Source organism: Prunus avium, chromosome 1 (genome assembly GCF_965620075.1).
Source record: "Prunus avium chromosome 1, drPruAviu1.hap1.1, whole genome shotgun sequence".
Taxonomy (NCBI): Eukaryota; Viridiplantae; Streptophyta; class Magnoliopsida; order Rosales; family Rosaceae; genus Prunus; species Prunus avium.
Window position 1 is genome coordinate 37,119,959 of NC_142284.1, and position 142,065 is coordinate 37,262,023.

The 142,065-nt window shown below is 38.3% G+C and overlaps 12 protein-coding genes, 3 non-coding genes and 1 pseudogene across 19 annotated transcripts in view; 8 read left to right on the plus strand and 8 right to left on the minus strand.

Moving 5' to 3' along the window:
• LOC148297758 (uncharacterized) overlaps window positions 1-8,712 on the plus strand; it is a 12,954-nt gene extending 4,242 nt beyond the window's left edge. The window contains exons 5-7 of the mRNA XM_088247164.1: window positions 7,952-8,040; window positions 8,113-8,304; window positions 8,338-8,712. Of these exons, the coding sequence (XP_088103290.1) occupies window positions 7,952-8,040; window positions 8,113-8,304; window positions 8,338-8,580 (524 nt within the window). The 3' untranslated portion in view covers window positions 8,581-8,712. The remainder of the gene's footprint in view (window positions 1-7,951; window positions 8,041-8,112; window positions 8,305-8,337) is intronic.
• Window positions 8,713-33,529: 24,817 nt separating this feature from the next.
• Window positions 33,530-34,744, minus strand: LOC110769639 (F-box protein At2g26160-like; annotated as a pseudogene).
• A 4,880-nt stretch (window positions 34,745-39,624) lies between these two features.
• LOC110769649 (F-box protein At2g05970-like) lies at window positions 39,625-40,812 on the minus strand. The gene has a single exon (XM_021973676.2). It carries the CDS (start codon window positions 40,810-40,812, stop codon window positions 39,625-39,627), a length of 1,188 nt encoding a protein of 395 aa, XP_021829368.2.
• Window positions 40,813-45,480: 4,668 nt separating this feature from the next.
• Window positions 45,481-46,767, minus strand: LOC110769656 (putative F-box protein At5g55150). The gene has a single exon (XM_021973680.2). The coding sequence runs from the start codon at window positions 46,765-46,767 to the stop codon at window positions 45,481-45,483; it is 1,287 nt and encodes a 428-aa protein (XP_021829372.2).
• Window positions 46,768-52,358: 5,591 nt separating this feature from the next.
• LOC110769308 (Ribosomal protein L22p/L17e family protein) lies at window positions 52,359-55,121 on the plus strand. Its single transcript, XM_021973266.2, has 7 exons — window positions 52,359-52,491; window positions 52,611-52,647; window positions 52,804-52,844; window positions 54,171-54,401; window positions 54,484-54,586; window positions 54,669-54,736; window positions 54,846-55,121. The coding sequence occupies exons 1-7, from the start codon at window positions 52,489-52,491 to the stop codon at window positions 54,912-54,914; spliced, it is 552 nt and encodes a 183-aa protein (XP_021828958.1). The 5' UTR covers window positions 52,359-52,488; the 3' UTR covers window positions 54,915-55,121.
• Window positions 53,440-53,577, plus strand: LOC148297759 (small nucleolar RNA snoR74). The gene has a single exon (XR_015833194.1). It is a non-coding gene; the product is annotated as a small nucleolar RNA snoR74 (small nucleolar RNA).
• LOC148297760 (small nucleolar RNA snoR74) lies at window positions 53,616-53,753 on the plus strand. Its single transcript, XR_015833175.1, has one exon. It is a non-coding gene; the product is annotated as a small nucleolar RNA snoR74 (small nucleolar RNA).
• LOC148297761 (small nucleolar RNA snoR74) lies at window positions 53,795-53,932 on the plus strand. The gene has a single exon (XR_015833183.1). It is a non-coding gene; the product is annotated as a small nucleolar RNA snoR74 (small nucleolar RNA).
• Window positions 55,122-55,975: 854 nt separating the features above from the next.
• On the plus strand, window positions 55,976-57,173 carry LOC110769329 (Microsomal signal peptidase 12 kDa subunit (SPC12)). Its single transcript, XM_021973282.2, has 3 exons — window positions 55,976-56,091; window positions 56,446-56,484; window positions 56,714-57,173. The coding sequence occupies exon 3, from the start codon at window positions 56,714-56,716 to the stop codon at window positions 56,993-56,995; it is 282 nt and encodes a 93-aa protein (XP_021828974.1). The 5' UTR covers window positions 55,976-56,091; window positions 56,446-56,484; the 3' UTR covers window positions 56,996-57,173.
• Window positions 57,174-57,344: 171 nt separating this feature from the next.
• Window positions 57,345-60,680, minus strand: EMB1688 (Minichromosome maintenance (MCM2/3/5) family protein). The gene is made up of 5 exons (XM_021973274.2): window positions 59,783-60,680; window positions 59,134-59,355; window positions 58,828-59,022; window positions 58,510-58,703; window positions 57,345-57,780 (listed from the first exon to the last, which is right to left on the minus strand). Exons 1-5 carry the CDS (start codon window positions 60,443-60,445, stop codon window positions 57,591-57,593), a joined length of 1,464 nt encoding a protein of 487 aa, XP_021828966.1. The 5' UTR covers window positions 60,446-60,680; the 3' UTR covers window positions 57,345-57,590.
• A 12,372-nt stretch (window positions 60,681-73,052) lies between these two features.
• On the plus strand, window positions 73,053-74,701 carry LOC110769587 (Galactose oxidase/kelch repeat superfamily protein). The gene is made up of 2 exons (XM_021973599.2): window positions 73,053-73,729; window positions 73,841-74,701. The coding sequence occupies exons 1-2, from the start codon at window positions 73,200-73,202 to the stop codon at window positions 74,466-74,468; spliced, it is 1,158 nt and encodes a 385-aa protein (XP_021829291.2). The 5' UTR covers window positions 73,053-73,199; the 3' UTR covers window positions 74,469-74,701.
• A 2,460-nt stretch (window positions 74,702-77,161) lies between these two features.
• On the plus strand, window positions 77,162-80,505 carry LOC110769525 (nuclear pore complex protein). Its single transcript, XM_021973527.2, has 9 exons — window positions 77,162-77,806; window positions 77,905-77,958; window positions 78,230-78,289; window positions 78,396-78,506; window positions 79,184-79,249; window positions 79,329-79,415; window positions 79,714-79,815; window positions 79,906-80,055; window positions 80,238-80,505. The coding sequence occupies exons 1-9, from the start codon at window positions 77,351-77,353 to the stop codon at window positions 80,358-80,360; spliced, it is 1,209 nt and encodes a 402-aa protein (XP_021829219.1). The 5' UTR covers window positions 77,162-77,350; the 3' UTR covers window positions 80,361-80,505.
• Window positions 80,506-80,889: 384 nt separating this feature from the next.
• LOC110769517 (mannosyl-oligosaccharide glucosidase GCS1-like) lies at window positions 80,890-88,859 on the minus strand. Its single transcript, XM_021973516.2, has 22 exons — window positions 88,456-88,859; window positions 88,301-88,374; window positions 87,720-87,971; window positions 87,189-87,363; window positions 86,719-86,805; window positions 86,536-86,604; window positions 86,296-86,392; window positions 85,869-85,951; window positions 85,156-85,263; window positions 84,343-84,464; window positions 84,044-84,151; window positions 83,880-83,953; window positions 83,489-83,614; window positions 83,197-83,264; window positions 82,844-82,993; window positions 82,717-82,767; window positions 82,434-82,490; window positions 81,914-82,063; window positions 81,736-81,827; window positions 81,507-81,616; window positions 81,325-81,388; window positions 80,890-81,220 (listed from the first exon to the last, which is right to left on the minus strand). The coding sequence occupies exons 1-22, from the start codon at window positions 88,732-88,734 to the stop codon at window positions 81,079-81,081; spliced, it is 2,538 nt and encodes an 845-aa protein (XP_021829208.2). The 5' UTR covers window positions 88,735-88,859; the 3' UTR covers window positions 80,890-81,078.
• A 26,148-nt stretch (window positions 88,860-115,007) lies between these two features.
• On the minus strand, window positions 115,008-119,470 carry LOC110769798 (mannosyl-oligosaccharide glucosidase GCS1-like). 4 transcript variants are annotated; one of them, XM_021973841.2, is made up of 9 exons: window positions 119,080-119,470; window positions 118,919-118,992; window positions 118,315-118,578; window positions 117,985-118,159; window positions 117,737-117,823; window positions 117,552-117,620; window positions 117,321-117,417; window positions 116,814-116,896; window positions 115,011-116,241 (listed from the first exon to the last, which is right to left on the minus strand). In XM_021973841.2, the coding sequence occupies exons 1-9, from the start codon at window positions 119,389-119,391 to the stop codon at window positions 115,870-115,872; spliced, it is 1,533 nt and encodes a 510-aa protein (XP_021829533.1). In that variant the 5' UTR covers window positions 119,392-119,470; the 3' UTR covers window positions 115,011-115,869. The 4 variants fall into 4 exon arrangements, with proteins under 4 accessions (XP_088109703.1, XP_021829533.1, XP_021829539.1 ...); XM_021973847.2 differs by having other exon boundaries at window positions 115,012-116,241; window positions 118,327-118,578; window positions 119,080-119,468; XM_088253575.1 differs by having other exon boundaries at window positions 116,032-116,237.
• A 4,091-nt stretch (window positions 119,471-123,561) lies between these two features.
• LOC110769493 (uncharacterized) lies at window positions 123,562-124,888 on the minus strand. Its single transcript, XM_021973481.2, has 3 exons — window positions 124,442-124,888; window positions 124,161-124,238; window positions 123,562-124,065 (listed from the first exon to the last, which is right to left on the minus strand). The coding sequence occupies exons 1-3, from the start codon at window positions 124,605-124,607 to the stop codon at window positions 123,716-123,718; spliced, it is 594 nt and encodes a 197-aa protein (XP_021829173.1). The 5' UTR covers window positions 124,608-124,888; the 3' UTR covers window positions 123,562-123,715.
• A 31-nt stretch (window positions 124,889-124,919) lies between these two features.
• Window positions 124,920-135,269, minus strand: LOC110769480 (pre-mRNA-splicing factor ATP-dependent RNA helicase DEAH7). Of its 2 annotated transcripts, XM_021973470.2 has the most exons (19): window positions 135,054-135,269; window positions 134,766-134,914; window positions 134,564-134,603; window positions 134,317-134,455; window positions 133,525-133,746; window positions 132,920-132,996; window positions 131,948-132,233; window positions 131,464-131,637; window positions 131,189-131,334; window positions 130,988-131,085; window positions 130,481-130,592; window positions 128,688-128,865; window positions 128,343-128,572; window positions 128,089-128,265; window positions 127,602-127,673; window positions 127,303-127,479; window positions 127,008-127,069; window positions 126,750-126,902; window positions 124,920-126,666 (listed from the first exon to the last, which is right to left on the minus strand). In XM_021973470.2, the coding sequence occupies exons 3-19, from the start codon at window positions 134,567-134,569 to the stop codon at window positions 125,067-125,069; spliced, it is 3,909 nt and encodes a 1,302-aa protein (XP_021829162.2). In that variant the 5' UTR covers window positions 134,570-134,603; window positions 134,766-134,914; window positions 135,054-135,269; the 3' UTR covers window positions 124,920-125,066. The 2 variants fall into 2 exon arrangements, with proteins under 2 accessions (XP_021829162.2, XP_021829153.2); XM_021973461.2 differs by lacking the exon at window positions 135,054-135,269 and having other exon boundaries at window positions 134,766-135,047.
• Between the last annotated feature and the right edge of the window lie 6,796 nt (window positions 135,270-142,065).

Sequence of the window (142,065 nt, forward strand, 5' to 3'; positions counted from 1 at the left end):
TAAGTTAATATGCTAGTTTGAATGATTGATCACCATTTAGGCTTGCATGTTAGCTATCTTGGTTTGAATTAAGAGTAGACACCATGCTTTAATTCGAATTGAACTATGAATAGGAAGAGTATGTATGGACATTCGACAACAGGGATTAGATACATACTTGGTTGTTTAAAATGTTCTTCTATGCTTAATGGGTTCCTAATGCTTAATTTTAGGTTAGACAACAAATGATCAAATTAGGGAATTAGGAACACAAGGTTATGACCACACACCATGGCTTAATCATACTTTAGCTAGAATCAATCCATTAATCTAATTGAACTTGGGAACTTATCTACTTGAGTTAGTTATTTTCTTTCTTTCTTGTTTTATTTATTTCCCTTCTTTTTCATTTCTGTTTTGTGTAGGGAAAATGAATTGAATCATTCAATCACCAATCCTCGTGGGATCGACCTCGCACTTACATACGCTATACTACCGAACGGCTCGTGCACTTGCGAGTATCACAAGTTGAGGATGCAGCTGAATCCATTTTGGTGCAGCTATATCTACACAACAAGTTTTTGGCGCCGTTGCCGGGGATTGGCAACATAGTTTGGTTCTATTTCTTTTCCCTACTTGTTTTATTTTTATTTTTCATTTTCATGTTTTTCTAGACAATTTCAAGTTTTAAAGTTAATGACGTTAATGGACAAGTTGTGTTTGTAGTCCAACAGAAAAGGACAATTGCCCAACAAGCAAGAGAACTGGGTTTAAGTCCCAGCTTACACAACCCATTGGTGCTTGTTGCTTTGAAGCATGGAATTGGATGTGTGTTGATTTTCCTTTTCATTTTAGTTTTTATTTCCTAAATCCTTTTAATTCCATTTCAAGTTTGTGTGTTTGTTTTAGCAATTTATGATAGCTTAATAAAAATGGAGAGAGATGACAACCTCAATCATAAGAATGGGAAGTGTGGAGCAATGGGAGAAGTCGCGACCTCCAAGTGCATCACATTCGACCTAATCGCTTCAAGGGGGAGCATTTCAATCCTTTCTCTTCTTTGAATTCTGTTTATTTTCGTAGTTGTTTTTGCCTTTTGGTCTGCGATGAGTTCTTTGTTTTTCTATGCTGAATCCAACCATATAAAGAACGTAAAATTTGGACTTACGGTTGGAAAGTTATAGCCTAAAAACTGAACACAGGTCGAAGCTGAAAAACAGAGAAACGAATCTGTCCAAATGGTGATAAACGGGTGATAGAAAGTGCTGTTTGTGTTTTTCTTTGGTTTATTGGTTTGTTTCTTTTAGTACAACAATTTATGTTGTTTGTTTGAATTTGTTTAGAGTACTTAGTTCATTTTCGTTTATGGTTTGTTGTTCCATTTTATCTTAATTTGTTTTTGTTTCTTATCTTAAAAATTTTAAAAAGATTTTTCATATGAGCTGACTTATGGTAACTCCAGTGAGCACTTCCGTCAATACAGTGTCTAGGAGTTCTATAGGCGACACCTTCGGTGTCTAAGAAGTTTGGGTTTTAAGCGGGACCATTGTGACCCCTCCAACCTTCCCGGATCCCCTGGCTGTGTTTTCTAAGGCCCTTAACTGGTCATCCGTGAGTTGCTTGTATATTCGTGTGTTTTTAAATTAAGTTTATTTTTATTTTCTTTGTTTTCTTTTCTGTTGAGTCTTTGTTTTTGATTTGTTTTTGTTTTTGTTTCGTTAAGTTAGTTTATGTTTTTATTTACGTGGTTTGGTTGGTTAGTTTATTTCTGAGTGTTAAAACACATTTTTATTTCAAACATTGCATAAAAAAAAAAAAAAAATAAATAAAAACAACAAAACAACAAAAACAAAATAAAAACAAAAACAATAAAAAAAAAAAAAAACAAAAAAAAAACAAAAAAAAGAAATATTCTTCATCTTCTTCATCATCATGGCTTGCCTCTATTTTCTCTTACTTGCAGAATCTGCAGCAGCTCCACATGGTCCTCATTTTTTCTCTGCAGTGCTTCCACGTGCTGATTGGCACAGTAGAGCCGCTTCTGCAAGTCCGCCACCATAGCCTTCAAGGAAGCTATTTCCTCGCTCATCGCGGCACACTCCCGTGTTCTCGCCAGCAATCGCATGCCCAAATTGGTAGCCGAGACCGCGTGGAGCACAGTTAAATTGTGGGACTCCTCTACCGCTGCCTTATCAGACCTCTGTGCCACATGCAGATGATCTGTCGGTGTGAGCTTGCTGCCAATCATGCCTCCCAGCAGCACTGCTCTGTTCGGCACTGCCTCATAAAAGTTCGGTATTGCCTCAGCAAAGTTTGAGGCCGTACCATGATGATATGTGGAGTTTGGGAAGACTGGGTTTGGAGGAGCCCTTATCTGGGCATTCGGTGGTGCAAGTGAGAGCTCAAGGTTGAGATCATCAAGGTGAGTGCATGAGGATGCCATTTGTTTTGTTTCTGGATTTTTTGATGTTTTTCCTTGAGTTTGCAGGAAGAAATGCTGGGTATCATCCGCTTGCAGAGGTGTGGTTTAAATAGACATATGCTGATGAGAGAGAGCCAACACCATTTCGGATTTCCCGGGCATGCTCGACCTAATCGCTTCAAGGGGGAGCACATTAACTTTCACTTTACTTTTCTTTTTTCCGTGTTTTCTGGTGTTTTATTGTTTTGCCCGTTACTTTCATTTTCTAGAGCTTTGTGTTTTTGCCTTTCCCTTTCGGCTATCATCTTTATTTTATTTTAGTTAGGGAACTGTGCTTCCATTTCCGTTTGTCGTCTTCGTTTGATTTAAGTTTGGAAAGTGTGCTTTCTTTTCCGTTTTCTTTTTCCTTCTGCAAATTTACTCTTTTATTTCCAAAACAAAATAAAGACAAAAACAACCAAAAAAATAAAATAAATTAAAATAAAAACATTAATAATGCAGTAGAAGTCATTTCTTCACAGTGCTCGGTGTCTCGACCATTGGAGCTTTGAGTTTGGCCCTCTGGCTGTCCTCTTCCTGGGCTTCATGCACAGCCTCTTGGGGCTCACCACTTGAGCTCCCAAAGATCGCAATCTTAGCTTGAGCGTAACTACTCTCACGATCTGCTTGCTTGCGTTTACCCGGTCGGTCTAGGTCTTCCAGCTGTTTTCGCATGTCGCGAGAGTACAACTCTACCATCTTTGATAGGTTTCTATTCTCGTCCCGCAATACTTCTAGTTGGTGTCGATTCACCTCCACTATCCTTGACCTTTCCCTTTTCAAGCTTTTTATAGCAGTCTGACACTCCTCAACCATACTTCGCTCCGCCGTCAACTGACCTTTCAGCACCTCTACCTCATGGGACTTCGCAAGTAGGCGATGACCCAAACTTGCGACTGTTGCCGTACTCTGCACGCTCAGTGCCAGGGCATCGCTCACGACCCGGTTGTCATCCCTTGTCCCCAGAACACGTATATCTTTAGGAGTCACTAAATTTCTAGCCACTCCAATGGCAACATCGTTGTCCAGGAGTATTGAGTCAGTTACTGTCACAGGCCCCCGTGCGGAAGCAAAGTAGGGCATCCATACTGGTGCCGCTGCTTGGCCTCGTGTCTGAGTCGGTGGAGCTAGGTTGAGATCCAACGAAAATGGGTAGGATGAGGCCATTTGATTTCTGATTTTTTTTCTTCTTTTCTCTTTTGTGTTTCTGAGTTTGTGGTTTTGTTTTTATCCCCATCTTTTTCCTTCTTATATACATAGTCTTTGACAAACCCTAGCCATTGCAGCGTCTAAGCATTTCTGAATCTCCAGCATTCCTCGAGTCCCACAACCTTCTCGCTTTCCAACCATACCCAACTCATTTATCACGACATGTCTTTTCTGAACGGACGCGTTCAGTAAAGCCTTCGCGCCTTTCCATGAGCCCGTAATTTCTGCTTGTGAAATCTGCGGCGCTTCTATCTGTCAACACGTGTCTCGCTCAGTCTGCCCATGACTATCCATGAGACGACATCAGGGACCACATTCCCTCTTTTTAGAAATCCCGCTTTGCGCTCATAATTCACGTTTTATCTTTTTAAGAAAAAATTAAAATTAAAACGTGTGGCCTTTGGATTTCATTGTGGGTCGGGTTTCACCATTGTTTTGGTTTCAAAGTGAGTTAACTTTCTTTGGGGTTGGGCTTTCAAACGTTTGGGTTTTAGTTTGTGTAAGACTGTCTGTTTAGGGCTTACTGTTTTGTCTGTTTAGGGCTTTCTGTTTCGAGTGTTTTACTTTTGTTTTTTTTTTTTCTTTCTTGTTTATTTGTTTGTTTGTTTTGTAATTTTTTTTTTTGTTTTTTTTTTTTTTTGTGGTTTATATTTACTTTAGTACCTTTCATTTCTTGTTATGACATTGCTTGTTCCTAATTTTTAAACATTGAGGACAATGTTCATTTCTAGGTTTGGGGGTATTGGAGTTTAGCATGTAAAATTGGTTTTTCCTTAATTTAATTTAATTTTTTTTTTATTTGCTTGTTTTTATTTTTATTTTATTTTGTTAAGTCTTGCTTTAATTTTGATTTTGATTTTGATTTTGATTTTATTCACTTTCCGAACACATTTGATGAGATTGTGATAAATGTTTGCATGACTTAAATGAAAATTGAATTTTATTTATTATTTATTTTTTTTTCCTTGTAAATTTTTATTGTAAAAAAAAAAATTAATTAATTAATTGATTAATTTGGCATCGTTCTAGCATGATATGTTCGAAACCTTCTTTGCACTTGCCATTTGTTTCATAATTCTCCAATTAAAGGATTTGCATGACCCAAAGAATTGTATCAAGCATAAATTAGACTTATATAACCATAAATGTGAGCTTTTGAGCCTTGTGCTTCATTTCATGAGTGTTATACACATACTCTTATTTTCTTGTCATCAAAGTTGTTGTTTGATCTCATTATTCATTGATTTGGTTGAATACTTAAAAGTCATCCATTCTTTTGCAATTCGATTTCATGACATTTAAGAAATGATATTAAGGCCCTCTTTGGATCGTTTGTACCTTTCAAGCTAACCTTATGCATGCTTAAGCATGATTTTCCATTGTTAACCATTTTGAGCCTACATGTAAACCTTTTTCTTTCATTTACCAATTATATTTCCTCGCCTTAGCTTGAAAAACAAATATTTACCTTTCTAAGGAACTCATGAGCTTTAATTGGGATGTGTTTTTCATACTAAGTTTGGGAATTTCGAAGAAAAAAAAATCACACAATTGGTGAAAGAAAAGAGAAAAGTTGTGATTAAGTGGTGGTTGAATGAAATTTCATTTTTGGGTTTCATTTTTGGGCCTTCAAAATAAATTGGTGTTTAAGGAAAGGAGTTTAAATCATTGTAAATGAAGGTATAAGGAGTTTTGATCGTGTAAAAGAAAAAATCTAATCGTGATGATTCGAAGTCTTGTAAACAATTGTTTTATGCTCTTACATTTTGAGTTCCTTGGACTTTGTATTATCCATACCTTTCATTTCTCACTCACCTTACACCCTTGGCCCCATTACAACCTATAATAAAGACCTAAATTGATCTTAAATGTCATATGGTTGAATTGCCTGCATTTTATTACTTTTAAGTGTTTGGCATCCTTCTTGAGATCATATTAATGCAAGTTCTTCATCTTCCTATTTTGAGTTAACTCCTTTATGGTTTAACTCTAATCCCATGTCTATAACTGAGTGTTGCATTGTAGCCCTCTTCTGAGTGATTCATTTGTGAGAGGACAACTTTGGTGAGATTTGAAGTTGCATTTGTGCTTGGTATGATTTTTGAAATTGTGTGGAAACTAAGATTGGGGAATTTGTTGCATTTGGCTATCACACTACTACACTTTGAGCATATTATGTTTTGAACTTTGCCGCTTTGTGAATAATGTCTAAAATTGAACTTTTATTGTCAAAACGTTTAAGTCATGTGCATGAGTCATTTCTCTTCACAAAATGTTCGGAAAGATTGTTTTGAGTTTTTATTTTGATTTTGATTTTTTTTGTTTTTTGTGTTTTGTGTTTTGTTTTTATTTTTATGTTTGTTTTTGGTTTTGGTTTTGCTTAAGAACTAACAAATCTAATAAGTTTTCTAACCATTTTGTTTTGTAGAGTTAGAAAAACGTTTGTGGGTATCGTAACTGTTAAACCCTCAGGAGACACAACTCCTCCTACTAGGGATGCCTAGAGGTTTAAAGGCTTGTCGCATTCGCTCAATGCAATCGAGTTACCTAGGAAAGTGGTCTAGTTAACTTCTTGTTTTGTTTTTAACTTTGTTTTGTGTTGTTTTGCTCGAGGACTAGCAAAATCTAGGTTTGGGGGTATTTGATCGGTTCATAATTGTATATCATTTTGTACCCTTCTAGCTTATGATTTGGTTATGTTTTTGAGTTAAACTTGTGCTTTTAATCCTTTTTGTGTTTATCTTTCAGTTCATTGAGCTTTAGGTAATAATGAGGGCTTTGGATAGTAAATGATGGAATCCATGCATGTTAGGGCCTAATTTGGATGAATGGATGAAGAGCTTAAAGACAAACTCATTTTGGCTACAGCCCCCTGCCAGTCCAGTTCCGTAGGTCATATTGCAAGCTTTGTTTCAGCAACCTACATAGCTCGGATGAGGCCACATTCTTCATGAAAGTTGTTCCAATGGGTGTATACTATAACATATCCAAACTTCAGCCCCATTGGATAAATATGGAGTCTGTTACCTAGCAAACACAGAACCATGCTCAGGATGGATTTTATCAGCGCGCAAAATGAGTTAGCAATTTGTTTTGGCCTTAACTTCCTCCTCCGACCTTGGATTGGCCCAAATGATATATGGCTGGAAAGAAGACATTCTGAACTTCAAGTTTGAGTGCTTAAAGTCTTAATTTGCTTAAGGGAAGCCCAATTCGTAAGCCCTTGAAGTTGCTGGTCATGCTGACCTCAGGATGAGCTATTATTTCTGGTTGGAAGCTTGGTCATGGTGACATGAAGATGAGCTAGGGCTGCTGGTGGGATTTATTAGTGAAGTGCATCAACCATTTCAGATTTTATAATGGAAGTGTTGTATGCATTAGTGAAGTGCATCAACCATTTCAGATTTTATAAAACAAGTGTTGTATGCATTAGCCATACTTAATTCAGATTTTCAGCTTCCTTAGGCCTATATATAGTGAGGTTTCCCAAGCTTGTAAACACACCCCAAGGGGGGGAGCTCTCAAACACTTCTCTAGAGCTCCCTTCCCTTCTCTCCCTCAAATTCTCTTAGTTACATTTTCTAGTTTTCAATTGTTGTAATGAGATCTTTGTGCTGAAATTCTCCTTAAGTTTTTCCAAGTTCTACTTAATTTTCATTGTTATGTAAATTCTTTTCTTTAGTTTCAAGTTTGATTAGTTTCCAAGTTTCAATTATGGTTTTTGTTCTTATTCATTATGCTTATAAGTTAATATGCTAGTTTGAATGATTGATCACCATTTAGGCTTGCATGTTAGCTATCTTGGTTTGAATTAAGAGTAGACACCATGCTTTAATTCGAATTGAACTATGAATAGGAAGAGTATGTATGGACATTCGACAACAGGGATTAGATACATACTTGGTTGTTTAAAATGTTCTTCTATGCTTAATGGGTTCCTAATGCTTAATTTTAGGTTAGACAACAAATGATCAAATTAGGGAATTAGGAACACAAGGTTATGACCACACACCATGGCTTAATCATACTTTAGCTAGAATCAATCCATTAATCTAATTGAACTTGGGAACTTATCTACTTGAGTTAGTTATTTTCTTTCTTTCTTGTTTTATTTATTTCCCTTCTTTTTCATTTCTGTTTTGTGTAGGGAAAATGAATTGAATCATTCAATCACCAATCCTCGTGGGATCGACCTCGCACTTACATACGCTATACTACCGAACGGCTCGTGCACTTGCGAGTATCACAAGTTGAGGATGCAGCTGAATCCATTTTGGTGCAGCTATATCTACACAACAGAAGGCGTGAAGAGTGACCCCGAGGCTCTAGCGAAGGCTCAGGCCTCTTCCTATGCAGATCGGGCCCAGAAGACGATTCTTACTTCTGCCTATGTAAGTTATCCGTACCTGGACTTGTTCTTATCATTCTGGTTTGCTTTGACTAATGATGCTTTTGTTTTGTAGGCCTTTGGCGAGATGTATGTCAATATGGCCAAGGCAGATAAGGAGATTCAGAGGCTGAAGAGGCTCGATGAGGCGACCAAGGGTAAGATGGCCGAGGCGCAGGAGGCCATCCGAGAGAGGAACACCCTGCTGTTGCAGAAGGCAGCGCTGGCCAAGGAGGTAGAGGAGCTGAAACGGGCGAAGGCCAATGAGGTGGAGGAGCTGAAACGGGCGAAGGACGAGGAGGTAGCTGCTGCCCGAGTCGAGGCGGTCGAGGCATTCCGGACTTCAGAGGAGCTGAAGAGTTACATTATGGACCGCCTGGTAGATGAGCAGCTTGGTTGGGAGGAGAGGCTGATGAGGTTCAACCCTTCGGTGGAGACTAACTTCGATACGAGTGGCGAGCCACCTTCTCCTAGTCCCACTATTGATGCCACTGCTGCCGCTACGGAGTCAGAGCCGGCTCCTGCCGATGCCGCGTCCACCTAGCCTTGAAGGCGTTGCCTTCCTTATGTACCCTAGCTATTTTTAGAACTTGATGTTTATTTATGCTATGTATGGACATTTGCCTTGCTTGGAGCAAGGTTATTTTGATGTGCTATGATATTAGACTTGTTGTCATTTGATATCGATTGTGCTAGCAAAATGATAATCATGTGATTGATAAAAAGTAGCCAGGGTCGGCCATTTCATTAGATAAGTGCCGAAAGGCAAAAAGGTACAAGATATGGTCGAGTCATGGCTCCAAACCAAAATCTAGGTGTGCTTACTTATAGTAGTACTTGAGGTGATCAGCGTTCCAAGGATGAGGCAAAGTCTTGCCCTTGGGATCACGAAGCTGATAAGTGCCAGGGCGGCAGACTTTGGTAATCTCGTAGGGGCCTTCCCATGTTGGGCCCAAGGTACCTTCAGTAGAATCTTTGGTGGCCAAAGAAACCTTGCGCATGACCCAGTCCCCCATTTTGAAGGCACGGGGTTTGACTCGGGAGTCATAGTACTTGGCGATGCGCTGCTTGTACGCGACATTGAGCATGTTGGATTGGTCACGAAGCTCGTCAATGAGGTCGAGGTTCAGGGCTAACTGCTCGTCATTGGCCTCGGCATTATAAGTGGAGGTTCGGTATGTGGGCTGGCCAATTTCCACTGGGGCCACGGCTTCGGTACCAAATGAAAGAGAGAACGGTGTTTCTCCAGTGGAGGTACGGAAGGTAGTGCGGTAGGACCAGAGCACCTCTGGGAGTAGTTCTGGCCAACAACCCTTGGCTTTGTCAAGCTTGGTCTTCAGGGTCTTCTTGATTATTTTGTTCACAGCTTCGACCTGGCCATTGGACTGGGGATGGGCTGGGGAGGCGAAGCAAAGGCGTATCTTAAGGTTGGAACAAAATTGTTTGAACTTTGCGTTGTCAAATTGCCGGCCATTGTCCGTGACGATGGTTTGGGGGATGCCGAAGCGACATACAATATTTTGCCAAACGAAAGTTTCGATGCGGGCTGCCGTGATGGTAGCTAAGGCCTCGGCTTCAGCCCACTTGGTAAAGTAGTCTACGGCAACAACTGCGTACTTGACCTGGCCCTTGCCCTCAGGCATAGGTCCAATGAGGTCAAGTCCCCATTGGGCAAATGGCCAAGGACTGACCATGGCTGTCAATGGTTCAGCTGGAAGTTGTGGAATGTTGGCAAATCGTTGACACTTATCGCACTTCTGGGTGAAGGCCTGGGCATCAGTGTGAAGTGAGGGCCAGAAGTATCCTTGCCTGATGGCCTTATGTGCTAGCGATCGAGCGCCTGAATGATTGCCGCAGATGCCTTCATGGATCTCTCGAAGAACATAATTACCTTCTTCTGGAGTAAGACATCGAAGGTAGGGAAGGCTAAAGCCACGCCTATATAGAGAGCCATTGATGATTAGGTATCGAGTGGAGCGATACCGAACACGCCGTGCCTTAGCAGGATCAGCAGGTAGTGTCTGGTTTTGCAAGAATTGAAGGATGGGGTCCATCCAAGTAGGGCTGTGATCAATGGTGCAGATGAGTGGGGTTTGTGTGCTGGGGCGATCCAGGAACTCGATGTGGATGCTTCGGCCGCTGCCCTGATCCAAGGCCGAGGCTAGCCTAGCCAAAGCATCGGCATGGCTGTTCTCCGAACGTGGTACCTGGCTGATGAGATAAGCATCAAAAGTAGTCAACATGTGGCGGCTATGTTGAAGGTATGCTGTCATAGAGATGTCCTTGGCGATGAAGTCCTGGTTAACCTGATGAACAACGAGCTTGGAGTCACTGAATATCTGGATTTGCTTAGCGCCCATCTCCTTGGCTAGCCGAAGGCCAGCTAGGAGTGCTTCATACTCGGCTGCATTATTTGAGGCATGGAATTGGAAGCGGAGGGCGTACTCAAGGACAACCTTATCTGGGGAGATAAGAACAAGGCCGGCCCCACATCCCTAGGCATTGGAGGAGCCATCGACGTACAATGTCCACAAGGGCTGAGTAAGGTTGAGGGTGCCATTGCTAGCGACATGGACCAAGTTCGAGGGAGGAGTGGGTTCAGTAGGTATGACCTGGAGGGTGGCCAAAGCTTGGGGTTCTGTGAACTCAGAGATGAAGTCTGCGACTGCCTGGCCTTTGGTAGCCGGGCGAGGCTTGTAGTGGATATCAAATTCACCAAGTTCGATAGCCCACTTGACTAGCCTGCCAGAAGTCTCTGGCTTCTGCAATACTTGTCTGAGTGGTTGGTTGGTGAGGACATGAATGGTATGTGCCTGGAAATAAGGTCTCAGGCGTCTGGCGGACACTACTAAGGAAAAAGCCAGCTTCTCGATGAATGGGTACCGAACCTCAGCATCCTGTAATGCCTTGCTAACGTAATGCACCGGATGCTCAACGCCTTCTTGTGGTCTGATGAGCACCGAGCTAACTGCTGTAGCTGAGATGGATAGGTAAATTGTGAGGATGTCTTGATCGGTGCATATTTACATATCATTTTGTACCCTTCTAGCTTATGATTTGGTTATGTTTTTGAGTTAAACTTGTGCTTTTAATCCTTTTTGTGTTTATCTTTCAGTTCATTGAGCTTTAGGTAATAATGATGGCTTTGGATAGTAAATGATGCAATCCATGCATGTTAGGGCCTAATTTGGATGAATGGATGAAGAGCTTAAAGACAAACTCAATTTTGGCTACAGTCCCCTGCCAGCCCAGTTTCGTAGGTCATATTACAAGCTTTGTTTCAGCAACCTACATAGCTCGGATGAGGCCACATTCTTCATGAAAGTTGTTCCAATGGGTGTGTAATATAACATATCCAAAATTCAGCCCCATTGGATAAATATGGAGTCTGTTACCTAGCAAACACAGAGCCATGCTCAGGATGGATTTTATCAGCGCGCAAAATGAGTTAGCAATTTGTTTTGGCCTTAACTTCCTCCTCCGACCTTGGATTGGCCCAAATGATATATGGCTGGAAAGAAGACATTCTGAACTTCAGGTTTGAGTGCTTAAAGTTCTAATTTGATTAAGAGAAGCCCAAGTTGTAAGCCCTTGAAGTTGCTGGTCATGCTGACCTCAGCATGTGCTGGTTGGATGCTTGGTCATGGTGAGCTAGGTATGAGCTATCATTTCTGGTTGGAAGCTTGGTCATGGTGACATGAAGATGAGCTAGGGCTGCTGGTGGGATCTATTGGTGCATCAACCAATTCAAGATTTTCTAATACAAGTGCATCAACCATTTCAGATTTTATAATGGAAGTGTTGTATGCATTAGTGAAGTGCATCAACCGTTTCAGATTTTATAAAACAAGTGTTGTATGCATTAGCCATAATTAATTCAGATTTTCAGCTTCCTTAGGCCTATATATAGTGAGGTTTCCCAAGCTTGTAAACACACCCCAAGGGGGGGAGCTCTCAAACACTTCTCTAGAGCTCCCTTCCCTTCTCTCCCTCAAATTCTCTTAGTTTTGCTTTCTAGTTCTCAATTCTAGCTTTCTTTAATGTTTTCTTAGTTGTAATTTATTTTTCTTGTAATGTACATTCTTTTCTTTAGTTTCAAGTTTGATTAGTTTCCAAGTTTCAATTATGGTTTTTGTTCTTATTCATTATGCTTATAAGTTAATATGCTAGTTTGAATGATTGATCACCATTTAGGCTTGCATGTTAGCTATCTTGGTTTGAATTAAGAGTAGACACCATGCTTTAATTCGAATTGAACTATGAATAGGAAGAGTATGTATGGACATTCGACAACAGGGATTAGATACATGCTTGGTTGTTTAAATTGTTCTTCTATGCTTAATGGGTTCCTAATGCTTAATTTTAGGTTAGACAACAAATGATCAAATTAGGGAATTAGGAACACAAGGTTATGACCACACACCATGGCTTAATCATACATTAGCTAGAATCAATTCGTTAATCTAATTGAACTTGGGAACTTATCTGCTTGAGTTAGTTATTTTCTTTCTTCCTTGTTTTTATTTATTTCCCTTCTTTTTCATTTCTGTTTTGTGTAGGGAAAATGAATTGAATCATTCAATCACCAATCCTCGTGGGATCGACCTCGCACTTACATACGCTATACTACCGAACGGTTCGTGCACTTGCGAGTATCACAAGTTGAGGATGCAACTGAATCCATTTTGGTGAAGCTGTATCTACACAACAAGTTTTTGGCGCCGTTGCCGGGGATTGGCAACATAGTTTGGTTCTATTTCTTTTCCCTACTTGTTTTATTTTTATTTTTCATTTTCATGTTTTTCTAGACAATTTCAAGTTTTAAAGTTAATGACGTTAATGGACAAGTTGTGTTTGTAGTCCAACGGAAAAGGACAATTGCCCAACAAGCAAGAGAACTGGGTTTAAGTCCCAGCTTACACAACCCATTGGTGCTTGTTGCTTTGAAGCATGGAATTGGATGTGTGTTGATTTTCCTTTTCATTTTAGTTTTTATTTCCTAATCCTTTTAATTCCATTTCAAGTTTGTGTGTTTGTTTTAGCAATTTATGATGGCTTAATAAAAATGGAGAGAGATGGCAACCTCAATCATAAGAATGGGAAGTGTGGAGCAATGGGAGAAGTCGCGACCTCCAAGTGCATCACATTCGACCTAATCGCTTCAAGGGGGAGCATTTCAATCCTTTCTCTTCTTTGAATTATGTTTATTTCCGTCATTGTTTTTACCTTTTGGTCCGTGTTGAGTTCTTTGTTTTTCTGTGCTGAATCCAACCATATAAAGAACGTGAAATTTGGACTTACGGTTGGAAAGTTATAGCCTAAAAACTGAACACAGGTCGAAGCTGAAAAACAGAGAAACGAATCTGTCCAAATGGTGATAAACGGGTGATAGAAAGTGCTGTTTGTGTTTTTCTTTGGTTTATTGGTTTGTTTCTTTTAGTACAACAATTTATGTTGTTTGTTTGAATTTGTTTAGAGTACTTAGTTCATTTTCATTTATGGTTTGTTGTTCCATTTTATCTTAATTTGTTTTTGTTTCTTATCTTAAAAAATTTTAATTTTTTTTTTCATATGAGCTGACTTATGGTAACTCCAGTGAGCACTTCCGTCAATACAGTGTCTAGGAGTTCTATAGGCGACACCTTCGGTGTCTAAGAAGTTTGGGTTTTAAGCGGGACCATTGTGACCCCTCCAACCTTCCCGGATCCCCTGGCTGTGTTTTCTGAGGCCCTTAACTGGTCATCCATGAGTTGCTTGTATATTTGTGTGTTTTTTTTCAAAAAAAAAAAAAAACAAAACAAAACAAAAATTAAAAAATTAAAAAATTAAAAAGTTTAAAAAAAAATTGAAATTTGAGTTTTTATTTAATTTTCCTTGTAAATTGCAATTTGGAACTTCTTTGTTGTTTTTTTTTTCTTTGTGTGGTCAGTTAGTTGTAAATAATAATAAATTAAAAAAAAAAATCAATTTGGAAGTTCTTTGTTTTCTTTTATGTTCTTTTTTTTGTTTTGTTAGGTTAGTTTATTTATTTACGTGGTGTGGTTAGTTAGTTTATTTCTGAGTGTTAAAAACACATTTTTATTTCATTTCAAACATTACAAACAAAGAAAAAAAAAAGTAAAACAAAAAAAAAAACAAAAAAACAAAAAAAACATTCAAGTAAATTAAAAATAAAAACAACTTCTTCATCTTCATGGCATGCCTCTATTGTCTCTTACTTGCAGAATCTGCAGCAGCTCCACATGGTCCTCATTTTTTCTTTGCAGTGCTTCCACGTGCTGATTGGCACAGTAGAGCCGCTTCTGCAAGTCCGCCACCATAGCCTTCAAGGAAGCTATTTCCTCGCTCATCGCGGCACACTCCCTTGTCCTCGCTAGTAGGCGCATGCCCAAATTGGTAGCGGAGACCGCGTGGGACTCCTCTACCGCTGCCTTGTCAGACCTCTGTGCCACATGCAGATGATCTGTCGGAGTGAGCTTGCTGCTAATCATGCCTCCTAGCAGCACTGCTCTGTTCGGCAGTGCCTCAGAAAAGTTCGGTATTGCCTCAGCAAAGTTTGAGGCCGTACCGTGATGATATGTGGAGTTTGGGAAGACACGGTTTGGAGGAGCCCTTATCTGGGCATTCGGAGGTGCAAGGGACAGCTCAAGGTCGAGATCATCAAGGTGAGTGCATGAGGATGCCATTTTTTTGTTTCTGGATTTTTTGATGTTTTTCCTTGAGTTTGCAGGAAGAAATGCTGGGTATCATCCGCTTGTAGAGGCGTGCTTTAAATAGACATATGCTGATGAAGGTGCCAACACCATTTCGGATTTCCCGGGCATGCTCGACCTAATCGCTTCAAGGGGGAGCACCTTTACTTTACTTTACTTTTTTTCCTCCGTGTTTTCTGGTGTTTAATATTTTTGCCCGTTACTTTCATTTTCTAGAGCTTTGTGTTTTTGCTTTTCCCTTTCGGCTATCATCTTTAGTTTATTTTAGTTAGGGAAATGTGTTTTCTTTTCCGTTTGTCGTCTTTGTTTTATTTTAGTTGGGAAGTGTGTTTTCTTTTTCTTTTTCTTTTTCTTTTTCTTTTTCTTTCTGCAACCTTACTCTTTTATTTCCGAAACAAAATAACGAAAATATAAAAACAACAAAATAAAATAAAAACAACAATAATGCAGTAGGAAATCATTTCTTCTCGGTGCTTGGTGTCTCGACCATTGGAGCTTTGAGTTTGGCCCTCTGGCTGTCCTCTTCCGGGGCTTCACGCACAGCTTCTTGGGGCTCATCACTTGAGCTCCCAAAGATCGCAATCTTAGCTTGAGCGTAACTACTCTCGCGATCTGCTTGTTTGCGTTTACCCGGTCGGTCTAGGTCTTCCAGCTGTTTTCGCATGTCGCGAGAGTACAACTCTACCATCTTTGATAGGTGATCGGTGCATATTTACATATCATTTTGTACCCTTCTAGCTTATGATTTGGTTATGTTTTTGAGTTAAACTTGTGCTTTTAATCCTTTTTGTGTTTATCTTTCAGTTCATTGAGCTTTAGGTAATAATGAGGGCTTTGGATAGTAAATGATGCAATCCATGCATGTTAGGGCCTAATTTGGATGAATGGATGAAGAGCTTAAAGACAAACTCAATTTTGGCTACAGTCCCCTGCCAGCCCAGTTTCGTAGGTCATATTGCAAGCTTTGTTTCAGCAACCTACATAGCTCGGATGAGGCCACATTCTTCATGAAAGTTGTTCCAATGGGTGTGTAATATAACATATCCAAAATGCAGCCCCATTGGATAAATATGGAGTCTGTTACCTAGCAAACACAGAGCCATGCTCAGGATGGATTTTATCAGCGCGCAAAATGAGTTAGCAATTTGTTTTGGCCTTAACTTCCTCCTCCGACCTTGGATTGGCCCAAATGATATATGGCTGGAAAGAAGACATTCTGAACTTCAAGTTTGAGTGCTTAAAGTCTTAATTTGCTTAAGGGAAGCCCAATTTGTAAGCCCTTGAAGTTGCTGGTCATGCTGACCTCAGGATGAGCTATTATTTCTGGTTGGAAGCTTGGTCATGGTGACATGAAGATGAGCTAGGGCTGCTGGTGGGATTTATTAGTGAAGTGCATCAACCAATTCAGATTTTATAATGCAAGTGTTGTATGCATTAGTGAAGTGCATCAACCATTTCAGATTTTATAAAACAAGTGTTGTATGCATTAGCCATACTTAATTCAGATTTTCAGCTTCCTTAGGCCTATATATAGTGAGGTTTCCCAAGCTTGTAAACACACCCCAAGGGGGGGAGCTCTCAAACACTTCTCTAGAGCTCCCTTCCCTTCTCTCCCTCAAATTCTCTTAGTTTCTCTTTCTAGTTTTCAATTGTTGTAATGAAATCTTTTGTGTTGAAATTTTCCTTAAGTTTTTCTTAGTTCCACTTTACTTTTCATTATGTAAATTCTTTTCTTTAGTCTCAAGTTTGATTAGTTTCCAAGTTTCAATTATGATTTTTGTTCTTATTCATTATGCTTATAAGTTAATATGCTAGTTTGAATGATTGATCACCATTTAGGCTTGCATGTTAGCTATCTTGGTTTGAATTAAGAGTAGACACCATACTTTAATTCGAATTGAACTATGAATAGGAAGAGTATGTATGGACATTCGACAACAGGGATTAGATACATGCTTGGTTGTTTAAATTGTTCTTCTATGCTTAATGGGTTCCTAATGCTTAATTTTAGATTAGACAACAAATGATCAAATTAGGGAATTAGGAACACAAGGTTATGACCACACACCATGGCTTAATCATACATTAGCTAGAATCAATCCGTTAATCTAATTGAACTTGGGAACTTATCTGCTTGAGTTAGTTATTTTCTTTCTTCCTTGTTTTATTTATTTCCCTTCTTTTTCATTTCTGTTTTGTGTAGGGAAAATGAATTGAATCATTCAATCACCAATCCTCGTGGGATCGACCTCGCACTTACATATGCTATACTACCAAACGGCTCGTGCACTTGCGAGTATCACAAGTTGAGGATGCAACTGAATCCATTTTGGTGCAGCTGTATCTACGCAACAAGTTTTTGGCGCCGTTGCCGGGGATTGGCAACATAGTTTGGTTCTATTTCTTTTCCCTACTTGTTTTATTTTTATTTTTCATTTTCATGTTTTTCTAGACAATTTCAAGTTTTAAAGTTAATGACGTTAATGGACAAGTTGTGTTTGTAGTCCAACAGAAAAGGACAATTGCCCAACAAGCAAGAGAACTGGGTTTAAGTCCCAGCTTACACAACCCATTGGTGCTTGTTGCTTTGCAGCATGAAATTGGACGTGTGTTGATTTTCCTTTTCATTTTAGTTTTTATTTCCTAATCCTTTTAATTCCATTTCAAGTTTGTGCGTTTGTTTTAGCAATTTATGACAGCTTAATAAAAATGGAGAGAGATGGCAACCTCAATCATAAGAATGGGAAGTGTGGAGCAATGGGAGAAGTCGCGACCTCCAAGTGCATCACACTCGACCTAATCGCTTCAAGGGGGAGCATTTCAATCCTTTCTCTTTTTTTTGAATTCTGTTTATTTCCATAATTGTTTTTACCTTTTGGTTCACGATGAGTTCTTTGTTTTTCTGTGCTGAATCCAACCATATAAAGAACGTGAAATTTGGACTTACGGTTGGAAAGTTATAGCCTAAAAACTGAACACAGGTCGAAGCTGAAAAACAGAGAAACGAATCTGTCCAAATGGTGATAAACGGGTGATAGAAAGTGCTGTTTGTGTTTTTCTTTGGTTTATTGGTTTGTTTCTTTTAGTACAACAATTTATGTTGTTTGTTTGAATTTGTTTAGAGTACTTAATTAATTTTCGTTTATGGTTTGTTGTTCCATTTTATCTTAATTTGTTTTTGTTTCTTATCTTAAAAATTTTAAAAAGATTTTTCATATGAGCTGACTTATGGTAACTCCAGTGAGCACTTCCGTCAATACAGTGTCTAGGAGTTCTATAGGCGACACCTTCGGTGTCTAAGAAGTTTGGGTTTTAAGCGGGACCATTGTGACCCCTCCAACCTTCCCGGATCCCCTGGCTGTGTTTTCTGAGGCCCTTAACTGGTCATCCGTGAGTTGCTTGTATATTCGTGTGTTTTTAAATTAAGTTTATTTTTATTTTCTTTGTTTTCTTTTCTGTTGAGTCTTTGTTTTTGATTTGTTTTTGTTTTTGTTTCGTTAAGTTAGTTTATGTTTTTATTTACGTGGTTTGGTTGGTTAGTTTATTTCTGAGTGTTAAAACACATTTTTATTTCAAACATTGCATAAAAAAAAAAAAAAAAAAAACAACAAAACAACAAAAACAAAATAAAACAAAAACAATAAATAAAAAAAACAAAAAAAAGAAAAAAAGAAATATTCTTCATCTTCTTCATCATCATGGCTTGCCTCTATTTTCTCGCACTTGTAGAATCTGCAGCAGCTCCACATGGTCCTCATTTTTTCTTTGCAGTGCTTCCACGTGCTGATTGGCACAGTAGAGCCGCTTCTGCAAGTCCGCCACCATAGCCTTCAAGGAAGCTATTTCCTCGCTCATCGCGGCACACTCCCGTGTCCTCGCCAATAATCGCATGCCCAAATTGGTAGCCGAGACTGCGTGGAGCACAGTTAAATTGTGGGACTCCTCCACCGCTGCCTTGTCAGACCTCTGTGCCACATGCAGATGATCTGTCGGTGTGAGCTTGCTGCCAATCATGCCTCCCAGCAGCGCTGCTCTGTTCGGCACTGCCTCTGCAAAGTTCGGTATTGCCTCAGCAAAGTTTGAGGCCGTGCCATGATGATATGAAGAGTTTGGAAAGACAGTGTTTGGAGGAGCCCTTGTCTGGGCATTCGGTGGTGCAAGTGAGAGCTCAAGGTTGAGATCATCAAGGTGAGTGCATGAGGATGCCATTTGTTTTGCTTCTGAATTTTTTGATGTTTTTCCTTGAGTTTGCAGGAAGAAATGCTGGGTATCATCCGCTTGCAGAGGTGTGGTTTAAATAGACATATGCTGATGAGAGAGAGCCAACACCATTTCGGATTTCCCGGGCATGCTCGACCTAATCGCTTCAAGGGGGAGCACCTTTACTTTACTTTACTTTTTTTTCCTCCGTGTTTTCTGGTGTTTAATATTTTTGCCCGTTACTTTCATTTTCTAGAGCTTTGTGTTTTTGCTTTTCCCTTTCGGCTATCATCTTTAGTTTATTTTAGTTAGGGAACTGTGCTTTCTTTTCCGTTTGTCGTCTTTGTTTTATTTTAGTTAGGGAACTGTGCTTTCTTTTCCGTTTTCTTTTTCCTTCTGCAACTTTACTTCCGAAAACAAATAACGAAAATACAAAAACAACAAAATAAAATAAAAACAACAAAAATGCAGTAGGAAATCATTTCTTCTCAGTACTTGGTGTCTCGACCATTGGAGCTTTGAGTTTGGCCCTCTGGCTGTCCTCTTCCGGGGCTTCACGCACAGCTTCTTGGGGCTCATCACTTGAGCTCCCAAAGATCGCAATCTTAGCTTGAGCGTAACTACTCTCGCGATCTGCTTGTTTGCGTTTACCCGGTCGGTCTAGGTCCTCCAGCTGCTTTCGCATGTCGCGAGAATACAACTCTACCATCTTTGATAGGTTTTTATTCTCGTCCCGCAATACTTCTAGCTGGTGTCGATTCACCTCCACTATCCTTGACCTCTCCCTTTTTAAGCTCTTTATAGCACTTTGACAATCTTCAACCATACTTCGCTCCGCCGCCAACTGAGCTTTCAGCACCTCTACCTCATGGGACTTCGCAAGTAGGCGATGACCCAAACTTGCAACACATGCTGTACTCTGCACGCTCAGTGCCAGGGCATCACTCGTGACTCGGTTGTCATCCCTTATCCCGAACACATGTATATCTTTGGGAGTCACTAAATTTCTGCCAACTCCAATAGCAACATCGTTGTCTAGGAGTATTGAGTCATTGACAGACACAGGCCCCCGTGAGGAGCCAAAGTAGGGCATCCATACTGGTGCTGCTGCTTGGCCCCGTGTTTGAGTCGGTGGAGCTAGGTTGAGATCCAACGAAAATGGGTAGGAAGAGGCCATTTGATTTCTCACTTTTTTTCTTCTTTTCTCTTTTGTGTTTTTGAGTTTGTGGTTTTGTTTTTATCCCCTTCTTTTTCCTTCTTATAGATATAGTCTTTGACAAACCCTAGCCATTGCAGCGTCTAAGCATTTCTGAATCTCCAGCATTCATCGAGTCCCACAACCTTCTCGCTTTCCAACCGTACCCAACACATTTATCTCGACGTGACCTTTCTGAACGGACGCGTTCAGTAAAGTCATCACGACTTTGTATGGCCCCGTAATTTCTGCTTGTGGAGTCTGCGGCGCCTCTATGCGTCGACACGTGGCTCCTGCTTTCTGCCCGTGACTATCCATGAGACGACATTAGGGACCACGTGCTTTCTTTTCAGAAATCCCACTTTGCGCTCATAATTCACGTTTTATCTTCTTTTTTTAAAAAAATAATAATAATAAAAAAACGTGTGGGCTTCGGATTTCATTGTGGGTCGGGTTTTCACCGTTGTTTAGGTTTCAAGGTGGGTTAACTTTCTTTTGGGTTGGGCTTTCAATTGTTTGGGTTTTGGTTTGCGTAAGACTGTCTGTTTAGGGCTTACTGTTTTGTCTGTTTAGGGCTTTCTGTTTCGAGTGTTTTACTGTTTCATTTTTTTTCTTTTTTGTTTATTTGTTTGTTTGTTTTGTAATTTTTATTTTTGTAATTATTTTTTTTGTGTATTTTAATTCTTGTGTGTTTTGTGATTTATATTTACTTTAGTACCTTTCATTTCTTGCTATGACATTGCTTGTTCCTAATTTTTAAACATTGAGGACAATGTTCATTTCTAGGTTTGGGGGTATTGGAGTTTAGCATGTAAATTTGATTTTTTTTCCTTAATTTAATTTAATTTTTTTGCTTGTTTTTATTTTTATTTTATTTTGTTTGAGTCTTGCTTTTATTTTTATTTTGATTTTATTCACTTTCCGAACACATTTGATGAGATTGTGATAAATGTTTGCATGACTTAAATGAAAATTGGATTTCATTTTATTTTAGTGTTTTTTTTTCTTTATTAAAAAAAAAAAAATTTAAAAAAAATTTTAATTTGGCATTGTTCTAACATGATATGCTTGAAACCTTCTTTAAACTTGCCATTTGTTTCATAATTTTCCAATTAAAGGATTTGCATGATCCAAAGAATTGTATCAAGCATAAATTAGACTTATATAACCATATAATGTGAGCTTTTGAGCCTTGTGCTTCATTTCATGAGTGTTATACACATACTCTTATTTTCTTGTCATCAAAGTTGTTGTTTGATCTCATTATTCATTGATTTGGTTGAACACTTAAAAGTCATTCATTCTTATGCAATTTGATTTCATGACATTTAAAGAAATGATATTAAGGCCTTCTTTGGATCGTTTGTACCTTTCAAGCTAACCTTATGCATGCTTAAGCATGATTTTCCATTGTTAACCATTTTGAGCCTACATGTAAACCTTTTTCTTTCATTTACCAATTATATTTCCTCGCCTTAGCTTGAAAAACAAATATTTATCTTTCTAAGGAACTCATGAGCTCTAATTCGGATGTGTTTTTCATGCTAAGTTTGGGAAGGGATATTACATAGAAGAAAAAAAAGAAAAAAAAAGAAAATCACACAATTGGTGAAAGAAAAGAAAAGAAAAAAGTTATGATTAAATGGTAGTTGAATGAAATTTTGTTTTTGGGTTTCATTGGTGTTTGGAAAGGAGTTTAAATCATTGTAAATGAAGGTATAAGGAGTTTTGATCATGTAAAAAAAAAAAAAAAAAAAAAATCTAATCGTGATGATTCGAAGTCTTGTAAACAATTTTTTTTTTATGCTCTTACATTGTGAGTTCCTTGGACTTTGTATTATCCATACCTTTCATTTCTCACTCACCTTACACCCTTGGCCCCATTACAACCTATGCTAAAGACCTAAATTGATCTTAAATGTCATGTGGTTGAATTGCATTCATTTTTCTACTTTTAAGTGTTTGGCATCCTTCTTGAGATCATATTAATGCAAGTCCTTCATCTTTTTATTTCGAGTTAAGTCCTTATGGTTTAACTCTAACCTCATGTTTATAACTGAGTATTGCATTGTAGCCTTCTTCCGAGTGATTCATTTGTGAGAGGACAACTTTGGTGAGATTTGAAGTTGAACTTGTGCTTTGTATGATTTTTGAAATTGTGTGAAAACTAAGATTGGGGAATTTGTTGCATTTGGCTATCACACTACCACACTTTGAGCATATTATGTTTTGAACTTTGCCGCTTTGTGAATAATGTTTAAAATTGAGCTTTTATTGTTAAAACTTTTGAGTCATGTGCATGAGTCATTTCTCTTCAGAAAATGTTCGGAAAGATTGTTTTGAGTTCTTTTTATTTTTGTAATTTTTTTTTTGTTTTGTTTTGTTCTGTTTTTGTTAATGTAATTATTATTATTATTTTTTGTTTTTGTTTTTTATTTTGCTTAAGGACTAACAATCTTTTAAGTTTTCTAATTACCTTGTTTTACAGAGTCAGTAAAACGTTTGTGGGTATCGTATCTGTTAAACCCTCAGGAGACACAACTCCTCCTACTAGGGATGCCTAGAGGTTTAAAGGCTTGTTGCATATGCTCAATGCAATCGAGTTACCTACGAAAGTGGTCTAGTTAACTTCTTGTTTGTTTTTATCTTTGTTTTCCTTTTGTTTTGCTCGAGGACTAGCAAAATCTAGGTTTGGGGGTATTTGATCGGTGCATATTTACATATCATTTTGTACCCTTCTAGCTTATGATTTGGTTATGTTTTTGAGTTAAACTTGTGCTTTTAATCCTTTTTGTGTTTATCTTTCAGTTCATTGAGCTTTAGGTAATAATGAGGGCTTTGGATAGTAAATGATGCAATCCATGCATGTTAGGGCCTAATTTGGATGAATGGATGAAGAGCTTAAAGACAAACTCAATTTTGGCTACAGTCCCCTGCCAGCCCAGTTTCGTAGGTCATATTGCAAGCTTTGTTTCAGCAACCTACATAGCTCGGATGAGGCCACATTCTTCATGAAAGTTGTTCCAATGGGTGTGTAATATAACATATCCAAAATGCAGCCCCATTGGATAAATATGGAGTCTGTTACCTAGCAAACACAGAGCCATGCTCAGGATGGATTTTATCAGCGCGCAAAATGAGTTAGCAATTTGTTTTGGCCTTAACTTCCTCCTCCGACCTTGGATTGGCCCAAATGATATATGGCTGGAAAGAAGACATTCTGAACTTCAAGTTTGAGTGCTTAAAGTCTTAATTTGCTTAAGGGAAGCCCAATTTGTAAGCCCTTGAAGTTGCTGGTCATGCTGACCTCAGGATGAGCTATTATTTCTGGTTGGAAGCTTGGTCATGGTGACATGAAGATGAGCTAGGGCTGCTGGTGGGATTTATTAGTGAAGTGCATCAACCAATTCAGATTTTATAATGCAAGTGTTGTATGCATTAGTGAAGTGCATCAACCATTTCAGATTTTATAAAACAAGTGTTGTATGCATTAGCCATACTTAATTCAGATTTTCAGCTTCCTTAGGCCTATATATAGTGAGGTTTCCCAAGCTTGTAAACACACCCCAAGGGGGGGAGCTCTCAAACACTTCTCTAGAGCTCCCTTCCCTTCTCTCCCTCAAATTCTCTTAGTTTCTCTTTCTAGTTTTCAATTGTTGTAATGAAATCTTTTGTGTTGAAATTTTCCTTAAGTTTTTCTTAGTTCCACTTTACTTTTCATTATGTAAATTCTTTTCTTTAGTCTCAAGTTTGATTAGTTTCCAAGTTTCAATTATGATTTTTGTTCTTATTCATTATGCTTATAAGTTAATATGCTAGTTTGAATGATTGATCACCATTTAGGCTTGCATGTTAGCTATCTTGGTTTGAATTAAGAGTAGACACCATACTTTAATTCGAATTGAACTATGAATAGGAAGAGTATGTATGGACATTCGACAACAGGGATTAGATACATGCTTGGTTGTTTAAATTGTTCTTCTATGCTTAATGGGTTCCTAATGCTTAATTTTAGATTAGACAACAAATGATCAAATTAGGGAATTAGGAACACAAGGTTATGACCACACACCATGGCTTAATCATACATTAGCTAGAATCAATCCGTTAATCTAATTGAACTTGGGAACTTATCTGCTTGAGTTAGTTATTTTCTTTCTTCCTTGTTTTATTTATTTCCCTTCTTTTTCATTTCTGTTTTGTGTAGGGAAAATGAATTGAATCATTCAATCACCAATCCTCGTGGGATCGACCTCGCACTTACATATGCTATACTACCAAACGGCTCGTGCACTTGCGAGTATCACAAGTTGAGGATGCAACTGAATCCATTTTGGTGCAGCTGTATCTACGCAACAATAGGTTTCTATTCTCGTCCTGCAATACTTCTAGCTGGTGTCGATTCACCTCAACTATCCTTGACCTCTCCCTTTTCAAGCTTTTTATAGCAGTCTGACACTCCTCAACCATACTTCGCTCCGCCGCCAACTGACCTTTCAGCACCTCTACCTCATGGGACTTCGCAAGTAGGCGATGACCCAAACTTGCGACTGTTGCCGTACTCTGCACGCTCAGTGCTAGGGCATCGCTCACGACCCGGTTGTCATCCCTTGTCCCCAGAACACGTATATCTTTAGGAGTCACTAAATTTCTAGCCACTCCAATGGCAACATCGTTGTCCAGGAGTATTGAGTCAGTTACTGTCACAGGCCCCCGTGCGGAAGCAAAGTAGGGCATCCATACTGGTGCCGCTGCTTGGCCTCGTGTCTGAGTCGGTGGAGCTAGGTTGAGATCCAACGAAAATGGGTAGTTAGAGGCCATTTGATTTCTCACTCTCTTTTCTTCTTTCTTTCTTTTCTCTTTTGTGTGTTTTTGAGTTTGTGTTTTTTTACCCTTTCTTTTTACCTTTTATAGACTTAGTCTGCTAAACCCTAGCCGCTGCGGTTCTGAGTTCTGTGCGGCCCTTACGGCTTATCTCTATATGTCGCCGCACCCGTTTCCCAACCCCCTTAATTGCATTTTCACCTTTCACCACCTTCAAATGAAAAAGTCGTCGCGCCTTCCTACGAGTCTAATAATTCTAGCTTGGGGGATGTGAAAGCGGCCTCTGCACGCCGACACGTCCCTCACCTATTTTCCCCGTGACTTCCCAGGAACCAAGGCATCAGGGACCACACTTTTTCTGTTTCGTAAATACCCGCCTTCGCACTCCCAATTCACGTTTCATTAAATTAAAATAAAAAAATAAAAAAATAAATTAATAATAACATGTGGGCTTCGGACTTCATTGTGGGCTTCGGGTTTTCACCGTTGTTAGGTTTCAAAGTGTGTTAACTTCTTTTGGGTTGGGCTTTCAATCGTTTGGGTTTTGGTTTGTGTAAGACTGTTTAGGGCTTTCTGTTTCGAGTGTTTTACTGTTTCATTTTTTTTTTCTTTTTTGTTTATTTGTTTGTTTGTTTTGTAATTTTTATTTTTGTAATTATTTTATTTTATTTGTGTTTTTTTTATTTTTTATTTTATTTGTGGTTTATATTTACTTTAGTACCTTTCATTTCTTGTTATGACATTGCTTGTTCCTAATTTTTAAACATTGAGGACAATGTTAATTTAAATTTTTTTATTTGCTTGTTTTTATTTTTACTTTATTTTGTTTAATTCTTGCTTTTATTTTTATTTTTATTTTTATTTTATTTTGATTTTGATTTTATTCACTTTCCGAACACATTTGATGAGATTGTGATAAATGTTTGCATGACTTAAATGAAAATTGAATTTTATTTATTTATTATTATTAATTTTTTTTCCTTGTAAATTTTTATTGTAAAAAAATATATATATATATAATTAATTTGGCATCGTTCTAGCATGATATGTTCGAAACCTTCTTTGCACTTGCCATTTTTTTCATAATTCTCCAATTAAAGGATTTGCATGACCCAAAGAATTGTATCAAGCATAAATTAGACTTATATAACCATATAATGTGAGCTTTTGAGCCTTGTACTCAATTCATGAGTGTTATATACATACTCTTATTTTCTTGTCATCAAAGTTGTTGTTTGATCTCATTATTCATTGATTTGGTTGAACACTTAAAAGTCATTCATTCTTATGCAATTTGATTTCATGACATTTAAGAAGTGATATTAAGGCCCTCTTTGGATCGTTTGTGCCTTTCAAGCTAACCTTATGCATGCTTAAGCATGATTTTCCATTGTTAACCATTTTGAGCCTACATGTAAACCTTTTCTTTCATTTTACCAATTATATTTCCTCTCCTTAGCCCGAAAAAACAAGAATTTACCTTTCTAAGGAACTCATGAGCTCTAATTCGGATGTGTTTTTCATGCTAAGTTTGGGAAGGGATATTACATAAAGAAAAAAAAAAAATTCACTCAATTGGTGAAAGAGAAGAAAAGAAAAGAGAAAAATTGTGATTAAGTGGTGGTTGAATGAAATTTCATTTTTGGGTTTCATTTTTGGGCCTTCAAAATAAATTGGTGGTTGTTCAGGAAAGGAGTGAATCAATGCAAATGAAGGTATAAGGAGTTTTGATCATGTAAAAGAAAAATAAATTCTCATTGTGATGATTCGAAGTCTTGTAAACAATTGTTTTATGCTCTTATATTTTGAGTTCCTTGGACTTTGTTTTATCCATACCTTTCATTTCTTACTCACCTTACACCCTTGGCCCCATTACAACCTATGTTAAAGACCTAAATTGATCTTAAATGTCATGTGGTTGAATTGCATTCATTTTTCTACTTTTAAGTGTTTGGCATCCTTCTTGAGATCATATTAATGCAAGTTCTTCATCTTTCTATTTCGAGTTAAGTCTTTATGGTTTAACTCTAATCTCATGTTTATAACTGAGTGTTGCATTATAGCCATCTTCCGAGTGATTCATTTGTGAGAGGACAACTTTGGTGAGATTTGAAGTTGAACTTGTGCTTTGTATGATTTTTGAAATTGTGTGAAAACTAAGATTGGGGAATTTGTTGCATTTGGCTATCACACTACCACACTTTGAGCATATTATGTTTTGAACTTTGCCGCTTTGTGAATAATGTTTAAAATTGAGCTTTTATTGTTAAAACTTTTGAGTCATGTGCATGAGTCATTTCTCTTCAGAAAATGTTCGGAAAGATTGTTTTGAGTTCTTTTTATTTTTGTAATTTTTTTTGTTTTGTTTTGTTTTGTTTTGTTTTGTTGTTTTGTTTTTGTTAATGTAATTATTTTTTTTGTTTTTGTTTTTTATTTTGCTTAAGGACTAACAATCTTTTAAGTTTTCTAATTACCTTGTTTTACAGAGTCAGTAAAACGTTTGTGGGTATCGTATCTGTTAAACCCTCAGGAGACACAACTCCTCCTACTAGGGATGCCTAGAGGTTTAAAGGCTTGTTGCATATGCTCAATGCAATCGAGTTACCTACGAAAGTGGTCTAGTTAACTTCTTGTTTGTTTTTATCTTTGTTTTCCTTTTGTTTTGCTCGAGGACTAGCAAAATCTAGGTTTGGGGGTATTTGATCGGTGCATATTTACATATCATTTTGTACCCTTCTAGCTTATGATTTGGTTATGTTTTTGAGTTAAACTTGTGCTTTTAATCCTTTTTGTGTTTATCTTTCAGTTCATTGAGCTTTAGGTAATAATGATGGCTTTGGATAGTAAATGATGCAATCCATGCATGTTAGGGCCTAATTTGGATGAATGGATGAAGAGCTTAAAGACAAACTCAATTTTGGCTACAGTCCCCTGCCAGCCCAGTTTCGTAGGTCATATTGCAAGCTTTGTTTCAGCAACCTACATAGCTCGGATGAGGCCACATTCTTCATGACAGTTGTTCCAATGGGTGTGTAATATAACATATCCAAAATTCAGCCCCATTGGATAAATATGGAGTCTGTTACCTAGCAAACACAGAGCCATGCTCAGGATGGATTTTATCAGCGCGCAAAATGAGTTAGCAATTTGTTTTGGCCTTAACTTCCTCCTCCGACCTTGGATTGGCCCAAATGATATATGGCTGGAAAGAAGACATTCTGAACTTCAGGTTTGAGTGCTTAAAGTCCTAATTTGATTAAGAGAAGCCCAAGTTGTAAGCCCTTGAAGTTGCTGGTCATGCTGACCTCAGCATGTGCTGGTTGGATGCTTGGTCATGGTGAGCTAGGTATGAGCTATCATTTCTGGTTGGAAGCTTGGTCATGGTGACATGAAGATGAGCTAGGGCTACTGGTGGGATCTATTGGTGCATCAACCAATTCAAGATTTTCTAATACAAGTGCATCAACCATATCAGATTTTATAATGGAAGTGTTGTATGCATTAGTGAAGTGCATCAACCATTTCAGATTTTATAAAACAAGTGTTGTATGCATTAGCCATAATTAATTCAGATTTTCAGCTTCCTTAGGCCTATATATAGTGAGGTTTCCCAAGCTTGTAAACACACCCCAAGGGGGGGAGCTCTCAAACACTTCTCTAGAGCTCCCTTCCCTTCTCTCCCTCAAATTCTCTTAGTTTTGCTTTCTAGTTCTCAATTCTAGCTTTCTTTAATGTTTTCTTAGTTGTAATTTATTTTTCTTGTAATGTACATTCTTTTCTTTAGTTTCAAGTTTGATTAGTTTCCAAGTTTCAATTATGGTTTTTGTTCTTATTCATTATGCTTATAAGTTAATATGCTAGTTTGAATGATTGATCACCATTTAGGCTTGCATGTTAGCTATCTTGGTTTGAATTAAGAGTAGACACCATGCTTTAATTCGAATTGAACTATGAATAGGAAGAGTATGTATGGACATTCGACAACAGGGATTAGATACATGCTTGGTTGTTTAAATTGTTCTTCTATGCTTAATGGGTTCCTAATGCTTAATTTTAGGTTAGACAACAAATGATCAAATTAGGGAATTAGGAACACAAGGTTATGACCACACACCATGGCTTAATCATACATTAGCTAGAATCAATTCGTTAATCTAATTGAACTTGGGAACTTATCTGCTTGAGTTAGTTATTTTCTTTCTTCCTTGTTTTTATTTATTTCCCTTCTTTTTCATTTCTGTTTTGTGTAGGGAAAATGAATTGAATCATTCAATCACCAATCCTCGTGGGATCGACCTCGCACTTACATACGCTATACTACCGAACGGTTCGTGCACTTGCGAGTATCACAAGTTGAGGATGCAACTGAATCCATTTTGGTGAAGCTGTATCTACACAACATGTCTCCAGGTTCAGGGGTTGACAACAAAGGGGCCCGGCTCATGTACTCTTTGAGCTCGTTGAAAGCCTTGTCACACTCTGGGGTCCAGGCGATGGTACGCTTAGTGCCCCTGAGAGCTTTGAAGAAGGGGGCGCAGCGATCAGTAGCCTTGGAGATAAACCTGGTGAGGGCTGCGACGCGCCCGGTTAGGCTCTGGATGTCCTTGACCGTCGTTGGTATCTTCATGTCTAAGATAGCTTGGATCTTCTCTGGATTGGCTTCAATGCCCCGTTGGCTGATCATGAAGCCAAGGAATTTGCCCGAAGCCACACCGAAGGCGCACTTAGTGGGATTGAGTCTCATCCTATACTGCTTCAGGATGGTGAACATGGCAGATAGGTTAGTGATGTGCTGGTCAGCAGTACGACTCTTGACTAGCATGTCATCGACGTAAACTTGCATAGTGTTGCCAATCAATGGGGCGAAGAGGCTGTTCACCAGGCGCTGATAAGTGGCTCCAGCATTTTTGAGGCCGAAGGGCATAACCTTATAACAATAGAGGCCGCGATCCGTAATGAAGGAGGTGTGGGCTTGGTCGTCAGGGTGCATGAAGATTTGGTTGTACCCTGAGTAGGCGTCCATGAAGCTAAGAAGGGCATGGCATGCTGTGGCGTCCACGAGTTGGTCGATTCTAGGTAGAGGAAAGCTATCCTTTGGACAAGCCCGATTGAGATTAGTGTAATCTACACACATGCGCCAGCCTTTCTTTGGCTTCCTAACCATGACCACGTTAGCTAGCCACGTGGGATAGTCTACCTCCTTGATGAAGCCTATGCTGCTTAACTTGTCCACCTCTGCCTTCATGGCCTCGTATCGCTCTGGGTCATAAGCACGACGCTTCTGCCGAACGGGTCGGACTGCAGGATTGATGCTTAGCCGATGGGATATGACGTCTGGTGATATGCCGGGCATGTCATTGTAAGACCAGGCGAAGACCTCAGAGTTGAGGCGGAGGAAGGCGACAAGGTCAGAGCGAAGCTCTTGTGAGAGAGAGGTGCCGATTCGGACTTGTCGGTCTGGGATGTTGTCATCAAGAGTAACTAGTTCAAGGTCTTCCACAGGTTCGGCTAGTTGGGTGATAGATTCCTCCCTGGGGTCCTCAGGTCGCTCAGTGCCAGCTCGAGGAGGGGCTGGGGCTTTGGTTACTGCTAGGGCCTCACCCTTACGCTGGCGAGTGGTGGACTTCACTGTTGAGGCATAGCAGCTTCGGGCGCCAAGTTGGTCGCCACGCACCGTGCCCGTGCCATGGGGTGTAGGGAACTTCAATAACAACATGTGCGTGGAAATGAAGACCTTCATTTGGGCCAAGGCGGGGCGCCCAAGGATGACATTGTAGGCTGTGGGGCAGTCAACGATGAGAAAGGGAGTGGTGACCGTTGCTCGCCGTGGTGCTGAGCCAATGGAGATAGGGAGGTGAATGCTTCCAATGGGCTGGACAATATCGCCAGAGAAGCTCACCAGAGGTGTGATACCTCGGTCCAGCAAGTGAGTAGGGACCTGGAGTTCGTTGAAAGCGTCAGCAAACATCACACTGACCGAGCTGCCAGTGTCCACCAGGATACGCCCAACATCGAAGTTAGAGATGTCCGCCCGGATGATGAGTGGGTCGTCATGAGGGAGAATGACACCACGCTCCTCTTCCTCGCTGAAGGTGATGGGGGCCTAGCCTGATTTCTGGGTCTTCGGCAGGCGACCCTGCACGGTGTTGAAGACCTGGTGCGCATAGGTGGAGCGGACATAATGTTTGATGGAGTTATTGGATGTGCCAGCCAACGTAGGGCCACCACTGATGGTGGAAATCATGTTGATTTGCCGTTGGTGAGGGTTAGGTGGGGGTGGGAGATTGTGCACATATTTATCCAGCTTCCCCTCACGGATGAGTCCCTCAATGATGTTGCGCAAGGAAATACAAGATTCAGTGTCATGGCCACTGAACTGATGAAAGCGACAGAAGACACCTGTGTTTGGCATAGGCTTGCTGGTCGGTCTCCGGGGGGGAGGCTTGGGTATCATTGGTGCCTCGTGCACCAGGACATTCTCATAGGTGGTGTTGAGGGTGGTGAAGACCTCGAATCTAGGCTTGGGTGTGAAAGGGAGTGGAGCCCGATCACCTGTCCTGGGGGGGTTGCTTCCGTTGGACTGGTGATGGTTGCCATGTCTGCCACGCTTCCCATTGCTGAAGGTGTGCTGGTAGCTATCCTTCCTTTTGGGATGCTGGGTACCCTGGTTGTCTTGGGTGGGAGCAGAATATTGAGGTGGGGCTGGGTTGGGTACCGGAGCAGGGGGGCGGTTAACATGAGCGTCACGTGCCAAGGTAGCCGGGCCACGTTTGGAATTAAAGTACTCAGCCTTTGCATGGACAGCGGCCTGCTTCATCAGTTCCGCATATGTGTTCCATGGGTTGCTGTGGACCAGGTAGCGGAAGTTGGATTCTCTAAGGCCACTCTTGAAGGCGCCGAAGGCAGCCCGATCATCGGTATCCGGGCAGCGAGAGTACTCATGACTAAAGCGGGCTGCATACTCCCGGAGGGGTTCGTCTTCCCCCTGACGAAGCATGTATAGATCGTCCGCGGAGTAGAGGCGATCGGTCTGGATCATGAAATGATCCAGGAAGGTTTGCTTCAAGCTATCAAAGGAGTTGATAGTTCGGGGGTTTAACCTGTAGAACCAATTCAGGGCTGCGCCACTGAAGGTAGAAGGGAAAAGGAGACACATGCCCTCGTCACTAAGGCCCTTGCATCCGAGGGCGGACTGGAAGGAATGGATATGGGTGAGGGGGTCCTCTGTGCCTGCGTAGGAGGTAATACGAAGTGGCTGAATGTCTTTCTCCTGATGATAGTTGAGGATACGCTCGGTGAAGGGGCCAGGTCGCGGTTTTGCCCAGAGGGGCTGGTGACTGCGATGCTGCTCGCTCTCCAGGCGTCGGACCTTCTCGAAGAGGAGGCACATAGCTGGGTCAGCATGTGGAAGAGCGTCGTGTGCTGAAGGCCTGTGGTGTGGTGTGGTGTGGTTTGTGGTGGGTAATCTTCCCATTGCCCGAAGTCTTCGGAATGGTAGGACTCCCAGGCTTCGGGATAGTAAGATTCCTAGTCATCTGAGTCCCCCGCGCCCTCCGTGTTGGGTAAGCGGGTGGGCGTCGGTGGGGGGCCCAGATGTGTCACCTTGGGGTCATCAAGGTCGACATTGATGAGGATAGGCTTCTTCCGCCTTTCTGAGATACGGTCCCGGCAATCTTTATAGATTTTTGTTGGGCTATGGGGTCGATCCCTCGATGGGGAGATGTGGAGGAATCGCGACTTGGTTGTCTCCGGATAGAGATGGCCTTTGCCTTTGTCAGGCCCAGACTGAATGGGAGCGCTATGATAGGAGATCCCCCTCCGCTAAAGGTTTCTTTCGGGAGGAGTCGCCAAGGGGGGTATGGCGCTGGGTACCATGGCTGGCTTCGCTCGGCATGGCTGAATGTGGGGTGAAGAAGAGGCGGCGGGGCCTGATAGGAGAAGGAGCCAGCGGTGCTGGTAGAGATAGCTGGGATTCAGAAGTCGATTCCCACAGACGGCGCCAAACTGTTGAGGCTCAAAATGGTAGAGGGTCAACTTAGATAAAAGACTTGGGTCTTCAGCAGGGAAAGTGGCTAGGACCTTCAGTAGCTAGGTACCCTGCAGAAGACAAAGTGGAAGAAGCAGTCGTTAAGCTTCGGACACCGGTGTGGTGCCGGCCGAAGGCTCTCCGATGCTTAAGTCAGCTATAAGTAGTAACTTTGGCAGAGTAACGGTAAAGGTAAGAAATTAGTTACCCTTTTTACTAGGGCACTGTTCCCTATTTATAGGGAAGTGAAAGTGGGAGGTTTGTGTACATTTCCGATATGGGACTTTGTGCCAGTCGTTGTGGTGGTGACACGTGTCATGGAGGTTAGGTTTAGCAATCGGGAGCTTCAGCAGTCGGATGCTTCGGCACAGGTCTGGCACTTTGGAAGGGTGTCTTCCTTCGGCATGGGAGGAGGCATGTCTGCCTTGGTGTTAGCCGTTTTGAGGCTGGACATGCTCGGTTGATTATGGTGTAAACAAAGTGCTCAACATATTTATAAGCACAAACAAAAACAGTCGAGACTGAGAGACTAACATTAGTACCATGGACTAGGCACAATCCAAACGGGTGGTGAATTCCAATATTGATTGCTCACAGGCGCTTGAGTTGGATAATATGTCTCAATAGCTTTAGTTTCTAAGTTGTATACTCGTCCCTCACCACAACTCTCATTCAGCTTAAGCACATGATCCAAATCTGTGAAGTAAATCGAGTTTTCTTTCAATCCTGGCAACTCTTTGGTGGATAATGAGAATGACATTGCGGATTGATTTCTGGCCAAAAATAAAGCACAATCAAGCAAAGATTCCACCTGCTCGCATGTTTTGGCAGCAATATTTAACTTGTAGACAAAAAATTTCACTGCTCTTCTGGTATCATTCCCCAACCGTTCTTGCCCCACAAGCAAAAGCTCACCCATTGACTCCACCAACTATTCATCAACCGCCATGCTATTGACATTCCCATCGATGGAAGGTCGAAAATTCATGATCTTCATGGGATAATTATTATTATCATGGGTGCCCCTGAAGTCCCAAACTTGAATTGTGTGGACGATGGACAGTGTAAATAAATGACCATTGTGGAATACCATATCCGCACAGCTACTCCCATGTGATAAGTTAGTCCAAGCAGCAGCGTTGTCTCCTCCTCTGCCATGCTGATAGAAAGCTAACCCTGTCCCTTCGAAGAAGCGACTATGAATTACCACAACTACAAAGTTGTTGTTGTGGGAGGGGTCCGAGGAAAGCACAACTTTATCAGTTCTAGTCATTTTTGGCGCCAAGAGAAGCGTCAAGCGTTCTCTAGAAATTGGATTGAAAAGATGAACGATTTCTTTATATTCGTTGTAGATTTTCTTTTCTGTGTTCACCTCCTTAATCGCCAGCCACCCATGTGATGAACCCAAACGGGAAACACCATCGCCATGAAACGTTTTCTTCCAGTTCCAGTCCATCTTGTAAACCTTATTCTCTGCAAGGCTGAAGAAGCACCTGCTCTCATGATCAATAGGAGGGGTCTTGGGGATGGAGGGCATGAGCCATGGATATTGAGGCAAGGGGGCAGAGGTATACGATCTTGCAGCAGCGCGGTTCCAGGAAGAACAGACGGCTTTAAACCGAATGATGTCGAGGACATTTGAAGCGAGCTTTTTCAAGATCAACTCAAACAGTTCAAGTAGGAGCTCATCAGCCCACCTATTTCTATTTGGTGGTGTTGTTTTTCTTTCGGTGGTGCAAGCCATTGCCATTGCCATTGACGATATTCGGATTTGATCACAGAGTTTCCAAGTATTGTTTTTACATGTATTTATATGCGGTGATGTGATGTGCTAATGATAAAACCCTAATGAATTATTTCTTTTTTTGGTTTGCCAGAACCTAATGAATTATTTTCTTCCTTGCCACGAGTTCCATAAAAAAGTCAGACTTATTAATTGGGCTTTTCGCGAGATTGGGCATGCGGCCTTGTTGCCTGTTAAAAATTTGGTTTATGTTTGTTGGGCTTGCAGGTAATTCGAGGACCCAAGTATTTTTCACAGATAGCTTTCTGCTGAGATGGAAAAAATGGTAGAACATGAAACAGTGGATATGCTTTCTCAACCATTATTTTTGTTCGGACAATATGCTGCAGACATTCAAATCCCCCAACAGCAATTAGAGATTGAGAGTTGCAAAAAGTTTTGTGCTCTACGTGTATATATTTGCGTATAAACTCCTATTTGGATTAGGTAGTCCCGATCTCTTGGACCACAAGAGTCCAAGAGATTGTGGTCACCCACCGTTGGATGTAAATTTAATGGTTCAAAAAAGTTTCTTAAAAGGAGTGCAAGAATGAGTGAACCGTTGAATTTACATCCAACGATGAGTGACCACAAATCTCTTGAACCCCTGTAGTCCAAGAGATCAGGACTGTTGGATTAGGATAGAGCGGTAATCTAGTTTTCCAGTTGAGACCCACTCCAAAGTGGATTTTTGCTTTGACCAATTTACTAAAAGGCTTAATATTCTTTTAATGGGTAATCTGCTGAATTGCCCCCTGAACTTGTACATAACTCTCAATTTACCCAATGACCTTTTTTTTAGCGAATTCAGGGTTCGAATTAAATTTTATTATCAATGTTCCCCATCATCAAAATTTGAACATTTCATCCATTAATCCGTCCATTTGACTCACGTTGACTCTCTTTTGAGGGTTATTTTGGTCACTCATCGCCTTCTTTTTGGAAAAAAAAAATTGAAGAAAAAGAGAAAAATTGAACCAAAAAAGAAAAAAAGAAAAAGACACTAAAGAAAAAAGATCCTGAGAGCCCAGCCCCCACCCCTCGATTTCTTTCTCCCCTCAATTCTCCCATGACCACCCCTTACCCCTACCACCCCTCCCCTACAAACCAAGAAATCCCAACCAGCAACCACAAACCCAGCAATGTCAAACCCAACCCCACCTCCGATTCTTCCAGCTCAACCACATCTACAACCACCGCAATCTCCGACGGCTTCGCCTTATACCAAGCTCCAATCGCCACCCCAACCTTCTGCGCCTTCCTCAACCTCATCTCGGAAAATCTCCACAACGGCCTCTCTGAGTGCCGCTCCTGGTTGGAGCTCTTCGACCGCTTTGCCTTCTCCAAGCCCCGATCACCACCCTTCTCTTCCGTTTCGACTGTTAATCTATACCCAAGCCTTGGGTAGGTGGCGGTTTTATCCTTGAAGCATAATTTTGGAGATCATTTGTGAGGATTGGGTTTGGTTGGCGAGATGGGTTCATATGGAAAACTTGCAAAGAGGGCTGTGGAGACTGAGATGCCAATCATGGTTTAGGTATTCAGGCAAAAGCTCAAACTAGGTTTTTTTTGTAATTCTTTGAGCTAAATCTGCTTTATCTCCAAATTTTGGGTCTTCTTCTTTGGGTGTGAATTGTTTGTTGTGTAGTTCCGAAGTATATATTTTGGTGAAAATGGTAGTTGTTTTTGCAGATAATTTTGGAGATAAATGGCGATTTTCTTGTGAATTGGGGATCTCTGCAATATTGAGCTCTTGCCCCTCCCCCCCCCCCCCCCCCCTTTTTATATGTGTAATTCAATCTACGACCAAAATAACCCTAAAAAAGAGTCAACGTGAGTCAAATGGACGGATTAATGGATGAAATGTTCGAATTTTGACGGTGGGGGAACATTGATAATAAAATTTAATTCGAGCCCTTAATTTGCTAAAAAAAAGGTCAGGGGCTAAATTGAGAATTATGTACAAGTTCAGGGGGCAAATCAGCAGATTACCCTTCTTTTAATTGTAATTTTTATCTGGCTGGGGATAGGTCATAACATCTTCCACAAACAAAGCTCACCCATTGACTCCATCAAACAAGACAAAACAATCGTTGAAAATTCATGATTTTCATGGTATAACAATACAAGAAGTCCCGACAATCTCAATGTCAATCACATTGTGGATTAACGGGAGTTGGATTCTTTGTATTAATCAATTTTAAATCCTTAAATATTTATGGGAGATTCACTATTATACCCAATATAGGAGCCCAAATTTTTTTTTAAAAAAAACCCCTATATGAAATGGACTTTAAAAACACACCCAAAACTCATTACAACATAACAAAAAGGATTTTAACTTCTTTTAAATTACAAAACTGCCATTGATTTCTTAAAACAAACCAAACTCCAAAACCTCATAAAAAAGCCCAAAACACTCAATAGGGCATCAAAGTAATTTAATAATCAAAATTAAATTCAATAAGACAAGCTATCATTTTTTGGGTTTGTTTATAAAAATTAAATGGTGTAGGGTTTATTTATAGTTTTAGTGTTAAGAATGGGTATATGACTAAATATCTCAATATTCATTCATACATTTTGTAATCTAATTCTTTCATGATGTGCTCAAACTGCATACGGAAAAGGCAAAAATAAAAATCCACCCCTTTCCTCTTATTCCTCCACTCCATTCAAATCCCTTCTCTACAGTCTTGGTATTGTCCATTCCCACGAAAATTTTCTCCTCTTTATTGATCTGGCTTCAACTTGTGGCAGCTTCGACTAGCTAAAAATGCATTTTTTTCGCGTACAACTCTGAAGATGTGTAGAGTTCTAGCTTTTGCTCTTGCTCGGGTGCTTGCACCACCTCCTTCTACTATGTTGATCTTTGTTTGGTTTTTGTGTTTGTTATGGTGATTTGTCAGTTTTGATTTGGAAGGTGATGATCTTCATGTGGTTGGCTTCCTTTTGCTTATATGTAATATGTGTGATTTTAAGGTATTTGGATGGATCTATGGGTTGTGCTTTTTTTCTTTTTATGCCCCTTGGGTGTGGCAGCTCATCCCCTCAACTTGTCCCGGTGATGTCATCTCAGGCATTGGCAACGGCGGCTAGGCTGAGTTTTGTTTAGCGTTTGTTTGCTATCTTGGCCTTGGTTTGGGCTTGTGTGGGCTTAATGCCTTTTGGGCCTTAAGCTTGTTGTTGTTTATTTTGCATTTTATTTGGGCCTCTTGCCTTTTTGCTTTGTTGCTGAGCTCAGTTGGTTGGGTTTCATTTTTATGTTGTATTGTTGTGCTTTTTTTGGGGTTTCTAATGAAATCTACTTCCGACCCAAAAAAAGAAATATACTCATAGTTATCATGGGGTTATGAGCTTCCCCCCTTATGTCCCAGACTTCAATTGAGTTCCTTCTCATGGACAATGCAAATAAAGGACCATTGTTGAATATAATGTCACTATAGCTGCCGTCATAATCCCCGCCATTTAGGCCATTCCATCTCATTCCATGCTTGTCTCCACTCTTGCAAAATGATAATCTTCTGTAGTTAAACAGCTTTCCGTAAAGTACCACAACCACAAAGCTGTCGCTGCGACACGGGTCGCAAGAAACAACAGCTTTAACTACTTGGGTTTTGTAATATGGAAGTTGAATTCTGGATCCATAAATCGGATTGAGAAGATGCATCATGCCATCATCCTCCTTCCAAATCACCAGGCACCCGTGCGACGATCCCACACAAATTGTTCCGTAGTGAAAGCCTTCGAACGGAGAGCCTCTAAATGCAACGTTCTTGAGCTTGTAAACCTTGTTCTCCGCAAGGCTAAAGAAGCGCAAAGTATCATCCCATCGTATTTTTCATCTATAGGGATCGCCAGCCATGGAGCTTGAGGAAACGTTGTTGTGTTATTTTTAGCAGCAACAGAGATGTAAGATTTTATGGCCTTGTTCCAAGACAAACAAACAGCTCTAAAGAGAAGAACGTCAACAAAATTAATTGAAGCAAGCTTTTCGAACATCAGCTCTAACAACTCAGATTGGAGATCAGATGACTAATTTGTGCAACGATGGAGCAATTGAGATGCTGTCTTAGCCATTATTGTTGTTTCGGACATGTATTTATTTGCGCTCTCTACATGTATTTATTTGCGTTGTTGAGATAAACTAGTGTTGATTAGAATAGAGCCTTTTAGTTTCCCTAATATAATTTTCGATTCTAGATGAGCGTCATTTTAGTAGATTCCCCCACTCAAAATCGGGTTCTTGCATTTGACCCATCAACTAAAAGGCTTAATAATTTTCGAAAATGAGTCTTAGGTCAAGAAACAATTTCAATATTCGGGAATAACGTTGATTAAAGGTGTTAGGTTTTTGTCTTGGCGTCTTGGCCAAAAAAAAAAACTATAAAAAAAAAAAAAAAAAAGGTGTTGCTGTTAGGTTTTTGAACTTATTTTTTCATTACCAAATTTTGCTTGTGTTGAACCCAAATTTGAATTTATTTCGTTTCCCTTTTTGCTTGCGTTGAGCTTCAGTTTTTATATGTATGTATAAAAACTCCAACCACACACTGAGATTGTTGAGACTTGTATTCAATTTCCATTTCAATATATATATATATGCTCTTAGAAACATAAGCGCAATGGATAAAACTAAAGATTATTGACGGAAGTTCTCATAACATCATTCAATGCTTTTTGGCTTCACACTACAATCATTGACATTAAGATGCTAATTAATCAACTCATAGGAATACCATGAGACACATAACTGTACAACTTCTAGAGACTTATTATTAAAAATTATTTGTATCATAAGCCTACCCCTTACATGTTCAACAGAAGCAAAAATATGATTGATACCAACATCACCAAGGACTAGGCACAATCCAAACGGCTGGTGAATAACCATAGTTTTGCGCTCCAGTTATACAGTATTGCTTAACAACTTTAGTTTCAAAGTTGAATACTCCTCGAACATGAATATCAATAATATCACCATGTGAAAACTCGTGATATTCATCTGCAAAGTAAATCGAGTTTTCTTTCAATCTTGGCAATTTCTGGGTGGATAATGACATTGCCGGTTGATTTTTGGCCAAAAATAAAGCACAATCACGCAAACATTCCACCTTCTCCCACGTTTTCGCAGCAATGTTTAACTTGTAGACATCAAATTTCTCTGCTCCTCTGCTATTGTTCCCCAACCATTCCCGCTGCACAAGCAAAAGCTCATCCATTGACTCCACCAACCATTTTTTTTTCCCCATCAAGGTTCCATGAATACCATTCTGAGCCCTGGAAGGTCGAAAATGCATGATCTTCGTGGGATTATTATTATTATAGGTGTCCCCGAAGTCCCAAACTTGAATTGAGTGGTCTTTGGACAGTGCAAATAAATGACCATTGTTGCGGAGTAGGATATCAAAATAATGATCATGTGAACCCTCTAATACAGTCCATGCATTAGCGTTTTCTCCTCCTCTGCCGTGCTGATAGAATGCTAGCCTTGTCGGTACGTTCAAGGTCTCATGAATTATCACAACGACAAAGTTGTTGTTGCAAGAGGGGTCCGAGGAAAGCACAATTTTACTGATTGGAGACCCGCGCGGCAAGGGAGGAAGCGTCCTGCTTTTTCTAGAAATTGGATTGAAAAGACGAATTTCACCGAATTTGCAAGCCACGTTCCCCATCACCAGCCACCCATGTGATGAACCCAAAAAGGAAACGACTCCAAGAAAGCCTTGAGACACTTCCGTCTTGTAAACCTTCTTCTCTGCAAGGCTGAAGAAGCATATGCCCTTCCCATTCCAACCCCATCGCGTGGAGGGGTACATGAGCCCTGGATATTGAGGCAACAGGGCGGAGGTATACGATCTTGCAGCACCGTTCCAAGAAGAACAGACGGCTTTGAAGCGACTGATGTCCATGAAATTAGAAGCGAGCTTTTTCACTATCAACCCTAACAGCTCAGTTGGGAGCTCATCAACCCACTTATTTGGTGTTGTGCTTGAATAGTTTAGCCTCCTCCTTTTGGTGGAATAAGTATAAGCCATAGCGGTTGCTGCTGATGAAGATGATATTGGGATATGATTCCCAAGTATTTACATGTATTTATAGGTGGCGCTTATGATATAAATCCTATTTGAATTAGGATACAGAGTATAAAGAGATCTTTTCCCCTCCTAATGAGGAATGCTAATTAACCACAGGTGATTGTAGCTAGCTAGAGTCTCTCACTTTTTATTACTCCACGTGTCCTTTGTGGGATTGAAAGAAAATTGAAATACACCAGTCTCATTTTACCGTTTTAACCCTCTCCTTGACTTGACGGACCATGAGCAATAAATGCAATATTTATAATAGATCCTGCTGGGATGGAACAATGCCCTCTCCTTGACTTGCCGTTTCCGGCTTCTAATTATTCATTACGTTTTTTCTCGAGTAAAATATTGATTCACTACATTTTATAATTATGATCGCGTTCTAAAAATACCACTTATTTTATCATTTTGGTTGAACAAGATGTTTGGTAAAGTATATTAAAGCTCCTTATTTTAAAATTATTAGTGTTCTCACAAGTCACAACAGCTTTAAAAAATACTTTCTAAATTTCATAAAAAAATTGAGTTTTACTTCTTTTTTTTCCCAAAGTTAGGAAGAGGAGAAGAAACTCACACACACGGATACCATGATGACTAAAACCCAATAAGGCGGCCTTGGCATGGTGCAAGTGGCGTCACTGCACTGCACAGAGTCCAAGTGGCGCCACTGCACAGGGTCCTTATTTTTTAGGCCCCAAATTTTTTTTTACTTTATATTATATATATTAATATTATAAAAACTGTATTTATACTCCACCGTTCAGTACATTGAAACTAAAGTGTATTTAGTGGAGCTGATTTCTACGGTATATTCCTTGGTATAAGGCCCAGGTTCGACTCAATGATGTCATTCTATTCGTATTTTTATTCTTTTTTCATTATAACAACAAAATTTAAATTAGTTTTTTTATTTTATAAAATAAAATAAAATAAACCTTTTTTTAACAACAAAAATTAAATTATTTTAAAAAAACATAAGCATGTGAGAAAAAAACCAAAGGGAAAGGATCCAACTAAATAAAATTTAAATCATTTTAAATTCGTAGTATATATCACACCCATATGCTTTCTCCTAAAATAAATATAAAAAAAACTTTCTTCCGCTCAAAACAAAACAAAAAAAAAATTCATACCTTCTTCTTTCTCTTGAACTCTTTTTTTTTTTTGTTTTTTTACCAAACATACTAATATTTAACTTTATCAAATGAAAACATTAAAAAAATTATGAAATTGATTTGTGATTGTTATTACATTCTAATTGATAATGAATTTTAATTATATAAAAAATTGTTTTATGACATTAAGTCATGCGAAAAAAATATTTTAATATTTCAAATATTAGATTATGTGAGGGCTCCAGTTTAAGTTTCGCATAGGGCCCTCAAAATCTCAAAATCGACCTTGACTTTCACACTAAAAACCCGTTAGCAAAAGAATGAGATGCAACACAAGAGCTTCTTAGGAGGTCACCCATCCTAGCTAGTACTACTATCGCCCCCAAACTTTCTTAGCAAGTTGGATTTATTAAACTAAGGACTATCTTAATATTGAGTTTTTATAAAATAAAAAAGTACTATCCTAATATGGTTTCTAATGAGACGTCTAAGCGGTTCCATGTCATTCTATGCTTGTCTCCATGCTTGTAAAAGGCAGTAGTTGAATAGCTTTTCATAAAGTACCCTGACCAGTGACCACAAAGTAGTTGTTGTGAGTATTGCGCTCTACATGTATTTAATTGCGTTGTTGTGAACTTGTGATAAACTCCTATTGGATTAGAGTCTTTTAGAAGGTTCCTTATATAATTTAGGATTCTAGGTTTTTTCTCTCAAAATCGGATTCTTGCATTGACCCATCAACTAAAAGACTTAGGGCCCGTTCGGTATCATTTTTAAGGGCCATTTTCTGTTTTTGTTTTATGTTTTCACGTGAAAATGTGTTCGGTGGGTTATTTTGAGAAACAAGCTGAAATTGTTTTCTAAGAATGAAAATGAAAGTATGAATAAATGTTGAAAACGCCAGAAAGTCGTTTTTGTTTTCAATCTCTCGGAATCAAAGCCAACTCTCCTCCGTCATTTGAGCAAACAATCCAATCAAATTATTTCTAAAACAATCAAATCTCCTCATTCTAGCCATAATCAGACCCAAAATTTCAAGGAAAAAAAAACTCATAATCACACAAATCCGCAACTAAGAAAAAAAGACAGAGAGGAAGAAGAAAAGAAAAGAAAAAGACAGAGAGGAAGAAGAGAAAGAATCAGAAAGAGGGAGAAGAAAGGAGAGAGAGAGAGAGAGAGAGAGAGAGAGAGAGTTGCAGAGGGAGAGATGAGAGAAACCAGCCACCACATACCCAGCTCAACCACCTTCACCTCCTAATCTAACCACCACAACCATTAATTAGTGGAACCAGAGAGGTGGGTTGATGAGATTCATGTCATGGAAGGAGGAGTGAGTGAAAAAGAGGGAAGGAAGAAGAAAAGAGAAAGTAGAGAAGAGGAAGAAGGAAAGAAAAAGGAACAGGTCTGGGAAGGAAAGAAGAAGAAAAGAGGAAGAAAGAAAGAAAATGAGAAAAAAGAAAAAAGAAAGGAGATAAAAGATAGTTTTATCTTTTAAAAAACAATAGAAGTTTTCATTTGTTAAATTATATATTTTTAAAAATATTTTTTCAAAACAGAAATTAGAAAAAATACCCTTGAAAAATAATTCACATAATATTATTCTCAATTTGTACTACCATATATATTTTCATTGTTTATAATAATTTTAGCCTCTAAAAATATCAGAATTAAAAAAAATAATAGAACTGAAATTATCAAAAATACACCTGAAAAACAATTGTACTACCAAACACGTTTTCATTGTTTTTGTTTTCTAAAGATGTTTTCTAATTATCTACCAGACGCATTTTCATTTCCTGAAAATCCAAATTTGTTTTCATGTTTTCATTCTTTGAAAATATTCTCTGAAAACACTCTCTGAAAACGTTACCAGACGGGCCCTTAATAATTTTAGAAAATAAGTCTTAGGTCAACATAAATTTCAATATTCGGGAACAAGTCCATCCACAAAGGGCCTTAAACTAGTAGAAGAAAAAAATTATATAAACAATCAAGGTCACATATAAACCATCAGTGAATATATATAACAACTCCAACCACAACAACACTGAGATTGAGGCTTGTATTCAATTTCATAGCCTTAAATCCTCAATAATTCAATCTCCATTTCAAGATATATATATATATATATAACAACTCCAACCAAAAAATACATTAAACACAAATTTGCTCATAAACTTATTTGTCCTTATTTGTTCATTACCAATTATTGCTTGCGTTGAACTCAAATTTGGATTTATTTTGTTCCACATTTTTACCTTCATCTTTATATAGAACAAACCACCACAAAGTGCTCTAAACTAGTGTTGAGAGTTCAACAAAATATTGCGCTCTCTACATGTATTTATTTGCGTTGTTGAAATAAACTCCTAGTTTGGATTAGGATAGAACCTTTTAGTAGTTTCGCTATTTAATTTTGGATTCCATTCCCACTCAAAATGGGGTTCTTGCATTTGACCCATCAACTAAAAGGCTTAATAATTTTAGAAATGAGTCTTAGGTCAAGAAACAATTTCAACTTCGGAAATAATGTTTTTTTTTTTTAGTACAAGCGACGGGATCAGAACCAGCCACAACTAAGTCTGAAAAAAACAAAAAACAAAAGAAACAAGAGGAAAGTAGGGGCAAGGAGGGAGGGAGGAGCACAAGAGAAGAGAAGAGAAGAGAAGAGAAGAGAAGGGAGGGGGGATGGGAAGCCACTGACCCCAAAGGGGCAGCAGCTCCTAGGGTTTCTTTGCTTTTTGTTTACCAGAACAACTAAGCCTTTTAAAAGGTATTAGGTTTTTTAACTTATTTGTTCATTACCAATTTTTGCTTGCATTGAACTCAAATTTAGATTTATTTCGTTTCCCTTTTTACCTTCACCTTTATATAGAACAAGTGGTCTAAACTAGTAGAAGAAAACAATCGTATAAGCAAACAAGATCACATATATAAAAGAACAATGAAATACACGTATGTATGTATAAAAACTCCAACCGCATATTGAGATTGAGGCTTGTATTCAATTTTATTTATAGCCTTTTTTTTAAAATCAAAGGTAGGAAGGTGAAGGAAATTTACTCACACACATTGGTGCTTAGGGTCTCGAACCTGCGACCACTGGTCTTAGGCCAAACATATTATTTCCACTATGACATTAGCTCAATTTTATAGCCTTTTTAACCCAAAATAATTCAACATGTTACATATACGTATGTATATATATATGATGTTGGAACAGAAGTGTTGTTTGAAAGAAATGGATCAAACTAAAGACTATTGACGGTAGTTCTCATAACATTCATTCGATGCTTTTGGCTTCACACTATAACTGATGGACTATAACTGATGGACCTACGACAATTTATTGACATTAAGATGCAAGAATACCACAAGACACCCAACTCATACAATGTATAACTCTAGAACTTCTAGAGACTTATTAGTAATAGCAAATTATATCCTATCATAAGCCTACCTATTACATGTTAAACAGAAACAAAAATAGTTGATGCCAACATCACTAGGGACTAGGCACAATCCAAACGGGTTTTGAATAACTAGTGTCCACATGCTCTCGAGTTATATAATATGGCTTAGCAACTTTAGTTTCTAAGTTGAATTTGTATACTCCTCCAACACGAATCTCATTCCAACCCCCATACAGCTTCCGCTTATTTAGATCACCCTCCTGATACGTTTCTGCATAGTAAATCGAGTTTTCTTCCAATTTTGGCCATTCCCGGGTGGATAATGACATTGCCGATTGATTTCTGACCAAAAATAAAGCACAACCACGCAAACACTCCACCTTTTCCCACGTTTTGGCAGCAATGTTTAACTTGCAGACATAAAAGTCTACTGCTCCTTTGGTATCAGACCCCAACCACAACCATTGCCGCTCCACAAACAAAATCTCACCCATTGACTCCACCAACCATTTTTTATGGTGCGTCATTGGGCCGTCAAAAACATTCCGATTCATGGAAGGTTGAAAATCCATGATCTTCGTGGGATAATTGTTATATGTGTCCCCGAAGTCCCAAACTTGAATTGAGTGGTTGGTGGACAGTGCAAATAATTGGCCATTGTTGTGGAATACAATATCAGAATAGTGATGATGTGAACCCTCTAAGTCAGTCCATGCAGCAGCGTTGCCTCCTCCTCTGCCGTGCTGATAGAATGCTATTCCTGGCGGTCCCAAGGAGATATCATAAATTACCACAACGACAAAGTTGTTGTTGCAAGAGGGGTCCGAGGAAAGCACAACTTTAGCAGTTGAAGCCTTTCCCGGCCTCAATGGAAGCGTCAAGCGTTGTCTAGAAATTGGATTGAAAAGATGAACGATTTCTTGGGATAATATCATTGTTTTAAACTCCCGAATCGCCAGCCACCCATGTGATGAACCCAAACACTCGCCATAGCCATGAAAGTCTTGAGACGCTTTCCAGTCCATCTTGTAAACCTTATTCTCTGCAAGGCTGAAGAAGCACCTGCTCTCATGACCAATACGAGGGAATTTGGGGCACCAACTCCATTTGTCGGGGATGGGGTTGCGGAGGATGAGGAGCATGAGCCATGGATATTGAGGCAACTGGGTGTAATACGGGGCAGAGGTATACAATCTTGCAGCGCGGTTCCAAGAAGAACAGACGGCTTCAAAGCGAATGATGTCGACGACATTCGAAGTGAGCTTTTTCACGATCAACCCTAACAGCTCGGGTGGGAGCTCATCAGTCCATTTTGTTGTTGTTGATGTTGTGCTTGAATAAGTTAGCCTCCTTCTTTCGGTGGAACAAGCCATAGCCATTGATGATGAGGATATTATTGGGATATGATTAGCTAGATTCCCAATTATTTACATGTATTTATAAGCAGCGCTGAGATTGGGCTTTCAGAAATTTACATATATATATATATATAGTAGATCCTGCGCTGGGATGAAAAAGGGCAATTTTGTACCATTGTTATGTCATCGGCACCAAAATATAAAAGGAGAAATAAAATAATAGAAATAAGAGTCTTCCTAAACAAATTGAGAGAACAAAATTCACAGAATTTTCCTAATTAAGGTTGCGGAATTCATAAAAACTCTATTGCTTGCCAACTTTTTTTTTTCTCTTTTTTTTTTTTTCCTTCCCCAGTTTCCTGTATTTGAGATTTCTTTCCTTTTGCCGACTTCCCTCCCACTCCAAAAATTTGTAGCCCGTCTAAAATCGGACGTATTAATAGGACTTTGCGCCAGATTGGGCATGTGTCCTTGTTGCCTGCTAATCATTCGGGTTATGCTTGTTGGGTTTTCAAAAACTTTTAAGACCCAAATCTTTTTCATATATAGCTTATGAGATGAAAAAAAACAAAAAAAAAAGTCACCACCGCACAACGTATTAATAAAATAGTGACATGTATTTTGCGTATTTTGTTTAATAAAAATATTATAAAAAGCAATGTTAAATTAACAAAAAGAAAGTCACCACCGCACAACGTATCCCATCACCACCACCAGCCTTACTATTGTTCCGCAGCCTGCCGAACCACCATCGCTAGACCGTCTGGCCTTCCACATTAATTAGAAGCCCAAGGCTATGAGAGCATGTCTCCCAGAGATGTAAGTTATATAACATAACTTGCACAAAGTGCTCAACCTATTTATAAGCCTACCTATTACATATTAAACACAAACAAAAACAGTTTGAGACTAACATAACCAAGCACTAAGCACAATCTTTTCTCTTATTGGGCCGAAAGGACTAGGCACAATCCAAACGGGTGGTGAAAAACTAGGTTCTCAGGCACTGGAGTTGTATAATATGGTTCAACAAGTATAGTTTCTAGGTTGTATACTCCTACATGAATATCAAAATTATCATCACAACCCTTTTGCAGCTTCCCCTCATAAATCGAGTTTTCTTTTAATCCTGGCAATTCTTGGGTGGATAATGACATTGCCAGTTGATTTCTGGCCAAAAATAAAGCACAATCACGCAAATATTCCACCTTCTCCCACGTTTTGGCAGCAATGTTTAACTTGTAGATATAAAATTCCACTGCTCCTTTGGAATCATTCACGAACTGTTCCTGCCCCACAAGCAAAAGATCACCCATTGACTCCACCAACCATCGTTCATCACTCGTCATGTTGCCACCACCAATAACATTCGGATCCATGGAAGGTTGAAAATTCATGATCTTCGTGAGATTATTATTATTATAGGTATCCCCAAAGTCTCAAACTTGAATTGAGTAGTCTCTGCACAGTGCAAATAAACGGGCATTTCTCCATATATCTAAAGCTATGCTAGCCCTCCATGCATTAACATCTTCTCGTTGCTGCTCTTGGGTTTGAACAATAGGTTCAAAATTATCTTCTTCATTAACTGGTAATACTGAAGATGAAGATTCGTCTATTGGTTCAATTGGAAATTCATCATAACGATGCTCTTTGCGAAGAAAGTTATGTAGTGCTACACATGCTAACACAAGCTCTGCTTGTGCCTTAAATGGAAAGGGAGGCGCTGACTTAAAAATTGTGAACTGCGATTTAAAAATGCCAGATATCCTCTCGATCACATTCCTCAAGGACGCATGGCAAAGATTGAACAATTCATTTTCATTTTGAGGGTCATTACCATGACATGCAAAATCTTGGAGATGATATCGCACACCTCGAAATGGAGCTAAAAATTGGCTTCGATTAGGAAATCCACAATCCACAATCCACTAAGAAATATTTACCTAATTATATATACAATACATATAAAATTAGTATGAAATGTAAATTAAAATATATATATATATATATATATATATATATATATATATATTCATATATACATACATGTTTATCATTTAAAAAATATAAGTACTTACCTTGGGGCACTTTAAGTTCGTTCCTCCTTGATAAGGCATCACTTAGCAACTTTGAATCATGAGTTGAACCTTCCCACCCGCTAATAACGTACATGAATTCCAAATCAAAGTTACAAGCTGCCAGTGGCGGATCCAGAATTGTCGACTCATGGGGTCATAGTGTAAAATTTTCAAAATTTTTTTGACCATATTTAGAGGTTGTATATATTTATTTGATGTATACAATTTATTTAATGTATCCTAATCGGGTTTTTTAGTTGTTCTTAATTAAAACGGATAGTCTTATGTTACATTACATTTGGATATGGGTTAAAAGTGTTTTATTATTTCACTCTTGAAACCAAAAATAGTAGGCCCATCTTGAAACCAAACCTTGATAATAAATAAAAGTGTGTTATATAAATAAATAAAAAAGGAAAAAGGAAAAAAAGTAACAGCCATTAGACATTAGTGAAACTAAACGCATAGTTTCACTAAAGGGAGTCCAAAGCCAAAATGCTGCGTATTCAAGATATCATCTTCTTTTCTAGTGGTTGGTTTTCCACCTGGTGCTACTGCCAAAAGCTCTTTGAGCAGAAGCAACCAAGAACAAAGGGAGTAACTTACGTGTGGAGGTGCTGCTGCGTGGAGGTGCAACACGAGGTGCTGCGGCGTGGAGGTGCAACACAAGGCTTCTGCGGCATTTCGTCGAACATGTGGTGTGCGCTATAGGGTCGCAAACCAGCAATCCATGGGGTCACCTCAGACCTCCACAACCATTTTTTCCGACTTCCATGGGGTCGCTTAACCCCATTTGTCCCTTCGTGCGTCCGCCCCTGCAAGCTGCTAATACATTTTGTGATATCTTTCCATGACGATTACGATAGCTGCTTACATTGCGTCCCCTCACCATTGCCGGAATATGTGTACCATCTATAGCTCTGATGCAATCCTACAATAATTTATGTAATGATAACCATGTGATTAAAAATAAATATAATAATAATGAAAATTATAATTATAATTAAAATATTGATAGCATATATACCTTGAAATAAGGGTAAAACCTTGTGCTTTCCCTTATTTTAGCAAGCACAATTGGTCCTGGTTTAGCCATCAAATCAGATGCTATTGAATTCAAGGCCTTCAAAATATTGTGGAAATTTTCACTAGTAGGGAATTGTGATCGGCCAAATGTATTACGAATTACACAATATCGAGTATTTTGGCCAACGATTTGTAGGAACGTTGCAAGCATTTCTTCGACACAAATAAATCTTGTATCCTCCAAGAGTGTTTTTTCTCTAAGAATAGTGCATAACTTCCGGAATACATCTGGATACATTCTATATACTTGTCGGAAGATTGCAAGATCATCGGTTAATGCTTGATGTATATAGGCATATCTATTGCTAGTAATTCGCCATCGAGTTAATGGACGTTCAATATGTTCACCACGCATCATAATCAGAAACTGATTTAGCAAATGCATTACTACATAAATTGCCATCACTGATTTTTGCATTAAGACGAGGAAGTATCACTCTTTCTACATTTTGCTTGCTAAGTGACCCATTAGCATCACGCAACCCACTATTGATAGCATCCATCAAGAGGTGCAACAACTCATTGGTATCGTCCATGGTCCAAGATTCATAGTTCTCTTTCTCTTTGCCCTTTCCTTTGTTATTTCCTTATTGTGAATCCCCCATTTAAATTACTACTACAACATATGTAAGAAACTTATTAGTTATTTCACAAGAATACGTATCATACAAAACAAGAAAAGAAAATAAAAGAATTTCACTCATGTTTCCTATTTTCTATTTTATTTCTAACTGGGTTGAGCAGACCTATTCTGTTCACATATATATACCCACAAAGCAGCAATAGTTGTGAAGGGCCATAGAGCTATCATATATAAACCCACGAAGCAATACCACCGACAGTAGCAGCAAACCCACGAAGGGCCAAAGACACAAACCATATACAAAAACATGGCGTATAGCAAATACAATAAATGCAAAAAGAGACAGCATGAGAAGGAAGCAATACCTTGTTCCAGAAGAGCTGTTCATCTTCTGACAAAAAAAATCTCATGAGAAAAGTCTGATGGGTTATGGTGAGATTTGAGATAGGGTTTGGTATTTATACCTCCCACTAAAAAGTCACACAAATTCCACATTAAAAAAAATTCGTCGAAATTAGCAAGTTTTTGAATACCAAAAGATACCACTAGATTTGGACACCCTCTTTAAAATATCATCATAATAGTCCTTATTGAATACCACAAAACTTGTTTAGATTATTTAAAAGTCTTAATTGAATGTCACAAGACTTATTTATCCAAAAATAGTCTTTTAAAATCCAAATTTACAATGTATTTATATGGCGGGCTTTGCTGTTGATGCACTATTACTGTTATTTTTCTGCCAAAACTCTAATGAATTATTTTTTCCTTCCCGTGAGTCCCATCCAAATTCGGACATACTTATTAATTGGGCTTTCCACGATATGGGCATGTGTCCTTCTAATTAGACCCAAATCTTTGTATCTATTTGCATTGTAGATACATACACTCCTATTTTGATTCGGTAAAGCCTTTAGTAGTTTCCCATACAATTTATTATTTAGAGAAGAAAAAATCATGTTGACTCTTGAAAATCAAGTAAACTTGGTGTGTAAATGTGTCGAAATTACGAATGTTATTCTTACAAAACATCTCAAAATTGAACATATAACTCAAATGGCACTGGCCAAAAGAACTCTAGTGTGATATATATCACGATTAAATTTTGTGCATGTGCTTTAGTATTTAATGTTGGAAGAGTATGTTGTGAATTTGTCCATATTATAATAACATTTATATGTGAACAACAAACCTAATATATTGTGTTTAAGATTTCGCGCATCTTATAATTTAAATAAGGATCATGCTAAGGAAACCATGTTTAGAGACCAATTTGTGTACTATCTTTCTAATAAAGGTGGGACCTATTGTATTGGTGGGTTCCACCTATATTAGATAGATGGTACATAAGTTAGTCTCCAAAGATGGTCTCCTTAGCATTTTCCTTTGAATAAAATTGTGATATTATAGACATGCCACTTATGATCTTCACACGATAGTTTGTGGGTCCATAATTTTCTTGGAGCGTTAGTAATTGATTCATCGAGAACTTTCCACGTGGCGATGAAGAGTTTGGTTTTGACTTTTGGTAGAAGCTCAATTAGGCAGTTGGACCGTTTTACTATTATCTTTCTATAGCGAGGGCCTCATCTAAGACCCTCACTATAAAATGACTCATAGGATCAGTTCTTGGCTTGGAATATTGTGCTAGTTTATGTTTTTTTTTTCATTTCATATTTTATGAGGTTCGATTTAGTTTTCAATTTAGCCCTTTACCTTTTTGAATTGAGGACAGGCCGTACCCGTATCCAGCGAATTGTTAATAAGAGCCCACTTGAAGGAAAACGACGTCGTTTATGATATGAGCCCAGTGCAAAATAAACTATTACAGCCCAGCCCAAGTGAGAGGGTCCATGAGCATTAGGTCTGGGATTTACCTAGGGTTTCATTTTGCTTTTTGTTTATAAAAGCACAAGTCCCAAACGAACTCGCCTCTTCTGCTAAATAGCAAACGAAAATCCCTTCACTGAGGCAGAAGCAGCATCAGCCGCCATGGTACCTATTCGCCTCCTTCACTTGAATCTTCTTTCTCTCTCATCCTCGTTTGCGAAAGCTTGTTTAGCTTCTGAATCTCTACCGCTTCAAATGCATTTAACCTTCATCTTTTGTTTCAGGTGAAGTACTCCAGGGAGCCCGACAATATCACCAAGTGTATGTGCTCTTATCGCTTTTCACGGTTCTAGATCTCGTCGTTTATCTTTTATGCGAATCTGAGCTGAATGGCTTTGATTTTGTATTTCATTTGGGTTCTCTGGGAAAGTCGTTTTGATCTAATAGTGGCTTGTATTTTTGTTTCGTTTGTTACAGCCTGCAAAGCAAGGGGTTCTGACCTCAGAGTTCATTTCAAGGTATTGTTATTATGTTTTGCTTGCCACAGTGTCTGATGTTTCGGATTTAGATTGTTTTGGTTAAGCCGGCTTGTTTGTGCTTTGCTGCTTTTACGTTAACTATGTGATGATTTACTGTGAAATGATGGATTAAAATTTGGTTTCATTGTGAAATCTGATTTTAAAAAAAGCATGGTTTCTTTGTGAATGGGTTGACGTCACAATAATGTAACATTTTGAATTACTAGTTTTGTGTTATTTGTTCTAGAAATGAGTTTTTAATGTATTGCAATTATTTTTTGTCCGGTTCAATTTTGGTGGTCTGTTGTTTGGTTTCCTAGTTTCACAATTAGGATTCTAATTGAGAACATTATGTAAACAAGGGAATTATTTTGCTCTTCTGCTGTGAGTTAAGTTTTAAGTTGAGTTATGGTGGTAATCTGTTGCATAACTTGGTAATAATTCATACCGAAATTTAGAAGTTATTTAGATTGTTAGCATCAGATAGTGATTATAAAATGTTCTGAATCCATTGATTTTTCTTCTCCCAAATTTTGTCCCAACTCATAGTTCAATGCACACAATTGCATGTATTTAGTTTTTTGAGTCCTGATGAAAAAAAGCAGGCCTTTGCTCCCATATGTGAACTGGGCTCTCGTAAACTTCAGGTAGATCACTTACATTGTTTTTGGGTGAACCTTTGTACTTGCATCAGTTGCATGTGACTCAAGGTTCAGTAAATGATGGAACATTTGCGCATATGAAATATTATTAGTTTTTTGAAACCTGATTATAAAAGCAGGGCTTAGTTGCCTTATGTGAACTGAGCCCCCGTAAACTTCAGGGACATTAACTGCATTGTTTTTGGGTGAACCTTTGTACGTGCATCAGTTGCATGTGACTTAAGGTTCAGTAAATGATGGCACATTTGCACATACATATAAATATTATTAATTTTTAGAAACCTGATTATAAAAGCAGGGTTTAGTTGCCTTATGTGAACTAGGCTCCCGTATATTTCAGGAATATAAACTGCATTGTTTTTGGGTGAGCCTCTGTACTTGCATATGTTGCATGTGACTGAAGGTTCAGTAAATAATGGAACATTGGCAAGTGTCTATATATATAAAAAATTCAAAACCTGATGGAGTGTGATCGTTTATATTGTTATTGACTTTGCATCATGGTTGGTAATACCTTGATTTGGCTTCCTTGTCAAAAGTTCTTGTGGTGTAGAATTATCTGTCAGTCACCTCCTGCCAATCTATTAAAATATGCATCGTTATAGTTGCACATTCTCTGTCAAGTACTCATTTAAGTCTGAACTTGTGTTTTTATTTTTCACAGAACACGAGGGAAACTGCCTTTGCTATCAGAAAGTTGCCCCTAGTCAAGGCAAAGAGGTATTTGGAGGATGTTCTGGTCCACAAGCAGGCCATTCCCTTCCGCCGTTTCTGTCGTGGTGTTGGGCGTACTGCTCAGGCAAAGAACAGGCATTCCAATGGACAGGGACGCTGGCCTGTCAAATCTGCCAAGTTCATATTAGATTTGCTTAAGAATGCTGAGAGCAATGCTGAAGTATGTTTCCATCTGGCTTTTGACTTTGTTGCTGTTGTCTTTATTTGTTCTGAAGACTAATAATTGCTGGACAATCTTTCAGGTGAAGGGTTTGGATGTTGATTCGCTAATCGTATCTCACATCCAAGTCAACCAAGCACAGAAGCAAAGGCGCAGAACCTACAGGGCTCACGGAAGAATCAACCGTATGTTCCAGAGTTTGGCCTTCTTTTATTATTGAGAGTTGTTCTTTTTGTATTGATTTATGTTGCTATAAACCTTTTGCAGCCTATATGTCATCCCCCTGCCATATTGAGCTGATTTTGGCTGAGAAGGAAGAGCCTGTCAAGAAAGAGGTAATTTGATGATGATACATCTAGAGGATCATGTTGAAAACTTGGGAAGCTAGTGACTGATTAATTTGATTTGCCCTGCCTCTTCTCTGATACTGTGTCTTCATTGCAGCCTGAGAGCCAGTTGGCAACTAGCAAATCTAAGAAGTCTCAAGCTCTTCGAAGCGGTGCTTCCTCTTAAAGTGTCACAAGAAATCGAAGAGGCATTATCGATTCATCGTTTGCATTGATATGGTTTTTTGTTGCTTTTTATATATTGAGATGTTGTGTAGACAATTTTTGGAACTCAGTGTTTTAGTTTCAGATTATGTTATGTTTTGTTGGAGAATATGCTTGAAAGTCGATGTTTATCATAATTAGACCCCATCAATATCATGAGCCTTTTATATATTCTTGTGTGCCGATTGTTGTGGTGCGATTCTATTTCATTATGTCAAGCAAATTCCCAGTCTGAAATCGGAAACCGCCTGTTTCTATTCCTTGATTTGGTTTGTAATATCCCGTTGTGAAGCTGTGCCCTACAGCTAAAACCTTATTTGTTAATATGGAATAGAGGCTCGACAGTGTTCTCTTGTTTTTGAGTGCCTAATAGATTTCCCATCTAGAATGTCAATCTTTTCATAACAAAGCTTTCAGTTTAATTAACAAATCATAAAAGAAAAGAAAATATTGAATTAATTTAATTGATGTAATTGTTCACTTTATCTGCCATATAAGATGGTATGTAAATATGATATACAAATGCGATATAAGTAGTATTATTCCATGTCATAATCCAACATTTTCAGTCTATCAATCGCCATTCAGAGATCATCTTTAGAAGAAAAAAAAATCAATGAAATTAAAGATCGGTTGTCGTATCAATTAAATGAACACTTGTGTTAATTGTTACTAAAATTGTTGAATTGTCCGATATATTTAGATGACTAAACAATCTCTAATTTAATATTTTTTTAGTAATGGAAAATGAATATTTTCGATTATGACATATGCGTTGTGAAAATTATTTCATCAGAAGGCGGAGTCCGCCCAGCCAAACTTGTAAAGTGGGTTAGTATTCGATGGTAGTCCAAGGGGATTATTCTTGGGTTGAAACCGCAGGCTTAGCGGGAGAATTTAATTGGGCTGGCAACCCAGAACTGAATAGGACCCAAAATTTATCAAAGCACCACACGAATCCACGTATGCGCTGAGCTTATTGACCGTTAGATGCAAAATCAACGATTATGATTTCATTCATAGACCGAAGGTGCGTTTAAATTTTTTTTATTGGTCTAATTTTTCCCCTATAGATGCACAAATTCTCACTCTCTCTCAGTTTATCACTCCCGTGCTTTCGTTAGTTGGTCTGTTCGCAGGTACGCTACTCTCTCCTTCTCTTTCTCTCGTGGAATTTCAATCGTTTAGTTGCAGGGAAACTTGAGTGTAGCCCAGGTCTAGGGTTTTGGATCCAAACTTGTTCGAATTTCGGCTGCTCCATATTTTTCCTTTTCAATTCTGCCATCGCTTTACTTGAATTTGGTTCGGTTTTGTTCATCGGCACCCGAAGGATTTCGTATTGCTTATCATTCAAATTATTTCCATGATTTATTAGATCTCATTGGTTTTCTTATACGAGTCTCGACTCGACTGAATGGCATTGAATTTTTTGTATTTTTCTCTTTGTTTTTGCTTTCTTATAATTGTTTTCCTCTTTTCTTTTCGTTTTACAGTTTGCAAAGCAAGGGGTTCTCCTCAGAGTTCATTACAAGGTATCGTTTCTATGGTTTGTTTCAAACGTTGCGAATTTGCTTTATTTTGTTTTAATTAATTTGTTTGGTCTTTAGCTGCTTTTGCGTCATCTACATGCCATATAGTTGTCGAAATAGGGATTTAGATTAAATTACATTATGAATGAATCCTTATAAAAAAAGCAGGGCCTTGTTTGTTTGCCTGAGGAAGATTACTTTGTTTCATTAAGTTTTGTTTGTAAATTTTCAGATGGATTGGCAAGGCCAAAAGCTAGCTGAGCAGTTGATGCAGATACTGCTGTTGGTGTTCGCGGTGGTGGGTTTCCTCACTGGTTACATAACTGGGTCGTTCCAGATGATGGTTCTCACATATGCTGGTGGTGTGGTTCTCACCACATTGGTCACTGTCCCCAACTGGCCTTTCTTCAATCGCAACCCGCTCAAGTGGTTGGACCCGAGCGAAGCTGAGAAGTATCCCAAGCCGCAGCCACAGCAGCCTGTAAGTTCAAAGAAGAAAGCCTCCAAGAAGTAAGAAGTTTGTCACTTTTGACTGATCACAGCAGTGGAGTAGCATTTGATAGGTTTCAGTCTGTCTTTTGTGACAACCAAATACCTGTGCTAAAATTTGAACGAGACATTTACATTGTAAGACTTATATTTTCAGCACTTTATACAATGAATGACTAGAACTAGAAGAGATGTTCTTGGTATCTGCAGCTTTGTGTTTTATGCGGTCTTGTTTTAGTTGTTAGGCTTTTCTGATTCAGAAATAGGAAGCCGTTTGCTTTGCCTTTGACAGTTAATAGATGCAAAATAATTTACAGAAGTAATCTGATCACTGTTATAAAACTCTGCAAAACATGCGGGGGAGAGTAAAAAGCTTGAAAGCCAAGGAACTAGAATTAAGAAATTACTGAATCAAACATTTAAGCATTATTAAGTGTGGAGATCTCTGGCATTGGATTGGCTAAAACTAGCAAACTCTGCTTGCATGTTTCACTACAATAGACTCCAGTCATCCGATTACTTTCACGCTGTTATCTGTACAGCCGAGGTCGGTCAGTCTACCTTCTGCAATGAGATCGAGGTTCAAACTTAACTATTTACAACGTATATGAAGCAACTTCCTACTTGTTTTCATCCCTCATTGCCTTTAAAAAGGGATTGTTTTCCTCATCTAGTAAGTTGTCGTCATCATCCAGCTCATCTAATTCATCGAGTAGTGATTGGTTCATACTCTTGCGAGATACTCTCCTATGCTTCTTGAGCTCCAACCGTGGTTCTGCTTGCTGAACTCCCTTATCTCCCATCTTGTACCTGCAAAGATTATGACACATTTAGGTTCAATAACATAACAAACAAAATATGTCAGGTACTAAAACTATGTGCTAGAGATACAACTGAACTACATTTGTGTTAGTAATGAGATTAAAACGGAATGTGTAAGGTATGCAAACTATATGCTAGAGATACAACTGAACTACATTTTGGGTCCTCATCGAAAGTGAAAACTAAAAGGAATCCAGGGCGAAGTAGCACAATGATGAATACCATTTGCTGAAATAGCACCATTCAGCTGTTGAAACCTGTCCAACAAGCTGTCCATTCAACAAGTATTCATCAGTGCGCTCTTTCAGACATAATCATTGAACTACCAAAATGATTATGTCTGAAAGAGCACAAGCTGTCCATTCAACAAGTGGTTATGGCAGAGATTATATCTGAAATAGCACAATGATGAATACCAGGGCGAAGTTAAGCAGCCAGAAAATGATGATAACAATTATTCTTTCTTTGCATATCAGTATGAATAATAAATAAAATTTTACAATTTTTTAACATGTAAAGAAAGGATTTCCAAGTGATTGAAGCCATAAAGATGGTGAAACGATAGCAGCCATCACCCAACCACTATGTTTCTGTGCAGCATATCATTTCTCACTTTACACCATAACTAGCAGTTTTCTTAAACCGCAGAAATGAACTATTTAGTTCAATAAGCATGCATACAGGACTAATGACGTGCTATATAGAACTCAAGCATACCTTACGTCACCCTCCTTTTTTGTTCCAAAAGTCCTCAACTGAAATTCCTCTCTGATTCTGATCTCATCAAGAAGTTGGAAATAGTATGGATATCTTTCCCAATCAGCTTTAACGATGCACCCTGGTTCACCAAGATGCAGGCAATCATTGAACGAGCATTTTGCAGGCTCACTGTCACTGAGCATCTGGCGGATCTGATCAGGATAAACGAGACAGTACCGATAGAAACCAATAAAAGTTAACATGTGCTATGAATGTGATGCAAAAGGAACTTAAGTACATGAATCAAGTGCAGTGTATAACACAAAGTACACAAACCTCTGGGAATGCTTGTGCCAGAGATTGCTTTGTTACTTTCATTAAACTAGGCTGGTTAAACCCAGGAGTATCAGCAAGATAACCCCCTGCAGACAGTGGAAGCAATGAGACATTCCGAGTTGTATGTTTCCCCCTGCCACTTCTTGTTGAAACCTGTCCAACAAGCTGATCCTCAAACCACTTGCTCCCTAAAATCTGTAATAAGGACATGGAAGAAGAATGGGAAAATGAGTACCATGGTGGTTGCACAAACACAGCATTGGAAAGAAAAAGAGAAAAGAACGAAGAGAAAGAGATAAAACCTACTGGATCAAACAAATTTTCCCCTTCTGCAGCATCCGAAGCATTGTGGTTGTTCCTCAAAGCATTAATCAGACTAGACTTTCCAACTCCACTTGGACCTACAATCACACTTGTTTGATCTCTCAATATAAAGGCAAGGGAATCAAGTCCATATTTAGATTCAACGCTGCAAAAATTTGGCTTGTAGCCCCACTTGTGTAGCCTAGACTTCCATGCAACCATTGCCTGCGTATTTCATCAAAGACTAGCACGCTTAAGAATCAATACTACCAGAAAGACGGATAAAGATTATATAGCAACTTATAAAAGCAAACCACATTTATCATGCCAAAATCATCCCAATTCGCATTCCAATTTGGTCAAGTGCTAAATTTGGAAATTACAGAGAAATATGATAGAACCAGAGCTTGCACAAAATATCATCTATAGCACCAGCACTACATTAGGTACTTTTGTTTTCCTTTTCTTAGAGGCCTCTTACTAAACAGCTTTAACCAAACATTGTGTATAGATACATATGAAACTATGAATCTTGCCTCAGAGGCTCAGACGCTCAGCCAATTAAACACTAGGGATGATTAAATTAGAGCAAATTAAGAAGCCAAACTAATCACCACCATTAACAGAACTTAGAGAAGAATCGGATTCGAACCTCTTCGTCAACCAGCTCGCACTTGTTCAAAGCGAGTGTGAGCGGAATTCCAGTGGACTCGGCCTCGATCAAGAACCTAGTGAGCGCGAACGGCTCGAGCTTGGGCTGGTCCATGGAGAAGAGCACGAGAAGATGGTCCACATTGGCGACGGGCGGGTCAAGAATCTCGGAGCACCGCTGGTACACATTCTCGATCATGCCCCGGCGGTCCACCCAATCAATGGACCCCACCAGCACCTTGTCCCCAACTAACACTCTCCTCTTGATCTTCTTCAGCACCGCCTTCACAACACACAGCAACTCCACTTTGCTCTCGTCGAAGCTTCTAGGAGGTTCCACTATGACGCGCATGAAGTTGGCTTGGGCGGCGGCGACGGTGCCGACGCTTTTGGATTCGGAGAGAGGCGGCTTGTCCTCAGGAGAGAGAACCGGGGCGAGGGATGAGTAGTCCTTGACGGTCTGTTTGGCTCTGAGAAGCTTCTTGCTAGGGGGCTGGGATTTCCTGGAGACGTTAGGGTTGTGCTGCTGTTTGGCTGCGGCGACGGAGAAGCATCGGAGGGTTGAGATTTGGCGGATGAGCTTGGCGACGGTTGGGAGAGTTGTGGCGGCGGTGGTGGGGATGATGGTGCGGTGGCGGAGGATGGAAATGGAGGCAATCGGCATGGAGGAGGTGGTGTTTGGTTACGGAGATTAATTTGGTTCTGTGAAGGATGGGTTTGGCTTTTGGCGTGGGTAATCTAATTGAAATTTGGTTCAGTTAGAAGAGGGGGAGAGGGATTATGGAGTTTGGGACTCATTTCTGTTAACAGATGGGAGTGGAAGGAACTGTATAGTCATTCATTTCCCAATACTTCCCTCCTTACCTGGTGATGTATTGTCCTTTGCGAATTATCCAGCTCGCAGTATGCTGCTAACTAACTGCGAAATACAAAGCAGCTGAAAGCGACGTCGTATTGTGATGCTAATGCGATGGATGGATCAACGTGAACTTTATGGCTTGGCCCGACTCTGGCGCGAACTTGACAACCAGTGATGAAGACCGAAGCCCAATATCAAAAAGGGAAGAAGAGAAATGAGCCCGTTAACTGAAACTTAGGGCCCTTTTCTTGGGCCTTGTAACATTTAGCCTATTAGATTATAGTTTTCAATTTGATGGAGGAGGATGTGAATTTGTATACGTGGCTACTTTTTTTTTTCTTTTGGGTTATGGGAAATAAGAGACAAACACTACCATCTAAGGCCATCTTCAGTTATAGGGCTAAATGTAGTTCATGGCTAAAAATTTAGCCCTCCAAAATATTAATTTTTTAAAGAATAGTGCAAGACTAAATTTTTCCATCTCCAGCCATGCAGGGCTATATTTTATGGTCCTTCATATTTTATTATTTTGAGAAAAACTATGGTACAACACTCATACATTCCACAACTATATATTGTTTAATTTAATTAAACTACTATTTAGAGACAATATTCCATATATGACATGCATACGTTGATAAGAAGATTTTTATAATTTTTTTTAAACAACACTTGAAAACATTTAAAAAGGTGACCACATTTTATAAATAAAAAAAAGGATGGGTTTCAATGGTCTAACCTCCAACAGTCATGACCAATAATTTTTTATAATTTTTTCTTAAATAACACGAATTGAAAACATTTAAAAAGGTGACCACATTTATAAAATAATTATAAATAAAATAAAATAAAAAAATAAAAAGGATGGTTTCAATGGTCTGAGCTCCAACGGTCATGACCAATAATTTTTTATACTTTTTTTCTTAAACAACACGATTTGAAATATTTAAAAAGGCTTTTAAATATATATATATATATATATATCCAGAGCTGACGGCATCAATGACGTCAGCATGTTTTAATGTTGGATGTTGAAAAGCACATGCGTGGGGCCCACAAAAAATTTGGCCTAGGCCAAAGCTACATGTAGCCCGGGTGTGGGGCTAAAGCCAAATTTGGCCAAAATTTTGTTTAGCCCATGGCTGGATATGGATTTTGCATTATTTTAGGGTTATATTTGGGATAGCTGGAGATGGCCTAACACCACCGCTACAATCATCACCCTCTTTGTGCCCCCTGAAATTTCGGTCAAATTTCACTTTAATCCTTTAAATTTAAAGTGACTCACTTAACCCCCATTGATCGTGATTTTGTGTTACCCCTTACCATTATCTCAATTAATAACTCTGTCAATTTTGATAACGTGGCAATGGTTATTTTAGTCTTTTTACCACAAGTGATGATGTGTCATGTGAAGGGCCCACTTTTTTTTGTTAAATTGAATTAAATATAAAATAATGTAATTACTTGTTTAATTTAAAAAAAGGCTTAAATGTTAAAATGGTCTTTGTGTTTTACCCTATCGGCCAATTTAGTCCCCGTGTTATCAATTTGGCTAATTTGATCCTTATGTTTGTTTCCGTTAGTCAATGTGGTCCTTCCGTTCAAATTCTGTTAAATCTATTAATTAAAAATTTAAAAAAATTATTCTCCCCTATTTCACGCTCAGACTACAACCTTCTCCCAAATCCAGAGCCACCCTCACTATCACCACTCCACCCCAACTCCACCTAAACCGCAACCACTCTCTCTGCAGCAAAAATCTAGGACATTCACATCAACACCACGTACAGTGCAAATTCCGTAGTCGTCGTTCACACCTAGACCACCTTCGAACTCGATTGTCCCAACACCACTTGCACTTTGCTTCGTCTAGGCATTGGTCAATCCAAGTCGACAATAGACGCTAGAGTGAGCTGGTGGATCCCGGAGGTGGTCTTCTTGTGGTGGGCATGGTGATTGGTTGAGAAGGAAGAAGATAATGCTGATGTAGTCAGAGGCGGACCTACTAAGGCGCAAGGAGGTGCAGCTGCACCTCCCCTCGCCGGAAAAACCATTGTAGGTGCTTAAAATTGCCCCTTTGCTACTAGTGTACAGATTACCTTATTTCCATCTTCAACATTTAAGTAAATGTCTTTGTCCTTTTACTTTTATTTATTTTTATATTACTCCATTTACTTAAGTTTACAATGTAAATAAGGAAGTACCCCCCATTTGGATTCAAATAAAAATATTAGAAAATCAAATTCCCACCAAATCAAAATATGAAAATTCGGTTTTAGTGCAAAATACGATTTAGGCTAAAAATGATGGCTCATTAAGTCAATATATACTTCATACTAAGATCCCATAAAATCAAGTTTTCTTATTTGATGTGTAAGGAACAAAAGCCGCCAAAAATTATCTTGAGAAAATGATTATTCCGAAAAACCATTTTTCATACTTAGTCAATATTGCACCTCCGCTAAAAAATTTCTGGGTCCGCTAGTGGATGTAGTCATTGAGCGATAGGGATCACTTGAGGGTGTCCTAAGTGTTTTTTGGCAGTCAATGAATTTGAGCGGAGAGAGATGATGGTGGGAGTACGAAAAAATCCAAGGCAGAAGAGCAAGAAAATAGTAGGCATTCAATTGACTAAAGAACTTCTTTTTTTTTTCTTTTTTGCTACAGTACTAAAAAACGTTGGAAGAGGGGAGGTTGGGGTTTATTTAAGTTCTTTATTATTTGAATATGAATATATGTAATCATTACAATTTTTTTAATTGATTTGAATTGTTTTTTTCAATTTAACGTAGTTTGGATGGAAGGATCACATTGGCTAATGGATACAAACACAAGGATTAAATTGGGCAAATTGGTAACACGAGGACTAAATTGGCCGATAGAATAAAACACAAGGATCATTTTGATATTTAAGCCTTAAAAATATATATATAATTAATTAAAATAATAAAATAAAAATCTTTCTTCTCTATGCTCTTAGAATAAAATAAAATATAAATAAATAAATAAACGCTACCCAAATCCAACTCTCATTAGCACACCAGCCCAAGCGGCTTCCCCAGCCCCTGTCAACTCCTCCATGCTTCTTCCTTCCAATTTCCCAAACATAAAAAAGAAAAATAAAAGATCAATCCTTATCCCCAAAGAATGGCATCATCCTTCCTCCTCTATTTGCAACCAACCACCACACCATCATCCATAACCACCCAAACCCATCTTCAGCAGTGTTTGCTCTCTCTTCCACACTTTGACCGTCCCGTCCGCTGTCTCGGTGTAAACCAACCCCTCAATGCTGTCGACGACAGAGTTGTCGTCGTGGGCTTGGATGGACAAAAAGATGTCAGAGAGCTTGATCTAAAGGGTTTTGTCTTTTGTTTTGAATTATTGTTTGAAAAGCTAGTGATTTAGGGTCTGTCCATTTGATTTGGAGTAAAAATGTTTCAATTTAGGTCTAGAATGAGGGAATTTTGGGTTGAATGTGAGGATTGAAGCATGGGCTGTGTTGTGCACGGGGCAGGTTGGGTGCCTATCTAGCCCAATTTTTTTCAAAAAAACAAATACCTACATGTGTTAAAAGCAAACCCTACACACATGTTGCCACATGTTGCCCATCCAGGTGGTCCCATATATTCTCTCTCATTCTCTTTTGGCTATGAGACTTCTTTTTTCTCTCTCTTTGCTACCCGACAGCAGCAACTTGTTGCTCCCTTTTATTTTTTGGGTCAAATTCTTCTTCTATTGGTTACATCTTCTATTATCTTGGGTTGGCAACTTGGCAACAACATCTTTTCTTCTCCTTTTGTTAACCATTATTATTCTCATTCTGTCCTTTTCTATATATCTTTAATTATAATTGTAATTTAAAATTGAGTATTCTAAGGTTTAATTAGGGATGAATTATAATTTTGAGATTTTGTTAAAATTAATTAGGACTTTGATTAGGGATGAATTATTCTATCGCTTTGATTTGGGATTTTGTTAAAATTGAGTATTCTAGGGTTTCATTGGGGATGAATTATAATGTTTGGTTTGGTATTGTTGAGATGCTATTATGAGAATTTGTATTTTTTGTTGGTATGTTTGATGAAAAAAAAATTCAACATATTATTCATAGGCTATCTTTTATTATGTCGGATCACAATCGGAATCCCAAGAGAACAAAGAATTTGTTGTCTTTTTTTTTTTTTTAAAGAAAAAGAATGATGGGTCATCATCTAGTACATTGCCTTCTAGCATTTCTTTATCTACTCCAATATGTGATAAGCAAAATCTTCCCGAGTCTCCCATTGTCAAGCCTCCAGTTGAAATAGTTGAATCTTAAAGAGTCGATGATGATAATGATTTTAACATCAATTATCTTGAGTGTGATCCAGGATTACGTTGTCTAATATGCAAATATCCGGTGAATGAACAAGATAATGTGCGAAGAGCATATATTCCTTTAGAACCATGTCAGCCCGAGTTAGAAAATTATCCAAGCCACTTAGAAGGACGGGACTTTCGTCGATTTAATAAAAAGTGATTTGGCCAATTCACTTGGCTTGAGTATTCAGTTGCAAACAATAAGGTATTTTGTTTTCCTTGCTTCCTTTTTTACATGAATCAGTCACACCCAACCTTTATTATTGATGGGTATAAAAAATGGAAGAGAATTGGTGGGAATCAATGTGCATTTCACCATCATGTAGGCAATCTAAATTCATCACATCATCTTGCTATGCAAAAGTGGATTAACTTTTGAAAAAAAACCATCTCTTCATATTGAAAAAGTGGTAGATAAGCAATCAAAGCAACAAGTGATGGATAATCGATTGCGACTTACAACCACAATAGAGGGCATTAGGTATCTAGCAAATCAAGCATTAGCTTTTCGAGGCAACGATGAATCCGAGGACTTATCTAATTGGGGCAATTTCATTGAAATAGTAAGTCCTTTGCAAGAATGAATATAGAAGTTGAGAAAGTTGTCCTAGATGAGGCTCTTCAAAATGCTCAATACATTTCCAATGATATGTAAAAACAAATCTTGCATATTTTTGCTATCAAGGTGAGGAAGACAATTTGTAGAGAACTTGGGAAGAACAAATTTTGTATTCTTGTTGATGAATCACTTGATGAATCCTGTAAAGAACAAATGATTATTATCATAAGAGTTGTTGATTGTGATGGATTTATTTGTGAGCCTTTTTTTTATATATTGTGAGTGTTGCAGACACTGATGCCTTGATTCTTAGAAATGAGATATGCAAAGTGCTTGGTAATAACAACATTCTGGTGGAGAATATGCGTGGTCAATGGTATGACGGTGCTAGTAATATGTGTGGTTCATGGAATGGATTACAAGCATTGTTTCTTTAAGATTGTCCATATTCATATTATGTGCATTGTTTTGCTCATCACTTGCAATTAGTGAAATTCATTCGTACCGTCAAGTTTAGTATGTAAGTTTTGCCTAGCCGGCTTTTTAAATCCTAGAACCACCACTGGATTGAAGGCTGGAATTTGGGGATGATTTGATTGGAGAGAATTGTTGGAAAGCCTTGGTTAATTTTTGGGGAGAGAAAGAGAGATCGAGAGGCATAGAGAAGAAAGATTTTTAAAAATTAATTTTTCCATGATTTATATATTTTTTAATTAAACAAATAATTACATTATTTGATTATTTGATTTTATATTTAATTCAATTTAAACAAAGAAAAAGTGGGCCATTCACATGACACATCATCACTTGTGGTAAAAAGATTAAAATAGTCATGTCATGTCATCAAATTTGACAGAGTTTTAATGGAGTTAACAATAGGGGGTAAAGTGGAACACGAAATCACGGTCAAAAGGTTTAAGTGAGCTATTTTAACTTTGTATGGTAAAATGAGATTTGACTAAAGTTTCAGAGGGCACTATAGTAAATAAAATCCATGCTTTCACCCATGTTTACTAACAAAGAGAAATTATAAAATACACTAGTCTCGCCTTAAAATCCGTGATTTGATACCTTTGAAATTTTGGAATTTGATCAACTAACTAAAGGTAGTTGATCCAAATCCAGTTCTTTATTTCTTCTAAGGTCCCCGATTTCATACTTCTTTCTTCTGAAGCTTTAATGAAGCAGTACTTTTGATTTCATACTTCTCATACTTAAAATAAGTAAATATGTCATTAGGTAAAAACGTCAAAAACTATCCCAAAGCTTTGAACATGGTAACTCGTGACTCAAGTTTATATAAGTCAACTACAAAGTTGATTATACGAAACAATCAAAGACGAAAAGTGAATATTTGACCAAAAAATTTAGATGTATCACACCTAATAAGAATATGTGATTTGTGACTAGCAAAATGAATATTAGGACTGTCATATCTTTCGGCGTATGTGGTACTCTTTTTTACTCCAGAGTTTTTTCCATGTGATTTTCTTCAGGAAGGTTTTAATGAGGCCACACATAACATGCCGATTATTCCCACTATCTAATGGAATGAAATCTACCTATGCAAAAAAAAAAAGAAAAAAAAAAGATTGTCATATCCTTCACCAATGGTGATTATCGTGTACCATATAATATGCTCACGAGGCATCCGATGCTAGTGCGACAATCTCCCATTTTGGCGATCTATTTTATGCAACCTATGAGGTGGAGAGTCAATGGTATTATTTTATCCTGGATAGGAATGACAACACAATCTGATTTCAGACAGTACGAGAGAGAGAGAGAGAGAGAGAGATGCACGAATTCTTATCCTTTCTATATATTTTGAAATGGAATACAGCAATAACTTACGTTTCATGATAAACATGAAAGTCCATGGTTATCATTGGAACCATTAAGCAAGACTAATTCAAATCTCGTCTGCTTAAATAACACCACATTTATATATATAAGATGCATGTTTCGTATCTCTTAAGCATTCTGAAAGGCCAGATGAGCAAAAGGTGCAACCCGAGTGATGCCTACTCTCTTTGTCAACAGGCTAGGACTAGCTAAAGAGCAATTAGGTGGGCTTTTAGAAATTCTTACACTTTTTTTCTTTTATTCAAAAGTGGAAATATAATCATTTATCATGCCACAAATCTTTGACAATTAATGTGAAATGTATCTAAAATGTTATCGGTTGATTTGATGACACTAGGTGTGTCGGTTGCTAATTTGAATAACATAACAAGACATTTCTTTGGTTTCTTCCCAAACTGGATTTTGATTTTCAACCCAAGGAGAGAGTAGATGTTTGGTACAGAGGCATTTTAGATTAGGTATCTCAATTTAAACATAAGTTGCCACTTCAAAATATAAAGCAAATAATGTGGTTGTCCTCTTTAAAAAAAAAAGCTAATTAAGTAAACCCATTGGACTGATATTGTTTAAACCCCCAAAAAACTACATACTCCTAAAGCCGTTGCAAGCAAGGATGATGCCCACTAGGTCAAATATATGATATATAAAATTTATATATCATCAGAATAATACTGTTTTGCTATTTCCAATCAATCAATTTTTCTCCAAATATCCATAGCATAGCGTAGCAGCACATATAACCACCAAAAATAACGTATTGACATGTTGAGATTCTCCACTAAGCAAAAGCACAAACCGACAAAAGCGTGCCACTCTTTCTTGTCGAGCAGCAGTGGCAAGCAAACACCAGCCGTCGAGACACAGTAGCTAGCCTGCATATTATATTTGTACTAGATTAGATTTTGTAGTTTTGGGCGGCAGGATTGCAATTATGGTAGATAATATTGAAGGCTTGTGGTATTAGGTGACCCACGCTTCTTTTCTATCTCAATTGATTCTTTGGAACTTGGAAGGTTCCCATGACTGGGTTTCTTTGTATCAATTTGTCAATTTGTCATGGCTTTATGTTATAAACTCTATTTGGTATAGGTAGCTCCATTTACCTACATAAGGACCACAATTTAATTTCGTACCTACCAAATACATCATATTTTGGTAATTATGGATCATAAACAAACAAAAAACATAGGACGTTGGAGATATTTTATGTATTATTCAAACGAGCCAAGAATTGAAATTAGGGTTTTTCACTGGTAATCATAAGAAAGCAAAAATACTTCTTTAAGGTTTGATGCGGGATGAACTTATGAAGGTTAGCTTGACCAATATTTTATAAACAAACAATTAGGAAAATATTTAATTTCCCAGAAAATGCAAACACTTCGTAGATGGGTGGTTGAGGAGAGGATTTTGATTTATTTCCAAAAAGTTCGACTTGTGATGTTCAACAAGTTTTGCCGAGTCTCAAACCACGCGGACTCGCAAGTCCGATAGTTAAATAGCTCAAGTGGAAAGGCAATGTGAACGCATGATTATATAAAAATAAATGGATTATTATCTAAATTATCTAAATTACATTTTATGCGTGATTTTGTAGACACAAAACAAAACATTATATTATAAAAATAAAATTTGAATAATGCGAGACAGTGAGAGAATGTGACGCTAATGACAAGCAATGGCTCATGATCCATCGATCGATTCCTTCCGTCCGCTTCAACGTGGTCCCCCTACCCCATCCAATGGCCCATCCGCCGTCAACTTCGACCCAGACTTCACAGTCTAAAGACTTGACCCACTCAAATATCCCCACGACAGCAATAGACAGCGACCTTACGTCAATAACCAGCAAAATGCCGCAAATCCAAACAGAAATTACGTCAATGCCCAACAACAGATGTAATTTTTTTTAAAAAAGATATAAATGATAGTCTGTATTACAAAATGAGGTGGTTTCATACACACTACAAACGTGTTATAGGGGTTTGAACGTTGAGATCACTATTCTGAAAATTAATGCCATTTTTCATGAAGCTAACCCGTTGGCACATATGTAATTAAGTAAACGCCAAATTATGAGATAAAATTGAATGAATTAATATTAGATGTCAATTTTCATTTCTTCCCCTATTTTTGAAATTGAATGACCCAGGATGATGGGATTTTAGTTAAAGTATTATTAACCTACCAGGTGGCAGATTTTGAGAGAGTGTGATGGATTTATGTTGAAATTGACTGTTTTAATAGAGAAGACCACACGTATGTTTCTGTGGCTCTTGAGAGCTGAGAGTTGATGCCCTCAAACACTGAGAATCAGTTCTTGTCCATTTCAAGCAAGATGCTCAAAACCAAGTATCTCTAGTTCTAGTTCTTATCAGATTCATGTGTTTGGAATATGACTAGCATTGCAACAGCTGCCATGTATTTCAGATTCTCTAGAGTTTTCAACCCATCAATTTTGGAGAAACTCGTGTCGTTTTTAAAAGAAAAATATCATACATTTTTTTGTAGTCAAATACATATGATTTTTCAATTGAAATGATTATCAAACGGGTTCTAATAATATTATTTCACATACACTTGCTTGTAATTGAAGTAATTGAAGGTGAAGGAATGATATCCAAAATTTGATTTCTAAAAGAACAGGACCAGTTTCACCAAACAGAGAACGGTATATTAAGATGGTGACCTTTTAAATTACCAAAGTGCTGCTCCGAACTCACCGGCCAACGAAAATATCCGTCAACTTGCTTAAATTCCCCACATTGAATTACACGAACTTGATGAATTATCAACATTTTCCCCACTTTTTATATGACATAGGGTTCACATGTGATGAGATATGACAATTTTTGAATGATATGATATGATATGATATGATATAATTATGTGTCATGCATGCAATGTTGGAAAGATACTATATTTGAATTTGATAAAATTAGCTCAATAATGGATTTGAGTTGATTTAATTTGGAACACATTTTAATTTTAATTTAGAAAAATTATGTTATATTATTTATTTATTTATTTATTGGCCAATGAATCCAAAACCAGTTGATCCTCTTAAACTTTGCAGACATCCAAAATGTCATCAATTGGTGAGGTTGAATTTCCCAATGTCCCATCTATCCTCTTGATCTTAACTGTCCAATCTTCCCATTATGTCCCAACTGTATTATCCTCTGCAAAAAAAAATATTCACTTAAAAGAAAACAAAACAAGAAATATACAAAAAAATCAAAGGAGATTCACTATCATACCCAATATAGGATCCTAAATTATAAAAAAAACTATATATGAAATAGACTTTAGAAACACACCAAAAATCCATTTACAACATAACAAAAAGACTTTTAACTTATTTTAAATTACAAAACTGTCATTGATCTTTTAAAACAAACTCAATCCCAAAATCTCATAAAAAAGCTTAAAACACTGAATAGGGCATCAAAGTAATTTAATAATCAAAATTAAATTTAATAAGGTCAGCTGTCATTTTTTGAGTTTGTTTATAGAAATTAAATGATGTAGTGTTTATTTATAGTTTTAGTGCTAAGAATGAGTATATAACTAAATATCTCAAAAATCAATTTAGGAAGAACACTACTTGCCTCTTTACTTGTAAGACGATACTCATTCTTTCTACGAATCATAGTTTAACACATATGTAACACTAATTCATCAAAAACATAAAATAAAAAACTTCTACACACATGTTACACATCTATTAGCATGAATGTATGAGCTTTTTCTTACCTGATAATGAGGGAAGTATTTTCCGTTTATAAACTCGTTCATCACTTATCTGACTGACACGTTGACATTCGGAGCAATAGAAGAAGCCCCACTGCTCCGCTGAGATCGTGCACACAGAAATCACAGTCCGAGTACATACATGTTAGAAATATCCCATTTTTCTATTCTCGACAATCAAATAAAAAATAAATAAAAAAGATAACACGAGAAATAAAAAAACATATTATTTTTCCCTTTATTTCGGGAACACAACCAAGGTCGTCTCTTTCGCTTACCAGTTGTGAGGGAAATCTCATTCTGACGTGGTCGGGGTTTGTTGTCAGTTTTATCCTTCCCCTCCTACTTCTTCCTCCTCCCTTGCATTTCGGGTCCTATAAATCCTCATCTTTCTCTCCCACAACCACCTCACCCTCCCAAATTCCCATCACCCTATTTTTATCCACCTATAAAATTCTCACTCCAAATTCTAACACACCTTAGTGAATAATCTCCTCTTTTTCAGGTAATCTCCATTGTCATCTCTCTTTATCTCAGATTTGGTATGCTTTGCTTTTCTAATTTATAGGCTTTTCTTTCGCATGAGATCCTCAACATTTCCTGATCAGGTTCAGCTTCCATTTACTTTTTTCCTTCTGTTTGTCTTGTAATGAACAAGCTCATGAATTTATGCTTCTATTTATGCATGGATTATGCTTGTTTCACTATTAGCAGCTTAGCTTAGCTAACCCAAATGAACATAGATTTGATTCTGATTGGTTCAACATGTTGGTGATTTGTTTATTCAGATTTCATTCAGAATTTGTTGTTATCAGAGCTGTTTTAGCTGCCATGAGCTGAAATTCTTGCATATGTGCTCACATTTCAAGTTCTCAATTGATGGTTTTCTACTTTGACTGGATTAAAATTTTCCATTATGTCACCCACCCCATGATAATTTAATTGTTATTAGATCTAGTTATCTGAGCTCCATTTTTGTTGTTTCTGGGGAAGGATATTAGATCCGGTCTAGCTACTACCCTTTTTTTCCTTTTAAAAAGAGAAAATTTAAGTTAAAGAAAAGAAATCAAAGTAGCTAATAAACAAAGTGGGTAGGTTTCTCCCTTGGCCCTTCCCAAATAGTTGTGCTGCCGGCCTTGACTACGAAGACCGGTGGTTGATCTTTTCATCACTTGTATGATCGTATCAGCCTGTCATGTTTTTCTCTTTTTTTTTTCTGTGGTGAATGGATCATTTATGATATATCCTCTCAGAAGTTTACCCCTTTAAAGGTATTTTCTTCTTCTTTTTTTTTTGGTGAACAAGGGGGGGTATTTTCTTCTTTTTTTTTTATCTGTAATGGTGTGCACAGATATATAGGACACTTCCGCCTGAAAGTGATTTTCAAATGGAATTTGAGTATTGTGTGTTTTATTGAATTTCGGTTGCTGCTATCTGGATCAATGCCTTATATTTTTGAAGTGCTAAAATTATGTTATGGTAATCTTTGAATTGAATTTTCGTCCGCATTTATGATTTGTTCAGGTGATTATCAACCTGTCCTGGATACATGGAAGTAACTGGGGGCTAAAACCTGCCAAGTTTATGGCCTGGACTGGTATGATTTCTTCAGCTTATCTTACTCCACGACTACAGATGAAATGTTTATTACTTCTTGTTCCTATTCTTGAAAGGAGGCGGCACTAATTTTGCACTGCGATATGCAGATACTTGGGCAATGCGTGGGGGAAGATATAAATTAGGGAGCAACTACTCTGGGAGCAGAACTTCTGTTATGGAATTTGAATCCGACTGGAAAAAACACAGGAAATTGCCAGCATATACTGCTCATGTGATGCGTTCTGCAACATCCTTTATGCCTTGGTCTTGTAGAATCCCTATAGGTGACGGATATCACGAATTCCTTTAAACAAATGTCTGCTATCATAAAGTGTACGCATTTTTGGGTGATACCTAACTGGTCATACCAAGATAACCTGCATCTCTTTTGATTTGCATAGTTTCTCAATCTAAAGAATGCCGGGTTTTGTGAGTGAAAATAAGAGATTCAGAGAACCAAACATGTGTTTATCCAATTTGGTCATGCAAGATACACCAATTCGTTCAAAAAGCTATTGTAGTTTGACTTCTCTAGTCGTAGATGATTTTGACAGCCCCATTCTACCGGGACTGCCAGATGACATAGCAAAACATTGCCTTGCTCTTGTTCCTCGTTCCGACTTCCCTGTTATGAGTGGTGTGTGTAAGAAATGGAGGCATTTTATTCAAAGCAAAGAACTCATCACTGTGCGACAACTAGCTGGGGTTCTTGAGGAGTGGCTCTATGTGTTAACAACAGATTCTCTAGGAAAGCCAAGCCACTGGGAGGTTTTAGATTGCCTCGGACGCAAGCACCATATTCTTCCTTCAATGCCTGGTCCAATGAGATCTGGGTTTGGGGTGGTAGTTCTCAGTGGAAAGCTTCTTGTCATTGGTGGATATTCTGTGACCAGCGGGACCAGTGTTGCATCAGAAGATGTTTACCAATATGATTCTTGCCTCAACAGGTATTTTTCTCTGTGATTTGCTCATTCAGCTTAAGCTCATAATAATCCAATCTTTTCTTAATCACCTTTCTGCCATTTTGTTGTTGTTGACATATATGATTGTAATTGTAGGTGGGGAAAATTAGCAAGCCTGAATGTGGCTCGACATGACTTCGCTTGTGCAGAAGTGAGTGGAATGATCTACGCAGTTGGAGGATTTGGTATAGATGGGAGCAGTCTCTCTAGTGCCGAGGTGTACAATCCTGACACAGATACTTGGACCCTGATTGAGAGTCTTCGCCGCCCACGATATGGTTGCTTTGCCTGTGGATTTGAAGGAAAGCTGTATGTTATGGGCGGAAGGTCAAGCTTCACTATTGGAAATTCAAAGTTTGTTGATGTCTACGACCCCGAGAAGCACACTTGGTGTGAGATGAAGAATGGTTGTGTCATGGTCACTGCTCACGCTGTGCTGGAAAAGAAGCTATTCTGTTTGGAGTGGAAGAACCAGCGGAAGCTTTCAATTTACAATCCAGAGGACAATTCATGGGAGATGGTACAGATCCCATTGACTGGAAGCACAAGTATAAAGTTCCGGTTTGGGATACTAGGTGAGAAACTTCTGCTATTTTCACTTGAGGAGGAACCTGGTTACCGTACTTTGTTGTATGATCCAAATGCAACCCCAGGATCAGAGTGGCAGACTTCTGAGGTAAAGCCGTCTGGTCCATGCTTTTGCTGTGTTACGATCAAGGTGTGAAACGTGTGCCCGAAAGTTAGAGAACCTTCGTAAGAGACTAGAAAACAAAGTTGGCGCACTTCTTGCATTGATTGGATTAGGATTTTAAATAATTACTGATAATTGTGCTTGTTCTGTTTGCCTGGATTAGGACAAGCAATAACACTTAATGTTCTTCTTGCATTGCCTAGAAGTCAGTCAAGTCTAGTTTGGGACTGCTCTCTTTTATCAATCAACTTCCTTGCATTTGTTTATGTTCGACTGGGATTTATCTTCTTTGCACGTATGCAGTGCCTGCCTACTTCAAAAAGTGGGACCTCCAGTTTGCTAAAATATGTGGTTGCATAAAAATTCTTATTAATCATAAATCAGTAAGTTATTTATTTATTTTCAATTAAAGGCCAAAGGCCAATGACTTTATTCAACATTAGAACGTAAAGAACAAAAATCATCCTGAAGGTAAGAGTGAAGCCAACTAGGTCCCTATTACAAGATAAAGTAAATTTGGCTAATTGATGAGTCACAAAATTACATGTACGAGGTTGGTGTTGCAAGGATATGAATACAAAACAACAGAGTAACTCTTTCAGTTCCTCTATCAACTCTCCTTCCATTCTCGTGTCAAATTTAGTTCAGTTTACGAACGCATTACGAATTATTAGCAGGCGTGATTCCATTTGAATTTGTCCTAAAATTGTTTGGAATCTTTGCGACATCAAAACTAGATGCTTCAAACCATTGATATAACTTGTAAGTTGGCTCTTTGGCCTACGTCAAAAATTGTCCCCTGTTTACCAACTAACTTTTAATTTACTAATCTTCTTCCCAACAGTGAAAGCTCACAAGTTACATGTTCAAAGTCTCTCCCCATTCTCATCAAAAAAAAAAAAAAGTCTCTCCCCATTTAATTTTCTTTATTAAAATAAAAAATAAAAAAAAACACTCCGAGAAGCCATTTGAAATATTTGTAATAAGGGAAATTTTTTGCAATACCCATGAACTCCAGATTTTATTTACTTTTATGTACTTTCAATTTGGTTTTGGTTCTCTCTTAATCTTTTAATACGTATCAATTTAACCTGTATTTTTTAAATTATGAGTTATTTTCCGACAATAGGGTCTAGCCCAATGAAAAAGGGCTTGACTTGCAGATTAGAGATCTCATATTCAAATTTCCATGACATCATAGTTGTGTGTGTGAGAGAATTCTTCATCTCTTATAGTTTAGACTATGACTTGTACTATAAAAAAAAAAAAAAAAGAGTAAGAAAATTAACGAAAAATGTGATAAATTTGATGATTGGGAATAAATTGACACTTTGAACAAAAAGAGAGAGGAATAAATTAAAAGATTACGGCCAAATTGAAAATTAAAAAGACAAATCAGAAGATCGTGATAAGCTCATGTAGCATTGCTAAATTTCGGCTAGTAATAATTGTCCTAACTCACTTAAACTGGCAACTCAAAATTATTTTAACAGAAAAAAAAAAACCATAAAAATTATGAATTTATTCTTTTCACATTCACGCGAAAAAATAAGGTAGCGTTCGGTATCGTTTTCATTGCCTGTTTTCTGTTTTCATTTCATGTTTTCTGGAAAATATATGTTCGGTGGAACATTTTTGTTTTCCCTAAAAATGTTTTCCAAAAACAAATCCAATTCATGAACAAAAGTTGAAAACGAAAATATGTTGTTTTCGTTTTCAGTCCATACGATAATTCATTTTTTCCATCTCTCTTTCACCAATCAACGTCGATTCTTGTCTTTGAAATTCTCCATAGCTATTCTTCTTCTAAAATATCTGAGATCTTGATTTACTTATCAAGCACACCAAACCAAGAAAAAAAAATTCAACTGAGGAGCACCACTGTGGAAACCCATCTCCACCGATCCAGACCCATCGTCTAGTTTGCCGCACCGGCACCTCCAAAGCACGATCACCACCAAAGCAGTCGAACCATAACTGCCACAAACCCAGTTGAACCACTATCACCACCCAATCGAACCACCACCAACCATTAACAAATGAAAACAGAAAGAGGATGGGTATGAAGAGGAAGAATCAGAGAGAGGAAGAAGAAAAGAAAAAATAAGAGAGGAAGAAGAAGAAAAGAAAAAATTAAGAGAGGAAGAAGAAGAGAAGAGAAAATAGTGAAAAAGGAAGAAAGAAAGAAAAAAGAAACTGTCTGGGAAAGAAAAGAAGAAGAAAATAGGAAAAGAGAAAGAAAAAAAGAAAGAAGAAGGGCACGGGCCTGGGAAGGAAGGAAAGGGATAAAGAAAGAGAGAGAAAGAGAAAAAAGAAATGAGATAAAGATAATGTTTGTCTTTAAAAAAAAACATTAGAATTTTTTATTTGTTAAATTATACATTTTTTTATTGTTTATAAATTTTTGTCTTTGAAAAATAGCAGAATTTTAAAATTAAAAAAAGCTGAAATTAGCAAAAATACTCTTGAAAATAACTCACATATAATAATTCCTCTAAAATATCATAATGAAAAAAAATTAGAAATGAAATTATAAAAAATACACCTGAAAAACAATTGTACTACCAGACACATTTTCATTGTTTTTGTTTTCTGAAGATGTTTTCTAATTAATTACAGACGCATTTTCATTTCCTGAAAATGCAAATTCGTTTTCTTGTTTTCATTCTCTGAAAATATTCTCTGAAAACACTCTCCGACAACGGGCCCTAAATGTTCTTTCGAGTGATGTGAAGGAGGGGAAAAAAAAAAGGCGCACACTGCTTATTGCGCGCTCGCGCTCTCAAAATACCCAAACAAATACGCAAGCAAAACGTCGAACAGCTGAGCTGCGTCTAACAATTCACAAATCCACAGTCCACACTCTCTAGTCTCTCTCTGCGTTCAACCACGAGAGCAGAATTTCAGCAGCGACAATGTTCGGAGCTCAAGCTTCCTCTTCTCCTTTCGGCCTGTCATCGTCAACCTCAGTCTTCGGAACGCCGTCGTCAACCTCGGCCTTCGGGACGCCGTCGTCAACCCCGGCCTTCGGGATGCCATCGTCAACCCCAGCCTTCGGCACGCCGTCTTCAACCCCAAGCTTCTTCACTCCTTCGACCCCAGCCTTTGGAACTCCGTCGTCGTCTTCATTTTCCACTGGTGGCTTTGGCGGCTCCTTCTTCGCCACTCCATTCTCTTCTCAAACTCAACAGCAACAACAGCAACAACAGCAGACGCCGTCGTTTCAACAACCTCAGTCTGCTGGTGGCTTTGGGTTTCAGAGTCCGTTCACTTCGCCACAGCAGCCGACTCCCTTCCCTAATTCTCAATTGACTACTCAGATGGCTCCTGTTGCTCCTCTCCCCTTCTCTCTCGCCGATCGTGATATTCAAGTAAGGTTTTCCTTTTACCTTTTGTTTTTTCACTTCAAATCCCTAACCCTAGCTCACTCGATATGTTTTGATTTGACGTTTTTGATTTTCTGCGCCAGGCAATTGTTGACGCTTACAAGGATGAGCCTGGAAACCCTAAATATGCTTTTAAGGTTTGTTTTTCTTGTCTTCTTTATTCAGTTTGTTAGATTTTCGAATGCAGTGGTTTCCCGCCCCTGATCTATATGCTTGTCTGTTTCATTTGTTGGAAAACAGATGAAAAATAATGAAAGTAAGGTTGTGAAATTATGCTTGTTTTAGAAGGAACTGAATGGTGAAGTTCATGTTTGAGTAAAACCCCAGCTTCTTATCTTCCCATTGGTTTTAAGCAACCTAGTTTTGGAGATTCATTTGAGGAATGATTAACTGTCTTGAATTTTGCAGCATTTGCTGTTTAGTGTAACCGATCCGCAGTTCAGGGTGAAGCCTGCTGGTGTATCAGATGTGAGTTTATTGTTTACCTTTTATTTCCTGATTGTTAGTGCTATTATCTGTTTTTTTGTTAATCTTTTTATTTCGGCTAAGTTTGGAGAATAGTTTGCATTGTCAGATAATGTGGGCAGAGGCTATGGGGAAGCTTGAAGGTCTGGAAAGTACTGACAGGGAACGCCTGTGGCCTCAGCTTGTTCAGGGTTTTAAAGATCTTTCGCAACGCTTGAAGGTAATTGTTGTTAGTTTTAAGCATAGAGATATTATTAGGAGTATTTTTGCATGTTCTTTTTTATTGTTGATGCTGAGACGCTGACCAATAAATACTTGGAAAGAGTGCATTTGAGTAATGTTTTGAGTTTTTAAGTAACAAATTCACTGGTTGGTGTTCGTGAATGCCAATTTTTGTGAAGATGTTACAGTGCAAAGGTTCTGTTGTGGCATTTACTGACTGAAATTTCGGATAAAAATTTAAAAATTTGTTGGTTACCAACCAGAGTTGCCGTCACAAAAAGTTTTCTGTCAAATTACGTGCCTATAGTTGGATCACTACCATGATGCAAGTATTGAGTTAATATGGTTTGAGTAGAATTTCCTTTCCGAAAAACATATGGTTTGAGTAGAACAAAAAGGGTTTAGGAATCAATGCAGTTGCAATAACTTTGTGTTGATAGCTCTTAAGATGGGGAAAAGGCAAATGAAATATTTTGGTCTTGCATGGCGACACAAACATATATATTTGGAGAACTTACTGATTAAAAGCTATTTGTGTTACTTCGATTGATCAATATTTATTTGCATGAAGAAACTATGATAATAAAATGAAAGTGATCAGTTTTGAGGATTTTGCACCTGTACTCCTTGTCATCATTTACTGAAGTCTGATGTTGTCAAAATGAGCTGATGCAGCTCCAAGATGAAGTCCTTCTTTCAGATGCTGAGAGATTGCAAATGACCCAAAGCAATGTCAAGATGGTATCTTTTTAGCTCATACGTTCATCTACTTTTATCATACAAATTTGAAAATAGTTTTCACGTCCTCTGTCATTTGCAGCTTCAAAGGCATTTTCAAGCTGACACTCTTCCTTGGATCGAAAGAATGAGACAAAAAGAACAAGGTCTTCAAAGGCGCCTTTTGAGGGTGGGTACAGTTTCTGCTAAATATTTAAGGAACTGTAAAGAATGAGTCTGTAAATTAAGGTTGACACTCATTGTACTTCTTTGTTGTCCCTCTGTGGTTTTTAAGTTGGCTTAGACTAAAATAGCTTCATTGCAATTTGGCCTTGTAACAAACATCTAGTTGTTGTCAGTTGTATGGGTTGGACCTGAAATAGTTGTCTGTTTCACGGGTTTAAATCATTATTGTGTGGGTAGCTTATGCATTTTGTATCTCTGCAAGTGTTTTGACCTCTTTTAATCTCCTTGTGCTATTCCAAAAGGTGATGAGACTACTGGAGGCACTTGAGGGCAAGGGTTTTCGGCTGCCTTTAATGAAAGGTGAAGCAGAATTGGCTGAGAAGTTAGCTGCAATTACTAGACAGGTTCTTTTTCTCTTGCCCTTTATCCCTTCTATGCATCCTACTCCCTGTTTGTCATTAGGTGAAGATACTAATAAGCAGTTGGATTTCCAGTTGAAAGGATCGGGAGCTGAGCTATCTAGGAGGGTACAAAACCTGGTAACCATATCCCGTGTCCAAGAAAATGCTATTGGTGCTGGTGGTTTAGTCTGTCTTCCAGGATCAACCAAAATACATGAACAGAGTCTTGCTGATATGCAAGAGGTGAGAGTGGACTAGTTTCGAAAGCTTCTATTTTATGTCACCTTCTGCGAGTAACCGTCTGTGTAGTTTCCTATTGATGTAGTTCTGCAATGCTGTCCTTTAGGAATTATTGCAGTACATGTCTTTATTTGACAACTTATGATGTGAGATTGGTCAACTGAAAGTTCATTTTTGTGGGACAGGTCTTACAACAGCAGACAGAAGCCATTGCAAGACTGGGCAATGTTTTGAAGCGCGATATTAGGGACATGGAGATTATAATGGCCGAGGAGACAGAAACTACGGAGAATATGATTATGAGCTAAGGCGGCAAAATGACGGTTTGTCAACTGTAATTTTATGCGTTTAATTTGGTAACCAGCGGCAGGGTAGTTTTGAGTGGAATTCTGGAAATCATTTTGGATGATCAGAGACGGAACTCATTTATCCACTTGCATCTTTTGCAATGAATATTGACTCTAGGATCTACTTGCATTGCCACCAAAGAACTTAATGAAACAAAAAAATAAACAGAAAAGTATGTGCACTATTTACGGGATTGGCCCTGCTTTGGACCTATACAAGCCCGCATTAGATCTATAAATGGGCCTGAAGTGGGCCTGAATTGGGCCCGAATTGGGCCTTGAATGACCATGAGTCTTGTTACGGGCCGGCATGACTAATGGTCTAGTAATGGGCCTCCAATTGTGCTCCATATGGGGCTATTTGGGCCTCACATGACCATTGGTCTGAACATGGGCCCAGGGACAATTGCGGGCCTCATATGAAGTCCATTGGTCTTTACATGCCGAATCATTCAAGAGTCCTCTTCGCTTTATTGGACCACCCGGATAATTGATAAAAGAAAAACGGGGATTGTTTTACATTTGCATTCTTTTATAAGAGCATTTTCCTACAACAGAATCTAGAAAATTTCAAATAATACAACGCTTGCTGGTCTGTCTCATTGATAAACTATAACTAGAGCATTTTCCTAAATTTCATTTTCTTTCCACTATGGATTTTTTCTACGATGTCCTATAGCTAGCTGGGGTAAGCTTCTGCCATGATTAATAATACAAGAGATGTCCAGCCATTAAATACGCGGGCACCTTTTCCCTTGCCATTCCTCTGATCATATTGTTCCCGGAAGAACCCATTTTTGTGATAATTCTGAACCACATTTCTGCAGCACGGGGGAAATGCATTTAAATCCATAAAATATAATAGATTAAGCATGAGCAAATGCAAATCAATAGGCATCAAATGGGTAGAAAATGTCCACAATACCTAATCAAATTGCCTCTCAAGTCTTCGTAGATGGTTCTCGCTTTTTCCCTATATGGCCCATCCACTGGAACAATTCAAACAAGAAGAAAATTCATGCAATAAGACGGTAATAAAAGAAGGGATAAAGCTTGCAGGACGATTCTTTTTCTATTATCAGTCAGTGGAGGGGTTAGGGTACGTACCTCCAGAGTAATGATGGAGTGATGAAAGAATCATGTAATTCATGTTCATCCATATTGGACCCCTCCAATAAGGAGCATCATGTTCTGTATTGTATTTCATGTACAAGGAACTGTCGTATAAAAGACGAAATATTTTGTGCTTTAGACTTCACAGAGTCTTCAAAAGTCAGAGAAAATGAATTCTACCAAGAACACCAATAAATTTGACATTCTCTTTTTGCATGATCACCTTGTTTTGGCAAGAGAACGGAGTCCAAACTTTGTCCATAAGATACTACGGTTCGATATAAGGTCTAGCTGTTTTTCCAAAATCCTTGAATCCTGTGCGATTTATAAACATGAGAAATCTATACTCAAAGGATATAATTGGCAAAATATTATCTTTGCAACCAGATGACACTACTTACTGCTGGAATAATCCTTGCAATGAAGGGGAAAAGACTAACAGGGCCGATATGAGGAACCAGTCCCAATTTGGGGCTTTCTAATACCTCCCTCACGAGCTCTCGAGTTGCATAATTGTGTCCTACCGTCGTTTCTTTCCAAACTAAACGAACCTAGTATGATCAAATCAATGCCCAATATTAGCATGCAAATATTGTAAATATTGAAAAGCAAAAAAGCTATCCACCTTGTAATATTTATGCAATGGACATTAGACCCAGCAGGCTACCAAACCATCTATTGGACGACATAATTTATCTAAACCTATTAGACATGACAGCACATGCTAGCATGCTATAAGAAATTTGTAGTCCCAAAACAAATCATCTTTATTCACTTATGGGCAGTTTTGACTCTTGTTCTTATATCAAGATATTAACTAGAATCATGAGGAACCCATGTACCACGTGCAAATAATGCTTGTGAAAACATCACAGAAGAGAAGAAAAAAGGGATTATATTGATTACCAGCAAGCAGCTTACCTTTTCCGTATGATTTCCAAAATCAAGATAAGTTCCATATGCATCATCATAGTGCATCTGTTGAAACATTAAAAAAAATATACGACATAAAAACAATGAACTAAAATAGTAATTAACCGAGCACATTTCCTTATTGAACATGATAATAAATGCCTTCAATCCCCCCTCCCCCCAAAACCCCGCACCAAAAAACAAAATGATGGCTGGGAAATACATATTGCAGTCAAATGTGTCAGGGTGAATATACAACAACAAACTTTAAATATGATAACGAAAAACTAACCTGATTCAGAATTTCAAAATCCGAGAGTAACTTAACCGTATTACCGTATTCCTGCATCATTTTTTAAATGTTAAATAACTGGAATATCCCAGTAGTGTTTCCAAATGTACTTGTTTCACTCACATACCTTTCCAGATTTATTTTCCTTCTCAAACAGCTCTGCAATGGAATGCATGCAATCTGCTGCAAGTAGCATCCAGCATCTAAGATCTACATGGCGTTCATCCTCACTCGGGTGAGAAGCACGTGGATAATCATCCAATCCAGAAGTCAGCGTCTGGAGATGCCATAATAAAATCTAAGTTAACTACCGGTGTCTTTAAACAGGAAGGTTTTCCTAATTTGATCCGAAATTGAGCAACTCTGGCATATCATTCCCAAAATAATACCACATTCTTGCTAAGATTTAAAACAAAAGGAGAAACAAATCTTGTTGAATATAAAGTCCTTAACAGAGTAAGAATTTCTATAAAACAGAACCTTCGGGTTTAATTCCCTAGTTGTTGTGTGGTCTCTCCCATGCCAGTAGTAGCTGCCAACTTCCTTCCCTGTGTTCATAGAATCATACTCCAAATAAATAAAAAGTTCCAATTGTCAAAAAGGAAAATTGATTCTAGTAATGAGTTATAACAGACATACAAGCACATACTCAGTAATGAGTTACCACATATGTGCCCTTGAGTAGAATAACAGACCATAAACTCATGTCTCACAACCCTGCCTATAAAGAAAAATCCATGGCAGACTAAAGAGTGACAAAACCCTTATATACCTGACTGGGTAGTGTTGAACCATTGAAACCATGCTTCTAGGCGAACAAAAGCTCGTTCTAGGAATGAAGAGATCGCATCGGTTTCAGCAGCAGTAAACTTGTTTATCTTTACGCCATGAACTAGGTCTGTCAGAAGCAAACTTTCAGCCAGCCAACAAAATTTTCAAGTAGACAACATACATTCTGAGGTATATGGGAAGAAACTAGGACGTCAAAATTCTAATTCTAACAATGATGTCTCAAGTCATATTGTTTTCTTGAAAAGTCTAAAGTCAAATATATGGGGACACAGATAACAAAATAAAATTTTCTTAGCATAAAAGCGTCAAACTGAAAACTACATTTCCATGGACAGAAAGTTTAATAGAAGGAAAAAAAAAAACTCACTTACCATTTAATGCTAAAAGTAGAGCTGGTGGATTTCCATTTGTTGGAATCTGAACAACATAATCACTGGGGACTTTACTGCAGGTACCCCAGAAAAAGCTTACATACTACTTCCATTTACAAAATCTAAGACCTGAACTTATACGCATATTTGAACAAGAATATCACCTTAGAGCTTCAGCACCTAAAATTTGCTCACGCGGAATCCATCCATCAATATTCATCAGATCTAACCAGTGTCCTATGATGTCCAAGGAAATATGGATATCCCAACGCCTGATTGACATTGAAGATACATATATGAAAGAGTTGCCATTTTCCAATAGTGGATAGATAGGACACTAACATAAGGTATTTAACTTCATATTTTAGTATTATTTTTTTCTTTCCAGAAATTGCAAAGGCAGCAGCTGGAATTAGGTCAAAATGGGAGTAACATGCAGACTGAAAAACATGAGGCAACTCACCAGACCAAAAGCTGATGAAAGCCTTCATCCCACAAAAATCCCCTTGGAAAGAAGGGCCGACTTGGAACAGCTGTATAAAGCTCAGCAGGCCAATATAAAATAGAATCATCATGATTTCCCGGCTGCAAGAGGAAATGGCCAACTGTATGATTTTGTCAGATGTCCACATTGATGTGATCAATAAGTATAAAAAATAACTATTCTTTCAAATAAGTATAAAAAATAACTATTCTTTCAAATAAGTACAAAATTTAACTGATGCAGCCAAAGATTCTCACAAATTTGGTCACTGTAAATTAACTGCTCTGTTAAAGCCCAGTCAGATAATACTTATTGTGATCGAACCCCGTTGATATCACATCCTATTTTACGAACATCCTGGTTTGTGATTCTTGCACTTTCTCTTATTTGGAAGCAAAAGAGATGAATTTCATTAAGTTAAGCAGGAATCATTAGCATCTGCTTTTGGGTGATCATGCAATTAGCCACATGACATGCTCCAAGAGATCTTATTTTCCCTAAATTATGAAAACAAAGGAGGAAAAATGGAAATTGAACTCAATTCATTTGTAAAAAAACAAAATTTGAAAACAGAGGAAAAATAAAAAGTATTGAAAGGACAGGTAGCCCATCGAAGTAACCAACATGACATGCTCTAAGAGATCTTATTTTCCCTAAATGATGAAAACAAAGGAGGAAATATGGAAATTGAACTCAATTCGTTTGTAAAAAAAAACAAAGTTTGAAATCAGAGGAAAAATAAAAAGTATTGAAAGAAGGACAGGTAGCCCATCGAAGTAACCAACAACTTACATTCATATTCCCAGATATGGCTATTTTTGACTGTCCGAAGAAGTAGCCAATGCCACCCAACAAGTTTCCTATAGCAGCTTTACCAGCAACAATAGATTCAGAATCAAGCTGAAAGCATAATAACATGAGTTCAGAAGTCATTTGTTGCCAATAATATTTAATCAGCTTAAGTGAAACTCTTTTTTTTTTAATAGATCAGCTTAAGTGAAACTCTGATGCACATAACTATCTCAGTTTGGCAAAAAAATTTAAATTCAGTGTTTGTAACCGCATATATAGAACATCAGCTTCAACTGTCATGCTGACATGCAAGACATGGGATTCTCAAAACTAAAATTCAAATCCAGAAATCATAAGAAGTATCATGAAGCTAGAGGATGTGGGAAGGCATCAATGCAATAAAGGCATTTTTTCTGTGGGGCCAAAATACAGTGAAGACTTCGATATGTCCCAAACATCACACAAAGAGATTCAACAGAGTATTCAAAATGATGGACTAGCTTTCAGATTAAAGTAACTTGCTGAATTGGCATAATTTTTTTCACCATGTCATCCAAAATCAGAAGAATATCATAGAACAGTACTCATGTAATTTCATGTAATTGTGTGACTTCATATAAATATTTCGCTTCAAACAAGACATTCAAATAGCAAGCCCAATGCATTAGTTTGTAACAAAATGCATTATCCTCGGAAGCTGATTTCCAGAATACCTTGTCAACCAGATTAAAGCTCTTCTCAAATTTTGCGTCAAATTCCCTTTGCTTCTCCTTCAGTTGACTCGTCAGTGAGGAACCTTGATTATAGAGTAACTAACTAAAAGTTAAAGGCACACACATGGAGATTAAAGAATAGAAGAAATTAAAATTCTAATTTCTGGTCATTGACAAAACCCAAATTGAAGGAAATAATAGCTTTAAGCCTTGGCAGAATAACCTTGGGTTCAACAATGATTCAGTCTTAATGATCCCTTAATGGAAGCCTGACTATAGAACTTCAGTTCTGGAGCTAGCTTTAATTTCTTTTGAAAGAATGTTCTCTCACATTTACCGAGTTTCTCTTATATACTATTTTTGTACTTAGTGGAACCCCTCTGTGCTTCTAACATTGTTACTTATCAAGATTAAATCGAAGAGGAACCTGTATGGCTGCCGACACGTTCTTCTAGTCTTGGACTTTCCAACCCAGTTCCAGATATGAATGCAACATCTGTCCTGAAAGGAGTCCTAGCAGAAATCTGCATAAGAATGGGAAACCACAGAAGAATGCAGATGAGAAAGATAAAATGAAGCGTGAAACATAATGACACAATGATTAGTTAAACTACTATGATATTTCCCAAATAATTATCCAGTACTCTTTACCACCATGAGTATATACCTGAAAAACTAGAATATTTGGAGAATCATCAGATGTGTCAGGTAGCTGCAGTCGACCAAACTTCCTAACCTAGAAACATGGAAGAGAAATCCCAGGCAGTCAAGGCAAGATTTGTGATAGATATTAAAAATCTGGATATTTTGTCTAGATATAATAAAATGATGTCAAGGAAATCTGACATACTTGTAGTCCAAGATTTTCCTGGACAAGATCAGATAAGTTGTGAACATGAGGCGTCTTAAAACCAGCATAATGAACTTCCAAATCATCCTGGAAAGAAACACAGAGAAGTATGTCACCGATCAGCACTGGAGGCCTTCAACAATATACATCAACTGAATGTGGATTGAACGGAACTGACACTGAATTTTCATACAGACATGAGGTAAAATTTTAGCATAAATACTTGGATGTAAGCAAGCATATGATTTCATCCACAAATGTGATGAACTGTTCAGTAATTCATTAGTTTTAACTAATATTTAACATGAATACCACAAAAACCATGATAATCTATGGCACCAACGGTTCTTAAGTTAAGGAGGTAGACCAAGAATACTTGAGGTTCATGAAAATATATTTCCTAGTTTCCTCATCATATGACATTTTCATTCAAAATAAAGAAATATTTTTTATCTTCACCATAAGATTACCAGTGATTTAAGATGTAGCTGCCAACTTCCAATGTCCATACGTGAACCAGAGGCGAGGAGAGAGTTCTCATGAATCCCCAAGGTATCTCCACCTATATTTAGAGCATTCCCATCTTCATCGGCCAGATAGAAAAAGAGATGTGCACTTGACGAAAGTTCCTCATACCCCTTAGATCTGTGAAAGAAGCATGATGAAAAGAGTCAATAACAGATTCATGAATAGTGTTTGGCTAAATCAGATAGCCTAATTCTGTCAGTTCTAGGATGCAATGTACATGAATAAAGTATGCCTGGGAAATTCGATGCTACAGTTAGAAACAAAATTGCCATCGGCCTTTCCCCCACCTGGGAAGGGTCCCAACGCTCAACAAAGAAATGAAGAGAAAATCTAAAGGTTGCTCTGCATTATATCAGTATACTTGTATGTATAGTCCTCACACCTTCCATTCAATGCTCAAACCCCCTCACACTTTGCATATACCCTATGCATTTGATAAAGCAAAAGTTATAGAATTAAGTCAGGCTATTTACTTGTGGTTCTGCACATCAAGTCGAACTGCCCAATCTCCTCCATAGCCACTGTCTTCGCCCTTGGATTTCAAGAAACTTGTGGCCAAGTTCATGTCCTGGTCAACAATGACTTGATGTCCAAAATTGCGCCCATCATGTTGTTCCCAACCATATTTGCTCAATTCATCAGAATCTTGGCAAACATGCCGCATGACATATCTCCCATCCTTTATACTAATCCACATTAACCCGGCTATCAAAGATCGAGGAGCCCTGCCAGGTGCAACAGCTATAATTACCACCACAACATCATTTGCAATCCTTTAAGTATAAATACATAAAGGAACAAAATGAAGCATCTGTGAATATAACGAAATGATATAAAGTGAAAGATCAAGCATATCAGGAAACAGATGTTGATTAACAATGTGAGCAAGTGCCCAGTTTTAGTGACTTGAATAACAAAATTTACTGTGCAACATAAATTTATGCTCAAAATACCTGAAAATACAAAACGGATTACGAAAATCATAATTAACGGACATAAATTTACACAAGAACATCAACAAAAAACAATATGTTAGGCAATGGCAAGTACACACCTGGCGCGGATTCCGAGATAAACGTTAGGCCGATATGTTCCCCAATACAAGCTCTCCTTGTGCTCACCTTGAAACTGCCACAACCCGGAACAAAGCATGATCACCTCAGAAAATACACGCAACAATCAACAAGTAAAAAACGAATCACACTATACCTGAGGAAGGTCCATGAGCTTTGGAGCAGGGAAGGGCGTGACAACCCTAGGCGTCTGAGCTTGTTCGATGGGGTTGATGAGGTTATAGATCAAAAACAAGATGGCGAAGAAGGCGATCACGCTAAGCCCTAGCAGGACTCTGAGATCGACGTTGAAAATTCCAATTGAAGTATGATTCCTACCTCTACCTCTGGGTGGCCTCAAATTGGGCTTTGTATCGTCGTCGTCTCTAGAGGAGCTAGCTCTGCTTCGAGCACTTCTTCTTCCAGCTCCAGCCATTGTAGACCTCACTGTTATCGGCTCGAGTCTTCTTGACTGAGAGAGTCTCAGCTCAGTCTGCTTATTCTCTCTTCTCTTCTTCTCTAAACCAAACAAAGACCAGAAGATGGAAATGAATGGGCCCGAATGCTCGGCCCACTAAATTGGAGCCAATACTCGATACTTGTGGGACTTTAAAAACTTCGCTCCAATTTCTCTGCACCTGCCTCTACGCCACGTGTTCGGTTCTATAATTTTCCAATTTGTTTTTGTTTTTTCTTCGTACCATTTCTTAGAGGTGGCAATTTCCTACACGACCCATTACACGACTCGAAACCCGCACGGAAAAAACACGACTTGAATCCGCACGATTAATAATTTGGTAATTTTCAGATCAACCCGTTATGATCCATTTTGTAACATCCCGACCCAAAATAAAGGAATAGTGAATTAATTAATTTCAAGAATTATGAATTTCCGATTTTGCCCTCGAAGTAGGGGTAATTTATTCATTTTCATCCGGAAGGATTTCGGGGCAGTGGCTGGTACCTTTACGTAGGTCTTACTGAGACGAGTCCGTAAACATGCGGTAAGTTTGAATCGGAGTTGTAACGAGAGAGATACGATCTAAAAACTCTTAGTGGCACAATCGTAATTATTTCGAAGTTTATTTTTAATAAAAACAGAAAACTCTCTCTCTCTCTCTCTCCCTCTCCCTCCCGTGCGACCCAGCCCCTCCCCCTCCATTTTTTTCAGTTCAGCCGGTGGCTTCCAAGAGCCGCCGCCACACCGGACCACCAGCCACGGGTCCAACCAAGATCGAACCCCCACCGCCTCCTCTTCCTTTTCCGACCAGTCCCAGCCCCTGGAATTGCCGTCAGCCGTCGGAATCCGTCAAAATCGCGCCGGATTTTGACAGAAATTCCAAGTCTTCGTTCTCTCTCATTTCTCCACCAAATTGGACGTATAAGGTATGGATTTCCATCTATTTTTCCTGATCTAGCTGATGGTTGGGTAGGATTTCATAAATTTCTAGCGTAGGTGGTCCGATTTTGGATCCAAAGTTTGGCCGGGTTTCGGGTTGAATTTCCGGCCACTTTCGTCGACTTTTTGGGGTATGTCCAAGAATAAAAGCGACTCCAAATTAGGTGTATTACCGAGGGTAGGAGTCTTGGCCCGAGATTCTGAGATTTTCCAGCGATGCGATATCGCTTTGGACACCCACGCGCTGCCAGAGCGTGTGGCGGCGCGTGGGCACTGTAGCGGAGGGGTATTATGTCCCAATGAGATCTCCTGGTTGTCACGAGGGCGTAGGATTTTACGGATCTCAATTCAGATAACGTTTGAACCCCGAACGGATTTTACATATCGTGTGTTATCCGGGTTCAATATGTTAGAACCGTTGGATCGCTTCCAAGTTTTTATATGTTGTTCCTTGTATTCCTAGGATCGTGTAGGAATTCACGGATCGGGAATCGGAGCCCCGGATGTTCCGATTTAATAAGTTAAAGTTTGCGTTTTTCAATAACCGTCCGATCGTGCATTTGCAAGCGATCCGACCGTCCGATTGAACCAAACTTGCAGGATGTGTATCCTAGACCTTGTGGAACCTATCGGAACTTTCGGTTCGTAAAACGGAGATCGTGTGACAGGACCCGCCCCGAATTCCTCGAAACTCGAGACGAATCCTGTGGAAATTCCGGCATCACACCAATGCCGAGCCCACCTACTAAAACCCGAGACTTTCTGCTGAAAATTCGGCAGAGTCTCCTTTGTAAATTTGACTTTTCCCAAAATTTCAACCTGAAAATTTAAACACAATTTATAACCCAACTGGCAGCATGCACAAGTTATCAACATGCAAAATACAAAATAGACTTCTGGCCTTCAAATGGTCCGAAACAAAACCAGCAAAGTTCTTAAGTCAAAAACTACATAAACAATGAAACTGAATATTTCAAACAACTTTACGAATACCACTGAAACATCAAACCGGATTCCAATCCAATAACCACATCAGCATCTAATCACATACTCAGAATTGATCAAACCTTTTAAACATAATATAATTTGTGGCTGCACCTGGTGAGACCCCAGGCTGCCTACGTACCATTGGACAAGGAATCAAGCCACACGTAGTTCTCATCTCAACGGTCACAACTCCGATAATAAACAATCATTTACAACAGAACCAACTATACATTTCAGATCTATCACAAATTCCAAATCCAACAAAAACACAATGAACACATTCTCAAACTCTCCCTTTATATCAGTTCAATCCCACAACCATACCTTATCCAAGGCGTATGTACATTAAACACATCATCAATTTCTTCCCTTTATATCAATTCAATCCCGCAACCATACCCTATCTAAGGCGTATGTTGTCGTACCACTTCCCAATAACCAGGGCTTAAACATTCATACATGTACAGAGTACTCACAAAGCACAATCTCACCGATCTCCACCCACAATCACAACCACATACACATATACGTAATATGTATAACAAGAAAAGAATAATTATATATATACATAAATACACCCACCTCTCACCATCATCATGTACCATGGGAAAACAATCCAACTGGGGATTGTTGACTAGCTCACAAGTATCCGGCCTCAAATGCCCATGTGACTAGGGACGAGCCGTCCAACTGGGGGACTAAACTCAACCAGCCTGTACGGACGAAGAATCAAGACCCGTACGTCTGAAACAGTCCTACGCGCGCAGACTACTCAATCAAGGGTCTACAGCAACATCCCGTCAAGGATGCCTCAGGTTCTGTCATATCCAGACCATATCCACAATTTCCATATATCAATATCCAAGGGGAGGTACATAGGATGATGCACATCATGTACTTGGGGAAACAATCCAACAGGGGATTGTTGACTAGCTCACAAGTATCCGGCCTCAAACACCCATGTGGCTAGGGATCAGCCGTCCAACTGGGGGACTAACTCTAACCCAGCACGTATGGACGAAGAATCAAGACCCGTACGCCTGGAACAGCCCTACGCGCGCAAACTACCCAATCAAGGGTCTACAGCAACATCCCGTCAAGGATGCCCCGAGTTTCCGTCATATCCAGACCATATCCAATCCATATCCATTTCCATGTATCCTAGTGTCCATAACCACTGTTTCCAAGTATCATCATCCAAGGGGAGGTACGTATGATGATGGAGTTCGTAACCCTTATATAAATATTATAGAAATAATATTCCCTTCCTTAGTCCAATTTTCCCAAAAATACCTATTCATAGTATAGCTAATAAATTCTCAAGCATATTCTATATCCAGGGGGTACCTAAGGTAGTGCTAATAGCACTCAAATCGACATTCTAACCCCTATCTTTCTAGCATCTCACATCAACAACCCAAGTACCCCACACATAATCAACATAGATAGCATTTCCTCAAATATTATATATATGACTCAAGAAACTCGAAATATTAACAATAATAGGATTACTCACAAATTAACAATCTACTTATAAATATAAATATAAATCTCACAACAAACCATTAAAACAATATGCATAAACTTTCTATCGCAAAACCATAAAAATAATCTCATAGACCCACAAACTCAACATCAATCAAATGACGGTCAAGACCCGTCCAAAAAGGGTCTTCCTTGTACTTTTCGAAGAGTAAACTACCTCGGAAGACTTACGGTCAACCGAGGGTCAAACCTTCCAAATTTGGTCAACCGGGCCCGTGGGCCCCACGACCTTCGTTTTACGATCTGAACGTCCCTATGGGTTCCACAAGGTTTAATAAACATATCCTTCAAGTTTGGTCCGAATCGGACGGTCGGATCACTCACGATTGCACGATCGGACGGTTATCGTAAAAATACAAACTTTAATTTATTGAATCGGAACATCCGGGGCTCCGATTCACTATCCGTGAAATCCTACACAATCCTAGGAATGCCTAGATCAACATATATTAAATTGGAAGCGATCCAACGGTTCTAACATATCGAACCCGGAAATCACACAATATGTAAAATCCGTTCGGGGTTCAAACGTTATCCGAATTAAGATCCGCAAATTCCTACGCGCTCATGACAACCAGGGGATCGCATTGGCACAAAATGCCCCTCTGATACAGTGCCCACGCACCGCCACACGCGCTGGCAGCGCGTGGGTGTCCAAAGCGATATCACATCGCCGGAAAATTTCAGAATCTCGGGCCAAGACTCCTACCCTAGGTAATACACCTAATTTGGAGTCACTTTTGTTCTTGGACATACCCCCCAAAAAGTTGACGAAAGTGGCCGAAATCGGCAGATTTTCTATCGCTTATTTGACTCCCAAAAAGCAGAAATTTCTCATATCCAACACAACCAGAAGCTAGTACGTCTCGAGAGGTTGAGAAAGCATACATGGATCGACGGAAATGGTGGCCGTAGGCGTCCGAATGAGCTCCATGAATTTTGGGTTAAAATCGGTCGAATTTTTGCATTTTCATGCGATCACAGGTGGTTCCAGCGGTTGAGATCGGTCAGGATGGAAAGAGGGAGGTGGCCCAGTTCTTTTGGGACCGGTGCCACCTGTTGCGTAGATACAGCTGCACCAAAATGGATTCAGTTGCATCCTCAACTTGTGATACTCGCAAGTGCACGAACCGTTGGTAGTTTAGCGTATGTAAGTGCGAGGTCGATCCCACGAGGATTGGTGATTGAATGATTCAATTCATTTTTCCTACACAAAACAGAAACAAAAACAAAGAACATGAAAGAAGGAAGAAAATAAGAAAGTAACTCAAGCAAATAAGTTCCCAAGTTCAATTTAGATTAATGGATTGATTCTAGCTAAAGTATGATTAAGCCATGGTGTGTGGTCATAACCTTGTGTTCCTAATTCCCTAATTTGATCATTTGTTGTCTAACCTAAAATTAAGCATTAGGAACCCATTAAGCATAGAAGAACATTTTAAACAACCAAGCATGTATCTAATCCCTGTTGTCGAATGTCCATACATACTCTTCCTATTCATAGTTCAATTTGAATTAAAGCAGGGTGTATACTCTTAATTCAAACCAAGATAGCTAAAATGCAAGCCTAAATGGTGATCAATCATTCAAACTAGCATATTAACTTATAAGCATAATGAATAAGAACAAAAACCATAATTGAAACTTGGAAACTAATTAAACTTGAATACTTAAGAAAGAATGTACATTACAAGAAAAATAAATTACAACTAAGAAAACATTAAAGAAAGCTAGAATTGAGAACTAGAAAGCAAAACTAAGAGAATTTGAGGGAGAGAAGGGAAGGGAGCTCTAGAGAAGTGTTTGAGAGCTCCCCCCCTTGGGGTGTGTTTACAAGCTTAGAGAACTTCCCTATTTATAGGCCTAGGGGAAGTGAAAATCTGAATTCAATATGGCTAATGCATACAACACTTGTTTTATAAAATCTGAAATGGTTGATGCACTTGTATTAGAAAATCTAAATTGGGTGATGCACTTGTATTAGAAAATCTTGAATTGGTTGATGCACTTCACCAATAGATCCCACCAGCAGCCCTAGCTCATCTTCATGTCACCATGACCAAGCTTCCAACCAGAAATGATAGCTCATACCTAGCTCACCATGACCAAGCATCCAACCAGCACATGCTGAGGTCAGCATGACCAGCAACTTCAAGGGCTTACAACTTGGGCTTCTCTGAATCAAATTAGGACTTTAAGCACTCGAAATTGAAGTTCAGAATGTCTTCTTTCCAGCCATATGTTATTTGGGCCAATCCAAGGTCGGAGGAAGAAGTTAAGGCCGAAACAAATTGCTAACTCATTTTCCGCGCTGATAAGATCCATCCTGAGCATGGTTCTGTGTTTGCTAGGTAACAGACTCCATATTTATCCAATGGGGCTGAATTTTGGGTATGTTATAGTACACACCCATTGGAACAACTTTCATGAAGAATGTGGCCTCATTCGAGCTATGTAGGTTGCTGAAACAAAGCTTGCAATATGACCTACGGAACTGGACTGGCAGGGGGCTGTAGCCAAAATGAGTTTGTCTTTAAGCTCTTCTTCCCTTTATCCAAATCAGGCTTTAACATGCATGGATTGCATCATTTCCTATCCAAAGCCATCATTGTTCCCTAAAGCTGAAAGATAAACACAAAAAGGATTAAAAGTACAAGTTTAACTCAAAAATATAACCAAATCATAAGCTAGAAGGGTACAAAATGATATACAATTATGAACCGATCAAATACCCCCAAACCTAGATTTTGCTAGTCCTCGAGCAAAACAACACAAAACAAAGTTAAAAACAAAACAAGAAGTTAACTAGACCACTTTCGTAGGTAACTCGATTGCATTGAGCGTATGCAACAAGCCTTTAAACCTCTAGGCATCCCTAGTAGGAGGAGTTGTGTCTCCTGAGGGTTTAACAGATACGATACCCACAAACGTTTTTCTAACTCTACAAAATAAAATGGTTAGAAAACTTAATAGAATAAAAAATAAAAAAAATTGTTAGTTCTTAAACAAAACACAAAAAACAAAATAAATAAAATTACATTAACAAAAACAAAAACAAAAACAAAAACAATTACAAAAATAAAAAGAACTCAAAACAATCTTTCCGAACATTTTCTGAAGAGAAATGACTCATGCACATGACTCAAAAGTTTTAACAATAAAAACTCAATTTTAGACATTATTTACAAGGTGGCAAAGTTCAAAACACAACATGCTCAAAGTGTATAGTGTGATAGCCAAATGCAACAAATTCTCCAATCTTAGTTTCCACATAATTTCAAAAATCATACAAAGCACAAATTCAACTTCAAATCTCACCAAAATTGTCCTCTCATAAATGAATCACTCGGAAGAGGGCTACAATGCAACACTCAGTTATAAACATGAGATTAGAGTTAAACCATAAGGGACTTAACTCGCAATAGAAAGATGAAGAACTTGCATTAATATGATCTCAAGAAGGATGTCAAACACTTAAAAGTAGAAAAATAAATGCAATTCAACCACATGACATTTAAGATCAATTTAGGTCTTTAGCATAGGTTGTAATGGGGCCAAGGGTGTAAGGTGAGTAAGAAATGAAGGGTATGGGTAAAACAAAGTCCAAGAAACTCAAAATATAAGAGCATAAAATAATTGTTTACAAGACTTCGAATCATCACGATTAGATTTTTTTTTCTTTTACATGATCAAAACTCCTTATACCTTCATTTACATTGATTCATACTCCTTTCCTTGAATTGAACAAACACCAATTTATTTTGAAGGCCCAAAAATGAAACCCAAAAATGAAATTTCATTCAACCACCACTTAATCACAATTTTTCTCTTTTCTTTCACCAATTAATTTTTTTTTTCTTCGAAATGTAACACCCCTTCCCAAACTTAGTATGAAAAACATATCCGAATTAGAGCTCATGAATTCCTTAGAAAGGTAAATATTTGTTTTTCAGGCTAAGGCGAGGAAATATAATTGGTAAAATGAAAGAAAAGGTTTACATGTAGGCTCAAAATGGTAAACAATGGAAAATCATGCTTAAGCATGCATAAGGTTAGCTTGAAAGGCACAAGCGATCCAAAGAGGGCCTTAATATCATTTCTTAAATGTCATGAAATCAAATTGCATAAGAATGAATGACTTTTAAGTGTTCAACCAAATCAATGAATAATGAGATCAAACAACAACTTTGATGACAAGAAAATAAGAGTATGTGTATAACACTCATGAAATGAAGCACAAGGCTCAAAAAACTCACATTATATGGTTATATAAGTCTAATTTATGCTTCATACAATTCTTTAGATCATGCAAATCCTTTAATTGGAAAATTAGGAAACAAATGGCAAGTGCAAAGAAGGTTTCAAACATATAATGCTAGAACGATGCCAAAATTATTTATTCATTTTAATTTAAATTTTAAGGGTTGCTTTTAATTTTTTTTTACAATAAAAATTAATAATAAATAAATAAATAAATAAATATAAATAAATAAAATAAATTATAAATAAATAAAATTCAATTTTCATTTAAGTCATGCAAACATTTATCACAATCTCATCAAATGTGTTCGGAAAGTGAATAAAATAAAAATAAAAATAAAAATAAAAGCAAGACTCAAACAAAATAAAATTAAAATAAAAACAAGCAAATAAAAAAAAATTAAATTAAATTAAGGAAAAACCAATTTTACATGCTAAACTCCAATACCCCCAAACCTAGAAATGAACATTGTCCTCAATGTTTAAAAATTAGGAACAAGCAATGTCATAACAAGAAATGAAAGGTACTAAAGTAAATATAAACCACAAAAAAATAAAATAGTTACAAAAATAAAAATTACAAAACAAACAAAAAAAGAAACAGTAAAACACTCGAAACAGAAAGCCCTAAACAGACAAAACAGTAAGCCCTAAACAGACAGTCTTACGCAAACCAAAACCCAAACAATTGAAAGCCCAACCCAAAAGAAAGTTAAACCACCTTGACACCTAACAACGGTGAAAACCCAACCCACAATGAAATCTGAAGCCCACATGTTTTTATTTTTTATATTATTTTTTATTTTTTATTATTTTTTTAAATAAAATGAAACTTGAATTGGGAGCGCGAAGGCGGGATTTCTGAAAAGAAAGTGTGTGGTCCCTGATGCCTTGGTTCCTGGGAAGTCACGGGTGAAAGGGGTGAGGGACGTGTCGGCGCGCAGAAGCAGCTGTCACATCCCCCAAGCCAGAATTATTGGCTTCTTGGGTGAAGCGGGACGACTTTTTCACTAGAAGGTGGTGAAAGGTGAAAATGCAATTAATGGGGTTGGGAAATGGGTGCGGCGACATATAGAGATAAGCCGTAAGGGCCGCACAGAACTCAGAACCGCAGCGGCTAGGGTTTAGCAGACTAAGTCTATAAAAGGTAAAAAAAAAGGGTAAAAAAAAACACAAACTCATAAACACACAAAAGAGAAAAGAGAGTGAGAAATCAAATGGCCTCTAACTACCCATTTTCGTTGGATCTCAACCTAGCTCCACCGACTCAGACACGAGGCCAAGCAGCGGCACCAGTATGGATGCCCTACTTTGCTTCCGCACGGGGGCCTGTGACAGTAACTGACTCAATACTCCTGGACAACGATGTTGCCATTGGAGTGGCTAGAAATTTAGTGACTCCTAAAGATATACGTGTTCTGGGGACAAGGGATGACAACCGGGTCGTGAGCGATGCCCTGGCACTGAGCGTGCAGAGTACGGCAACAGTCGCAAGTTTGGGTCATCGCCTACTTGCGAAGTCCCATGAGGTAGAGGTGCTGAAAGGTCAGTTGGCGGCGGAGCGAAGTATGATTGAGGAGTGTCAGACTGCTATAAAAAGCTTGAAAAGGGAGAGGTCAAGGATAGTGGAGGTGAATCGACACCAGCTAGAAGTATTGCGGGACGAGAATAAAAACCTATCAAAAATGGTAGAGTTGTACTCTCGCGACATGCGAAAACAACTGGAGGACCTAGACCGACCGGGTAAACGCAAACAAGCAGATCGCGAGAGTAGTTACGCTCAAGCTAAGATTGCGATCTTTGGGAGCTCAAGTGATGAGCCCCAAGAAGCTGTGCGTGAAGCCCAGGAAGAGGACAGCCAGAGGGCCAAACTCAAAGCTCCAATGGTCGAGACACCAAGCATTGAGAAGAAATGATTTCCTACTGCATTTTTGTTGTTTTTATTTTATTTTGTTGTTTTTGTATTTTCGTTATTTTTTTTTTTCGGAAGTAAAGTTGCAGAAGGAAAAAGAAAACGGAAAAGAAAGCACAGTTCCCTAACTAAAATAAAATAAAGATGACAGCCGAAAGGGAAAAGCAAAAACACAAAGCTCTAGAAAATGAAAGTAACGGGCAAAAACATAAAACACCAGAAAACACGGAAAAAAGAAAAGTAAAGTGAAAGTAAAGGTGCTCCCCCTTGAAGCGATTAGGTCGAGCATGCCCGGGAAATCCGAAATGGTGTTGGCTCTCTCTCATCAGCGTATGTCTATTTAAACCACACCTCTGCAAGCGGATGATACCCAGCATTTCTTCCTGCAAACTCAAGGAAAAACATCAAAAAATTCAGAAACAAAAAAAAAAATGGCATCCTCATGCACTCACCTTGATGATCTCAACCTTGAGCTCTCACTTGCACCACCGAATGCCCAGACAAGGGCTCCTCCAAACCGTGTCTTCCCAAACTCCACATATCATCACGGTACGGCCTCAAACTTTGCTGAGGCAATACCGAACTTTTCTGAGGCACTGCCGAACAGAGCAGTGCTGCTAGGAGGCATGATTAGCAGCAAGCTCACTCCGACAGATCATCTGCATGTGGCACAGAGGTCTGATAAGGCAGCGGTAGAGGAGTCCCACAATTTAACTGTGCTCCACGCGGTCTCCGCTACCAATTTGGGCATGCGCCTACTAGCGAGGACAAGGGAGTGTGCCGCGATGAGCGAGGAAATAGCTTCCTTGAAGGCTATGGTGGCGGACTTGCAGAAGCGGCTCTACTGTGCCAATCAGCACGTGGAAGCACTGCAGAGAAAAAATGAGGACCATGTGGAGCTGCTGCAGATTCTACAAGTGCGAGAAAATAGAGGCAAGCCATGATGATGATGGAGATGAAGAAGATGAAGAAGATGATGAAGTTTTTTTTTTTTTGTTTTTTTTTTGTTTTTGTTTTTGTTTTGTTTTTTGTTTTTAATGCAGCGTTTGAAATAAAAATATTTTTTAACACTCAGAAATAAACTAACTAACCATACCACGTAAATAAATAAATAAACTAACATAACAACACAAAAACAGAAACAAAACAAAACAAAGACTCAACAGAAAAGAAAACAAAGAAAATAAAAAAAACTTAATTTAAAAACACACGAATATACAAGCAACTCACGGATGACCAGTTAAGGGCCTCAGAAAACACAGCCAGGGGATCCGGGAAGGTTGGAGGGGTCACAATGGTCCCGCTTAAAACCCAAACTTCTTAGACACCGAAGGTGTCGCCTAAAGAACTCCTAGACACTGTATTAACGGAAGTGCTCACTGGAGTTACCATAAGTCAGCTCATATGAAAAATAATTTTTTTTTTTTTTTTAAATTTTTTTTTAAAAATATATTCTCGTAAGAAAAAGAAACAAAAACAAATTAAGATAACATGAAACAACAAACCATAAACGAAAATGAACTAAGTACTCTAAACAAACTCAAACAAACGATATAAATTATTGTACTAAAAGAAACAAACCAAGAAACCAAAGAAAGAAAAAAAAAAAAACAAACAGCACTTTCTATCACCTATTTATCACCATTTGGACAGATTCGTTTCTATGTTTTTCAGCTTCGACCTCTGTTCAGTTTTTAGGCTATAACTTTCCAACCGTAAGTCCAAATTTTACGTTCTTTATATGGTTGGATTCAGCATAGAAAAACAAAGAACTAACGCGGACCAAAAGGCAAAAACAACTACGGAAATAAACAGAATTCAAAGAAGAGAAAGGATTGAAATGCTTCCCCTTGAAGCGATATTTAGGTCGAGCGTGATGCACTTGGAGGTCGCGACTTCTCCTACTGCTCCACACTTCCTATCTTTATGATTGAGGTTGCCATCTCTCTCCATTTTTATTAAGCTACCATAAATTGCTAAAACAAACACACAAACTTGAAATGGAATTAAAAGGATTAGGAAATAAAAACTAAAATGAAAAGGAATATCAACACACATCCAATTCCATGCTTCAAAGCAACAAGCATCAATGGGTTGTGTAAGCTGGGACTTAAACCCAGTTCTCTTGCTTGTTGGGCAATTGTCCTTTTCTGTTGGACTACAAACACAACTGGTCCATTAACATCATTAACTTTAAAACTTGAAATTGTTTAGAAGAACATGAAAATGAAAAATAAAAATAAAACAAGTAGGGAAAAGAAATAGAACCAAACTATGTTGCCAATCCCCGGCAACGGCGCCAAAAACTTGTTGCGTAGATACAGCTGCACCAAAATGGATTCAGTTGCATCCTCAACTTGTGATACTCGCAAGTGCACGAACCGTTGGTAGTTTAGCGTATGTAAGTGCGAGGTCGATCCCACGAGGATTGGTGATTGAATGATTCAATTCATTTTTCCTACACAAAACAGAAACAAAAACAAAGAACATGAAAGAAGGAAGAAAATAAGAAAGTAACTCAAGCAAATAAGTTCCCAAGTTCAATTTAGATTAATGGATTGATTCTAGCTAAAGTATGATTAAGCCATGGTGTGTGGTCATAACCTTGTGTTCCTAATTCCCTAATTTGATCATTTGTTGTCTAACCTAAAATTAAGCATTAGGAACCCATTAAGCATAGAAGAACATTTTAAACAACCAAGCATGTATCTAATCCCTGTTGTCGAATGTCCATACATACTCTTCCTATTCATAGTTCAATTTGAATTAAAGCAGGGTGTATACTCTTAATTCAAACCAAGATAGCTAAAATGCAAGCCTAAATGGTGATCAATCATTCAAACTAGCATATTAACTTATAAGCATAATGAATAAGAACAAAAACCATAATTGAAACTTGGAAACTAATTAAACTTGAATACTTAAGAAAGAATGTACATTACAAGAAAAATAAATTACAACTAAGAAAACATTAAAGAAAGCTAGAATTGAGAACTAGAAAGCAAAACTAAGAGAATTTGAGGGAGAGAAGGGAAGGGAGCTCTAGAGAAGTGTTTGAGAGCTCCCCCCCTTGGGGTGTGTTTACAAGCTTAGAGAACTTCCCTATTTATAGGCCTAGGGGAAGTGAAAATCTGAATTCAATATGGCTAATGCATACAACACTTGTTTTATAAAATCTGAAATGGTTGATGCACTTGTATTAGAAAATCTAAATTGGGTGATGCACTTGTATTAGAAAATCTTGAATTGGTTGATGCACTTCACCAATAGATCCCACCAGCAGCCCTAGCTCATCTTCATGTCACCATGACCAAGCTTCCAACCAGAAATGATAGCTCATACCTAGCTCACCATGACCAAGCATCCAACCAGCACATGCTGAGGTCAGCATGACCAGCAACTTCAAGGGCTTACAACTTGGGCTTCTCTTAATCAAATTAGGACTTTAAGCACTGGAAATTGAAGTTCAGAATGTCTTCTTTCCAGCCATATGTTATTTGGGCCAATCCAAGGTCGGAGGAAGAAGTTAAGGCCGAAACAAATTGCTAACTCATTTTCCGCGCTGATAAGATCCATCCTGAGCATGGTTCTGTGTTTGCTAGGTAACAGACTCCATATTTATCCAATGGGGCTGAAGTTTGGGTATGTTATAGTACACACCCATTGGAACAACTTTCATGAAGAATGTGGCCTCATTCGAGCTATGTAGGTTGCTGAAACAAAGCTTGCAATATGACCTACGGAACTGGACTGGCAGGGGGCTGTAGCCAAAATGAGTTTGTCTTTAAGCTCTTCTTCCCTTTATCCAAATCAGGCTTTAACATGCATGGATTGCATCATTTCCTATCCAAAGCCATCATTGTTCCCTAAAGCTGAAAGATAAACACAAAAAGGATTAAAAGTACAAGTTTAACTCAAAAATATAACCAAATCATAAGCTAGAAGGGTACAAAATGATATACAATTATGAACCGATCACCACCCCAAGTGGTGGCCGGATGCGATGGTGGTGGCCCAAAAACCCCGGCGGTGAACAGTAACAGGGGGGGCTGTTTTCTGCGCGCAGGGAGAGAGAGAGAGGGTTTTCTGTTTTTATTAAAAATAAACTTCGAAATAATTACGATTGTGTCATTGAGAGTTTTTAGATCGTATCTCTCTCGTTACAACTCCGATTCAAGCCTACCACATGTCCACGGACTCGTCTCAGTACAACCTACGTAAAGATACCAACCACTGCCCCGAAATCCTCCTGAATTAAAAAATGACCAAATTACCCCTACTCCAAGGGCAAAATTGGAAATTCAAAATTCTTGAAATTAATTAATTCATTATTCCTTTTATTTTTGGGTCGGGATGTTAGATCGTGGGCCCTGTGGGCCCGATTGACCAAATTTGGGAGGTTAGACCCTCGGTTGACCGTAAGTCTTCCGAGGTAGTTTCACTCTTCGAGGAGTATTGGAACGACCCTTTAGGATGAGTTTTGACTGTCTTTTGTTTTATGTTGATTTTGAGGGTCTTTGAGATTATTCTTATGGTTTTGTGATGGAAATCTTATGCCGTTGAATTTAATGGTTTATTTAAATTCTTTTATATTTAATGGTTGAATTCTTTATTTTGTAAAGTATTTGTGATATAAGTGGGTTTGACATCTTCGAGTATCTTAAGTCTTATATATAATATTTGAGAAAGTACTATCGTTGTTGATTATGTGTGGGGTACTTGGAATGTTAGTTGAGTGCTTTTAGCACTACCTTAGGTACCTCCCCGGTTATGGGTTTTATGCTTCAGAGTTTATTTTGCCCAGGCCCATCGGAGTTTGTCCAGGCCCTTCGGAGTTAGTTCAAGCCTGTGATGTCTTCTTAATACGATGCCTTGGGAAGAAAGTGATAATGTTTCAATGTGTTTTTATCGGATTTAGAATTGTGATAGATCTGAAATGTATAGTTGGTTCTATTGTAAATAATTGTCTATTATCAGAGTTGTGACTGTTGAGATGAGAACTACGTGTGGCTTGATTCCTTGTCCAAGGGTACATAGGCAGCCTGGAGTCTCACCTAGGTGCAGCCGCAAATTATATTATGTTTAAAAGGTTTGATCGATTCTGAGTATGTGATTAGATGCTGATGTGGTTATTGGATTGGAATTCGGTTTGATGTTTTGGTGGTATTCGTAAAGTTGTTTGAAATATTCAGTTTCATTGTTTATGTAGTTTTTTACTTAAGAACTTTGCTGGTTTTGTTTCGGACCATTTGAAGGTTAGAGGCCTATTTTGTATTTTGCATGTTGATAACTTGTGCATGCTGCCAGTTGGGTTATAAATTGTGTTTAAATTTTCAGGTTGAAATTTTGGGAAAAGTCAAATTTACAAGGGAGACTCTGCCGAATTTTCAACAGAAAGTCTCGGGTTTTAGTAAGTGGGCTCGGCATTGGTGTGATGCCGGAATTTCCACAGGATTCGTCTCGAGTTTCGAGGAATTCGGGGCGGGTCCTGTTACATTTATTAAATGGGTGGGTTTCAGGTCAACCCGCCAACCCGTTAAAACACACGTTTAACCCGTTTATTAAACGAGTCGTGTCAACCTGGGAAAAAATAAGGAGAAATAGAGACTTTAGCACACACACAAGGGGTTTTGAACCCCTACCACCCTCATTACTCTCCAACACCTTATCCACCTACATACAACTTTATGATTATATACTATGACTTTTGATATTTATAATGTTTCTTTTTCTTTCTTTTCCTTCTATCTTCTCCTCTCTCTTTTTTGTTTTTTTTTTCCTTCTCTCTTCTCTCCTCTTTTTTTTTCTTTCTTTTCCTTCTCTTTATTTCTCTCTCTCTCTCTCTCTCTCTCTCTCTCTCTCTCTCTCTCTATTTTTTTTCTTTTCCTTCTCTCTTCTCTCCTCTCTCTATCTTTTTTTTTCTTTCTTTTCCTTATATTTTCTCTCCTCTCTTGGTTTTTTATTTAAATTTTTTTAGTTGTGAGTTTTGTAACATGCATGTTATTATTTATTAACCCGTTACACGACTCGAAACTCGCACGATAAAAGACGACCCGAACCCGACACGACACGTTTATTAAATGGGTTGGGTTCGGGTTGAGCATTCTTGACACGTTTGTTATCCCGACACGACACGACCATTGCCAGCCCTACTATTTCCAAATTTTTATGTAAGCAATTATTTGCATAAATCCTACCAAAAGAATTAATAATTTTATTTAAGCAATTATTTGCACAAGTCCTCCCTAAAAGAATTAATAATTCATAGGTGAAAAGACCACAATATTAATAAATAATAATAATTGCACGTGTGTAAGACTATGAAATAGGGGTGTGCAATATCCAATCCAACCAAATCGACCGATCAAATCCAATCCAATTTTAAAATAGCTTTGATGATTTGGTGGATTGAATTGGATATGTGGGAATGTGAAGGTGAAAATTGTGAAGATGACAATTGGAAAGTTGAAAAACCCAGCAAGAGCTTCTAAAGGAGTTGGGCTACACCCCTCATTGCCAAATCGGTTCTGGGGGTGGAACCTCAACTTCCTTGAGGATACCTAATTTCCAAAACAATATGATTAGATCAAATAATGGATTTGCTTGTGAAAATTCAATCCAATTAGTTAGTTTCATGCTTATTTTGCACGTGCATGTAATTATAATTGAGAAAATTATGAACATTTTAAGTCATTTGATGGAGTTATGTTTAATATATTATATAATCAAAATAATTTTTTATAGCATTTCATTTATATTTTACATTTACGTCTAATAAAATGTTTAATTAAATTAAATATCAGATTGGATTGGAAAAATCATAATCCAATCTATATTGAATTGGATGCATATTGACTAAATTATATTAGTTTTGAACCAATGCACACCCCTACTACGAAACATAAAAAAATATTAAAAATAGTGGAAGATGAATGCAGATGCCTATGCGTGCATGCATAAAAGATCACTTGTGTGTACGTATGATCACTTTTAAATATAGTTGTGGGAGCAAATATTTTCGTCTCCAGTCAGAGCACGCCACGTGGAAAAGAAGATTATCCCTTAAATTAATTAATTAAACCATTTATTGGGATAATTAATTAATTTAGATAATATCTTAATTATATGGTATTATCTCATAATTAATAAAGATAATATCATTAATTGGGATATTATCATAATAAAAGGATATTATCTTATAATTAATGAGATAATATCAATAATTCAGGTATTATCTTATCAAAGGGATAATATCCTAATTATAGCATATTATCTTATAATTAACGAGATAATTCAGATATTATCAAAGTCCGACTCAATCTCTACGAAACCCTAGCCCCGAGGCTCCTATAAATAGATGACTTCAATCATCATTCAAGGTACATCTAAAACCTGAGAAAATACCCGAAGCTCTCTCTCCCTCTCCACTCTCCACTCTCCATATTTTCTCCACACGGCTCCGGCCACCACACACGGCTCCGGCCGCCCGGTTTACACCATACAAACTCCGTACCCTTTGATTAGCTATTGTTTTCCTACAAACACTTGAACTAACTTAGGCATCGGAGGGCCTTTGGCCAACACCCCCCGGGTGTGGTCTATTTACTCCAGTCTTTTTTACAGGAATCGAGAAGGAGAGAGAAGGAAGATCGAAGGTTGAAGGATCTAGAAGCGAATATTCTCCAGCGAGATTATTTGCACAAACAATAGTCGTGACGAAAGGATCAACAATTGACAATCATTCATGGATTGTAATTTGTACAAATTTCATAGCCATATGAAATTTTCTTAATACTAGACAATTAGAAGCAGCAAAAGAAATTCAAACAAGCAAAGGCTTCTTCAATCCGAATCAGATTCTGACTTATGCTCGATCGACAACCACAGCTGCATTTCCTTTCTTGCGTGCCTCGCCATGCTTAGGTGCTTTGGTCATCTTCTCATCTATTGGAACCAAAGGTAGGTAGCCCGATGTTGCGTAGATACAGCTGCACCAAAATGGATTCAGTTGCATCCTCAACTTGTGATACTCGCAAGTGCACGAGCCGTTCGGTAGTATAGCGTATGTAAGTGCGAGGTCGATCCCACGAGGATTGGTGATTGAATGATCCAATTTAGTTTCCCTACACAACATAGAAACAAAAACAAAGAACATAAAACAAAGAAGAAAGAAATAAGTAACTCAAGCAAATAAGTTCCCAAGTTCAATTTAGATTAATGGATTGATTCTAGCTAAAGTATGATTAAGCCATGGTGTGTGGTCATAACCTTGTGTTCCTAATTCCCTAATTTGATCATTTGTTGTCTAACCTAAAATTAAGCATTAGGAACCCATTAAGCATAGAAGAACATTTTAAACAACCAAGCATGTATCTAATCCCTGTTGTCGAATGTCCATACATACTCTTCCTATTCATAGTTCAATTCGAATTAAAGCATGGTGTATACTCTTAATTCAAACCAAGATAGCTAACATGCAAGCCTAAATGGTGATCAATCATTCAAACTAGCATATTAACTTATAAGCATAATGAATAAGAACAAAAATCATAATTGAAACTTGGAAACTAATTAAACTTGAATACTTAAGAAAGAATGTACATTACAAGAAAAATAAATTACAACTAAGAAAACATTAAAGAAAGCTAGAATTGAGAACTAGAAAGGAAAACTAAGAGAATTTGAGGGAGAGAAGGGAAGGGAGCTCTAGAGAAGTGTTTGAGAGCTCCCCCCCTTGGGGTGTGTTTACAAGCTTGGGAAACCTCACTATATATAGGCCTAAGGAAGCTGAAAATCTGAATTAAGTATGGCTAATGCATACAACACTTGTTTTATAAAATCTGAAATGGTTGATGCACTTCACTAATGCATACAACACTTCCATTATAAAATCTGAAATGGTTGATGCACTTCACTAATAAATCCCACCAGCAGCCCTAGCTCATCTTCATGTCACCATGACCAAGCTTCCAACCAGAAATAATAGCTCATCCTGAGGTCAGCATGACCAGCAACTTCAAGGGCTTACAAATTGGGCTTCCCTTAAGCAAATTAAGACTTTAAGCACTCAAACTTGAAGTTCAGAATGTCTTCTTTCCAGCCATATATCATTTGGGCCAATCCAAGGTCGGAGGAGGAAGTTAAGGCCAAAACAAATTGCTAACTCATTTTGCGCGCTGATAAAATCCATCCTGAGCATGGCTCTGTGTTTGCTAGGTAACAGACTCCATATTTATCCAATGGGGCTGCATTTTGGATATGTTATATTACACACCCATTGAAACAACTTTCATGAAGAATGTGGCCTCATTAGAGCTATGTAGATTGTTGAAACAAAGCTTGCAATATGACCTACGGAACTGGACTGGCAGGGGGCTGTAGCCAAAATGAGTTTGTCTTTAAGCTCTTCATCCATTCATCCAAATTAGGCCTTAACATGCTTGAATTGCATGAATTATGCTCTCTAAAGCCATCATTATTACCTAAAGCTCAATGAACTGAAAGATAAACACAAAAAGGATTAAAAGCACAAGTTTAACTCAAAAACATAACCAAATCATAAGCTAGAAGGGTACAAAATGATATGTAAATATGCACCGATCAAATACCCCCAAACCTAGATTTTGCTAGTCCTCGAGCAAAACAAAAGGAAAACAAAGATAAAAACAAACAAGAAGTTAACTAGACCACTTTCGTAGGTAACTCGATTGCATTGAGCATATGCAACAAGCCTTTAAACCTCTAGGCATCCCTAGTAGGAGGAGTTGTGTCTCCTGAGGGTTTAACAGATACGATACCCACAAACGTTTTACTGACTCTGTAAAACAAGGTAATTAGAAAACTTAAAAGATTGTTAGTCCTTAAGCAAAATAAAAAACAAAAACAAAAAAAATAATTACATTAACAAAAACAAAACAAAACAAACAAAACAAAACAAAACAAATTACAAAAAAAAAAAAAAAAAAAAAAGAACTCAAAATAATCTTTCCGAACATTTTCTGAAGAGAAATGACTCATGCACATGACTCAAAAGTTTTAACAATAAAAGCTCAATTTTAAACATTATTCACAAAGCGGCAAAGTTCAAAACATAATATGCTCAAAGTGTGGTAGTGTGATAGCCAAATGCAACAAATTCCCCAATCTTAGTTTTCACACAATTTCAAAAATCATACAAAGCACAAGTTCAACTTCAAATCTCACTAAAGTTGTCCTCTCACAAATGAATCACTCGGAAGAGGGCTATAATGCAACATTCAGTTATAAACATGAGATTAGAGTTAAACCATAAAGACTTAACTCGAAATAGAAAGATGAAGAACTTGCATTAATATGATCTTAAGAAGGATGCCAAACACTTAAAAGTAGAAAAATGAATGCAATTCAACCACATGACATTTAAGATCAATTTAGGTCTTTAACATAGGTTGTAATGGGGCCAAGGGTGTAAGGTGAGTAAGAAATGAAAGGTATGGATAAAACAAAGTCCAAGGAACTCAAAATATAAGAGCATAAAACAATTGTTTACAAGACTTCGAATCATCACAATGAGAATTTATTTTTCTTTTACATGATCAAAACTCCTTATACCTTCATTTATATTGATTCACTCCTTTCCTGAACAACCACCAATTTATTTTGAAGGCCCAAAAATGAAACCCAAAAATGAAATTTCATTCAACCACCACTTAATCACAACTTTTCTCTTTTCTTTCACCAATTGTGTGATATATATATATATATATATATATATATAAATATATATATATATATATATATATAATTTTTTTTTTTCTTTCGAAATGTAACACCCATTCCCTATGAGTTCCTTAGAAAGGTAAATATTTGTTTTTCGGGCTAAGGCGAGGAAATATAATTGGTAAATGAAAGAAAAGGTTTACATGTAGGCTCAAAATGGTTAACAATGGAATCATGCTTAAGCATGCATAAGGTTAGCTTGAAAGGCACAAACGATCCAAAGAGGGCCTTAATATCACTTCTTAAATGTCGTGAAGTCAAATTGCATAAGAATAAATGACTTTTAAGTGTTCAACCAAATCAATGAATAATGAGATCAAACAACAACTTAGATGACAAGAAATTAAGAGTATGTGTATAACACTCATGAATTGAAGTACAAGGCTCAAAAGCTCACTTTATATGGTTGGTTATATAAGTCTAATTTATGCTTCATACAATTCTTTAGATCATGCAAATCCTTTAATTGGAAAATTATGAAACAAATGGCAAGTGTAAAGAAGGTTTCAAGCATATCATGCTAGAACAATGCCAATTTTTTATTTATTTATTATTATTTATTTATATGAAATCCAATTTTCATTTAAGTCATGCAAACATTTATCACAATCTCATCATATGTATTCGGAAAGTGACTAAAAAAAATCAAAATAAAATAAAAATAAAAATAAAAGCAAGACTTAATAAATAAATAAAAAATTAATTAAGGAAAAACCAAATTTACATGCTAAACTCCAATACCCCCAAACCTAGAAATGAACATTGTCCTCAATGTTTAAAAATTAGCCACAAACAATGTCATAACAAGAAATGAAAGGTACTAAAGTAAATATAAATCACAAAACACACTTGAATTAAAATACACAAATAAAATAAAATAAAATAAATAAAAATAAAAATTACAAAACAAACAAACAAACAAATAAATAAATAACGAAACAGTAAAACACTCAAAACAGTAAGCCCTAAACAGACAGTCTTACGCAAACTAAAACCCAAACGTTTGAAAGCCCAACCCCAAAGAAAGTTAACTCACTTTGAAACCAAAACAATGGTGAAAACCCGACCCACAATGAAATCCAAAGCCCACACGTTTTAATTTTAATTTTTTCTTAAAAAGATAAAACGTGAATTATGAGCGCAAAGCGGGATTTCTAAAAAGAGGGAATGTGGTCCCTGATGTCGTCTCATGGATAGTCATGGGCAGACTGAGCGAGACACGTGTTGACAGATAGAAGCGCCGCAGATTTCACAAGCAGAAATTACGGGCTCATGGAAAGGCGCGAAGGCTTTACTGAACGCGTCCGTTCAGAAAAGACATGTCGTGATAAATGAGTTGGGTATGGTTGGAAAGCGAGAAGGTTGTGGGACTCGAGGAATGCTGGAGATTCAGAAATGCTTAGACGCTGCAATGGCTAGGGTTTGTCAAAGACTATGTATATAAGAAGGAAAAAGATGGGGATAAAAACAAAACCACAAACTCAGAAACACAAAAGAGAAAAGAAGAAAAAAAATCAGAAATCAAATGGCCTCTTCCTACCCATTTTCGTTGGATCTCAACCTAGCTCCACCGACTCAGACATTGGGCCAAGCAGCGGCACCAGTATGGATGCCCTACTTTGGCTCCTCCCGGGGGCCTGTGTCTGTCAATGACTCAATACTCCTAGACAACGATGTTGCTATTGGAGTTGGCAGAAATTTAGTGACTCCCAAAGATATACGTGTGTTCGGGACAAGGGATGACAACCGGGTCACGAGTGATGCCTTGGCACTGAGCGTGCAGAGTACAGCATGTGTCGCAAGTTTGGGTCATCGCCTACTTGCGAAGTCCCATGAGGTGGAGGTGCTCAAAGCTCAGTTGGCGGCGGAGCGAAGTATGGTTGAAGATTGTCAGAGTGCTATAAAAAGCTTGAAAAGGGAAAGGTCAAGGATAGTGGAGGTGAATCGACACCAGCTAGAAGTATTGCGGGACGAGAATAAAAACCTATCAAAGATGGTAGAGTTGTATTCTCGCGACATGCGAAAGCAGCTGGAGGACCTAGACCGACCTGGTAAACGCAAGAAAGCAGATCACGAGAGTAGTTACGCTCAAGCTAAGATTGCGATCTTTGGGAGCTCAAGTGATGAGCCCCAAGAGGCTGTGCGTGAAGACCCAGAAGTGGACATCCAGACTGCCAAACTAAAAGCTCCTATGGTCGAGACACCGAGCGCCAAGAAGAAATGATTTCAATTTTTATTTATTTATTTATTTTTAAAGTTTTTATTTTTTTTATTTTTTTTTATATATAAAAATGTTATGCTATCTCAAAGAGACGATTGACCCTAAATTTAAAGAATGACAATCAAACAAAAACACGAAAACCCAAACATGAAATTTTTATTAGTTAAGTAAACACAAAAATAGCTGCTTCTTCTTTTAAGAGAAAAACTTAAGGATGACCAGTTAAGGGCCTCAGAAAACACAGCCAGGGGTTCCGGGAAGGTTGGAGGGGTCACAATGGTCCCGCTTAAAACCCGAACTTCTTAGACACCGAAGGTGCCGCCTATAGAACTCCTAGACACTGTATAGACTGCGGTTGCTCACTGGAGTTACCAAAAATTTAGCTCCTTCAAAGAATATCCTATGAGTTTTAAATTATAAAACCTAATAAAAACAAAATAAATAAATAAATAAATAAAAACTGAAATAAACACGCAATTCAAACAAGAATTTAAAAGAAGAGATGGGATTCTTGCACCAGGTGTTCAAGACGCATCTTTAATTTTGTCTCTTCTTCCAACTAAATTCTTGAGAAACCTGACAAACAAGAAGAAAACAATTGAAAAAAAATAAAATAAAATAACAACTGAAAAAAGCAAAAACACAAACATCAGAAAACAGGGAGGCAAAAGTAAGTGAAAGTGTAAGCATGCTCCCTTTTAAAAAAAAACGTGCTCGCAATTTGCGCCGGAAATGAAGGGATCCGAGAGAAAAGAGCACAGGATAGCACCCTCGAGATCCGAAGTGCTTTCGGCTCCCTCGTCTGTATAAGTCTATTTAAACTCATCTCGGTGAAGTAGAAGAGCACCCCGCATTTCTTCCTGCAAATTCAGAGAAAAACATCAAAAAATCCAAAAACAAAACAATGGCATCCTCATGCACTCACCTTGATGATCTTAACCTTGAATTGTCCCTTGCGCCACCGAATGCGCAGATAAGGGTTCCTCCAAACCATGTCTTCCCAAACTCCACATATCATCACGGTACGGCCTCAAACTTTGCTGAGATAATACCGAACTTTTCTGAGGCAATGCCGAACAGAGCAGCGCTGCTGGGAGGCATGATTGGTAACAAGCTCACACCGACAGATCATCTGCATGTGGCACAGAGGTCTGACAAGGCAGCGGTGGAGGAGTCCCACAATTTAACTGTACTCCACGCGGTCTCGGCTACCAATTTGGGCATGCGATTGCTGGCGAGAACACGGGAGTGTGCCGCGATGAGCGAGGAAATAGCTTCCTTGAAGGCTATGGTGGCGGACTTGCAGAAGCGGCTCTATTGTGCCAATCAGCACGTGGAAGCACTGCAGAGAAAAAATGAGGACCATATGGAGCTGCTGCAGATTCTGCAAGTAAGAGAAAACAGAGGCATGCCATGAAGATGAAGATGAAGATGAAGAAGTTGTTTTTATTTTTAATTTACTTGAATGTTTTTTTTTATTTTTAAACTTTTTATCTTTTTGAATGCAATGTTTGAATAAAAATGTGTTTTTAACACTCAGAAATAAACTAACTAACCACACCACGTAAATAAATAAACTAACCTAATAAAACAAAAAAAACATAAAAGAAAACCAAGAAGTTCCAAATTGAATTTTTTTAAATTTTTTTTTTTTTTTGTTATTATTATTTACAACTAACTGACCACACAAAGAAAAAAAAAACAACAAAGAAGTTCCAAATTGCAATTTACAAGGAAAAATAAAAACCCAAATTTCAAATTTCAATTTTTTTTTTTTATATTTATTATTATTGTTTTTAAAACACACAAATATACAAGCAACTCACGGATGACCAGTTAAGGGCCTCAGAAAACACAGCCAGGGGATCCGGGAAGGTTGGAGGGGTCACAATGGTCCCGCTTAAAACCCAAACTTCTTAGACACCGAAGGTGTCGCCTAAAGAACTCCTAGACACTGTATTAACGGAAGTGCTCACTGGGGTTACCATAAGTCGGCTCATATGAAAAATCTTTTTTTTTTTTAATTTTAAAATTTTTAAGATAAGAAATAAAAACAAATTAAGATAAAATGAAACAACAAACCATAAACAAAAATGAACTAAGTACTGTAAACAAATTCAAACAAATTCAAACAAACAACATAAATTGTTGTACGAAAAGAAACAAACCAAGAAACCAAAGAAAAAAAAAAAAACAAACAGCACTTTCTATCACCCGTTTATCACCATTTGGACAGATTCGTTTCTATGTTTTTCAGCTTCGACCTCTGTTCAGTTTTTAGGCTATAACTTTCCAACCGTAAGTCCAAATTTTACGTTCTTTATATGGTTGGATTCAGCATAGAAAAACAAAGAACTCAACGCGGACCAAAAGGCAAAAACAACTACGAAAATAAACAGAATTCAAAGAAGAGAAAGGATTGAAATGCTCCCCCTTGAAGCGATTAGGTCGAGCATGGATGCACTTGGAGGTCGCGACTTCTCCCACTACTCCACACTTCCTATCTTTGAAGTTGCCATCTCTCTCCATTTTTATTGAGCTATTTACATTGCTAAAACAAACACATACAAAAACTTGAAACGGAATTAAAGGATTACGAAATATATATAAAAAAAAACTAAAAATGAAAGGGAAAAATCAACACAAGTCCAATTCCATGCTTCAAAGCAACAAGCACCAATGGGTTGTGTAAGCTGGGACTTAAACCCAGTTCTCTTGCTTGTTGGGCAATTGTCCTTTTCTGTTGGACTACAAACACAACTGGTCCATTAACGTCATTAACTTTAAAACAAGAAATTGTCTAGAAAAACATGAAAATGAAAAATAAAAATAAAACAAGTAGGGAAAAGAAATAGAACCAAACTATGTTGCCAATCCCCGGCAACGGCGCCAAAAACTTGTTGCGTAGATACAGCTGCACCAAAATGGATTCAGTTGCATCCTCAACTTGTGATACTCGCAAGTGCACGAGCCGTTCGGTAGTATAGCGTATGTAAGTGCGAGGTCGATCCCACGAGGATTGGTGATTGAATGATCCAATTTAGTTTCCCTACACGACATAGAAACAAAAACAAAGAACATAAAACAAGGAAGAAAGAAATAAGTAACTCAAGCAAATAAGTTCCCAAGTTCAATTTAGATTAATGGATTGATTCTAGCTAAAGTATGATTAAGTCATGGTGTGTGGTCATAACCTTGTGTTCCTAATTCCCTAATTTGATCATTTGTTGTCTAACCTAAAATTAAGCATTAGGAACCCATTAAGCATAGAAGAACATTTTAAACAACCAAGCATGTATCTAATCCCTGTTGTCGAATGTCCATACATACTCTTCCTATTCATAGTTCAATTCGAATTAAAGCATGGTGTATACTCTTAATTCAAACCAAGATAGCTAACATGCAAGCCTAAATGGTGATCAATCATTCAAACTAGCATATTAACTTATAAGCATAATGAATAAGAACAAAAATCATAATTGAAACTTGGAAACTAATTAAACTTGAATACTTAAGAAAGAATGTACATTACAAGAAAAATAAATTACAACTAAGAAAACATTAAAGAAAGCTAGAATTGAGAACTAGAAAGGAAAACTAAGAGAATTTGAGGGAGAGAAGGGAAGGGAGCTCTAGAGAAGTGTTTGAGAGCTCCCCCCCTTGGGGTGTGTTTACAAGCTTGGGAAACCTCACTATATATAGGCCTAAGGAAGCTGAAAATCTGAATTAAGTATGGCTAATGCATACAACACTTGTTTTATAAAATCTGAAATGGTTGATGCACTTCACTAATGCATACAACACTTCCATTATAAAATCTGAAATGGTTGATGCACTTCACTAATAAATCCCACCAGCAGCCCTAGCTCATCTTCATGTCACCATGACCAAGCTTCCAACCAGAAATAATAGCTCATCCTGAGGTCAGCATGACCAGCAACTTCAAGGGCTTACAAATTGGGCTTCCCTTAAGCAAATTAAGACTTTAAGCACTCAAACTTGAAGTTCAGAATGTCTTCTTTCCAGCCATATATCATTTGGGCCAATCCAAGGTCGGAGGAGGAAGTTAAGGCCAAAACAAATTGCTAACTCATTTTGCGCGCTGATAAAATCCATCCTGAGCATGGCTCTGTGTTTGCTAGGTAACAGACTCCATATTTATCCAATGGGGCTGCATTTTGGATATGTTATATTACACACCCATTGGAACAATTTTCATGAAGAATGTGGCCTCATTAGAGCTATGTAGATTGTTGAAACAAAGCTTGCAATATGACCTACGGAACTGGACTGGCAGGGGGCTGTAGCCAAAATGAGTTTGTCTTTAAGCTCTTCATCCATTCATCCAAATTAGGCCTTAACATGCTTGAATTGCATGAATTATGCTCTCTAAAGCCATCATTATTACCTAAAGCTCAATGAACTGAAAGATAAACACAAAAAGGATTAAAAGCACAAGTTTAACTCAAAAACATAACCAAATCATAAGCTAGAAGGGTACAAAATGATATGTAAATATGCACCGATCACCCGATATGTTATAACCTTTCAGTGTCAAGTCCTTTACCACATGGTTGTATTTCTGGGACCAGTAAGAAGCTGCTGAAGAAGCCTTCTCAGCCACACTCTGGACTTTAGGGTACTGGTCGACCCACAACTTGGCAGATTGGTTGAAGAGAAACTGCTTATATTCTGTAACCGCATGATGAATAGCCGTGTGGGTGTCCCCATTTTGAGCATCCTTTACAAATCTTTGGGCATTTCCACATGCTTTCTGGATAAAACCGAGAGCTTGGCTCACAACCTGCTTAGCAAAACCAGGAGGAGCATGCTTATCAAACTCGTCCGCGGCTTGATCTATCTGGGCAAAATAAATAAATAAAAGCATCCATTAGTTCTGCAAAAACTTGTGAATGCCCTAAGAAAATCTTACCTACATAGATCTATCAAGATTTCGAGCCTTGTTGAGATTGATCTTAATTATGTTTTCTGCAGAATAATTGTTAGCTCCTATTTTATAGGAGTCAGTTGTTTCCTTCCTGTTCTTTAGGAATCCCTCTAGTGAATGGAGTTTGTCAGACGTGATTTAGTTGTTCCTGTTTATTTGCTAATTAGTTGTCTGTACGCTCCTTTATAAGAAGAGCAAGTTTCAGTCAATTAATAACAAGTTCAGTTCATCAATTCTATTGTCTTCTTGTATTTTCAAAGCTATCTATTAATTCTCACAGCATGCACAAGGGTGCAGAACCAGTTAGCATCATAGAAGTGTAGGACAAATAAACTTTGACTTTTCACCATGTTATCCTAAATCACCACAATATCTATGTGACTAAATATAGATATTCAATTTCAACAACACATTCAATTCAAAGACCAGGCCAAATGCAATGGGGTTTGTAATATATAGTGCATTATACTAAGAAGATGAAATACCTTGTCAGCCTGATCAAAGCTCTTCTCAAATTTTGTGTCAAATTCTCTTTGCTTCTCCATCAGTTGACTGGTCAGTAAGGTACCTTCATATTACAGAGAAACTAACAAAAAGTAAAGAGGACAGCAACAACGTCTCAATTGGGAGCCACTTCTGTGAAATCGGGAAATGGATACACACACAGATAAAAGAAGAGCATAAAGCAGAATTGTAATTTCTGGTTCTTGACAAAACCCAAAATTGAAGGCAAAGTCATCAGTAAGGTTTAGTAGAATAACCTTGGGTTTCAACAATGGAAGTTCATGATTGTGAAACATTGGTTACTAATTCAGTCCTACGGATCCCTTTGGAAGTCTGACTATAAAGCTTGAACTTTTGGAGCTACCTTTATTTTGTTTTAAATAATTTTCGCAGTCACATTTATGAGTTTCTTGTATACTTTTATGTACTCGGTGGAATCCTGTGTGCTTCTATCATCGTTACTTATTAAGATTTAATGGAAGAGGAACCTGTGAGGCTGCGGACGCGTTCTTCTGCTCTTGAACTTTCCAAATCAGCCCCGGATATGAATGCAATATCTGTCTTGAAAGGAATCTGAGCAGAAATCTGCATAAGAAAGGGAAACCACAGGAGAAGGTAGATGAGAATGTGAAATTGAGAGATGAGACTAACGATCCTATGATACACAACTAAGATGTTTTCCCAGATAACTAGTACTCTTTTCCACCATGACAACGAACCTGAAAAACTAGAATATTTGGAGATTTATCAGAAATGTCGGGTAGCTGCAGTGGACCAAACTTCCTTACCTAGAAACATGGCAGCGAAACCCCAAGTGGTCAAGGCAAGAATTAGGACTGATATTAAAAGCTGAAAATTCTTCCTAGCTATATAACAAAAATAATGGCATGAAAATCCCACATACTTGTGGTTCAAGATATTCCTGGACAATATCAGATAAATTGTGAGTATGAGGCATCCTAAAACCGAAATAATGAACTTCCACGTCATCCTGTAAAGGAAACACAGAGAAGTATGCCACATATCAGTATGAAGGCCTTCAAAAATATACATCAACTGAAAAATGACTAAGAACATTTATCATGTGGAACTGACCGTCAATTGGACACAAAGATAAATATAAGGTAAATAACAATGCCTTCATAACATTACCAGTGACTTTAGATGTAGCTGCCAACTTCCAACATCCGTACGTAAACCAGATGCAAGGGGAGAGCTCTCACGAATTCCCAAATTATCACCACCTAAAGTTAGAGCATTTCCATCTTCATCATCCAAATAGAAAAACAGATGCGCACTTCTCCAAAATTCCTCATTCCCCTTAGATCTGTGAATGAAGCATGATGAGAAGAGTAGTGAGTGCCTAAAGAAGGCAGCCTAATTCTGCCAACTATGCACAAGTAATTGCCATCTATTATTATTGGAAACAAAAATGCCAGTACCCTATGTATTTATAAACCAAATGTTATAGAAATAAGTAACTTGTGGCTATACTTATGGCTTCGCACGTCAATTCGAACCACCCAATCTCCTCCATAGCCACTGTCTTCCCCCTTAGATTTGAAGAAACTTGTGGCCAAGTTCATGTCATCGTCAACAATGACTTGATGTCCAAAATTGCAGTCATCATGATGTGCCCAACTATATATGCTCAGCTCATCAGAGTCTTTGCGAACATGGCGCAAGAAACTTTTCCCATCCTTTCCACCAATCCACATTAACCCGGCAATCAAAGACCGAGGGGTCCTGCAAGGTGCAACAGCTATAATTAGTAATTACCACCACATCATCATTTGCAATCCAAAAAGCCTAAATAAACAAAGGAAAATGCTAGAGGCACCAACTTTGGGCACCAACTTGCTCACCAACTCTCTAATAGAGCGTGGGATCCGTTGTATTGGCGGGATCCACCTCTATTAGAGAGTTGGTGAGCAAGTTGGTGCCCAAAGTTGGTGCCTCTAGCACCATCCATAAACAAAAGATCAAGCATAAATTACAACAATCACAACGAAGGAACACAAATTATACCACCCGCCAAAAAAATACAAGATTTTGGGGTGGCAATGGCAAAGAATCAATCAAACACCTGGAACGGATTCCGAGATAAACACGAGGGCGATATGTTCCCCAATACAAGCTCTCCTTGTTCTCACCTTCAGACTGCCACGGCCCCGAAAAATGTACTCAGATTCAGACCTAAAAATATACACACAGCAATCAGCAAAGAGAAATCGAATGACGCCATACCTGAAGGGGGTCCATGAGCTTTGAAGCATGGGAGGGCCTAACGAGTCCCCTAGCTCTGTTAACTTCTCGAACAGGATTTACAAGGTTGTAGATAAAAAGCACGGCGACGAAGAACCCAAACGCGCCAAGCCCTAGCAGGAGCTTGAGATCGACGTTGAAACTTCCAATTGAAGTGTGGCTTCTACTTCTATCTCTACGCGGCCTCGAATTGGGCTCTGTTCGCCAGAGAGTAACGGCGTCGCGGTCATTGTCGTCCTCGGCATCTCCGTGGGATTTGGGTCTGCTTCGAACACTTGTTTCAGTTGCAGACATTACTTTTGGACTTCACGCTCGACTGAGACTGAGACTGAGACTGAGAGGCCGAGCCAAGTGTATGTATGTAGAATTTGGAACGAATACTGGGACTTTTTGTTTTCCGATACGATGCGACTTTGAAAAGGTTTTCGCTCCAATTTCTCCATACTGCCTTTACGCCACGTGTGCTGTTATATCATTTTTTAGTCGAAATTTGCCAATTGTATTTTTGGTCTAAAATATATATATATATATACTTGAGAAAAAAATAATAATAATTGCACATATACGCATTTCGATTGCATGCTCTCTCTCAGAAAATTCTCTCTATTACTACTTGGGTACAATTACATATCTCTTTCTCGTCATGACTCATGAGACTAGTTATGTGACAAGAAAAATAAGATTATATTTACGTAACCAAGTTACACTTGAGACTTTATCTTGTCATTAGCATGCACGTCTTAATATGCACGGGCCGGCCAGATCCATGGAAGGATAATGAGGGGCAACAAATTGAATCTCCGTTGATCTATTTAATTATGGGAAATACCGCTCAATGCCGCTCACATTCAAACTTAATATGCAAATACCACATTTACCCACACATTTTGCAAATACAACCTATAAATACTTACTTATTGCCCACATAACACACACACACACACACACACTCTCTCTCTCTCTCTCTCTCTCTCTCTTGCAGTTCTCTTCTTGTCGGTCGCTTCGCGAAACCCATCTCATTCTCTCATCTCTCTTGAGAGGACACATCCCGAATTCCTCGGAATCCATGACAAAACCACACATCCACCCGGGCCCACTTACTAATAACATCATATTCTCCAAAAACAAAGGAACAGAGGGTTGAGACTCTCTGCTAAAATTTTGGCAATCTCCCTTGAAAAACGGATTTTTCCCAAATTTTCAACTTGTCAAGACACAAATAATAAAATTCCAACTGGCAGCACGCACAAAGTAAAAGCACCCAATTTAGCACACAAGCCAGAATCAATCATCGATTCAAACAAGTTTCAAACCCATCAAAACCAAACTCAACGAAAGTAATAGTTTAATTCGAGGTTGCACTTAGGTGAAACCTCAGGCTCCCTATGTACCCCTTAGTGAGGGATCAAGCCACACATAGTTCTTCATTCAATAATCACTAACCAGAAAACATACAATTCTTTTCAGTAATACTAACAAGTTAATTCTAGAATCATCTTTTCCCTTTAAGTAAAATCACAATATCTCAACTCATGAACACCAACCCATTTTTCTTTACTCACTCCGTTTTTAAGACTCATAACTCAACAACCATTTCCCTATGTCAATTCACATATGCTAAGCGTAATTCTTTTAAACGTTAATCTTTTTCCCGACATAGTATAATAATCATTTTCCCTCTCTCTGTTACTTTACTACACGTCAGAGAGTCTAACGCCACGTGTAATAAGGTAACAGTAACTAAAATGTCCAGATCCTTTACCACACGCCGGAAAATCTAACTCCACGTGTGGTAAAGTAATCAGTATCTAAGTGAGCACACATGCCAGAAAATCCAACGCCACGTGTGGCCCAACCAAACCATGTTTTATGTGTGCAAACTGCTTTACCACACGTTGAAAATTCAACGCCACATGTGATAAAGTACTAACAATCAAGTGAACCCAGAAGTCGGAAAAACTAATGCCACGTGTGGGTATAGTAACCAGGGAAGGTATGTGTGATGGTGAGATTCACAACCCATATATATAATAAAAGTAATATACCCTCCCTTAATTCAATTTTCCTAAATATTTATTCCTAGTAGAGAAAATAAACTCTCACAAGCAAACATTCCATAAAAACCCAAAATATTCATAGTCTTAATAATCTAAATAATCTAAAGTATATACATATGCAAGACAATCCATAAAACCCTTTCATAATTAAACCCCATATCACCCAATCCATATATTTTAATGATAAACATAATAATAATAATAATAATAATAATAATAATAATAATCCTTGCAAAAACCATCACATTCCAATAAAATCATAGCCAAAATAGATATCACATCTCATTTATGTCAGCAAGTCCATATTGGAAAAGTAATGCTCATTTAAAACAATGTCCACTCACTTCGTAATAATCACAGTCGAGTCCCAAGACTCACTCTCGCTTTCACCACAAATCAATGAAGACTCGTTTAAAAGGTCATTCTAGTACTTTCGAAGGGTGAATCTACCTCGAAAGACTCACGGTCAACCGAGTGGTCAAACTTCCTAAATTTAGTCAATTAGGCCCGCGGAGCCCACAACCTCTGATTTCCGATCCAAAAGTTCCTATGGGTTCAACCAAGTCTACTAAACCCGTTCTGCAAGTTTGGTCTCGATCGAGCGGTCAGGTCGCTCTCGATTGCACGATCGGACGATCACCGTTTACATAACCTTACAATCATTGATTCGGAGTATTCGGGACTCCGATTCTTGATCCGTGAGTTCCTATACGATCTTACAGGTACAGAGAACAACATACTTGGAAATGGAGTTGATCCAATGGTCCGAACATATCGAACCCGGATATCGCCTAATATGCGTAAATCCATTCGACTACCAAATGGTAACCAAATTCAAATCCGAGTATCCGTCGTACTTGGGATGACATGAGGATTATTTTAGGACACAACGGCCTACCACAGAGTGGCCCACGCGCCGCCACACGCACCGGCAGTGCGTAGGTGGCTTGAGTAAATTTCTGGCGATGAAAATTTCTCAAATTACCTAACAATACCTATACCTACGCGACCAGGACAACTAGGGGAGCAATTTATACAACTGGGCTGACCTCCAATTTGGCCGGGAAGTAGCCGGAAAATGCTGCCAAAGTCGGACAAAATCTAGATTTCTAATCGAACACTCACGGCTTCAAATTGATCCAAACCAACTATCAAAACAGTTAGAGGACGTTCAAAGGATGAAAAAACATACCTCACTCAATGGATTTGGTTGCCGGAAACGCCATGGCCGGCATCCCGAAACTTCTCCTCGTTCTAGTCGCTAAACCGTGCGAAATCGATCGGAGAAATCTAGTGGGCTAGGTAGAGGAAGAGGAGAGGAAGATTTTGGAGGTAATTTGTCGAAATCTGTGGCCGGACGGCGACAGAATCACCATCTGAAACCGCCAGCGTTGAACGGGAGAGAGAGAGAGAGAGAGAGAGAGAGAGAGAGAGAAAACAGTCGGGGGAGAGAGAGAGAGGACCTGTCTGGTTTTAAAAATCCAACTTCGAAATATTTACAGTTGTGCCACTACACTTCCGTTGACAACTTCTTCGTTAAAACTCCGATTTGGGCCCACTACGTATCTACTCGTGTGAGTGAGTTTTACAAAATGGTGCCACTCATTTCCCCAAAATCCTTCTGGATTAAAAAGTGACCAAAGTACCCCTACTCCCAAGGGCAAAATTGTAATTTCACAAAAGAATTAAATTGGATTAAATCGGTTAAATTGGGTCGGGGATGTTACATCTCTCTTCTAAATTGTGAAACTCCCCTCGACCCCATCTTCTAGGTCTCTCTTCCGAATTGCCTAAGGCTGCAGCTACTTGCAATCTCGAAGCTCAACTCCATTGCCGACCTCCAATAGGTTGTCTTCTAGGTTTCTTATTGTTGATTGCTTTGGTTTCTTGCATTTAGTCTTGATGATCATTTTCTTAATCTCTGTGGGTTTCTCTGAAATTGGTTTTATTTTGATTGCTTTGGGTTATGTGTTTTGAATCACTATTAACACGATACATATTGCAAATTTACTTACTTTTTTTCTCAACTATTTTGAGAAACTGTGTACAACACCACATTATTATATTAAAAAGTTAGGAAAGAATATATGGAATAAATAGCATTGTCCATATCAACATAAGAATGCCATGCAAGTTGGGAACAAAAAGTTCGAAAAAAATAGAGATGGACTAATCGCATTGACCAAGTACAATGTTCAGGTGAGTTCGTTTATTGTAATAATTATGACAGATCAAACGTTAATCCTAATTAAGTTTCATTTTGATTGGATGAACATATTACCATGTCGAAATTTGTTGTGCAAGAAGTGTTTGAATCTATTACTTTCTTTTCCTATGAGTCAAAAATCCGAGAGTTCATAGACCAAAAGTGGCACCAGAAGCAATGATATAGTATAAAGCATCAGAATTTGTACTTTTTGACAGATGTTGTTTATAAATACAAAACAACTCACACATAAACACATTTATATAGATTGTTCCAGACTTACAATTCAGCCACCAAGACGAAAATAACTAAGCAATAAAATGGAAAATTTTGACATCCTGGATTTCTTTGTCACTCAGCGTTTCTTCCTCTCACTGAAGCTTAGGCTCCGCACCAACTTTGGCAGGCAGCATTGTGCAAACTGTGTATCTTTTCTTGTCCGGGATTCGGAATTTGCGTTCGAAATCGCCACGCTTCTGAAAACTATATCTGCTACAGATTCATATGGGATTTTGTTTGCTGAATTTTGTGGCAGGTGAAAAATAGAAGATTCTGCTTCCGACTCATAATGTAAATCTTGATGGCCAGCATCATCATCGAAGCTTTCATGAAACAATTCAATCAGTTGCTTTTTCACATCAGTTGCAGGGGATTTTATGGGGCTTTTTTGGTGGATTGGAGTATTGGTGCTAGATGGGATAAGATCTGCAACAAAATGAAAAATCTAAAGTTCCAGCATCATATTTGTTTAGGACATTAGAAGAAATTTGGTGTGACAAATTTAAGTTGATATATCTTACCACCATTGACACTGAAGAAATCTTCACAATCAGATTCTAACCTGGGGTCAGGAGAAAATTGCATATCCTCTTTGCCATCTACAGAGTAGCAAGCATGCACAGATTGCTTACAAAACGAGAAACTCAAAGCAAAATTGAAAATTTCCAGCTACCAAAGTAGTGACATTTAACAGGACCATGAACAATTTAATTATTGAAAGGCTTACATTAGTTAGCACTAATATATGTGTAAATCAATTAATAAACCATGAATTTAGTAAGCCAAGTGGGTAGAATTATACTTATTAGTTCTCGTAAACTGCTTGCACCGGGCATCACGGTACGATTTGTGTTTTCTTGAATAGGCCGTTCAGTGAGGATGCATCCTCTCCTGGAAAAGCTTGAGCATTTGAGTTTTGATTTAGGGGAGGCGTCTAGGGTTTTACGAACCGAACCACAATTTCCCATCTCTCGAAAAAGAAGAACTCACACTTTTTCTTCACAGAAATTCATCTTCTGTATGCTGCATTGATATGTACAAGAAGATCCTAACGGGTTTTAGTTGGTTGGCTTTTTGTACATTACGGAAGTAAAGGTTTTGGCTCAACTAGAATCTGGTGAACAGGTTGAATGGTCTTGAAAGCTAAGCATTGGCTCTGGCAGTGGTTGGTTCCCTTCCCACTGTGTAAAATCGTTAGGATTTGGAGCACCGGTCGCTTTCAATCAAAGAAAGCGTTATTTACTTGTAGGCCATATCAAGTTGTATCTGTAATCGGAAAATAAATAAAATGAGAATATGCTCTTTATTTATAAATCTGGGATGAAAAAGGACAATTTTTTTTCATCATTTTTTTGTGTTAACAAATAACAAAACTGCTTTCCACCAGAAAACTAGCACTGAAATCATATATACTATACAATTTACATTTACAAGCCAAGTTTCTTTGGCCTCAAATATGTGGAAGAGCCCTTGTGCAAACCCGGCGTTGAGACTTGCTGCTGCTGCTTGGATCTCTTTTCCTTCTCCTTCCGTTTGTTTTCTTTCTCCTCCTCTGCTTGAGTCTTCCTCAGGTTCTCCATTTCCTCCTCCATGGCTGTTTTCTCCTCCTTTTGTCTCTTCTTGTGCTCCAACATTGAAGTATCCGAATCCTTTACAGAGAAGAACATAGGCCCCAACTCAGCCAACCACTGTGGTTCCACTGCTGTGGCACACTGCATGTACTCCTTTGCCGTCAAAATCAATTCATGATAAACGAGATAATCTGGAGTGCACCCCATACCATAAAGAGCACTGCTTGGATGTAAATGGCAAGGCATCCCGGTCCGGCAATTCACATACTCCCCGACTCCCTTCAATCTTGCAGAATTGTGAAAGTACGCAGAGCAAATAGCTTTTCTCACATTATCTGTATCAGGCCAGCAGGATGTTAAAGGGACTTTCAGTGTCTTCAGGATCTCTAGCAGCTGGGACCTCACCTCTCTAGCCTTTCGTAACCCTTTAACATGCAAAAAATGATCACCGCACCAATCCCCACGATACTGATGTTGTTTCCACTGCTGGTAGACATTATACAGTGTCAAGTGGTCGGATTCTGGAATGGAGAATTTCTCACGTGCAGCATCACTCTCTTCTGCCCTATCCTTAGGCCTAAAGAATACAGACGGCACCGAAAGCATGGACACAATTGTCAAAACCTCATCCAAGCATCCTAGCTCTTCCCCCATCAATAGCATCTTAGCAAGTGGGGGGTCCAATGGGAACTCCACCATTTTCCAGCCCAGATCAGTTAAGCCCCCGACATTGTTAAGAGCGCCTAAGACCCACAGCTGGTACATAGAATTGAGAATGTTGTCCTGGGGAGGTGGGTCCATGAAATCGAAATCTAGCAGGTTCTCGACCTTAAGACTCTTGAGCAACAACACCACATTACCAAGGTTAGTCCTCTGAATCTCTGGCACAGGACTGGGCAGCATTTCATTTAGATATGCATTCTCTGTGTACAACCGATAGCATGTTCCAGGCCCAGTTCTACCAGCACGCCCAGCACGCTGATCCGCAGCAGCACGACTAACAGGAAACACTTGAAGAGCATCCATACCCATTCGAGGGTTGTATACTTTCATTTTACCATACCCGGTGTCAATAACGTAAAATATTCCATCCACGGTCAATGAAGTCTCAGCGATGTTGGTTGCTACAATGCACTTGCGAGCACCATCCTCAGCTTTTTGGAATATCTTTGCTTGCAAGTCAGCAGGCAACTGGGAATATATGGGGAGTATCAAGAGTTTTGGCACCCCTTTCTTGGAGGATGAAATAAGTTGTTCCATACGCTCAGCAAGTGCATAACAGGCTGCCTCAATCTCATCTTGGCCTGTCATAAAGATGAGAATGTCACCTGGAGGGCTGGTGATGTGAATAGTCATGGCCTGCTTCACTGCACCTTCAACATAATCTTCGCACGGGGTTTTGCTGTACAAGATATTAACAGGAAATGTTCTCCCAGGAATGTGAAAAATTGGCACACTGCAACAAAATAGTCAAATTGAGCAAGCTGAGCAAGCAGATGCAAAAATGATGACATATGAGTAAAAAGAATTAAAGATTACCTTCCAAAGAAATTTGAAAATTTCTGAGCATTTAGAGTTGCAGATGTCACAATGAGCTTAAAATCACGACGTTGGGCCACCACTTTTTTCAAAATCCCAAACAGCACATCCGTGTTGAGTGACCTTTCATGGGCTTCGTCCATCACAACTACACTGCAAAAGCAAAAAGGACTTGACAGTAAATGATTTTGTTTTAAATGTAAATAACCAGTTCAATTCATAGATAAAGGACTTTTCAAACTCCACAACTTCTCATACCGGTACTTGTCAAGGTCAGAATCTCTGAGCGTTTCACGCAGAAGTACTCCATCAGTCATGTACTGCAAGATTGGAAAACAAAGATTTAACGTATAATAATATAAAGGTGAAGACCATCTGTAATCTTTATTTCTCTATAAACTAAATCTGTGCCTCGAAAGATAAAAATAAATTAGGAAAAACGAGATCCAGAACAGTAGCCAAGTTGGAGAAAAAAAGATCATGAAAATAATAAATACCCATGGGGAAGAATCAGTACAGCCAGTACAGTTTAAGAAGAAAACAAAAGAGTTACCTTTATTACGGTATTTGGCCCAGTCACATCCTCAAAACGAATAGCATAGCCAACTTTATCACCAAGCTCCGTCTCCATCTCTTCACTAACTCTTTTTGCAACACTCATGGCTGCCACACGCCTTGGTTGGGTGCAACCCACTATACCGTTTACTGTGTACCCATCTTCATGAAGATACTGACAACATAATTCACATAATGAACACCAGATAATGAGGTACACCATACATATACATCCAGTCTTATAAATCTCACAAATTTGGGAGAAAGTATTTGATGATACGATATGAATAAAGGTACCTGTGTCAGTTGAGTTGTCTTTCCAGAACCAGTTTCTCCAACAACAACAATAACCTGGTTTTCTCGAATCACCTATCAAATGGATATTTAATAAGGGTTAGTATAGTACAACATTCAGATATACAAATGGGCATAACCAAGTGGAAAGAAAAAAAATACTCAAGTCTATTTCTAGAAAACATTTTGAGTAAAAGGAGCTGATTAATTTTTCCTTCAATTAAATCAATTATCATAGATTTGAGTGCAATCAAATTATTGCCGAATTGTACCCACCAAAGAAGACAATAAAAGTCAGACGATTAAAACCCTTCATCTTATTCTTTAAACCACTCAACAAAAGATCAGCATCATAAATTCAAGCTAATTAATAATGAAATTTCGGTTTTTCAATTTTGAAGGGGTCTGTTCCTGGAATGGACAGATCCGCTAGGTATTACTTCTTTCAAAAGCAAACAAAGCATTACACACAAATGGATAAATATCATACCTGCAATAACTCATCCCGCACAGAAAAGATGGGCAAATATTGTCGTTGCTGTGAGAGTGTTTTTGACAATGCAAATTCACTCACAGCCTCCCCACTCTTCATATGTTGTGCAAACTTGGCATCTTCTTTGAAATCAATTTCACCATCTTCACCTACTGCAGCAGTATCAGCGTCAATCTAGCATAAAAAATGAAAGGGTTAGTCCCAAACCTGCAAAGTGCAAAGCAAAAATCAGAACTTCCTCTCTTCAGTACCTGCTCTGCCGATTTCTCGACACCAAGAATATCACCAAGTTTGGAACCTGCAAGCTCCCAGAAACGCTGACGTGACTTGTTCATACTTTGCTTCTCATGGATTTCCCTAACCAGAGTAGACCCTTTGCGTGAAATTATGGCCATATCTGATGTGGGATCCTTTATAGGCATTATGGGCTCTGCTTGCTTAGTATAAACAACTCTACCGTCCAGGAAAGGAGGCTTTGTGTCTGTGATAATAGTAGTAGATATTATAGTACATGCAGATTTCAATCTTCCATGCACAAACACCAAAAAGCATATATTTCATCAATTTAGTGATATGGCTAGTTTACCATTTCTTACCATGTACAAGAAGAATAACTTTCCGCTCTTCTTCATCGTCAAACTCAGTCTGCACCTCGGTACCTCTAACAGCACCAGATCTCAAAAGTTGACGATCCTCCCACTGAGCATTATCAGCAGTGCGTTGAGACAACTTTTTGCTCTGAGCAAGTGACATCTTAGTTCCATCTTTTCGAACCTAAAAAGGAAACCATAATATTTAGTGAAGGTGACAGAAATACAAGCATAGCCGGTACAGTTGAACAATATATAATCTGAATTAACATAATAAATAAATAAATAAAATGGCTTTTTATCACAAAACGTCCCTAACGTTTGCGAAATTATCAAATTGCATCCTTAAAGTTTTTTTGTATCACTAATGGTCCCTAACGTTAATATAGGTGCTCTTAAATAGTCCTTCTGTCAAAAAAAACTGTTAAATCCAGGGATATAATCGTCAAATCAATCTAAAATTATAAAATATATATATAAATTTCTCTCTCCCCTCTTTTTTTTATTTTTTTATTTTTTATGTTTCCTTTCCTTCTCTCTCTCTTTCTTTTTTTCTTCTTTCTTCCTCTCCCCGAGTTCAGTCTTATCTCTCCTCTTTCTTTTTTATTTCCTTCCCTTCTCTCCTTCTTTTCTTCTTCTTTCTCCTTTCTTTCCCCGAGTTCACTCTTCTCTCTCACTCTTTCTTTTTTTCTTCTTCCTCTTGTCATGGGCATTTTTTTTCTTCTTCTCTCAGCTAGAAAACTGGGCATTTCCCCATTCTCTCTCCTTTATCTTTTTTTTTTTCTTCATTCTCTGAGAATGATTTGGGTACAATGTGCAAGGGTTGGTTTGGGGCAAAAAGTCACGACGTCGGCTTCTATTGGCCTCTTCTTCTACCTTTGTTCAATTTTTATTTTTATTTTGGAAAAAAGCTGAAGAAAAAGAGAACAAAAAAATCCAGACACAAACCCATTCGCAGGAAAATGAGCAACGACGATGGTAATCGGAATAGGAATAAGAAAGGCCAGTGGACACCGCCAAACAGACCCTACCAGGAGAAAGAGGAAGACATGAAGATTTGGGGAGAGAAAGAAGAAGGAGGAAGAAGAAAAAAAAGAAAGACAGAGAAAGAGAAGAGTGAATTCGTGGAGAGAAAGAAGAAAGAAGAAGAAAAGAAAGAGAGAAAGAAGAAGAAAGAAAGAGAGAAGGAAAGGAAATAAAAAAAGAGAGGAGAGAGGACTTTTTATAATTTTGGATTGATTTTACGATTCTATCCCTGAACTTAACATTTTTTTTGACAGAGGGACTATTTGAGAGCACCTATATTGACGTTAAGGACCATTAGTGATACAAAAAAACTTTAAGGATGCAATCTGATAGTTTCACAAACGTCAGGGACGTTTTGTGATAAAAAGCCAAATAAAATTGTTAGGCGCTATACAAAGTCGACTGAACTCAGACAGATAAAAAGCAGAAATATGCCTGAAAACATTTTTAAGTAAATTTGATGTTAGATTATTAATCATATCTACTAATGTTACCAAATAAATGTTGTGACTTCAATGATTGCTTTTGTCTTTGACCTTATATGTCAACCTCTTGAGTTTACATTCTCAACCAACATGATAATCACTTACTACTAGCCCCCTCCACCATAAGAAGCCATCAAAATTAGAAGAATAAAGAAGAAAATTTCAGTCCTTTGGTCAACTCTCTTATTACCAATAAAAGCAATCTGTAATACTTATTCATCAACCAAAATATAGTTCAGATATAACTCTGTATATTAAAGAACAATAACAAGAAAACAATGTACATACCAGCCTTTTCGCCAACTCTGCTTCCTTCTTTTGATATGAAGCATCATTTCCATAAAATAAGGATGAGTCATCAGTCGTATCAAACATTGTGTTTCCTTCTTCTCTATCATACCTATATAACAAGATTATATGGGTTAAATGAAGGCCACAACTCAACTTTACTACTAAATCATAACATGAGTTCCACAAGGGCAACCCATACAGGAATATATAAGTCATTGACCAGTGAGAAAACTTTTCTAGAAATAGCTACTACTTAATAGATGGCATCAGATAGTAGTAGTTAGTCCTGACAATAGCAATATTAAGATGTTTAACTGCACAAAAGAATCCTGAAATTTTGTACAAATGACGTTCACAGATTAGCTCAATCAAGGCAACAAAACAATGTTCACAGATTGGTGTCTTCAGGGCGTTACTTTTTTTCCCAGGAAACAACCATCACATTTGGTAATCCCCTACACTTGTTTTTTCAAACATAAAGAACTTATCTATATTTTTAATTACCATGCACGGTCAGAATTGTATTCCATCTCTATACGCATGCTTTCACTAATCTCATATTTGTGTTCTTTAGCCGAATCAGTGTTATCTGCTTCTCCATCCTGCAGACAAGACATTCATCATTGACACAGCCAAAACAGCAAAAGATCTTATACCAAAATCTCCAAAATTAACCACAAAAAGATATTTATAAAAACAATATACCTCAAATGATTGTGAACTTTCTGAAGAAAAAGTAAGTTCATGGGACCTCGCACCATGTTTCGAACTTGAAGATTTGACTGAGTATCCAGAAGCACGTATTGGGGCTGGAGAGGGAGAGATGTGATCCCAGGGAGAAGCAGCAGAACCTGTTGTAATTTTAATCTAGTTACATCCTAAAATCAAGATAAAATGAAATCCTAGCCATCACCATCATAAATAAAAATTAAAAATCTAATTTGGTCCCCTCAAGTAAGCTCCATGTCTATATAACATACCAGAAGAATGAGGTGTGTAGCCACCCAACCATGGGGAAACTAGTCGTGCATCAGGTGAGGCCCCAAGTAGCATAGGTGATGGTGATGGTTGATGGCGCCTACTGGTATTAGAGTAGCTGTCACGTCGTGGTGACTCCTCCCATTCCCATCTCCCATCATCCCAGTCAGATCTGCCTGCAACATTTGCAAAATATGGCATAAGAGACAACAATATCCATGTAGTTTTTGAACATTACTTAAGCTATAGCTAATAGAAGTTATTCACACATGTATTTATGAAAAAGAATTAGATATATGCATATGGTGTCTTGTTATGCTACAGTTCCAAAAATGAGAATCGGGAACCCGTTTACAAGCTCAAAGTGTAGGTTCCTTGAAAGGAACACCAGCATAACAGTTTTCAGAACATAACTGAGAAGAATAAATATTTATAAAATAAAATAAAAAAGCAATTAACAAAAGGAAAGAAAAACACACTACATACCAGGTGTCCTCTTTGAATCTTCATATCTACGCTGCTTTCTTCCATATTCTCCACCATATTCTTGCTCATATCGGCCACCTTCCCTTCGACGATAATAATCCTTACCATTACCATATCTTTGTCTCTCACTCCTATTACCATCTTGGTACTCTCTTCTCTTGCTACCACGGTCCTCCCTTTCATACCTACCATTGTCATCTCTTCTCTCACTACCCCGATCATCCCTGTCATACTTAGGAGTCCGAGACCTAACACTGTGTGAACTTCCACTAGGTGTGGCCAAATCCTTCAATTCAGAGGCATGGTAACAAGCACGTCAGAATTTATTTAAACAACATAAGCAACAGAGGAAAAATATATGTCCGAAGTGTAAAATTCTAACATAAACATCCCAAGCAAACAACAGAGTGAAGCATAAAATAGATAAAGTATATAATCAAATGGACCAATCAAAAGCCTTTTAAGTTCTCATTCACAAATCCATGACTTTTCCCACTATATAAATCTGGTATGGACCCTTCAGAGATAGGCACATGTCGACAATGTCAAAACTAATAACCAAATCACCAAGGGGTTATTGGAACCAAGAGGTGAGGTTATATGCACCATGTATCGCTAAAGGTCTTTGACCCAAAGTGAAACATAGTATTAGTTGTACAATAAATTAAATACTAAATGCTCTTGCCTGATACATATTTCTCCTTCATTTTCCTAAGTGTTTAGCACTATATGGCTAGTACTAACCATATAATCGTGGTTCTTAACATATAGAGCATGAAAAGGCTGCTTCGAAGTCAGTCCGCACACAACTCGACAATGCTTTCAAACACTAAAGTGCTAGCACTAACCATGCAATTCCTTTAATAAATATACATCACAATCACTTGTGAACTATTTCCCAATCTAAACAACAAACATAAAACATAAGTGAATGCAACAGAGAGACAAAGATGGCGATAGAAGTATGCTTACATCTGGCCGCAGATGTTCCCTAGAGTAACGAGTGTCGTACATATAATCAACTTGTCCTTCCTCTGTTACAGTACTTTCTGCAACCACAAAGATTACAAGGTGTCTTTAAGTAAAGAAACATTTACTTAAAGAAAAGCAGATGGGACAGAGTAAGACACTATAAGAAAAGTTTAAAAAAATTACTAATAGTCTAATATGGCTCAAGAAGATAACTTGAGAGCACGTTAAACCCATTTGTAACAGTCGCATACAGTTTTGCATCATAAGAGAATACCCGAGCCTCTGATACTATTGTGTGACAAACATAAGAATGTGAATACTTTTACATATAATCATATTCATATGAGATGAAGGAAAAACATGAGGCATCAGACATGAGATTATTGCAAATTGTAAAATGGTTCATATAGCTATTGAATTAGAATAATTAGATGGAATCAATTAGTATCACAGCATAACCAAAGGGTGCTACCCAAATTGTAGATATTACTGTGAAATCCACTGCTCAATTTCCATACAGACATGATATCATTGCAAATTGTAAAATGGTTCATATAGTTATCAAATTAGAATAATTAGGTACAACAGAATAAACCCAAAGGTACCTGTACGCGGTGTCTCACTCCCAGATATTTCACGATATCGCCTCCTAGAGTGACTTCGTATAGCAGGGGATGCATCACTCCCTTTTTCATCTGTATTTACAGACTCTGATTGTTCCTCTTCCTCTATTGCTGAGACAACAGATACAACTCTTTCTCTTGGGGTCTTGAATCCACCATCAACCTTAGACCCTTCCCGTTTTGCAATAGCAAGGACATCTAACCCTGTTACATCTTAAATCAGAATTTGAAGAAAGGCCACTAGCTTTCTGTTTATGCATGCAAGAATACTAGCACTTGCATTGGAGGGAGAGGGCACTGATTCCACAACTTTCACAAATATAATGAAATACAAAACAAGGATAGAAACCCAAGAGCTCTTTGGGTTCAACGTAAAACCTAGTTAAGTAAAAATTAGGACAATACTCCTACCAAAAGTACTGAAAATCTTTCATTAGTTCATGACATCTTTAAAAAAAAATAAAGAAACAGGAACCTTAAAAGATAAATGCAGCATATACCAAAATAAGGCAATTAGTAGCACTACAAGTCTTCAAGAACTTTAACAGGATGCATGCACGAAGCAATGACAGTAGCAAAACTGAGAGCAATTTGACAATAACGTTGCATCAAAATGTAATGGCTAGGGAGGGGAGGCCTATAACTCTCCTATTAAGTATTAACACGCTAAGTCTTTGTAATTGGTTCGTCTAATTTTCAGGTGGGTTTGGTCAATTCCTTTGACATGATAAGTATCCAATATTAAAATTGAAAATTGTTAAACATAAATCTTACCTAAGAGAGATTTCCTCTCTGGAGGTCTAAAAACAACCCTATCCTTCCCAGGAACAAATAATCCCCCAGCGTTGTTCACCTCAGGTTCCAACGTCACTGTTGTTTTGTCCAGGTCAATAGGTTCAGCATTTGCTCGTCCCTATACATAACAAGAATAACATCAAAAAATTTAAGAACCCATCAGTGAAAGAAAATGCCAGTTACTTATTAAACTCTACTTTCTAGCCAAGTCGAATAGGATACTAACCTCCATGATAATCACCAAAACCGCCTAACAATGAAGGCACCTGCAGATACATATAGTGAGAGTGAAATCAGAAACAAATTTCAAGAGCATGTAGTTGTAAGGTACCTAAACAAAATTGTGCTTATTCAAATCTCTGGTCCAATGGTCTGTTGCACGGACACGAGAAGTTAACGTGAGTTAAGATTTAAAAACAAAAAAGAACCTGTTGGGTGGAGCAGATGCAGAACTTTCAGTGGAGAAGAAGAGGCTGGGCCCGTACCCTTTCGAAAATTCTTTCTTCTTTCTTTCTTCTTCTAGTTCGGGAACTCTGGTTCTTCGAGTTGGTGCCGCCGTGTGTTTAATAGGGAAAACCTAGCAAATATTCAGAATGGTTCAAAGAGAATCTAATTTGGAAACCCTAGAAAAAAAATTCAGCTTCGAATTTGTACGCCTTGAATCGAATTATTTCCTAATTGAAGATTTAGAAGAGAGAGAGGGGAGGCGTACGTACCTGTGGAAGAAGGTCAGCGAAAGAGAGTGGTGTGCTAGTATTGGAGGGTCTTTTGGCTTCATTCGGTAGTTTCACAGAAAATTAAAAATAAAAATGGCGGTGATTTTCGACCGTGGGGACTATAATTACTCAACCGGCGAGATGTGGGTTTCCGGTTCCGGTTTTACCGAAACTACCTAGGACAGAAATTCGGGTTCGCATTTCAGCCCGGAGTTTCTCCAAAGATCTAGGTCTCTCCAAAGAGATCTGGGCCCATTGGTGCAGAAATTAGCAATGTTTTTAGACATCCCAACGAAGGCCACCTCCAGCACTCGAGCCTGGCCCGGGCAAAACGCTGCCCCAAGCCCAAAATCCAGCTCCAGCGCGCACAACCCAGCCCGGGCAAGGCGTGGGACCCACCAGCCCGGGCAAGTTCACTGACAAATCTGGACTGAGCTACTATCCGAAGGCGTTGACGTCAGCCGTGACATCACGTTGACATCAACAATGCAAATCAATTTTTTTTTACTGTTGGCTTATCGTTGGCGTGTGAAAAAAAATTTGATTTATGTGCTGACAGCCACTAACGGGAAGAAGCCACATGGTGCTTCTCGGATGCTCCGATCGAATTTTTTCAAGAAATCTGACGGCCTCGAATTTTTTTAAAAAAAATACCAAAAAATTCTGAATTTTTTCCCTATAAATACCTAACAATTTTATTCACTTTCCACACCAAATCTTCATGCAAACTCTTCTCCTTCCAATATTTTTTACTTTCCACTCACATTTTTCTACTACTTACCATTTGTATCAAAAAACAAATGGCCTCTTCCATCGAAGCCGGAGGCATGTGGACAACTCAAGAAGATATTGTGTTGTTTGAGTGTTGGGTGAAAGTTGGTCATTGCCCGATCACGAGCAATGAGATGAAGTTCTCTCATATGTGGAGAAAAATTCATAGAGAATTTTGTGAAAGATCAGGTTCGCCTCGGACGGAAATGGCCTTTGCTAGTAGGTGGAAAATTTTGAATAAAGAGTTAGAGAAATGGAGAGATGTGTTGGCAAAAACGAGGGACAACATTCGAAGCGGTCAAAATCTTGCCGACGAGGTAAAATATTTATAAATGTCATTTTATTCAATTTAATGTAACTTTTTTTTTTCTTGTATATTCTTTTTTTGTTTTCTTGCATTTCAAATTTGTTTATATTTTCTTGCATTTTCAATTATTTTTTTAATAAATTATGCAAGCATAAATATGGTTTGGTGCCATGGGCCAAGGCAAAAAAAGTTTCATGAATCACCAATGTTGGGACGTTGTGAAGAATTGTCCGAGATTCAAAATTATTTCCATTGGTCCGACGGTTGTGTTGAATGAGACGCCGCTCCACGATTCACCATCAACTGATTCGCTATTGGACTCCCCAATGAATCAAGACTCACCAATCCAACCTGAGCCGAGACCTGTTGAGAGAAAGGCGGCAAAGGCCAAGAGAGGGAGCACTTCGAACAATGAATGTGCACAATTTTTGGAGCAAATTGCTAGGAACGGGGCACTGAGAATTGAGAGAGACTTGAAAAGAGAAGAAGCGGACAAGGCACGACATGAAGCATTTGCAATTCAAAGGCAACAGGCACAAGAACAAGACATGGAGGACAGAGAAATGAAAATCATGGTTATGGATACGAGCCATATGTCTCCTGAAACAAAGTCCTATTGGAAGCTAAAACGAAGGGATGTTATGAGAAGAAAGCTTTTCCATAACGATGGACCAAGCAACACAGATTGGTTAACTGATCAAAACCATTAGGTTGTATTGAAAGAGTTGCCATATGTATTAATTTGTTGTATTGTTTCCCCTTTATTCAATAAAGAAAGCATTAAATAATATAGCTATTTATTAAAAACATTTCATACATCAAAACATCGCATAATTAAAAACTAATCTTAATTCATTACAAACCACACACAAAACAAAGCATAATTGAGTAGATTGGTGCATGTATCTAGTGAAGAGGAGGATTCATTGCCACTGCGTGAAAGCTTCCCTGATGAGCAACTCTTCTCTATTTGTGCTTTGACTTCTCTTAATCCATTGCCTTGGTTTGCTGATATTGTTAACTATTTGTGCACTAATAAACTCCCAACAAGGTTATCTACGTTCCAACGTGACAAGCTTAAGAAGCAAGCAAGATACTACTTTTGGGATGATCCATATCTATTCAAGCATTGTCCGGACTAAGTAATTCAAAGGTGTGTGCCTGAAGGTGATTTTAAGAGCATTCTGGAGTTTTGTCACTCCCATGCATGCAAAGGCCATTTTGAAGCAAAGAAGACTACCAACAAAGTGCTCCAATTAGGTTTCTTTTGGCCTACCCTTTTTAAGGATGCTTATGCTTTTTGTGCTTCATGTGATAGATGCCAATGGATGGGTAATTTGCATGTTAGAAATGATATGCCTTTCACTAATACCTTAATCATTGATATATTTGATGTTTGGGGAATTGATTTCATGGGCCATTTTCCTACCTCTTATGGATTTGAATATATATTAGTTCCTGCCGATTATGTTTCCAAATGGGTGGAAGCCATTGCCACTAGAACTAATGATGCTAAGGTTGTGATCAGTTTTCTCAAATGAAATATTTTTATAAGGTTTGGCACACCTAGAGCAATCATTTGTGATGGTGGCTCCCACTTTGTTAACCAAGCTTTTGTAGCACTCTTGAAGAAATATGGAATCACGCATAAGGTGGCAACACCCTATCATCCTCAAACTAGTGTGCAGGTTGAGATAAGCAATAGGGAGATTAAGCACATACTTGAGAAGACAGTGAAAACCACAAGGAAGGATTGGTCCATGCGTTTGGTGGATGCATTGTGGGCTTATATGACTGTTTATAAGACCCATATAGGTATGTCTCCGTATAGACTTGTTTTCGGTAAACCTTGTCACTTACCAATGGAGCTTGAGCACATGGCGTATTGCGCAATCAAGGCTTTCAATTTTGATATGAAAGCCGCTAGTGAGAAGAGGAAGCTTCAACTCAATGAGCTGGAGGAGTTGTGACAGCATATGAGAATGCTAAGCTTTACAAGGAGAAAATAAAGCAATATCATCACAAGAAAATTCTTAGGAAGACGTTTGAGAAAGGGTAGAAGGTTCTCTTATTCAATTCACGCCTTAGGTTCTTCCCAGGTAAGCTTCGTTCTCAGTGGATTGGCCCTTTGGCGCATTGGAGATTCAAAACATTAAGGATGGCAGCACCTTCAAGGTGAACGGACATCGGTTGAAACCTTACTTTGATGCCAATATTGAGTCTCAAGCACTTAAGGAGCCTCCACCACTCTCTTCAAGCTCACCAAAGTTTGGACGTCAGGCTGAAGACATAAAACTTAGCGCTTCTTGGGAGGCAACCCAAGATGACGAGGAGAATATAGAACGTGCAAGGAAGCCTGCTTGCGTCCAAATCGCTTCAAATGGGAGTTTTTCTGAACTCTAACATTTGGTTATGTCTTTTCCTTATCTTCTTTACTTTCATTTATGAGGCATTGCTTGTTCTTACACTCTAACCATTGAGGACAATGTTTCATTTAAGTTTTTTGGGGTGGGGGAGGGGAAGGATTTAGTTATGTTGTTTCAAATTGTCAAATTTTAAATTTTTTGAGTGTGTCTAATGTCTAAAAACACAGGATTTTGTGAGGCGCTTTGTCATCCTTTCAAACGCCTATGATAAGACTTGGATTTAATACTAATATGATTTTTCTGAAATTGATAATCATTGTTTAAAGTCTTTGTGTGATTCTGAGTTAACTATGTTTTGCATGCCATCCTTGCACTTATTGAGCACTTTGCCGAATTAGTCTAATTTCTTGCTACTTGGAGACGTTATGCAATTATACTTATCTCATGATCTTAGTTTCGTACTCTAGAAACTATTTGAATATCTCTTGAGACATTATGTTGCCATACAATGCTTAGGAAGTGATTTAGGCCATGTTTGAACCGTTTGAGCCTTTCTAACCATCCCTCTACATGTATTCATCCCTAGTCAACCCATTTAAGCCTAAGTTAAGCCTTCCTTTGTGTAAACCATTCCTACCATAATGAACCTCTGTTTTCTTATCCTTACTTATTCTATGAGTAATTAAAGCTATCTTCAAAAGAGAGTTATAAAGAATGCAAGGTTTTTGGTGCTAAAGTGAATCATTAGAGCCATAACCAAAGTGTTGAAAAGAAATAAGTTTGGGGGTATTGGTAACTAATCAAAAGAGGTAATGAAGTGTGACCAATGTAGTCACGGCCCTACGGTGTTATAAGGAGAAGATCATGGTGATCTAGGATAAAGAGCCACAAAATTAGGCCAAATAAATAGATATGAAGGTGCTGAAATTATGTTGAAAATATGCTCATGTATGTGTTCCTTGCTTATTACAAAGTTCAGTAATCTCTCATGCTCTTACCTATGCTTTAGTTGTGATCAAGATGTTGTTATATATCCATATCCCCTCTTTTCTTCCACCACTACCCTAAGCCTCATTAGAACCCTTGTAAAGTCCTTTTGATCCTTGGTATTGTATGGTATTACTGTGGAGAGCTGATTTGATAACGAGCTTATGGGGTTTGTAATTCTTAATTTTGCTCTAAGTGTGTGCGCATGTACTTATTTGAGTTGCAGGTGAGAAAATGAGGCTTCAACTCATCAGCTACATGCTCCTCATCCATTGCAGTAACCTGTTCATCCTGATTATGGGGCACCTCTAGGCAGAACAACTGTATGTCTTCCCTCTTCAATGGGGTGATAGGAAGCATAACATGAAATACCCTCCTAAAAAACTTTGACAAGGGAAACATGAAGCCTTAGCAGCTTCTCAGTGGGCATTGAACTTATCCAGCAGTTTGTCATAGCTATGGGTCATGTAAGTGAACTCACAATCGAGATGATCATAGACATCTTTTCACTCACAGAGTGCGGCAACAATAGAATCAAATTCCTAATCTTTCGTAACAAGGGAACTCTCTAGCAAAGACAAGTTTATCTTGAAGTCAAAAACTTTGGTCCCATAACGCTTTCGCTCGGTCGAAAGTAGGTTAGACAAAGTAGCATTCTTCTTCTCCAGCTTTTCAAGTTCTGTGGGAGGAGAAGCAGTGGTAGGTGAGCTTTAGATAGCCTCAGCGGCGAAAATCACTCCTTTTTGAAGCATAGCAAAAGCTTTATTATTTTTCTCTTCTGGAGAAAGGCTTGGAAAGGTGCCAAAATCCTCACCCTGTTGTAGATGATCAACCAACCCAGCACAAGTAGATGAGCTTCCTAGAAAGTTACTTTTCAGCAGATCATGCACATGCACATCCCCAACATGACCAGACTTGCCTTCCTAGGTAGATCATCACGATCCTTAGCTCGAGCAAATGACTCTTTTGCTCCTTGCACTGCCATCATCTTTGCTTCAAAGGAAGTCAACAATGTTGGACAAGCTCCACCCTTGGTCTCTCGTATTTCAGTAGATGGCGCGCATCTGCCAAGCAAAGAAGCAGCCTTCTCAGTTCGATCTTCCTCCTTAGAATCATGCAAACAACTCGAGCTTCTACTAGAAAGGTCAAGAGCTCTTTGCTTCTTGGTAAAAGAACCAGGCCTGGCGCCAACATCTTTGCAGGGCAGATCACCGGTCTTGAACTTTTCAGTTGAATACTTAAGCATGGCATCCCTGATATCTCACATGCCATGCGCCTTATTGCTATCAAGGCCTACAATGTGTTTGACTCTAGTAGACGACGAGTGAGCAACTCTCACTTAAGTCTTCTCAACAGAAGAGACATCCTTCAAAGAAGGCTATATCACAACGGAAGAAAGACGACACTTTTTCTTCAAGTGAGACACATTTTTGGCTCGTGAAGACGTAGCTTCGTCCTTGGAAAGCTTAGGAGCCGTCTTCCTTTTCCCATAGAGTTCGGTCGAGGAATCCTTCCTCCCATTAGGCTGATCATCTAGGTAAGGGCCATACACAGCTTCCACCTTTCAACATCCTTGACAAGGGGCAGGCTGATCGGTGCATATTTACATATCATTTTGTACCCTTCTAGCTTATGATTTGGTTATGTTTTTGAGTTAAACTTGTGCTTTTAATCCTTTTTGTGTTTATCTTTCAGTTCATTGAGCTTTAGGTAATAATGAGGGCTTTGGATAGTAAATGATGCAATCCATGGATGTTAGGGCCTAATTTGGATGAATGGATGAAGAGCTTAAAGACAAACTCAATTTTGGCTACAGTCCCCTGCCAGCCCAGTTTCGTAGGTCATATTGCAAGCTTTGTTTCAGCAACCTACATAGCTCGGATGAGGCCACATTCTTCATGAAAGTTGTTCCAATGGGTGTTTAATATAACATATCCAAAATTCAGCCCCATTGGATAAATATGGAGTCTGTTACCTAGCAAACACAGAGCCATGCTCAGGATGGATTTTATCAGCGCGCAAAATGAGTTAGCAATTTGTTTTGGCCTTAACTTCCTCCTCCGACCTTGGATTGGCCCAAATGATATATGGCTGGCAAGAAGACATTCTGAACTTCAAGTTTGAGTGCTTAAAGTCTTAATTTGCTTAAGGGAAGCCCAATTCGTAAGCCCTTGAAGTTGCTGGTCATGCTGACCTCAGGATGAGCTATTATTTCTGGTTGGAAGCTTGGTCATGGTGACATGAAGATGAGCTAGGGCTGCTGGTGGGATTTATTAGTGAAGTGCATCAACCATTTCAGATTTTATAATGGAAGTGTTGTATGCATTAGTGAAGTGCATCAACCATTTCAGATTTTATAAAACAAAGTGTTGTATGCATTAGCCATACTTAATTCAGATTTTCAGCTTCCTTAGGCCTATATATAGTGAGGTTTCCCAAGCTTGTAAACACACCCCAAGGGGGGGAGCTCTCAAACACTTCTCTAGAGCTCCCTTCCCTTCTCTCCCTCAAATTCTCTTAGTTTCTCTTTCTAGTTTTCAATTGTTGTAATGAAATCTTTTGTGTTGAAATTTTCCTTAAG

Coding starts and splice junctions, on each gene's coding strand:
- LOC110769649 (XM_021973676.2), bottom strand. CDS start 40,812: ATGGCTTATACTTATTCCACCAAAAGGAGGAGGCTAAACTATTCAAGC.
- LOC110769656 (XM_021973680.2), bottom strand. CDS start 46,767: ATGGCTATGGCTTGTTCCACCGAAAGAAGGAGGCTAACTTATTCAAGC.
- LOC110769308 (XM_021973266.2), top strand. Junction 52,648..52,803: donor GCCCGACAATATCACCAAGT/GTATGTGCTCTT, acceptor CGTTTGTTACAG/CCTGCAAAGCAAGGGGTTCT. Junction 52,845..54,170: donor ACCTCAGAGTTCATTTCAAG/GTATTGTTATTA, acceptor TATTTTTCACAG/AACACGAGGGAAACTGCCTT.
- LOC110769329 (XM_021973282.2), top strand. CDS start 56,714: ATGGATTGGCAAGGCCAAAAGCTAGCTGAGCAGTTGATGCAGATACTG.
- EMB1688 (XM_021973274.2), bottom strand. CDS start 60,445: ATGCCGATTGCCTCCATTTCCATCCTCCGCCACCGCACCATCATCCCC. Junction 58,704..58,827: donor TGGCACAAGCATTCCCAGAG/GTTTGTGTACTT, acceptor TATCCTGATCAG/ATCCGCCAGATGCTCAGTGA. Junction 57,781..58,509: donor AAAAAGGAGGGTGACGTAAG/GTATGCTTGAGT, acceptor TAATCTTTGCAG/GTACAAGATGGGAGATAAGG.
- LOC110769587 (XM_021973599.2), top strand. CDS start 73,200: ATGCCGGGTTTTGTGAGTGAAAATAAGAGATTCAGAGAACCAAACATG. Junction 73,730..73,840: donor TATGATTCTTGCCTCAACAG/GTATTTTTCTCT, acceptor TTGTAATTGTAG/GTGGGGAAAATTAGCAAGCC.
- LOC110769525 (XM_021973527.2), top strand. CDS start 77,351: ATGTTCGGAGCTCAAGCTTCCTCTTCTCCTTTCGGCCTGTCATCGTCA. Junction 78,507..79,183: donor ATCTTTCGCAACGCTTGAAG/GTAATTGTTGTT, acceptor GAGCTGATGCAG/CTCCAAGATGAAGTCCTTCT. Junction 80,056..80,237: donor GTCTTGCTGATATGCAAGAG/GTGAGAGTGGAC, acceptor TTTGTGGGACAG/GTCTTACAACAGCAGACAGA.
- LOC110769517 (XM_021973516.2), bottom strand. CDS start 88,734: ATGGCTGGAGCTGGAAGAAGAAGTGCTCGAAGCAGAGCTAGCTCCTCT. Junction 87,364..87,719: donor CTTGATGTGCAGAACCACAA/GTAAATAGCCTG, acceptor CTTCTTTCACAG/ATCTAAGGGGTATGAGGAAC. Junction 84,465..85,155: donor CCATATCTGGGAATATGAAT/GTAAGTTGTTGG, acceptor TTCCTCTTGCAG/CCGGGAAATCATGATGATTC.
- LOC110769798 (XM_021973841.2), bottom strand. CDS start 119,391: ATGTCTGCAACTGAAACAAGTGTTCGAAGCAGACCCAAATCCCACGGA. Junction 118,993..119,079: donor AGCTCATGGACCCCCTTCAG/GTATGGCGTCAT, acceptor GGGCCGTGGCAG/TCTGAAGGTGAGAACAAGGA. Junction 117,621..117,736: donor AGGAATATCTTGAACCACAA/GTATGTGGGATT, acceptor CCATGTTTCTAG/GTAAGGAAGTTTGGTCCACT.
- LOC110769493 (XM_021973481.2), bottom strand. CDS start 124,607: ATGGGAAATTGTGGTTCGGTTCGTAAAACCCTAGACGCCTCCCCTAAA. Junction 124,239..124,441: donor CAGTTTACGAGAACTAATAA/GTATAATTCTAC, acceptor GCTACTCTGTAG/ATGGCAAAGAGGATATGCAA. Junction 124,066..124,160: donor TTTCTTCAGTGTCAATGGTG/GTAAGATATATC, acceptor ATTTTGTTGCAG/ATCTTATCCCATCTAGCACC.
- LOC110769480 (XM_021973470.2), bottom strand. Junction 132,234..132,919: donor GGGAACATCTGCGGCCAGAT/GTAAGCATACTT, acceptor TCTGAATTGAAG/GATTTGGCCACACCTAGTGG. Junction 131,335..131,463: donor CTACACACCTCATTCTTCTG/GTATGTTATATA, acceptor AAATTACAACAG/GTTCTGCTGCTTCTCCCTGG.